Source organism: Natator depressus, chromosome 1 (assembly GCF_965152275.1).
Source record: "Natator depressus isolate rNatDep1 chromosome 1, rNatDep2.hap1, whole genome shotgun sequence".
In the NCBI taxonomy this organism is placed as follows: Eukaryota; Metazoa; Chordata; order Testudines; family Cheloniidae; genus Natator; species Natator depressus.
Window position 1 is genome coordinate 241,529,693 of NC_134234.1, and position 104,623 is coordinate 241,634,315.

The following is a 104,623-nucleotide window of genomic DNA, read 5'->3' on the forward strand; positions in this document are numbered from 1 at the left end:
AGCCCACAAGTAAATATAAAAAAGTGATGTTAATGGAGGTTAGATGTTGGTGGGACATGAAAAATTACAATAGGGCCATAGGAGCAACAAGAAGGAAATCAGTGGGGGAAGCTGCTCAACATCTCAGATGTCCATACACCAATGCAAGGAGTATGGAGAATAAATGGGAAGAACTGGAAGTATTAGCGTATATAAGCTAAATTATGACTTAATTGGCATCACAGAGACTCAGTGGGATAAATCTCATGACTGGAATATTGGTATAGCGGGGTAGAGCTTGTTCAATAAGAACAGGCGGAGTAAAAAAGGGAGCAGGTGTAGCATTATACATCAAGAACGTATACACTTGTTCTGAGGTCCAGAAGAAGGTGAGGGGCAGACCCGTTGAGAGTTTCTGGTTAAAAATAAAAGAGGTAAAAATAGAGGTTAAAAAATAGATGTCATGGTAGGGTTGTCAATAGACTACCAAGTGAGGAAGAGGAGGTGGATGAGGCAGATCTAGAACAAACAAGAGAAATATCCAAAACTCAAGACCTGGTGGTAATGGGCGATTTTAACTTCTGGGGTTATAGAGGATCACAAATTGAATGAGAGTCAACAATCTGATGCAGCTGCCAAAAAGGCTGGTATAATTCTGGGGTGTATCAACAGGAGTGTTATATGTAAGACGCGGTAGGTAATTGGCCTGCTCTACTCAGCACTGGTGAGATCTCAGCTGGAGCAATTCTGTCCAATTCTGGGCGCCGCACGTCACGAAAGATCTGGACAAATTGGAGAGAGTCCAGAGCAGAGTAACAAAAATGATAGAAGGTTTATGACAAATGGATGAAAAAACTGGCCACGCTTAGTCTTGAGAAAAGAAGACTGAGGGGGGCGACCTGATAGCATTCTCCAAATATGTTAAGAGCTGCTATAAAGAGGACAATAATCAATTGTTCTCTACGTCCACTGAAGGCAAGACAAGATATAATGGGCTTAATCTGCAGCCAGGCAGATTTAGGTTAGATGTTAGGAAAAACTTTCTAACTATAAGGGTAGTTAAGCTCTGGAACGTGCTTCCAAGAGGAGTTGTGGAATTCCCATCACTGGAGGTTTTTACAAACAGGTTGGACTGTATGGGGAGATGTCAGCAAACCAGTAAAGTGCCCGAAACCACTGTGGCTTATTGCTAAAAGCAGCCAAGTCAGCAGGCTGCAAATTGGCCATTCAGCAGTCTCAGCCCGACCAAGCCAGGATGGGAGGGAGTTTTGGGTGCCACAGAAAGGGCAGCTTGACCCTGCGTCCTTCCTGATAAGAATTGTGTTGAAGTTGCTGATACATGCATTTTAGAAAAGCAGGATGTGCCCCATGTCTATTAGGGCTTCAAGGCTGCAAACTCTGGAAAAACCCACACCTGGTTAATCAATAATCAGAAGGAAACCTCTTGCTGACCACTGAAACTGCTTACTTAAGTTTCCTTTAAGGGACATGTCGTTCTATTACTAATGAAATAAGGTGAAAAGTTTGAGGTAGTTGGACTCCTTTGGACTCTCCCTCTGGATACATCTTGCGGTCCCCACCAGCAGACGGAAGATTTGGCCAACAGAAGCCTGCCGCTGTGTCACTCGAGAGCCACCCTCAAGGGTTGGGGGTGTTTTACTAACCTGTTGCGGACGTGTGTAAGTGCTTGAGACTAAGTAAAGTTTGGCTTTAAGTGAAAGCACTCTTTTGTTGTCCTGTTTGTGCCAGCCATCTATCGGTCGGACGACCACGTCTCCCTTGATTTATTTCCTGACACCACCTCACACAGAGTAAAAGTTACCAAGAGCTTTGGGTTGAAAGAACCCTGGGTAACAGGACAAACCCCTGTCAGGGATGGTGTTTATTTGGTCCTGCTACAGCACAAGGGGCTGGACTTGATGAACTCTGAAGGTCCCTCCCTTGCAGCCCTACATTTCTATGATTCTGAACTGCTTTCAACTGCTTGGAAGTATACAAAAATGTCAATACACTTAAGCAAACTTTGAAAAAATACCTATCCAGCCCATCTAATTTAAAGGATTTAGTTTTCAATACAACACAATTTTTTTTGCAGTGCTCCTCTCCAAAGTGCATAACCCAACACAACTTATCATAAGTAACAACAACTAGAGACAAAATAGAATATGAAGAATTAAACTAAATCTTCATATAAGTGCAGACAGTAGGCTAAGTTTCCATCCCCCCCCCCGCCCCAAAACACCAACATCTGTATACACAAGTATTTTATAGTGTAATCACTGATCTCTTTTCCTGTGCAATGTGTTAGTTACACAGGTTATGGAAGACCATGTTCAGTTCAATAACTCGCTTATATGTAACTGAGGGAACAATTTTCAAACTTTGTCGCCTAAATCCCTATTTATTCACCAAAATCAGCACTAAGGCCTTGTGTACAGTGGGGAGTTGCTCCGATTACAGCCATTGGCATAGCTGCACAGGTGCAAACCCCCCTACTAGTGTAAGCAGGTAAAGCCACTATTTGCACTCGGGCAGCTATACCCTTGGCTGGACCAGGATGGCTATAATTGGGGCAAATCTCCACTCTAGCTAAGTGCTTCGACATCTGAATCTACATTTAGGGCCCTATAGACACATGAATTTAAGTATCCAACCTTGAAAATGAGTTTCTTCCTATTTTGGGGCCTACTGATAGTTTATTGCCCTGCCACATGGGATTTCCTGGCACTGGTCTGGGCACCATACTCCCTGATGGGGAGGGATGTGCACTAGAGTTGCCTTGCAATACATCCTGTGTGACTGCTGCAACTGATTAGGTTGCAGCATTTTAGAGCACTGGGAGCTGCGGGTGGCCGTGCCTGCGGATGGTCAATGTAAACAAACTGTCTTGTGGCCCACCAGCGGATTAACCTGACGGGCTGCGTGCGGCCCATGGGCCGCAGGTTGCCCACCACTGATTTAGAGGCTCAGCAGGCATGAGAACCAGTAAGGCACAAGGACTGGTCCATCTCTGCTTTCATAAAGCAGTGCTCCCTAGAAGAATGAGCAGCTGCAGTAAGGAGCACTAACCGCTGTGAGGCTGCTATTCTTCCAGCTACTGAGCCAGGGAAGAAAGCTGTTATACAGAACCCCAGGATGGCAGTGAAAAGCCACCAAAGATGGGAGCTCCTCAAAGCTTCAAACAGAGGAGGAGCAATCTGCAAAGGGGGGAAAACATTCCTTTCCAGTGGGACAGAAATGCTGCGAATCTCACCAATAGGTTTGTTTGAAATTACTCACCATTCTTTGTTCTCATAGTGGGCCATGGTGTCATGTTAAAGGAAGATGCAGCTTATATTCGCTTTTAAATTTTGCAGGCAGATCTGTTATGGTCTTCTATCTACCTCTAGTGTTTGACTTGGCGATATCTTGTCAACTTGTACTGTGTACAAATGCCTGCACGCCGAGATGAGCAAAGTCTCTTTCGAGGACACCCAGCCCCGTCCCGAGGATACTACTTTGACAGGGCAACACATTTTATTCAAACACACATACGACCGGAGCCCGATCCTGACCTCTCACCAGGTTTTTAACCGAGTAACTCCATTGAGCCTCAGTGGAGTTATTCTTGATTCAAGCCAACATCGCATTTAACAGCATACGTGCTGTGCTTTGGGGCATATAAAAACCAAATAAGCTCAAATCAATGCCAAAAAAGAGCAGCATTAGACGTATCTTAAGGAATAACACCTCAAGGTGAACGTAGCTGGGCCTGTGGAAAACGGCAGCTACGCAGGCGGCAAACTGTGACTACTGTTTGTTAGGCAGAACATGCTTGTTGTGCTGTTCCTGTCCCCTACTGTTGGGGTGACCAGACAGCAAGTGTGGAAAATCGGGACGGGGGTGGGGGATAATAGGAGCCTATATAAGAAAAAGCCCCAAAAATCGGGACTGTCCCTATAAAATCTGGACATCTGGTCACCCTACCTACCGTCACCTGTTCTATCCACCTGCTGTATCTAGTAACAGATTTAGGTCCCAATCCTGCAACCACTTATGCACGTGCTTAACTTTATGCTTGGGATTTCAAATGAAAGTTAAGTGTTTGCCGGCAAGCTCTCCAGGTAGGAACTGCCTTTTTACCATGTCTGTACAATATCTAGTGTAATGGGATGCTAGGCATTACTGATTATTGCCTGGGGCCCCAAGGCATTACTGTAATACAAATAATCATAATTTTAAACTATTTTCTTAATGAAATACTGTTGGAGAATCAAAACATTGTAAGGTCATATTAACTACATATATTAAGTAAGAGTTAAGGCCAAGCCCAAACCTGCTGACCACTAGGACAAAGGGCCTATTGCTAAGATAAGATCTTTTGTTAAGTGGACCAACCTCTTGGCAAGGTTTAAGAATAATATGTAATAATAATGTTAAGTTGTGTGGCCTTTATTAAGAGTGGATAATTTAGTTGTTTAATGTTAGCGTACTATCTGGTTTAAAATTGTCAATGTCTCTTTTAACTAAAAGTAAAGAAAAATGGATGCTTGCAAAATATCAAATAATAGGATGCTTCAGAAAAACTATTGTGCACCCAAATCATCCAGGGCGCAAGAGCAGATACATTGAGATTCACAGGAAACGTCTGGATAACGTGAATGGGCAAGATAAGGTGTTTATTAAGCATGAACTGCATGTGATTGATTTGAAGGAACCAATTAGAACGGTGTTTTGTATAAAATGAAGCATGTACATAGCATGAAATATATTAAATATGGACAAAGGAAAAGAGTGATTAGATATGGGCATGCGTGATGTAGGGGTTATGTAAGCGTATAAAAGGATGTGAAGTGTTAAGAATGATTGGAGCAACACAGAACCCTTCCCAAAAGGCCAAACTTGTCTAGCCCTGGTGATGAAAGAAACAGCTGACTATGCACGAGGACAGGGGTCTCCAAACTTTATGAGATGAGGGCCATATTAGATTTTTGAAGGGGCTTTGCGGGCTGAAGCGACTGTGAAAGAAATTAAATATATGCAAATTATATGCAAAATCGTTAAAAACACAACACTACTCTACTCAGCTGGTTGGGACTGTTTGGTTCTATTAGTGCTGTAGTTAAAATTTAACCATTATGAAATTGTTAATTTCCATCTTCTTTCCTCCATTTATGGGAGATGTAATTAAGCATCTGGCTTGTATTTTTACTCTAAGGCAGGGGTCCGTGCCTGCTCGGCTGCAGCAGCAACTCTCCCCTAAGTTGGCTCCCCTTCTGGGGGGACACTGGCTCCCAGGGACACTCACCCCTCCGCACAGCTCAGCTGAGCTACCCGCCCCCCACACCCCCGCAAGCTGCTGCCGGCAGCCCCTCCCCCTGCCTGCTTAGCTGCAGCAACAACTCTCCCCTAAGTTGGCTCCCCTTCTGGGGGGACACTGGCTCCCGGGGGCACTCACCCCTCTGCACAGCTCAGCTGTGCTGCCACCCAGCCTGAGCTGCTGGCGGCGGCCCCTCCCCCTGCCTGCTCCGCGTGCCTACTCAGCTGTTCGCTTCACCCCTGTTGGTTGGAGGGCCGGACAAATGGAAGCCCCGGGCCGGATCCAGCCCATGGGCTGTAATTTGGAGACCTCTGCACTAGGACTAGGGAACTGGGCAATCTCTGATCCTCTCCTGCTTTATCTGTTTTACATATGCTTTGTGCTATAATTAAGGTGCTAATGTGCTGCCCTAAATTTTTTCATAAAGCTTTAAAATTAATTATTCTCGTTAAATTGGTGTGAACTGTGTTTTTCACCCAAAAAGATGATCAGACTTGTGATGCAAAGAGAGCCATTACTTTAATTACAGGAAATATCATTTCACAGGGTATTGACAGGCACACCTAAGACATGAAAGGACTTGGATGCTGACAGAGAGCTCTAGTAGAAACAAAGAATGAAGGAATCTGGTATTACAAGACAGTGGATACCAGAGAGAAAGCTGTTCCCCAGAGATGGTTGTTTCCTGAAAAAGCTGTACCATCTGGGAACTTTATATACAAATCAATAAACAGTCCATGTCACTTGCTTAATTTTGTTTGGTCCAACTAATTGCTCCAAGGCTTCTCGGGAACGATCTGTAAAAAAAGCACAAGAAAAACAAACGTTATTAATTGTTTATAATGTTTACAGATACTGTGCAAACAAAAGAATTTTGTAATACAACAAGATACAGGAATAATTTATTTCTTCATATTTGTTTAATTTGCCATTAGCACAAAATATGGATTTTTTTTTGTTTGCTCCATATTCTGGGAATGGACATTTGAAAAAAAAAATCACATTTCAGATACTTTTATATCTGTAATAGTTCAAAATTGTACTGTTTCTTCTTTATACCTAATAATAATAAAGCACCATCAAGAACCAGACACTAGATTACAAGGATAGATGTTGGCAAGGTAGGTTTTTTTTCTTTTATTATTTAATAAATACACTCAACTACCCCTCAACCTATTCAGTACTAGTTGGCCTTTTTTTTTTTTGGTAGGCATCTGAATAGCTGTGGATCTTGAGGTGGTTTGAAAGAGAAGAGGGTAGTGGCCTACAGATCAATTCAAGAATAGCATCCCACATACAAAGGGCAGCACGGCAGAAGGTGTGAAGTTGGTTATGGGAGGAATGAACCAATGGGCAGAGCAGGCTATCATCTTTGGTGGAGAGGAGAGGGCAGAGCGATAAAAGAAAATTCTGGGTAAGTGGTGAGGAGCAGAGTTGAGAAGAGCTTTGAAGGTGAAGACAAGAAGCTTGAGCTTGATGCAGAGGAAAAAGGAAAACCAGTGGAAGATTGAAGAGGGTAGGGGTGGGAATGACACGATCAGAATGATGGGCAAAGATGATAACCTTAGCACCTTAAGAGGCTTTTCTGGTGCACTAATAAAAAAAAGATCTGCTTTTTTCTATGTTTAAAGTTTAAGTAATTCCTGGGCTAAGGCCAACATTGTATCACTATTTAACATTCATATTGTGCTAGCAGGTTAGAGCTTCATTGTTCCAGGCACCATACAATGGAGAAAGTGACAATCCCATGATAACCAGAAGACCACATAGCACTAAGAAAAGAGCACCACCTTCTAATTTTTAAGGTAGAAACTCAAGAAGAAAATGAAAGGACCAACAAAACAATTACAAATTGAATCCAGCTGAACCACCTCCAGGGTAAATCCTAAATAAGGCCTCGATAAAAGAGAACACTTAAGCCGGTGTTTAATTTTAAAGCATCTGTTTAAGCGCTTTCCTGAATGGGGGCTAAGATACTTTGCGTCTGATCCCCAAAGAAAACTGCTTTTTCCATCTTTTCATCGACTCAATTCAGTTCACATTGCTGGAATGACCGATTACTCTTGCACCCAGGAGTGCAACCATACTTTTCCTAAGGAAGATGCCCAAAGCTCTCCCTCCCCAGCCCTGCATCCAGCTCCACACACTGCCCCCCTGCTGCTCCCACACCAGGCTGAGCTCTCCCTGCCCCACACCCAGCACTGAGCTCTTACTCAGAGAGGTGATCAGGCTGAGGAGCACCATCTCCAGCAGGGGCCAGAGGTCTGAGAGCCCCGGATCCCTTCCTCCTTCTGCATCTCCACTTCCCCAAAAGCCCAGATCCAATCTGCCTACCCTTCACGGGACTGGGGGTTCCCAGTGCGCATGGGTGCTGGAAGGACGGCAAAGGTGGTGGTGTGTGGGATGTGGGGGATGAAAAGCAGACACATGAGGCCACAGTGATACTCAGATTTGGTCTAGCCACCCCTCCTTGGTCATGATAGATGTGTGGCTGGGCCAAATTTCCAGCTCCGGTCAGGGGACAAGAAGAGGGGCTGCCCACCCCCCAATGCACTCCTGCCTGCATCATCAATTCCAACTGAGTTTATTCATAGCTTGCTAAGTGTTTATTCTTGATATTAGTTTTACCAAATGCAAAGCCACTATATTAATGCACAGTTAAAAACTGGCCTTTTCATAATCACAAAAGACTCAGGAAAGACAAAGTTATAGGTTCCCGAAGCAGCTGTAACACTCCTCTTGAGCAGCCTAAATCTCCTCTCAAACTAGCACAACTTCAGTGGAGTTCCTCCTGATCTGCATCTGTGTGAAATTAGAATCTGGTTCTGCGCAATGTATTTACTTACCAGTTTCTACAGAGCCAACCACTGTGTGAGTGGGTGGTACACCGACACACCGGATAGGTCACATATGAAAACTAAGAACAAATGGGAAGTGGCATAGTCAGGTAGATAGTGGACTTGATTGGGAATCAGAAAACCTGATGTCCTATTCCCTGGCCTGCTTGGGGATCAAAAAAAGTCACTAGGGGGATATGAACCACTATTGACACCAATACAGTTTCAGCTACATATAAGGATTGGAAACAAGCTAAGACAAATCAAAGAGAAACTCATTAAACATGAAAGCCTTTTAAATAAGGTATCGATTTTGCACAGTAAATTTTCAGAGCAGAACGGCTCTTTAAAACCTATTACTTTTGCAATCTCTCCACCAATGCTGTGTCTACTGTGTCTCCTGCCTTGCTGTTTTGGAAAAACCCTTGTATATTTACATCACTATCATTAATAATCATTTGTTATTTGTTTTCAGGAGCATCCACAACTTGGTAAGTGCTTTCAAGACAGAAAAAAGGCACGCTCCTTGTGCCATATGTTGGGCTGACTTTGGAGTGAATACTTTGCTGGCTACCTGCTTGATTTGACTAACCTGTTATCAGTGGGCATCCATGAAACAGCAGAATATATATCGCCGGACAGCAGGTAAGGACAGCTTCCACAGCTACATCTGTCAGAGTCACACAGCGTTCCATGTGGATCTCCTATTATGAGAACAAAAACCTGGTAACCACATCCGTAACTTCTAAAGCACAACTTTTATGCTGTCCATTCTAATTTTATAGATCCGCACAGATGGTGATTATTAGGTTAAATATCCAGCTCTGTAAACTAACTATGAAAATGAAGTCCTTTTTTATGCACAAAGATTTCTGAGCAAACATATATGCACAAAGATTTATAAGAAATTCTTGGTACTTAGGTTGAACCTTAGTGGGTAACTATGACAGTCAGGATCCAGACACCCCAAGAGGAGAACAGAAGGTTTAAACTCCAAAAAAGAGCACTTGAACCAACTGATCGCATACTGTATTATTGTGCTATAGACATGTATTGAGCAAGGTCTTTTATGAAAGCTTGTAATGTTTTGAACTTGATGATCCTTATGAGGTATGTATACAGACTGTGGCTATGTAGTTGTGTACATATAAAAACTGAGTTCATAATTTGTGCTGCAACGTTCAGTGCCACCTCATCGTGAGGCAAGTCAGACAGGGAGGGGCTTCCTTCCCTGCCAGATGAGACTAGCTCCAAGCACCAAATATTGTACAACCCAGCAAAAGACAAATGATGGGCTATTCAAGTTAATGGGAAAACACTGAAACAACCTGAAACTGAAAAGAAACCCCAGTCTTGGAAAACTAAGGGTATGTTTGTTGTACCATGGGCACCGTGCTATAAAATTGGTTATGTTTTGGCTATATGCATACATACATATATATGTATGTTTTATAGTAAGAATTAAGATATTAGAATAAATGAATAGGATAGTGGATACTAGTATTAGCCATTTTATTTTTATGCCTTGTAAGTAACAGACAGGATTTTGTCTGTGTCTATGTTAATTAAATTAGAGGAATTTTGGAGGCCCAGGCCCCAATGTGGGAAGGGACAGTTACAAAATTTAGTAAGGTCTAATTTATAATGCCTTTCTTGTTCAACATAAAACACTGCTATTTGTTACCGTTTGAAGGTCTCTGCAAAGAACTGTTTGTGTGAATAAGGAATGTATGCATCAGGGAAAAATAAGATGTAAAGGCCATTTTTGAAGCCAGATGGCCCAGGACGAAAAAGTGAAGAAACTAAAGAGACTGAAGAAACTCAAAGACGCCAGAGAACCATCAACGCGCATCCATGGTTGAGGAGGGGCAGACTGATGACTCTGGGGTAAAGGCTGGCACCCTTAAAACACAAAATAATTAATTAAATCAAACCAGACAGAATGACCCTCTCTGAGGTGTTTTGGACCATCAACAAATAACACCAATTAAGAAGTAACTGGTCACAAACTGACACAGCAAAATCCATAAATTTCAACAACAAAAAGACTATAAAAACAGAGTGCTTTCCCATGGGACTTTGTGTTCATCTTGCCACTACTCCAAAAGCATCAGATCGTGACCAACAGAGCCCGGCTCCCCTCTGCGACCAATCTGGCTGGCCACTAGATTGATCCAGACTCTGAACTGGTAACTATAAACATCAACTGGCAGGACTCTGACTAAAAAGCATATGCTAATTGCTGTATTCTCAATAAATGCGGCGTGTTGCCATTTCCCCTATAAAAAAGATCTTGTGTGCTCTGTTTAAGCATAACATGTTTACACTTAAAATGCTACAGCACTGCGGTAGCACTTCAATGTAGACACTACCTACGCCGACGGGAGGGCTTCTCCCATTGGAATAGTTAATCCACCTCCCGTGGGCATAGGTAACCCACCTTCTGTTGACCTACCGTCGGATTTTTCACTATATCAGATGTAACTTCTGAGTGTAGACTAGGCCTAAGAAAGGAGGGAGTTTTCCCCACTTTGAGTATCTATAGTGGTTGAAGGAAAAAACCCTGCAAGCCATTAAAAGTGGAAGGGATTTGAACAGAAGAGTATCCAGAAATTGAGGGACAGCATGTAGGCTGGAAGCTGTCTGTGAAACGCTGGATCCTCCCTACAGTTAGGAGGTATACTGAAAAACTGTTCAAAGCCAAAAGGTAACTTGTATTAGAAAAAGAATTATTAATGTAATTTAAAAGTGTAAAGCTTAAAGTTGCATTTTATGTTTGTTTTCTGCTCTTTTATATTTGTTTTCCTTGCTGTTTCATGTTTTAATCTCTGATTTTTTCTATTAAATGAACTGTTTGTTTTTATCTCAAACAGGTCTCTGGTGTGCAAACTGTATGGAATGTATGTGCCAAAGCAAGCTGGTGTCTGCGGGGCTGGTTTCACACCTTTGGGGGTGACTAACCAGAGGGGAAAAGTCCGAGTGCCTGGTAGTTGAGAACTTGGGATGGATGGATTTGGGGAGGCTTGGGACTGGACAGGCTGTTTGGATCACCCTGCCTGGGGTAACTAGGCTGGTGGAAGGCAGCGTGAGACCTATATGCGTGTGGGCTGGATACTGGTGTCCGGGCTCTGTGACATTGCAGCACAGCATTAGGACACCCAAAGTTACAGGGCAGGCAGTGACATAACCTCTTACTGGTCTGGGCGATCCCCAAAACGTCACAGTAATTAAATGAGGAAATATACATAGTCAATAAAGGAATTCATATAATCTTATTCTCTATTCAGAATCTACTGACCTGTGAAGAATTGTGTCCACATGTCCAAAGAGGGAACACTGGTAATTGGCAAAAAATGATGATCACACGTGTTCTGTGATTAATGAAACACCGGTGATTAACAAAGGGTGCCTATTACTAAGGCTATGTTTTAGTCACGGGTATTTTTAGTAAAAGTCATGGACAGGTCACGGGCAATAAACAAAAATTCATAGCCTGTGACCTGTCCAGGACGTGTACTATAAACACCCCTGACTAAGTCTTAGGGGCGCTGGGGTGCTGCTGCGGCTTTTGGGATGGGGACTCCAGGGCACTGCTGCTGCTTGGGGGAGGGGAGGGGCATGCCATGGCTGTTCTGGGGATTGAGGGGGCAGCCTGGGGTGCCGCGGCTACTCTGGCATCTCCTGGGGCAAGCTGCCTGGGGCCACCCAAGCAGCAGCCAGTGCGGCTGACCCCAGGGCTGCCCCAGCTGCTAGGGCAGCCCTGGCGTCAGCCACACTGTGGCTGCAGAAGTCACAGAGGTCCCAGAAAGTCACAGAATCTGTGACTTCCTTGACCTCCAAGACAGACTCGCAGCCTTACCTATTACCAAAGATGTGCTGTGGTTGACAGATGCTGGTCTGATGATCAGCAAGGTCCCCCTATCAGCCACATTTTCTCTAATTGATGGGATAATGAACCACGGATTGATTTCTAAGTCAATAAGAGTCATTTGTTTTCATGGATAGTTTTGGTAATAATGTATTAGTTACAGATGTCTTTTACAATTAAGTAAATAGAGACACCTAATAGAGAACTCTCAGTTAAATCAATCATGAGAAAATAATTTCTTTGTTCAAACCCCTTCACAGGAAAAGAGTTTTGAGGCAGCTAAATTTGGAGTGAATTGTGCTGCACGCACTTCTCCAGCTGTCAGATCGGTTTGGTAAAGTACAATATGAGGCTGACGCCAGCTTTGGTCAGAACTGTTGGCTCAGCTGAAAACAGGAAGTTAGGCCAATCCACTTGTGTATTAGCAGATAATCAAAGGAGGCTGTTAAATGTCAGTGAATATGTTTGGTGTTTAAACTTCATAAAATTAATGAGATTCTGCATGTACTGTTTTCATGTACCCGTATCTTAACTTTTTGCATTGTATATGACCCCCAATATCTAAATAATCCTCCAAACATGGAAAAAGCCTTGTGTAATGCAAATAAAGTACTCTTTATCAGAAAGAAAAGGAGTACTTGTGGCACCTTAGAGACTAACCAATTTATTTGAGCATAAGCTTTCGTGAGCTACAGCTCACTTCATCGGATGCATACTGTGGAAAGTGTAGAAGATCTTTTTAGATACACACAAAGCATGAAAAAATACCCCACTCTCCTGCTGGTAATAGCTTATCTAAAGTGACCACTCTCCTTACAATGTGTATGATAATCAAGGTGGGCCATTTCCAGCACAAATCCAGGGTTTAACAAGAACGTCTGGGGGGGGGGGGGGGTTGGAAAAAACAAGGGGAAATAGGTTACCTTGCATAATGACTTAGCCACTCCCAGTCTCTATTCAAGCCTAAGTTAATTGTATCCAATTTGCAAATGAATTCCAATTCAACAGTTTCTCGCTGGAGTCTGGATTTGAAGTTTTTTTGTTGTAATATAGCAACTTTCATGTCTGTAATCGCGTGACAAGAGAGATTGAAGTGTTCTCCGACTGGTTTATGAATGTTAAAATTCTTGACATCTGATTTGTGTCCATTTATTCTTTTACGTAGAGACTGTCCAGTTTGACCAATGTACATGGCAGAGGGGCATTGCTGGCACATGATGGCATATATCACATTGGTGGATGTGCAGGTGAACGAGCCTCTGATAGTGAGGCTGATGTGATTAGGCCCTGTGATGGTGTCCCCTGAATAAATACGTGGGCACAGTTGGCAACGGGCTTTGTTGCAAGCAACCACATACCACACAACAGAACCACTAACCCAGGAACCTATCCTTGCAACAAAGCCCATTGCCAACTGTGCCCACGTATTTATTCAGGGGACACCATCACAGGGCCTAATCACATCAGCCACACTATCAGAGGCTCGTTCACCTGCACATCCACCAATGTGATATATGCCATCATGTGCCAGCAATGCCCCTCTGCCATGTACATTGGTCAAACTGGACAGTCTCTACGTAAAAGAATAAATGGACACAAATCAGATGTCAAGAATTTTAACATTCATAAACCAGTCGGAGAACACTTCAATCTCTCTGGTCACGCGATTACAGACATGAAAGTTGCTATATTACAACAAAAAAACTTCAAATCCAGACTCCAGCGAGAAACTGTTGAATTGGAATTCATTTGCAAATTGGATACAATTAACTTAGGCTTGAATAGAGACTGGGAGTGGCTAAGTCATTATGCAAGGTAACCTATTTCCCCTTGTTTTTTCCTACCCCCCCCCCCCCCCAGACGTTCTTGTTAAACCCTGGATTTGTGCTGGAAATGGCCCACCTTGATTATCATACACATTGTAAGGAGAGTGGTCACTTTAGATAAGCTATTACCAGCAGGAGAGTGGGGTGGGAGGAGGTATTTTTTCATGCTTTGTGTGTATCTAAAAAGATCTTCTACACTTTCCACAGTATGCATCCGATGAAGTGAGCTGTAGCTCACGAAAGCTTATGCTCAAATAAATTGGTTAGTCTCTAAGGTGCCACAAGTACTCCTTTTCTTTTTGCGAATACAGACTAATACGGCTGTTACTCTGAAACCTTTGTCAGAAAGGTAATGCATCTCCGCACTTCAAAGCAATTGGTTATTGTGAGGGCATTCAGAGTTCAAAGACTCTAAAAGCATTCCTCTCTCACTGCTATCTAAGAAGAAATCACGGCACAGGGTAGCTATCCTGTCAGATTGTTCTAGGAGAACGAATATAAATCTGGTTATAAAGGAAATTCCTTCATCTCTGGAATGTTTGGATTCAAACAGGCAGAATAACGGAACAAGAAGACAGAGATCCCCAGAATTATTCTGGGTAGCCCTAAAAGACTTGGGAAACTGGCAGATTATTACATCTCAGCTACCATTTGAAATGATAGACTGTGACTCACCTGTACGTATATTTTGCCTGCTTTAACCTTTCAATAGCTCTATTTTCTTTTTCTTCGCTAATAAACCTTTAGAATTGGCTACCAGTGTTGTCTTTGGTGTGAGATTTAGGATGCAACCCCGGACTCTTGGGACTGCGGGTAACCTGGAATATTTGTGATGTTAGGTGTAAGTAACCATTTATCACATAGTGCAGCTTGCCTGGGTGACAACGTAGTATATAAGACTATTGTAGTACTTTGGGATTTCACTTGGTTGGTGAAATTAATTATAAAACATACCACCAGACTGGGGTGTCTGCCCTGCTTTTGACAGTCTGCCCTGAGGTAGGCACTCACAGTTGCGAGCCACTCCAGACAACAGGACATATACATTCATCTGAGTTCTGCTGTATTACTCTCTATTCTATAATCTCTGATTAAATATATTCCAATTAAGCTAATTATTTGGCATCTCCTATTATCATTATTCAAATTCAAACATGCAACATCAGAAAGGACTAACACTACCTCCAAAGTCTGTTCGGGCCCTTCTTTCAGGGCACAGTTTTTTTCTTCAAACATAAAACTCACAAGGTAACACCCAAACAAAGCTATCCTCCTAACCAAAGCAGGCTGCAGCGGCCGAGGGGTCTTTTCCCTTGAACAGTCACAGACGAGGCTAGGCTCAACTCCCCTTAAGGGGCCAGCCACCCTGTGACATAGCCTCTTAGAGTTGTTAATTATAAAGAAGAAACTGATTTTTAAGTTTTGAAGGCATTCCTATGAATTCAACCAGGCCTCAACTTTTCCTGCTCTGCTGACCCTTGTGTTGCCGAAGATTGCACCTTACTGCAGCTACACTGATGTAAAAACGACCACTGTAGAAACGGCCTTAGTCTTTAAGAACAATTTTTGCTGTATGACTTGTTTTTTTTATTCCACTTTGGGCTGCTCTACACAGAAAGCAGCACCAGAGCAGTGACATCACTGCAGCAGCCAGTGCCAGAGTGGCTGCCAGCAGCTGCTGGGGCTCCCCTGTTAAGCCGTCCTGTCCCCCCCAGCACTGGCAACCCAGGTATCACTCCAGGCGGGGGGGGAGAGTCAGTGAACCACGCATGTGCGTTTGCCCCCACCCCCCCAAATATAGCACTCAGACTATGTCTCTGACAAAAGCTGGTGACCCGAAGGCTGCCTAATACTTGATTCATGCCCACAGTCGTGGTAATTGTACATGCAAATGTAAATGAGTAACCTGATAATATAAATAAGATTTTTCCTCTGGAATTTTAAAAATGTACAAATGTACCATATTTGCTTTTAACATTGCTTTGTACTTGGAATAGGTTAGATGAGTTACCTTTAAATTCTTTGAACACATCCCACTAACTAGTGCTATGACACCATTATCAGTCACCTAGGAAAAAAAAATCGGTTATTGGCATATTGGATTAAAGAATGGCACGTACGTATCTTTTTAAAAAGCAGTAATTTCGGAAGGACAACCAGAGAGGGTGCGATGACGCATCCAGTGCGGTAATGCAACTGATCCCAGAGAAGCAGGGAACGTATTTCCAGTCATTAAACTTACACACTTTTTACATGCCCTGTGCTTTAGACTACCCGGAAGCCACTAAAATCGTTTAGTTCTCCTCTGAACTGACACAGGAGAGTTATGCAAATATATATGTTTACTCTACTTAGTAGTTTAAAATGTAGACGATGAAGGCGTCCTGTTGTAGCATGTTCTTGCTGTATGATCCAGTTTTGGCTGCCACACTTGGGCTGTATCTACACTAGCTTTCTGTTGAGAAATCGTCAGCTATTGCGCTGCCACCAGTGCAGTTCTACCAGAGGGAGCAACAACAGGAGCACTAGTATAGCTAGAGCCCGGGCATTTTTAACACAAGGTGTTGAAAAATGTCATGCCTGTTTCTACCAATGGCTGAGTTGTGCCATAGGGAGATTTTCTGAAAAAGGGTAGTCCAGGCACCTTTTTGCAGTCTTCTCTCGGCTTAACATTTTATTTCTGCTAGTCTTGAACTAAACACAAAATTCAAATGACATACACACTTTTTAAAAATACAGAGCCAAATTCAAGGCTAGTTTAAGTAGGCACGACTTCACTGACATTTACACCAAAGGTGAATTTGGCCCACTGCGGTTTTGAAACTGGCTCTTTTAAAATGGGGGGACAAGGTGGGTGAGGTAATGTCTTTTATTGGACCAGCTTCTGTTGGTGAGAGAGACAAGTTTTCAAGCTACACAAAGCTCTTCTAGGTTTGAAAGTTTGTCTGTTTCACCAACAGAAGTTGGTCCAATAAAAGATCCACCTTGTCTCTCTAATATCATGGGTCCAACACAGCTACAACACTGCATACAACAATCTTTTAAAATGGGTCAGGCTGCCTTCAGCTGCCCAAACCAGGAGTACATTGTAATTTTAATCAGTTTTATAACTGGTTTGAAAATGTTTCCAATGCAGACATACATGCCCATGTAGTTCTTTACATCCAGATAAGCAGACATTTACAAGAAAGACTGTGTAATGTAAATCTTCAGAACTTTAATGAGAATTTGAAGTTTGCAAAATGTAATACATTCAATCAATGTAATTAACCTATTTATACAATACAGAGGAAAAAGCCCACAAAACCATATCGGCTGCACTTGACTTATTTAAATCAGAATGTTTTGATGACAACAAACCACAAGAACCACAGAAATGCGCTTTGAGTAGTATGTATATTTCATCATAAACCAGAAGTGAGATAAAGAGATATTTATAAAAATGGTAAATTTTGCTTTGTTGATTCCCAATTAACCTAATGTTACCCCCGTTTCACTCAACTGACTAGCCAAAAATATGGGATCTTGTTGATTGTTTCTGTTGGGAGGATATCTTGGTGATGGAGCCAGGTACTATTTTAACGCAATTTTGCTTATTTACAAAAAACTGTACAAAGTCCTGTTTCCCTGAACACAAGAGGAAACAAACACCAGGAGGTTATTTCCTTGCTCACAGCCCCCAACCTCATGTAGCCAGCATCCAACCCAAAGGCACCCTTCCATGCTTCTCTCAGGCCACATAGTGGGTTTTTTTCCATGCTGCATCTGGAGTTTCCTCCTTTGTTTCTGTGTGCCTCTCTGCTTGTCTCTCACCCACTCTCTTCACACTCAGAGATTACCTAGTAAGGCTCCTAGGCCTAACAATGCCAACATTGTTCAGTGGCCTTCCATGTGCCTTTGTTTTGGACAGGGACTGCTATTATTTCATCAAGGAGCTGAACTGTTTCAACTATCTTAAAGGAAGTGCAGGGGTAAGACCCACCAAGTTTAAATTAGGCTTAACCCAATTTATAACACCGTGAATTTTTCTCATGGAATTATTCAATAATGTTATACTCTGTGTATGTTAAATGAATTTGTTCTTTTTTGCTTGTCTACAAATAACACTATTTGTTTTGCCATTTAAAACAGTAAATCTAGCTCAGCTGACATTTAGCTGCTTTCGCAGTATGAGAATTTATTTTTAGTGAAAGTCTTGCCTAAGGAAGGAAATAGCAAAGACCACAGAATTTGTCCGTTAGACTCTCAAAGTGTGATATCATTTCTTTGAAACATTTATATGGCACATAAATCAACAGACATAAAACTGCCATACAATGAAACGAATACAAAACATTAGGGAAAGAACAAATTAAAAATTACTTAGACAAGTTATATGTCTTCAAGTCACCACGGCCTGATGAAATGCATCCTAGAATACTCAAGGAGTTGACTGAAGAGATATCTGAGCCATTAGCAATTATCTTTGAAAAGTTATGGAAGACTGGAGAGATTCCAGAAGAGTGGAAAAGGGCAAATATACTGGCAATCTATAAAAAGGGAAATAAGGATAACCTGGGGAATTACAGACCAGTCAGCTGTACCTGGTTAGATAATGGAGAAAATAATTAAGCAATCAATTTGCAGACACCTAGAAGATAATAAGGTGATAAGTAACAGTTGGTATGGATTTGTCAAGAACAAATCTTGTCAAACCAACCTGATAGCTTTCCTTGACAGGGTAACAAGCCGTGTGGACAGGGGTGAAGCGATAGATGTGGTATATCTAGACTTTAGTAAGGCTTTTGATACTGTCTCGCATGACTTCTCATAAAGAAACTAGGGAAATGCAACCTAGATGGAGCTACTATAAGGTGGGTGCATAACTGGTTGGAAAACCGTTCCCAGAGAGTAGTTACCAGTGATTCACAGTCATGCTGGAAGGGCATAACGAGTGGGGTCCCACAAGGATCAGTTCTGGGTCCAGTTCTGTTCAATATCTGTGTCAATTATTTAGATAATGGCATAGAGAGTACACTTATAAAGTCTGTGGAGTATACCAAGCCGGGAAGGGTTGCAAGTGCTTTGGAGGATAGGATTATAATTCAAAGTCATCTGGACAAACTAGAGAAATGGTTTGAAGTAAACAGGATGAAATTCAATAAGGACAAATGCAAAGTACTCCACTTAGGAAGGAACAATCAGTTGTACACATACAAAATGGAAAATGACTGCCCAGGAAGGAGTACTGTGAAAAGGGATCTGGAGGTCATAGTGGACCACAAGCTAAATATGGATGAACAGCGTAACACTGTTGCAAAAAAAGCAAACATCATTCTGGGATTATTAGCAGGAGTGTTGTAAGCAAGACACGAGAAGTAATTCTTCCGCTCTACTCCGCGCTGATTAGGCCTTAACTGGAGTATTGTATCCAGTTCTGGGCATGACATTTCAGGAAAGATGTGGACAAATTGGAGAAAGTCCAAAGAAGAGCAACAAAAATGCTTAAAGGTCTACAAAACATGACCTATGAAGGAAGATTGGAAAAACTGGGTCTGTTTAGTCTGGAAAAGAGAAGACTGAGAGGAGACATGATAATAGTCTTCAAGTACATAAAAGGTTGTTATGAGGAGGAGGGAGAAAAATTGTTCTTAACCTCTGAGGAGAGGACAAGAAGCAATGGGCTTAAATTGCAGCATGGGAAGTTTAGGTTGGACATTAGGAAAAACTTCCTAACTGTCAGGGTGGTTAAGCACTGGAATAAATTGCCTGGGGAGGTTGTGGAATCTCCACCATTGGAGATTTTTAAGAGCAAGTTAGATAAACACTTGTCAGGGATGGTCTAGATAATACTTAGTCCTGCCTTGAGTGCAGGGGACTGGACTAGATGACCTCTCGAGGTCCCTTCCAGTTCTATGATTCTATGATTAAAATAATAAATGAAGACACATCAACACAAATATAAAGCTAACTGAAACCAAGCAATCTGGCACAAGGACAACACAGATAGCTCATGTGTGAGCCACCCCACCAGAAGAAAAGAAAAACTTTCCATATAACACCGGGCAAAACTGTGGCCTTTAGTCTTTGGCCTGCATAGGAGGGATTCAGAAACATCCAACTCCACGCAGAGTTTGGGGTGGGACTGTGTCTCCCTAAGCCTATCCAAGTGGCATCACATACATGGGAACTTTACATCCTGAACCATCCTTTAAGTTTGTCCCAGCTCCTCTCGTCCAGCAGGCTGCGTGTAGGTATGTCTTTGTATGCTCTCCCTCCCTACATGCGCCTATATAAGGGCTTAAACAATCTTACCCACAATGTATAACACGGTAGGCAGCAAATACACAATATGAGGACTGAAGAATACCTTTAGTTCTCTGAGGGGACAGCAAAGGAAAAGAATTAAGCTTATAAAAAAACTAATAATATAGTATGCCTTAGCTCTTAAGGGTGACCTGCAAGATTTTTTAAAATTGGGCTTGTGCCTTTTTTGATTCTTTATGAATTTTACAGAAGACTTGAAAGAATTCAGTTTTTAAAATGAGGGAATTATTTTTTATCTTAGAAATATCATAAATGTCAACTCCAATCTTTCCTGATTTTGCCGGAGAAAGAAACTTCTCTACTATGTTAACTTGGGCTGGGAAACGGAGCAATCTTACTATTATGGGAAGTGTGCATTTTGGGGTAGCCAGACCTGATGTTTTGGGAAAAGAGTGCTAAGGAGTTAGCACATATAGGTTTCCTGCTAAAAGGAGGAAACAACGAGCAATGTGCTCCAGCCAGGGACAATGTTAAGGCTGTATCTATACTGGTAACATTCAGCATTTCTCCCACCATTGGCATAGCAAAGGTAGAAGTCAGTTTCTTGTGAAGGAGTTTATACATGGTTAGATGACAGTGGTAAAAACGCCTCCCGCCAGTCTCATAGACTTTAAGATCAGAAGGGACCATAGTGATAATCTAGTCCAGTGGTTCTCAAACCATGGGTCGGGACCCCAAAATGGGTTGCAACCTGCTTTGAATGGGGTTGCCAGGGCTGGCTTAGACTTGCTGGGGCCTGGGGCTGAAGCCCGAGCCCCACTGCCCAGGGCCGAAGCCAAAACCTGGGAAAGAATTCTCTGTAGTAACTTGGAGCCTTTCCCATCTAGTGTCCCATCTTTTATGAGGTCCTCACTACTTATCGATACTAAATCTAAAATAGGTTCAGTGACTATCTGTCAGCTCTCACATGCAGGACTATCTGGGCCCTACCATTAGTAGTAGCACTCGTCCTCCAATCTATATCTGAGAAATTAATCTCCCATAATCACACAATTCCCAGTTGGATTTATTTCATTAAAATATTAAATAGGTCTCTCTTCATATCCATATTGGATCCTGGGGACCTCTAGCAGACCACAAGCACTATCCCAGTGCAGCCTCTGTTACCTGTCTTCCCCAAAGTAATTTTGACCCAAATAGAGTTCCTTTTTATCCATTCCATTGCTTCTTCTTTCTTTACAGTCTACCTCATCATTAATATACAAAGATACTCCACCACCTCTACCTTCACTTCTGTCTTTCCTGAACAGCACATACCCTTCAATACCTACATAATCCAGTCATGGTCACTATTCCACCCTCTTTCTGTTACCCCTATATCATCTGTTTTCACTTCCTGCCCTAGTAGTTCTAGTCTTTGTTAGTGCTTCTATCACTAAGAAATAAATGGAGCTGCACTTATGCTAGACCAATGGTGGGAAAATTGCTGGTAATTCTCCTTATACCCGAGGGGACAAATTATTATCTCCAGACATCTCTCAATCAGTAGGACTCAGCTCCTACTTAATATCACACAGCACTGGAACACAAACAGTGTCATATTTCAACTTGTCTCTGACTCACGGTCCCATGCAATTGCAGGCTTGTTAGCCTTTTTGAACTAACTTTGCTTGGTAGAAACTTGAACAGAAGCCAGAGAAAGCACAAATCCCTAGCTTTCATAGCAACAGCATTTGTGAGGGAGCTCCACTGACAAATTTTTTCCAACCACAGCTTTCCCAAGATCGAGGCCAGGTTTACACTTCAGACATATCAGTATAACTATGTTGCTCAGGGGTGTGAAAAATCCACATCCCTGAACAATGTAGTTATACCAACTTAACCTCCCATGTACACAGTGCTATGTTGACAGGAGAGCGTCTTTCCTCGACATAGCTATTGCCTCTTGAGGAGGTAGATTAATTACACTGACTCCCACTGGTATAGTAGCATCTTCTTCTAAAGAGCTATATGTGAAGACAAACCAAAAAATGAGTCAGCACTTTGAAAGCTTGTGAAAGAATTTCAGATCTGACAGTGTCTATATTATTTGAAAAGTTATCAAAACCATTCCCAAGAACTATCCTCTTTAACAGTTTTGACGCGTGATAAACGAAAGCTAATTGTTTCCTTATATGGAGTCAATGAATGTTAAAGAGGAAGAGGAGTTGTAGCCATGTCAGTCCCAGAATATTAGAGAGATGAGGAGAAACGTTTCCCACACCTGAAGAAAAGCTGGTCTTTCTCACCAACAGAAGTTGGTCCAATGAAAGATATTACCTCACCCACCTTCTCTCTCTCTCTATTTCTGTTGACACTTTTACTAGTTTGAGGGTACCTCTTCCCTGGACATCTATTTTACCACAAACTTGGAGGCACCAGTCTTAACGAAGTGCAGTCTAATAATCATGTGAAATTCCTAAACATAGGTTACTCTCAGGTTATAAACCGACACTCTGGCCTTATTGTTCAAACACACTTTTTGCTAATACCATAAAGATTTTGGGAGAACAATTAATATGTCAAGAATTAAAAATACAAAAAGGAAAAGGGGACTAAAATGGTTAATATCTACTAACAGGTACTAACAGTATTAATAAAGATACTAGAAGAGAAGTTCAGAAGGATTTCTGATTTTCTGCTTCTGGTGAAATTGAAGGAGATATGAAGGGTATTTAAAATAAAAACCTGTTGTGTTTAGTCTCAAATCTCGGGGCTTGTCTCCACTTACTGAGGGATCGATGTACGGCAATCGATCCACCGGGGGTCGATTTAGCGGGTCTAGTGAAGACCCGCTAAATCAACCACCGATGGCACTCCCGTCGACTCCAGTTATTCACTTAGCTGGAGAAGCATAAGGTAAGTCAATGGGAGAGTTTCTTCCGTCGCAGCACAGTGTAGACACCGCAATAAGTCGACTGAAGCTACGTTGACTCCAGTTATTCACTTAGCTGGAGCTGTGTAACTTAGGTCAACTTAGCCCTGTAGTGTAGACCTGCCTTCAGATTTCAACTCCATGACTTGCTCAACTCAACATAAAGAAATCCTTACATCAGTGTTGACTGAATTCCTTATCTTTCTCTGCCCCCTGCATCATGCCCTATCACAGTCCATAGTTCCACTATTCCCCAGTCACTAAGGCTTGAAACCTTGCTGTCATGTCTGACTCCTCTCTTTTCTTCTCCCTCCAAATCCAGGCTGTTGAGAAACCCTGTTGGTTCTTCCTCCACAATCTCTCCAACCTTCCTTGTCCATTCCTTCCACTAAAACCCTGTCCACGGTTTGCTCATCTCTTGCAACTTCTTGTACTCAGATTTCCAGTTTTCACCCTCAGTCTGCACAATAAATGCTGCAGCAAAAAGCAGCTCTCTCTCCCTTTCATTGCCCAGACTATGTCACTCCCCTGTTTTAAATCCTTCAGCGACTTTCCCTCACTTTCAAGACTCTGGTCCATGGCTTTGCTCTACACTACGGGTTCTCAAACTTTGTCATAGTGAGTCTCCTTAAGCTAAGGAAAAACAAAAGCCAATTGTGCCTCCCCATAGTTTACTGAGAAAACACAAACTGAAATTCACATGTTCCAAACCTAAATGTGAGCAGCCAACTAGAACACCAATAATCTGACTTGTATAATATGATCTAGATGTAACAAGGCTTCCCCACCCTCCACTTGGAATGGAAATCACATGGTAACTTGCACTGCAAAACCACTGCAGGCTCCTTGCCTCACCTCTCAGTCAGATCTAGCAAATAATTCCTTCCCCCAAAACACAGAATCTCTCCATCCACTGCTCTTTCTGAGGCTGCAGGGTGCCTTGGCAGCAGCTCTCCCTCCTCCTAGCCCTCTCTCCTCACTCCATGTTCTCTTTCTCTCTCAGGCTGACGAGACTTGCTGTGCTGCTCTATCAGAAGCATGCCCAGGCCTCCCAGGCCTTACCTAGCATGGGTTTTCTCCAGTGCAGACTCCCATGCCTCCACCTCCCTTCCCCACAGGTCTGGCAAACGTCCTCCTGCTCTCAGTGCACGCTCCTTCCCTCTCCTGCAAAGAGACAACCCACTTGGCCCCATCAATATACTTCCCAATGGTCTCAATAAATCAATGCTGTTACACAGACCAAAAATCCCCTTCCCCCCCCACAACCTACTATTTTGGACTTGTTTTGCAAAACCTATTCAAATAAAATATGTTTTGTGTATCCCTAATTGTGTATCCCTTTAATTATTACCACTATCTTAAGCACACTAGCATATGAATTTTTGTTAAGTTTAGATTAAGGGTCAACTGTCCCCACTCTCCTTTCCCCGGTCTCTGAGGCAGCCCCCAGTGTAGGCTTCCCACTCCACCCCCCAGACATCACAGTGTATTCTCCTCCCTTCACCCAATTATTTTCGTGTGGTGATTCTCTCAGAGAGAGGGAGGGAGGGAAGGAAGCAGTGGTTTCCCCCTCTACTCCCTCCCCTCCGATTGGCTGCTGCGCCATGCCCAATCAAATTAAGGCCCGTGGTGGACTGGTCTAGTTGCCAGACCAGGAGATGCTCTCTCCCCTTCGCTCCAGCAGAGGGCGAAGGACAGGAAATCAGGGAACTGACACCTCCCTTGCTGCACATGAGAGCTGAGCCCCATTGTAGTTTGCAAACCTCTGCTCTCCACTGTTCCTGCATACAGCTCTGCTCTTATTTCTTCCTCATCCCCACTTCTCTCCTGCAAGTCCATTCAAGGCACCACCCCAACCACTCCTTCTCCCACTCTGGTTTTCATGCATTCTTCCATGCTCCCCCCTCTGATTGGAAATTTCCTCCTCCTTGTGCAGCAGTCAACTACCCTCTTCTCCTTCAAATCCTGTCTCTTAACACATACTTCTTTCACAAGCCTTTAAATGAAAAAAATCACCAAAGGAACCATTTCAACTGTGAGGTCTGTCTAAATTAGAGAGTTAACTCTGTGGGTCTGAGGCAGTGCCTTCCACTACGCCTTGTACGATTCAGAACACTAAGAAGCTTCTCAAAAAGGAAAAAGAAAAAAAACCACTAGCTTTACATGGAACATAAAATGCCAGGACACTTATTACTTTGAAGAAAAAAAGTCACAAAACAGGACCAAAATCCCAGCTTAATCCAGTGCTTAATTTGTAATGAAAGAGGTGCCGAGGTTCAAGCAATCTTTTTTTACTTTCATAACTGACGCAGCAAGCCTAGAAGTGCCGGGGCTATGAGCTGCCAAGCCTAGAGGTGCTGAGCCCTAGGCAAGCCCTGGCACAGATTAAGTGTTGTCTTGATCATATTATTAATAACGCATAAATTTAGTGGAGGACTCAGAGTACAATGCACTCAGACCTTTTGTTTTGCACATTCAACTCTTTCTTTCAAGAGTGACTGAACCTTGAGAAGTGAAAAATTAGTTATCATCAGGTGTTTATAGTTTGTCTTATGCTTTTACTGGTTGTATGACTCATACAATTCAGCATGTTATCCCCCACACAGACCAATTAGTCCTTCTAACTGGTGTAAGGTTATATTCCTATGGCACAGAGTAACACCAACAGCACAATAAGAAAACTCTGATACCTGACAGGCCTTAATAAAAAAAAAAAAATGCATCTGTGCTCCAGGTTCGATATCGTTATGAGTAACTCTCACTTGGAGAGAATACGTTTACATTATCAGAAGACAGGACATATTTAATACCATTTCATTGGGAAATAGTGTCTGGAACTATATGTGCCTTTGGCATTTTGAATCTTAAAAACTTGCTAAGACACAGCTAAATTAAAATGCAATTAATAAAACTCACCTCTTCATTTTATTTATATCACTGTCATTGACATTTTTATTGGTGCCGTTTTAGTTACCTGAGTAGATGAAAAATCCACACTATGTAGAAATCTGCAGTTCTGTCCAAGCGCATGCAGGGATGCATCGGTGATGCCTGAGCAGCTGCCTAAGTTAACTATTTGTAGAAGATGGCAGTTGAGCGCCAGAGCAAGAACTCCGTTGTCTGATACATTGCAGCATCTTTTAAATGAAGCTTCACGTAAATAAGGGCAAGACAAGGCCAGAGCTCTGACTCCTATTGAAGAAATAAAACAAGTCCTTCTTATGTAAATAAGCTTTAATCTATAAAAATATTTTATTGTGTAACACTTCTTTATAAAAATGAGTCTGTCAATTCAATAGTCACATTCTGCCTGAGCTTTTTTTTACAAATAACACAAGTAGAGAATATTTTCCAATTTATTTACTTTGCATACAGTTGGTTTACCTATTTCCCCTAGTGTCTGTGTGGGCTTTTGGCTTAGTTTACATTCGCAAAGTTGCACTGATTTAACTGAACTGATTTTTAAGTGGTTAAATCTCTGCAAGCCCCCAACACACACACACAATTAAATCAGATAACCCTGGGGTTAAATTGGTTTAGCTAAGGGCATGTGTACGCACAGAAGTTGCACTAGTTTAGCAAATCGGTTTAGTTCAACCACTGCAACTTTTGAGTTTGACCTCTCTTATATTGGTTTAAAACTGGTTATACTGATTTAACTTCTTAGTAAATGAACCAAACTACCATAACTCTTTTTATTCTTTGTAGGTGAACCAAAGTCCCAGCATGCCTTGTATTTATAATTCTTTGTATTCAAGCAGAACCTAAACTGAACTTTAAATGATCTAGTCCATATGCCCAGAAAGAGACTACTGGTAACCAATATGTTGCAGTTGTTTTCTATGATTAATAAGATAATGATCTATCAAGAGATACTTTTAGCTTATCAGGAATTACTCTAACAGATGATTTCTGTCATAATGACACAGTTACAGATACTTTTGTAATTCATAAAACAATGGATCGTTGAAGCCATAGAATCATAGAAGTTTAGGGTTGGAACAGACCTCAGGAGGTACTTGTTGAGATCTCGTGGGTCCAGGATGGGCCGTAGACCACCCATGGCCTTTGGTATTAAAAAGTACTGGGAAAGAACCCCTTGTTGCTGTACTCGAAAGGAACTTCTTACACCATACCCAGCTGTAGCAACCCCTTTACCTCCTGTGCAAGGAGACTCTTGTGAGAGGGGTCCCTGAAGAAGGATGGGGAAGGCGGGTGTGGGGAGGGGTAGAAAGGAGGGTATAACCCTGGTCCACTGTGCTGAGGACCCATCGGTCCAAGGTTACAGCGGTCTAAGCAGGGAGGAAAAGGGAAAGGTGGTTTAAGAACACTGGGACAGATGGATCGTGGGAATAGTCTGGTAGGTCGCCCTCAGGCGCATGCTTAAAATGACCATTTGGCCCCTTGCTTGGCACGGGTTGAGCAGGTTGGCTTAGACGGTGCTTGTAGCCCTTGGCTCGTTTGTGGAGCTGGTCCTGCCGAGGCTGGCTCCCCTGGCCCTGAGGCTGCTGCGGTTTGAACTGCTTATGCGCCGAGGCTGGGACGTAAAGACCCAAGGTGGTGCGGGCGTCCTTGAGGCCATGCAACTTGCTGTCTGTTTGCTCCGCAAATAGGACTCAGCTGTCAAAGGGCAAATCCTGCATTGACTGCTGAGCCTTAGAGGAAAAGCCAGAGAGGAGCAGCCAGAAGGCTGGCCGCATGGAGATAGCGGAAGCTGGGGTAAGAACAGTAGCATCAGCAGCGTCTGAAGCTGCCTGGAGGACTGCCCTGGCCACGGTTGTGCCCTCATCGAGGATTGTTCGGAACCCCTCTTTGGAAGCCTCAGGGAGCGACTCTTCAAACTTGGCCATGACTTGCCACATATTGAAGTCATACCGGCCAAGAAGGGCTTGGTGGTTGGCCACTCTCAGCTGAAGGCTGGAAGATGAATAAATCTTACGTCCAAAGAGATCCAGCCTCCTCGAGTCTTTATTTTTGGGGATGGCCCCGGGTTGTCTTTGCCTCTCTTTGTGGTTAACCGCCTCTACCACAAGAGAATTGGGGGCAGGGTGGGAGTATAAGTACTCATGCCCCTTGGTTGGCACAAAGTACTTGCGTTTGTCCCTCTTAGAGATAGGGGCCAAGGAAGAGGGGGTCTGCCACAGGGCATTAGTGATTTTGGAAACCCCTTCATGAAGGGGTAGGACCACCCTGGCAGGAGCCGAGGACATCAAACAGAGTCCGAGGGCTCTTCCAGTTCCTCTGCCTGAAGCCCCAGGTTGGAAGCGACCCTCTTCAAAAGTTCCTGGTGCGCTCTGGCGTCATCCTGAGGAACCGGGTAAGGGGGCCCATGATCGTCCTTGTCGTCGCCAGACGAGGCTATCACAGTGCCGCGGGAACCTCCACGTTCACTGGTGATCCAGCACCTTCCTCCCCCGGGTCCTCCTGGACTTGCCGGGTTTACACCCTGAAGCCTCGAGCACCGAAGGGGGACAGAATACTGAGGCCACTGGTTTCTCCAAGGCTCCTGACACCGATTGGGTAGCCTGGGACGGTTCAGTGAATCCCCAAGGATTCCACAGGTACCATGGTGCTGGCAACTTTGCTATCGCTATGAAACCGGTTTCGGTGCTGTCGATGCTGGCATCACCGTAGGTACCAGGGCTTGTCCCGCAGTCAGTGAACATTGCTCCATGCTGGAGCTGTAAGTGGAGCAGTCAGTACCGGGCAACCAGAAACGAGCAGAATGGTGGCTCTTGTCCGACTGGTGCCTGTCACTTCAACCCGAAGCTGACCTGTCTGAGCGAGTCGGGTGCCTTGGTCAGGGTTTTGGAGACCAATGGCGTTCGGTGGATCTGCATCAGACACCCGGCAATCCATGCCTCACGCTGCTCAACCGGTACTGGGATGTCAAACGGGACCGGGAGCCACTACAGGCTGGCTGTCAGGAGGAATGTCCTGAGAAAGGCAATCTCCTCCTAGGAGATGGGCAATGATGACCGGGCAATTGGCGGGCTCTGCTCCCCGATCGGTCCTGTGATCAGTACTGGGCCCTTGCAGTTGGTCGGGGACCGTTCTACAGATCTTGCCAGGTGGCACATGCCCCAGAGGGTCTGTGCCAATCTACTGGTGAGGAATGCCTCAAGTCCTTCGATCCATGCCCCTGGTGCAAGGACCAAAGGGGGCCCCGCTGAGCCTGCCTCTTTTGTGCCGCGGTGTGACAGCTTCACAAAGGCAAGCGCTGGTGGGACGTCTCTCTTGATGGGGAACGGTGCCACTGAGGCTGGAACACACACACAGGCGCCGTCTTCCCCGCTTTCCCCTGAGTGCTCAAACCCCCACCCGCTGCCTCCAACCCCACCCCCACTCCACCCCTTCCATGAGGCCCCACCCCTGCCCCCCCTCTTCCCACCCCCTTCCCTGCCCCCATTCCAACCCATTCCCCAAAGTCCCTGCCCCAACTCCACCCCCTCCCTGCCTCTATTCCAACTCCTTCCCCAAATCCCTGCCCCGGCCCCGCCTCTTCCCCACCTCCTCCCCTGAGCATGCCACATTCCTGCTCCTCCCACTCCCACCTGGAGCATGCTAACACCAGGCGGGAAGTGCTGGGAGGTAGGCGGAGGAGCAGGGAGGCGGCACACTCAGGGGAGGAGGAGGAGGTGGGGCACGGGGTGAGGGGAGCTTGGCTGTCAGTAGGTGAAGAGCACCCACTAATTTTTCCCTGTGGGTTCTCCAACCCCGGAGCACCCATGGAGTCAGTGCCTATAGACACACACACAGAGGTCCCAAAGTGGGTTTTCCCCGAGACCAAGATACCACGGGAGCCAGTAAGGGCGGCACTGGGAGTGTCAGGATCACCTGAGTTGCCTGAAGCGCTTCAAGTGTCGATGCCATCTGAAGATGGTCATGACCTGCACCACTATCTGGAGTTGCAGGCAAAAGTACAGGATGGGCTGCACCGCTCGACTTGAGATGAGGCCCAACTTCCTGAAGGCTGTGTTGAGCTGCCCGGCATGGGTCGTGGCTCGCCCCCATCCCTCTCCTTTCCTTTGAGGGAGGTAGGAGAGCATCCCGTCACATTCTTCTTCGCCTTCATGACCAGAGCCATGGAGGAAGACCAGTGCTGGCTCATGGACGGCGCTGGTGGAGCACTGCGCATGGAGGCCACAGTGCTCAGTGCAGAGTCGGACCACTGCTCTGGTGCCGGAGTGAGTGCCGACTCCATTAGGAGCACCCTTCAGTGAGTTTCGCGCTCCTTCTTCGTCCTAGGTTTAAAGGATTTTCAGATACAGCACTTGTCATTTGCAGATATGGCACATGTGCCCCTCGTCTAAGCACCTTAGGCAGCTGGTATGTGGATTGCTGATGGGCACAGGTTGTTTACAGCGATAGCAGGGTGTAAAGCCTGGGGACCGGGGCATGCCCTGTCCCCCTGCTGAGTCCCATTTGGGACTAACGAAGAGTTGAGAACTACTACTAAGGGTTTAACTAAGAAACTATACACACAACCATTTTACAGATTTTCAAAAGTTTGCAAGAACAGAGAACAAAACAACACTAGCCGAAGCAGCAGACGTTCCAGCACCGTCACTGGTGGCAAGAAAGAACCGAGGGTGGGGGGAGCCAGCGGAGCCCCTTATACTGCGCTATACAGGTGCCACTCCAGAGGGCACCAGAGCCGGTCCCCTACAGACACTGCTAAGGGGAAAATCTTCCAGCACCAGTGCATGTGGCAAGCACAGACACCTAATATGGCATGGACATGAGCAAGCACTCAAAGAAGAAATGTTAGACACAAACCAGAAGGGGTTCCAGGCAATAAAGAAAGATCAGAGATGGCATGTGTCCGCTGCTCAATGGAGAAGGTGAGCTGGTAAAGGAAGATGATAAGATGGTGGAGCTGCTCAATGCGTACTTTGCTTCAGTCTTCACACAAAAAATAACGTGACCAGAGACGAATGAAGGGGAAGGGATGCAGATCAGGATAAGTAAAAAACACATCAGAGATCTTCTGACTAATTTGAATGAATTCAGTCAGCAGGGGTGGATGCTATTCCCCCAAGCGCTGGAGGAATTAGCTGAAGAAATCTTGGAACCACTGGCAATAATAACTGAAAACTCATGGATGACAGATGAGGTTCCGGAAGACTAGAGAAGGACTAACTTTAGTACCCTTCTCTAAAAAGGGGGAAAAGGAGGTTCCGGGGAACTACAGACCAGTCCACCTGACCTCAGTACCCGGGAAACTACTAGAGCACTATATAAAACATTCAATTTGCAAATATTTGGAGGATTAAGGGGTGATCACTAGCAGCCAGCACGGATTTACGAAGAACAAATCGTGCCAAACAAGCTTGATTTCCTTCTTTGACAAGGTAACTGGTTTGGTGGATAGGGGAAATAAGGTGGACATAATATACCTGAACTTTAGCAAGGCTTTTGACATAGTCCCACATGACATGCTCACAAGTAAGCTGGAGAAATACAGGCTTGGTAGAACTACGCTACCATTAAGTGGATACAAAATTGGTTAAACAACTGCAAACAAAGAGTAGCTATTAATGGAATGACATTATATTGAAAGGTCTCAAGTGGATTTCCACAGGGATCTGTTCTGGATCCGGTGTTATTTAACATCTTTATTAATGACCTGGATGTAGGAATAGAGAGCATCCTGATCAGATCTGCATGACACAAAGCTGCAAACACTTTGGAGGATAGAACTAAAATTCAAAGGGATCTTGCTAAATTGGAGAACTCGGCTACCGACAACAAAATGAAATTCTACAAACACAAAAATGCAAGGTGCTACAATTAGGGAAGAAAAACCAAATGCACAGACACAGAATGGGGGATAACTGGCTTAGCAGCAGCACTGCTGAAAAGGATTTGGGAGTTGTGGTGGATCACAAGCTCAACATGAATCAACAATCTGATGCTGTTGCAAAAAAAGCAAATACTATTTTGGGTTGCATTAACAGAGGCAGTGGTGAGCTGGAGCCGGTTCGCTAGAACCGGTTGTTAAATTTATAAGCCCTTTTAGAACTGGTTGTTCTGCGAGGGACAACCAGTTCTAAAAGGGCTTCTAAATTTAACCGGCCCAAAGTGGTGCCTTAGGCGCCGACTCCACGGGTGCTCCAGCCCTGGAGCACCCAAGGGGAAAATTTGGTGGGTGCAGAGCACCCACCGGCAGCTCCCCGCCCCACCCCCGGCCCCAGCTCACCTCACCTCCGCTCCGCCTCCACCTCCTCCCCTGAACACGCCGCCCCGCTCTGCTTCTCCACCCCCCCGAGGCTTCCCGCGAATCAGCTGTTCGCACGGGAAGCCGGGTTGGGCTGAGAAGCAAGCGGCGGCTTCAGGCTCAGGCCCAGGCCCAGGGAGGCAGAGCGGAGGTGAGCTCGGGCGGGGGGGCACGAGGAGGGCCACCCGCGCCACAGCAAGTAAGCCGGGGGGGTGGGGTGACCAGGGGAACCGCTCCCCGCCCTAGCTCACCTCCGCCACCCTCGGCCTGAGCTGGAAGCCGCTGCCTGCTTCTCAGCCTTCCCCGGCTTCCCACTGAACAGCTGATTCATGGAAAGCGGGGGTGGGGGGGCGGGAGGGGCAGTGCATTCAGGGGAGGAGGTGGAAGCGGAGCAGAGGTGAGCTGGGGCCGGGCGCGGGGCAGAGAGCTGCCGGTGGGTGCTCTGCACCTACCAAATTTTCCCCGTGGGTGCTCCAGCCCCATAGTACCCAGGGAGTTGGCGCCTAAGGTGCCACTTTTGATGTGATCAGTGGGGGGGGAGCAGCCGCTCCCCCTGCTCCCCCCCCCCAGCTATGCTCCCCCGCCCTAGGAGCCAGAGGGACCTGCCGGATGCTTCCTGGGAGCTGCCCTAGGTAAGCATCGCCGGGACTCCCCCCCTCGCCCCCGGCAAGTGCCTCTGGCTCTTAGGGGTGGGGTGGGCACCCACTACGGTGGCCCACGAGACCCTCCTGCCTGGTTCTGTGGGCAGTCGGGGGGGAGGGTGGATGGGGCAGGGATCCTGGGGGGGCGTCAAGGAACGCGGGGGGGTTGGATGGGGCAGGAGTCCCAGGGGGTGGGGGTGGGCAATGACGCCCTCGTGGGATGAGGATGGAACCCGTTGTTAAGATTTTGGCAGCTCATCACTGAACAGAGGCATATAATGCAAGTCATAGGAGGTGATAGTACTGCTGTATTCACTGCTGGAGTAGTGTGTCCAATTTTGGTCACCGCTGTATAGAAAGGATGTAGAGAAACTGGAAAGGATCCAGAGGCAAGCGACAAGGATGATTAAAGGGATGGAATGCAAGCCATATGAGCAAAGGCTGAAGGAATTGGGTATGTTTCATTTGGAAAAGAGGAGATTAAGAGGGGACATGATAGTTGTGGTGGAAAATTAAAAACACACTGTGTTTGGTTCAGAAGAAGCCTGACGCCAGCTTTATTCAAGCATGCGCATACAGGGAGAGTCAGCCAGAGCTGCTCTCCTGTAAACAGAAATACAAGAGCTTATATGGCTGAAAACCACAATTTGCCAAACCCACTTCCTTCAACAGCATGTTCCTTATTTGGCATATAGTGCAAGCTTCAACAGTAGCTTTGCCTTACTTGGGAGTTTAGGAAAAACAAGCTTTTCCTTTTATTGACAGGTGTTTCCTTTGTGATAAACGGTTTTTCTAACTTCTAGCAGTTATGGTTACATTTCATAAGCTGTGCTGTTTTGCAATTGCCCCTCAATGGAATTTTCCTCACTCTTCTCTTATGCTTCATATACACAGTTAGCTTGACCAAAGTTTTAGGCCTAGAAGTTTAGGCCAACTAGATTTTCCTTCACATTGTGGTCTTCAAATACTTAAAAAGCTGCGTTCAAACTACTGCATAGCAGATTTATATTAAATGTTAGGAAAAACTTCCTAAGTGTAAGAAAAGTAGGACAATGGAACAAACTGTCAAGAAAGTTGTGGAATCTCCTTCACTGGAGGTTTTCAAAAAGAGGCTTGATAGCCATCTGTCTTGGATGTTTTAAACACAACAAATCCTCCATCTTGGCAGGGGACTGGACTAGACGAGTCTTGTGGCCCCTTCTAACTCTATGGTTCTATGGCAACTTAAGTGTAAAAATCAAGAAATAAAGCATCTATCTTCCCCAATGCCTCTCCCTATTCACTCCCTTTAGCCACCATGATCACAGAAAGTCTCTGGCTGTGCAAAAGCTCTCCTTGCTGATCTCACTGAATGTAACATAAGACAATTAGTTTAAAGAAAAGGAGTACCTGTGGCACCTGAGAGACGAACAAATTTATTTGAGCATAAGCTTTCATGAGCTACAGCTCACTTCATTGGATGCACTGAATGCATTGGATGAAGTGGGTTTTAGCCCACGAAAGCTTATGCGCAAATAAATTTGTTCGTCTCTAAGGTGCCACAAGTACTCCGTTTCTTTTTGAGGATACAGATTAACACTGCTGCTACTCTGAAACCAATTAGTTTAGTGACACAGTTGGGGGAGCGGAGTTGTCTGGGACATGTTGTTTTGAGAATGTCATCATGTGACTGTAATCTCCACTTTGCATTGTCACCTCCATCTTAGTTTAAAACATCTAGGTGGTGTTGGGAGGGTCAGTCTATTCTGGATCCTGTGTGATCATCCTAAGGGATGGGAGGAGAGGGCTAAGAACAAGCAAGCCATTAACAAGCCATTAACACCAATCAATATAAAATGACTCTTCCCAACTGGAACAATGGGTTTTCTACCAACAGAGCCTTTGACTTTGAATGGAATTTATGCAGAAACTAGTCAAAGGAGGAGTGGGCTAGCATTCCCCAGCATAAACACATGGCTGGGAGGGATGCAGAGTCTACATTTGACAACCTGACTGAAGAGAGGAGAGGGAAATAATGGGTGAGGTAATATCTTTTATTGAACCAAATTCTGTTGGTGAGAGAGACAAGCTTTTGAGCTTACAGAGCTCTTCTTCAGGTCTGGGAAACGTACTCAAAATGTCAGAGCTAAAATACAAGGTGGAACAGATTGTTTAGTGTCTGTAATTAGCACATATTTCAAGGGACCACTCAAGGCGAAGTGGCCCATTTACATCCCTCCAGCAATGGGGGGAAAGGAAGGAACGGGGAGGGGGGGAAAGCAGCGGGGATGGGGGGGTGTTAGTAGGTTACAGATGGTTGAAATAAGCCATACATCCCATGTCTCTGTTCAGTTCATGGTTCTTAGGGTCTCACAAAAGTTATGAACGTAAGCTCCCAGGCTCAATTTTTGCAGATGTCCTTTGAAAACGAGGAGTGAGGGGTCAGCTACAAGGTGAAAAGTGTGTTTACCCACAGGTAGTATGGTGCGGTTGTCTTTTATCATTTCCCTGTGTGAGTCCAGTCACGACTGTATTGATTGTCTTGTTTTAGCCACATAGTTATTACTGGAGCATTTCGTGCACCACCCCATGTGGCAGGCATACGTAGGACTCCTAGATCTTGCATGGTGTGTTGTGGAGGGTGTTGACCATCTTAGCAGTAGAGATTTGTCTACACACGTTTTGCATATATTATTCTGGCAGGGTCTGGTGCTGCTTTGATTGGCGTGTCCTTGTTTGTGGGTAGCTTGCTTCTGCTGATGAGCATGGAGTAGTAGCTGGGGTATTTTCTGACGGCCAGAAAAGGGGGTTCAGGAAAGATTTCTTTCAGGTTGTGGTCCCCATCAAGTATGGGCTGTAATTGTTTAATGATGCCCTGTCCGGGTTCCAGTGCTGGGTGGTAGATGACAACTAAGGGTGTGCGGCTGATGAGGGATTTATTTCTGTACTGAAGCAGATTCTCTTGGGGTATTTAGATGACCCTTTCCACGATGTGATCTACCTCTCTGGTGGAGCATCCTTGTTTGGTGAAGGCAGTTTTAAAGTGTGTTAAGGTGTGTATACTGGACTTTCTCCTAGGAGTATATTCCATGGTACCAGAGTGCCTGGTTGTAGATAACCGATTTCTTGGTGTATTTGAGGTGAAGAGACTTTATTTAAGGAGGCTGCTTCGCTGAGCAGGGGGCCATTCCATTGCCACTTGACAGTAGAACATGTTGGGGAAAGTGAAGGCAGAAGAGTACTAGTACTATAAATCAATTATACATAAATTATATCTAAAAGCCCACAGTTATAGGCACTGAAACAGATACAATTTCTTTCAAAATATTTAGGAAGACATGTTCTATTTCTAATTCTATTACTGATAACCAGATTAAAACCTTGGATATCAGTCTTCCCCGAACTGACTTCATGCATTTAATCCAGTCTTGTCTCCTAATTGCTGTGATCACGATGAATTGTTGTCTCAACTGTGGTGGTTGAAACCCAATTTCCATCCTTTTTGTTCAACAGTTCAAACCACGTATCACGAAGATAATCGATATAAAAGTCCTAAAACTTTTTTTTTTTTTTTAAATATTGCCCTCTGCTTCTTTGCTTAGTCCTTGTCTTGACTCTCACTGAACATCTGAGTGTGGAAAATTTACCTTTAAGTGGAAAAGTACAACTCTTTTCCATTTTGGACCTCTCGCAATTTGGAATAATGTGGCAATAGAGAAAGTGTGTTCTTGGGGGAATGAAATATATGCAAAAATCTATCATAGTCTGGACTAAATTTCTGGGATACCTTGAAAAAGCAGGATCCATTGCCCATGAACTCCAGATTCTTTATAATTAAAAAAAAAAAAAAAAAAAACTCATCAATCTAGTTTTGACCACCCTATGCCCATTTCCAACTTCACATCATTCCCCCCATCTACAGGAAATTTGGTTTAGTTTTTTTTGTTTGTTTTTAAATTGTATATTGTTAATATCTGCTCTTTATATAGGTTTTCATTTTGTTAAGGCTAATACTCCTTTTAACATTGAAATAGAATGAATGTATCTGGAATCCAGACTGTGATGGGGTGGCTGCCTCTCACTGGTAGGTAAGGGAGGCTACACAGGAGGCGGCAGATAAGGAAAAGGCTTGTAGTGCCAGCCAATTACGGGAAAGTTTATTGGAAGAACCAATCAGGGCCAGGCTGGCTCATATAAGAAGGGGCTGCTGAGCAGAGCAGAGGCAGTCACTCCCTGGAGTTCAGGGAGGTGGACTGGCTGCTTAGAGGGCTGGAGCACCATGGACAGAGCAGTGTTGGGCAGGGTCAGCAGAGTATGAGAAAGCTCCAGGCTGACAGCTGCCAAACTGAGGTCCTGATACAAGGGCAGAGGACCAAGTATCAGAGGGGTAGCCGTGTTAGTCCGTATCCACAAAAATAATGGGGAGTCCGGTGGCACCTTAAAGACTAACACATTTATTTGGGCAAAAGCTTTTGTGGGTAAAAACCCCATTTCTTCAGGACAGAGGAGGTGCTGGGGCTGCGGGGAAGCAGCCCAAGGAAGGAGACGGTGGAGTTGGAGGAGGGCAGTATGTGGCTTGGCTGCCGGTGGGTGCAGAGCACCCACTAATTTTTTCCGTGGGTGCTCCAGCCCTGGAGCACCCATGGAGTTGGCACTTATGTTCAGGCAATGGCTAGAGTCCTTGGACATAAGAACATTTAAGTACTTTGGAAAAAATGAAATAAAATATCATTGTAGAGTTTCAGGGGAACTGCACTTGTATTCCCGCCTCACTATTGCCCCTGGCCCCTGCTGCCTCCCCCAGGTGCCCCCCCCGGCCCCTACCCCTGGCCCCTGCTGCCTCCTCCCCTGGGCTCCACACCCCACCTCCCACTGCCCCAGGCCTCCATTGCCTCCTCTGGGCTTCCCAGCCCCTCTGGCCCCACTGCTCCCCTCCCCACGCCATTGCCGTGAGCCCCCATCTGCAGCCTCGCCTGCACCTCAGGCAGCTCCACCGTTGAGCCTGCTGCCAGCCTGATCTTGCTTCCCTTCTCTGGGTGCCACCTACCACGGCTCAAAGGGAGCGCATGTTGTCGGTGCCTTTCCCAGGCACATCCCTCTCAATCGCGCTCAGCCCAACTCCCACCCTGGCAGAAATCTGGGGGAGGGGAATGTGACTCCACATGCCCCCCCAAAATGTGTTGCCTATGCCTTTGCAATATTTTTGTAAGAATAGTTATGTGCAGAATAGAATAGTTTTAGGAAGCAATTTTATAAACATTGTACAAACCACAACAAACCAATGTTTGAGTTAACAAAATGTAATGTGACCACCAAAAGGACATAAGTAAACAGTATAATTTACTAAACATAATGAAAATTATATGTTGAAAAGTGGAAATAATAAGAATGTAAACAGCTAAGGTAGAAATAACATTCATAGATTCCAAAGCCAGAAGGGACTGCGAGCATGTAGTTCCAATTGTTAAGTATCCTCACTGTTAAAATTTTACACCTTATTTTCAGACTGAATTTGTCTAGCTTTGGCTTCCAGCCATTGAATCATGTTATACCTTTTTCTGCTAGGCTGAAGAGCACATTATCAAGTATGCAAAGCTGTAGGCACATAACAGAACCAGACAGTATAAAAAAATCGGACTGTCATCGGCTACAGGGCTTCGTCTTCCAGATTTTGGTAAGGTACACCTTTCTGTTATGCAATGACTAACAACTGTTATTAACTCAATCAAGCTGAGTTATATGAGGTCTCTTTACTGAATGAATTCAAACTCAAGAAAACATCACTTACTCATCAATTGTTACAGGGTCACCCTGCAATACATCAACCAAAGTACAAAATTGTGATGTTATTTGGTAGGGCTTAGCCATAATAGATGCTGGGGCCCGCACAGACAGGGACCCATTATGCAGAAGCAATTGCTGGGCTACAATTCTATGGTTATTAGTTCATAAATTTTAAGTAATGCTACATTTTAAACTTAAATAAAATGTTATACAGTTTATACTGGGCTTTCAGACAACAAAGAATCTAAAAGGAGAAGAACAACCTAGACAGAAACACATCCTCTGATAAAAGTCTCTTATCAAAGCAAAACCATGTGGAGGATGCCAGATTCTTCTGTAGCTGAAATCCAGGAAAACAAGAAAGCAAGTAGTAAGAGAAACTGCTAATAACCTTATCTGGAAGCAACTTGGGGCAACCATATTTTCTAAATAAACTGAAAAACAGGCAGCTGTGGTTACTGGACTTTCTGTCATATGAACCAGAGGGAGACTATAGGCAAAAGAAAGTATCTGGTGTATCAGATTCTATAATTTCTTATTTATCTTCAAATTCTTTTTTGATTAATGCAATATACAGGTAAAATCCTGACTCCATTGAAGACAACGGGGGTTTTGCCACTGACCGGTGGAACCAGAATTTCACCTTACCACTTTATAAAAATTTTTAAATATTAGAGCTGGTCAGAAAACAGAATTTCAATTCTGCAGGGAATTCTGACATTTCAAAATGTGTTTTCATTTCAAATTGTAATAAAAGGTTGAAATTTTGAAATTTACAGAAAATTTTTTTTTTTAGGAAACCGAATCGTTTTGATAATGTCAAACCAATATAAATATGATAAAATAAAAGTTTAACTACAACAAAGAAGTCAAAATTAAACATTTTGATGTTATCGATATAAAATGATAGTCAAAACAGTTCAATGCTTTTCTATCGAAAAGTTTGTTGAAATCGACACTTTCAGCAAAACATTTGGATTTTGACAAAACTGCATTTTCTGATGGAAATAGTCTGCTAAAAATTTTTTTTACTAGCTCTACTAAGAATTTACTTTAACCAAGCAACATGAACTTAAACAAATTCCTGAGGAGTGTAGTGTGTCTGTGTGTAATTGATTACAATGACTTCGCCAACGTGTGTATTTAATATCATATATACTCTAATTGCTTTCACAATTTACTCCAACTCTCCCAACGAAAAGAAAGAAAACAGAAGGTAGATTCAAATTCTATCTGTACAGGAAACATACCTTCTGAAGTGATGGCTAGTCTGTTTTCTTTACAAGAATTTAAGTTAATTTTTTTCAGTTGCTTGCAATTACAAAGTTGCAGCAGGGCAGTATCTGAAATATCACAGTCTCTAAGATCTAGCGTCTCCACCGCTGGGTGCAGCACCTGTAATGCAAGCACAGTATTTCCATCAAATTATACATGGTGTAGCACAAATACGTACATTGAATCTGTGATTATTGCATTAGAAATTACATATGACTTTTAAAAATGTTCTTTGAAAGGTGCCAGGTTAACAGCCTGGGGAATGAAATCCTCTCTACAGAATGTACACAACTCTGAGGTGACGAACAACCTCCTGGGGTTAGAAAGCAGTCCAGTTTCTATGTATGATCAATTCTTATCATTCAAGTAAGAAAATAATCTAATCACACACAAAAGCCCATTACAGGCACTTCTGGCAACAACCAGCTACAACGTTTCCACTCTTTGGCTCCCAAACACATAAGTCCCTTTGTCTAACAGATGCCAATAAAATCTCAAAATACTTGACCCCATTTGATCTTGCTGTCTTACTCTCTTGCACGCAGACTCACATGCATTCAGAAACACACACAACCGCTAACATTTTGAGGACCAAAAGGCATTCATTCCTCATTAACTAAGCCTCCTCAATCCCACAGGACTGTAGGTTGGCTTTCTTGTGGGGCCCCAAGCAGAGATCTTATAAAAATAAGATCCAAGGCAATGGAAGGTCTGATACTTTAACATCAGCTTCATGTGGGGGAGGGGTGCTACATATACCACCTTTTTAAATTTCACCCCCCGCAGAACATCACTACAGGTTGAACCTCTCTAGTCCGGCACCCTCGGGACCTGACCAGTACCGAACCAGAGAATTTGCCGAACCACGGGAGGTCAATATAGTAGTGAGCGGGTCTCTTTATTTTTATCTTGCCAAGGCAAATAAAAAGAACAACGCTGGCAATGCCGCTAGCCATGGCTTACCGGCTCTCTTCATAACAAAGTGTTAGTGTTGTGACCCAATTTTACTGTACTGGCACAAGGAAATAAGGAGATAAAGCATAAAAAACATAAAATAAAAATTAAAATAAAATAAAATCATGCCAGACCACGGATGTTGCCAGACCAGAGTGCCAGACAAGAGAGGTTCAACCTGTACTATCTAACAAGATATACCACCGGTCTTCCAATCAGAATGTCCTCACCACACACACAATCAGCACCTACGGTGAGATGTAATCCAGACCAATACTCAAACTGGGAAAAGACAAAAAGAAGGATTACCCAACTTTTCCATCAACTTATTCTTTCTTCAATCTGTAGTGATAAGGCACAGACATGTATGATAACTCTGGTATTACATAAGCAAATTCTGATTCCCAGACATGGCCAGGATACACTTTATTAGTTGACCACCATGCTAAACTGGGTTTTAGATTTCAACACCTATAATCACACCACTACTGTAGTTTTGTTGACCTCTGAACCAGACTTTGTAAGGCCTATAGCTTGCCCCTGAGCCACACCTCTCCATGATGCCTTGGGAGTCATGCTAAGACAAGACAATGCTAGCCTGTTAGAAGGAATAAGTACTTTTAACAACATACCGTACTAAAAAAAGAAGTGTGGGTGCTTACATTAGCAAAATTTGATGGATTTACGAAAAGATGTAAGTTTAAATAACAGATATCGGATTGTATAATTAGAAATTTATTGGAAAATGTGCTGAAAATAATGTCTGTCTGTAAAATAAAAGTATGGAAATACTGAGACTGAAACTATACCCAGCTCCTCTATAAGCATGTTAAGCCCTCATCCAAATTTAGAAGCAGACAAAGAGCGCAGTCTACCTGTCTCTGGATTGGTTCTCACAGACTGTGGTAACTTACTCTGTTATGTGCTAACTAATTATCTAAAAAAATCCAATCAAGCTGACTGATCCTCAGCTCTCTTTGATTATCAAGTTCAAACTTTACTAAATGTGGCAACAAATTGGTAACAATTTTCATTTACTTTTTCAGTTCTTCATACATTAGCAGTATGAACAATCTTTTACCTAACTTGCATTAAAGTCTTATATCATTAAGATTTCTGAATCGTACCTAAAGTATCTCTCCCCTTTCTGTCCCCAGCCGCCCCCATCCCTCTTTGGTTGCATTATTTATTTTGCTGCTTGAAACAAACGTTATAGCTTTGCACTACAAACTATAGTTTTTCCAAGAAACCTTTACTGCACTGCAAGTACAGACATGTATAGACATATTTTTGGAGAAGTGATAAATGCAATAGGTGACACTTCAATTCACATAAGAGATAATGAAAACCAAAAAGTCATTGTGGGCCGTTTTTGTGAAAATTTCTGCATGTAAAGCATGTTTAAATGTAACCAAATAATATCAGTTTCTGCTTTCCACTCAGCTTTACTAGGTAATATTTACTGAATATGAGTGTGCTCAGCACCATACAATGCACGAGGCAGGGACCACTTTTCCCTTCAGGCAATTTATGGTCTAAGCTAGATAGAAATAGTTCAGCCACATAATACACTAGATGAAGATTAATTCCTGAGGCAATGCAAATTTTTAATTTTATAAAGCAACACTAAAAGGCTTCACAGAAGTGTATTGTAAAGGTGGGACTGAAAGAAGAGATTGGCATACATGACATGGGAGACTGTTCCAAGCATAGGCGGCAACATGGACGGATTAAATCAAGAGCAGAAGGATGACACAATGGGGGTAATGTTAGCCAATCTTGAGGAAGAGCGGAGAGAAAAGAGATGGAATAGAAAAATACACAGAAGTGAAACTGAAGGGCTGTAAATGCAAGGACAAGAAGTCTAAACTTGGAGAAGATGAGAAGCCAGCAAAGGAGTGGGGGTGGGAGAAGATGCTGAGCAGCAACATTTTGGATGGGCTATAGGGGAGCAAGACAACAGGCAGAAAGGGGGACATAGGAGTGAAGAAAAAAGATGATCAAGTTATGGGCAAAAAAATGTAGAAGTAGAAGTGAAGAAGGGAGAACAGCTCATAGAAATGTTGTAAATTAAGAAAAGGCAAGATTTTGTGACATCCTGGATGTGGGGAAAGGAGAAAATGAGGAGTCAAATATAAGCCATAGTTGTGAGTCTGGGTAATGGGGAAATACTGGAATTATCAGAGTGAGAAAGATATGAGAAGAATAATAGAGGATGGAGAGCGAGGGGTTGTGGGAATTTGAACTGGCATTTGGATATCCAAGAAGAGATAGACCATCAAAGATACAACACTCAACTACAGTAACCACCTGCTGAAGTGAAGAAACAGATTGACAGAGCCAGAAGAGTACCCAGAAGTTAACTACTACAGGACAGACCCAACAAAGAAAATAACAGAACGCCACTAGCCATCACCTTCAGCCCCCAACTAAAACCATCATCAAGGATCTACAACCTGTCCTAAAGGATGACCCATCACTCTCACAGATCTTGGGAGACAGGTCAGTCCTTGCTTACAGACAGCCCCCCAAACCTGAAGCAAATACTCACCAGCAACCACACACCACACAACAAAAACACTAACCCAGGAACCTATCCTTGCAACAAAGCCCGTTGCCAACTGTGTCCACATATCTATTCAGGGGACACCATCATAGGGCCTAATCACATCAGCCACGCTATCAGAGGCTCGTTCACCTGCACATCTACCAATGTGATATATGCCACCATGTGCCAGCAATGCCCCTCTGCCACGTACATTGGCCAAACTGGACAGTCTCTACGTAAAAGAATAAATGGACACAAATCAGACGTCAAGAATTAGAACATTCAAAAACCAGGCAGAGAACACTTCAATCTCTCTGGTCACTCAATTACAGACCTAAAAGTCGCAATTCTTCAAGAAAAAAACTTCAAAACCAGACTCCAACGAGAGACTGCTGAATTGGAATTAATTTGCAAACTGGATACAATTAACTTAGGCTTGAATAAAGACTGGGAGTGGATAGGTCATTACACAAAGTAAAACTATTTCCCCATGTTTATCCCCCCCCCCCCTTCCTCAGACGTTCTTGTCAACTGCTGGAAATGGCTCACCTTGATTATCACTACAGAAGGTTCCCCCTTCCCCCCTCCTCTCTCCTGCTGGTAATAGCTCACCTTTCCTGATCACTCTTGTTACAGTCTGTATGGTAACACCCATTGTTTCATGTTCTCTGTGTATATAAACTCTCCCCACTGTATTTTCCACTCCATGCATCCGATGAAGTGAGCTGTAGCTCACGAAAGCTTATGCTCAAATAAATTTGTTAGTCTCTAAGGTGCCACAAGTACTCCTTTTCTTTTTGCGGATACAGACTAACACGGCTGCTACTCTGAAACCAGACAGGGAATGGTAGATTCAGAAGCTGTCAGCATTGAAGGTTAATGTGCACTTTACATGACAAGGAGGATAGGACCAAAGACAGAACCCTGGGGATATTAACAGAGCAGGAAAGGGAAACAGGAACTGCTGAAGGAAGAGAACGGGAGTACTGAAAGTATAAGGAGAAAAGAGATTCCAAGAGAAGGCAGTGATATGCTATTGAAAGCAGATTAAGGCTGAGACCAGAAAGAGGCAAAGAAGGAGACACTCTGTTAGAGAATATGGGGGTAACAAAAGAGGGAGCTTGGAGTTTTCGTAAACTGCTTTTACTCAAATGTATGCACAGATCACATATGAAAAAATTAGGCAAAGCCCTTATGATGCTTAGAAATGTTTGTTCACTACAAAAACGACCCTTGCATGGCTCAAAGCAATTCAACAGGCGTGTTAAAAGCAACAATGTATAAGATTGACTCAATTTTAATTTTTTCTCTCTTTTCTATTATAGTTCAAGAAATATAGTGTGTTAAAGGTGAAGTTTTTGTTGTTTGGTTTTTCCCAACAATTCTGGTGCGCTGCCCTTCACCTCATAGTCTCATTATTCTGACTTTCAGGGACTGATAGTATTTGCCTGTCATGAGTCACAGATCAAAGCAAGAATGAACTGGGGAGTTGTTCATTCCTATTTCACCAAGGTCAACCTTTAGTTTTCCATAATTCTTACACCTCCCTTCGAGACTGAGTTGATATAAAAGGATACAAATGTCAAAACATCTCAATTTACAACTGAGGCCAAGTCAGTAATATATTTCATCCCGGAACACTGACAAGCATTAATGAGCAATTGGGATGAGAGAATTTTGAATCACTGAGCTCATAGCCCTCACCTCACCATCATATTTCAAAGAACTCAGGATTTAATGGAATTTTATCCTAAATCATAGACCTAAAGCCCACCTAAGATTATAAGAATCTCAGATTTTCCTTGAGAACCTTACATTATTTAAATACCAGCTTGTAGAAGCCCATTTTGGCAACCGCTCCTGTCATAGTGCTTTCCCATTGCTACCAGAAGAAACAGCAGTGTGGTCCAACACTTAGAGTCAATCTGCTGATCCTGCTGTATTGTAAAGGAAGCATTCTGTGCAACAGCCTCAGGAAACAGACACAATCCAACACGACTCCTGCTGGGGATATTCTGCAGAAAGGTTTAAAAACAATGCTGCTTGGCTATTAGGCCATTGAGTTTGCAACTGAGATTAATTTGCATGTTACACACTTATTTATGTAAGTTAGATAACTTAACTAGAAACTGATAGCAACATGAAGTGCAAAGTGCTACTATTTCTGAATCGCCTCATAAATTGCACAGCATCTTATACTCAAGTGTGTACAATGAACAACAGTATCCCCTCAGATTAAACTGATCCAAAACAGGATGATATACAGGTCAACTAGAAAACTTTTTCATTGACTTGTGTCCATATTCATCTTCTTGATTTTTATGCAGGGTTGTAGGCATTTATGGAGCTTTACACACAGATAAAAGACACAACCCCTTCAATCAAGATTAGGCATGGCATGATATGAAATAGCAAGAGAAGTAATTAGGAGGAAGCAATGAGGCGAAGTTTACATAGTACGAGGCCCTGGGCTCACTTGTTGAACTGTATACATAATTTTAGTTGAGCTCATTATTTAATATTTTGCTGTGTAATAAACTGGCATGAATGTGAAGAGACAGGCAAAAGTGAATTTTGAATGGGTTCTTACCTCACTGATATTTGAATCAGTTATCCGCCCTTGCATACTCATTAATTTTATCAGTTTATCTTTTATGTTGGGAGGTAAAGGCTTAATATCTGCAACATATCTGGAAATGTTCTTTGTCAAGCACTGAAGACACCTGAAATAAATGTAAGTTAAAATTCAGTCACACAGAGACACAATGTACTGGTACTACCCTGAATTAAATACTAATTTAAAATAGTCGATTAATCGCAGTTAACTCATGAGATTAACTAAAAAAAAATGAATCACGATTAAAAATATTAATTGCAATTAATGGCAGTTTTAATTGCATTGTTAAACAATAGAATACCCATTGAAATTTATTAAATATTTTTGGATGCTTTTCTACATTTTCAAATATATTGATTTCAATTACAACACAGAATACAAAGTGTTCAGTGCTCACTGTATACTATTATTTTTTATTACAAATGTTTGCACTGTAAAAATGATAAAAGAAACAGTATTTTTCAATTCACCTCACATAAGTACTGTAGTGCAATCTCTTTGTCGTGAAAGTGCAACTTACAAATGTAGAATTTTTTTGTTACATAACTGCACTCAAAACCAAAACAATGCAAATCTTCAGAGCCTATAAGTCTACTCAGTCCTACTTCTCATTCAGCCAATCGCTAAGACAAACAAGTTTGTTTACATTTACAGAAGATAAGGCTGCCCACTTTTTACTTACAATGTCACCTAAAAGTGAGAACAGGAGTTTCCATGGCACTGTTGTAGCTGGTATTGCAAGGTATTTACGTGCCAGATACTGTAAACATTCATATGTCCCTTCATGCTTCAGCCACCATTCCAGAGGACATGCTTCCATGCTGATGATACTCATTAAAAAAATAATACTTTAATTACATTTGTGACTGAAGTCTTTGGGGGAAAATTGTTATGTCCCCTGCTCTGTTTTACCTGCATTCTGCCATACATTTCATGTTATAGCAGTCTTGGATGATGACTCAGCACATGTTCATTTTAAGAACACTTTCGTTGCAGATTTGACAAAATGCAAAGAAGGTAGCAATGTGAGATTTCTAGAGATAGCTACAGCACTTGACCCAAGGTTTAAGAATCTGAAGTGCCTTCCAAAATCTGACAGGCATGAGATATTGAAAATGGTTTCAGAAGTCTTAAAAGAGCAACACTTTGATGCAGAAACTACAGAACCCAAACCACAAAAGGGGGAAAATCAATCTTCTGCTGATGGCGTCTGACTCAGATAATGAAAATGAACATGTGTCAGTCTGCGCTGCTTTGGATTGTTATTGAGCAGAACCCATCATCAACATGGACGCATGTCCTCTGGAAGGGTAACTGAAGCATGAATGGACATATGAATCTTTAGCGCATCTGGCAAGTAAATATCTTGCAATGCCGGCTACAACAGTGCCATGAGAACACCTGTTTTCACTTTCAGGTGACATTGTGAACAAGAAGTGGGCAGCCTTATCTCCTGCAAAAGTAAACAAACTTGTTTGTCTGAGCGACTGGCTGAACAAGAAATAGCACTGAGTGGACTTATAGATAAGAATCTGAAGCACAAACTTGTTTCAGGTCACAGGAGGAGGCTTAAGAATATGGGGGAGAAAGAAAAAGAGTGGTGGATGACCTATTATTAGGAGGAGTTCCTGGTTCTCCAGCGTTAGTACCTGTTAGTAAATATTAATGCTTAATTAGTTCTTTCTTTCTGTATATTTGATTCATTTATATATTAACTATTCTTTAGAATCTTTATCTTCAACAAAGAGTATGTCTGAATTCTAAGGCAGCATTACCTCCTGCAAATTGTAACCAACCTTGTTTGTCGAGTGATTGGCTGACCAAGAAGTAGGACTGAGTGGACTTATAGGTTCTAAAGTTTTGCGTTGTTTTATTTTTGAATGCAGTTATTTTTTGTACATAATTCTACATTTGTAAGTTAAATTTCATGATAAAGAGATTGCACTAAAGTACTTCTATTAGGTGAATTGAAAAATACTATTTCTTTTGTTTTTTATAGTGCAAATATTTGTAATAAAAAATAAATATTGTTGTGGTTCAAATGCAAGACAAACAAAGTTTTTAGCAAGCAAGCGGAAAGGTCTGCCGTGTCGGCTTTCCACCCTCTCCTTTATTCTTTCTCCACTCATGAGCATTACATACTCCAACCGCAAAAGGAAACAACAAAAGGAATAATATGACTTTGATTAATATTCTTATTTACCAGCTTCTATCTACTACATTCCTTGCTCTCAGGCCTTGAGCCCAGTCCAAGGAAGCTTCCCACGGTTCATGTCCTCTGGGCGACTTCCCATGGTCCATGTCCTTGGAAGGAGCAGTGTGTGCACTGCTCCCACACAACACTCAGGGTGTGCCCTGAATGTTTCCAGGTGCATGAACCCTGCATGAACCCTTCAAAATATAAAGTGAGCACTGTACACTTTGTATTCTGTGTTGTAATTGAAATCAATATATTCGAAAATGTAGAAAACATCCAAAAATATTTAAATGAATTGTATTCTATTATTGTTCAACAATGCGATTAATCTTGATTAATTGTTTAATCATGCAATTAATCGTGATTAATTCTTTTAATCGCTTGACAGCACTAATTTAAAACATTAAAAGGGATCTTTTTACAGCCTTTTTTAAAAAAAAAAAACAACTTCTACTCTGCAATGCCCACTTAGAGGCCTGAAAATATAACGGATGTTGCTCTTGATGTAGTCCTTTTCCATTAGATAGAAGTGCAAAGGGGATATTATTCATGATGCATACTTCTCAGATTTATTATTCAGGCCTGAAGAAACAGTTTTGTCCTTGCAGCTGGTTGTTCTTAATCTGAAGGCAGCACATGGTAGTGCATATTTGTACTAGTAACAATATCAACATGTCTTGTTTGAGATACTTTTCTCTATGTTGTAAATTCACTGCTCCCTACCTTTCCCACCACCCATGTCTCACAGTAGCTTTCTGTTTTGAGAGATTTACTGTTATAAATTTCATGGGTTCTCAAATACTTATGAATTTACCTTGCTCCAGATCCATGTCTTAATCAGAGTAGACTTGTATTTTGCTTTTTGAAACATCTATGAAATAGTGCTGGATAAGGAATAATGGTGCTTGTGCAAATTAATCCCATACATTCACACAGGTAAATACTTCCTTGGAATAGAAGGACCAGAGAACAATCAAATCCAAAAATGTGTAACACATCTTTATTAATAAATGTACACTTGCAGCAGAATTAAATACTCAAGTGCGCAAAATTCAATAGTATCTTAAACCAGGAAGGCTCCTATATTTTGGCAGGATCACTTCTCCCTCTTTTAAATAAGACAAGTTTAGTTCAAACATGCAGCAAGATAAGAGTCTCCAAATGAAATGGATCTTCTGGAAAATTCTCTTAAAACAATCCCCTCACATAGAGAAAACAAACAGATAACATTTATCCAGATACCTTTAAAATGGTGTCCAGAGGGAATACTTCGGTGATGCTGTTTCAGATCAACTGTACATGAAACTGTACAAAACTTCATTTTGCAGACGGAGGGGGAGACTTTCAAGCACCTGTCCTACACCTGAGGAAGTGCTTCACACCTGGTTCAGTTCAGGCAGCATTTGCACACCAACTTCCCAGAGGTTATTTTAAATTGCAGTCAAGGCCCTTTAAGAATCCATTCAGCAGAGGCTAGGGGCTTGTCTACATTACCCGCTGGATCGACATGCAGCAATTGATTCAGCAGGGGTCGATTAATCGTGTCTAGTCTAGTGCTCTCCCGTTAAGTCCAGTACTCCACCAGGGCGAGAGGCGCAAGCGGAGTCAACAGGAGAGCATCAGCCATCGACTTACTGCAGTGAAGACACCACGGTAAGTAGATCTATGTACGTCAACTTCAGCTACGTTATTCACATAGCTGAAGTTGCGTAACTTAGATCGATCCTCCCCAGTGTAGACCAGGCCTACGCATGTGCAGATTTACACATCTCTGGAGCATCTTGGCCAGATTTACACATCTCCAGAGCTAGCAGCACCCGATGATTGGAATATAGCAGGTGACTGCAAACCCCAGGTGAAGTAGAGGTTGTAAGCAACCTGCATCACCACAACAACCCCTCTCAGGTCCCGTGTGCCACTGTAAACCAGGGGTGAATCTCACTGGCCAAAAAAATAAAATAAAATAATATAAAATAAAATAAAATGGAATTTCCATCCCGCACGAAATTCTGAGATTTTGAAATTTCATTTATTGCCAAATTGAGCCAAAAAGTCAAAATCTCAGAGTTGTTCATGAAATGTTTTGATCTTATCAAAACATTGTTTCATCTTTTCCATTTTGATTATTATAAGTAGCAAAAGTTGAAATGATAAAATTAAATGTTTCAACCCTAATCTACTGTCTAAAATTCTGACAAAATCCATATGTTCCAAGAAAATGTTTAGTTGCTGGCCAATCAGTGACAAAACTGTTCCAGCAAAGATTTTCAACCAGATCAACTCAGTAATGACAGCACACCATGAAGTCAAAGTCAATACCCCCATTTCATAGATAAGAATCTGAAGCACAAACTTGTTTCAGGTCACAGGTGGAGGCTTAAGAATATGGGGGAGAAAGAAAAAGAGTGGTGGGTGACCTATTATTAGGAGGAGTTCCTGGTTCTCCAGCATTAGTACCTGTTAGTAAATATTAATGCTTAATTAGTTCTTTCTTTCTGTATATTTGATTCATTTATATATTAACTATTCTTTAGAATCTTTATCTTCAACAAAGAGTATGTCTGAATTCTAAGGCAGCATTACCTCCTGCAAATTGTAACCAACCTGTTTTTGTCTGAGTGATTGGCTGACCAAGAAGTAGGACTGAGTGGACTTATAGGCTCTAAAGTTTTGCGTTGTTTTATTTTTGAATGCAAATATTTTTTGTACATAATTCTACATTTGTAAGTTAAATTTCATGATAAAGAGATCACACTAAAGTACTTCTATTAGGTGAATTGAAAAATACTATTTCTTTTGTTTTTTTATAGTGCAAATATTTGTAATAAAATATAAATATAAAGTGAGCACTGTACACTTTGTATTCTGTGTTGTAATTGAAATTAATATATTTGAAAATTTAGTAAACATCCAAAAATATTTAAAAGAAATGGTATTCTATTGTTGTTTAACAGTGTGATTAATCGCATGATTAATTTTTTTAAATTGTGCAATTGTTTTTAATCATGCAACAGCCCTACAAATTAATTTTTTATTCTCCAATATCTGAACAAATAAACTACCAGGTTGGATGCTCATGTGATTCACGGTCTTTTTGTGTAGTTCCCTTTTTTGAAGTTAAATGCTACTGGGGTGGGCTTCTTGGGTATTTCCTCCCCAAAAAGGATGTTAAATTTAATTACATTATGGTTGCTGTTATCAAGCTAGTTCAGATATATTCACCTCTTGAACCAGATCCTGTGCTCCATTTAGGGGGTAAATCGAGAACTGCCTCTCCTCTGGTGGAGCCCAGGACTAGCTGCTCCAAGAAGCAGTCATTTATGGTGTCTAGAAATTTGTCTCTGCACCCTGTCCTGAGGTGACATGCAGCTGGTCAATATGGGGATAGTTGAAATCCCACGTTATAATTGATTTTTCTATTTTTGTAGCCTCTCTCATCTCTGTGAGCATTTCACAATCACCATCCTTGTCAGATAGTTGGTAGTATATTCCTTCTGCTATACTCATTATTCAAGCATGGAATTTCTATCCATAGAGATTCTACGGTACAGTTTGATTAATTTAAGATTTTTACTATATAAGATTATAAAATAAGGTTATAAGGTTTTTACTGTTAGCTACTTATAGCAGAGCTAGAAGGAGGACCTACCACATCATCCAGGAGGTGTCCCATGGTCTTGGCTGTCAAATGGGCCCTTTAAGCAAAAACTCATTGTTCAAATTCCCCTTTCATATTCCCTACCTATGTATGAATCAGTGTTCCACTTGTCTCGGATACATCCGCCCTCTCTTCCTTTAATCTTATAAAAACAACTTTAATTTGCCAAACAGCAGCAAAGCTAATTATAACCAATTTTACCTAACAACTGCCTACTTTCTTATTTTTACATCAGGTTCCATCTTGCATTATCAATATTCCTTCACCCTTGTTAAAAATTTTGGCAACACATCACCACCTTATTCTATCCTGTACATTCTTCAAATTCCTGATCTTCCCTTGGGCTCTATCCTTCTAAATATTAGTTTCTTTGTTTATTTTTTCTAACAGAAGTGTTTTACAGGGATAGTTGTGTTCTACTTCAGCTAAGAGGAACACCACAAAGACAAAAACATAGTTTGAAGTTTCACAGAGAATATTGTTACCATGACCTCATTATTATCTCTCATTTCTCTCTCTCTCCCCTATCTCTTTGATAGCCAATTTGCTCTACTCTTTTGGAGTGAGGGGAGCTCTGATACAATAATACATATAGTAATTGCCATATTTTTATAAACTTCTTAATAAAGAGTGAAGATACTATTATTCTGTATGGAGAAGTTGCAAAAACTGAAGTATCTGCTCCTCTTTGCTAATTTCTTACTGTTACTTCCACTGAGTTGCTGTCTGATGCTTCCTATAACAGTGGTTATGGTCAGTAAGATAAGAGCTGTGGCTTTTTGGATACACATTGCCTACGTGTGACATATACTTAGGTGCTCCTCTTCCATATTTTGTTTCCAAACAAACTTGGACGAGTCAGGAATAAAAATGGCAACAACCACAGTTGTGTAAAAATATTAACCTTTCCCCTTATTTTCCTACGACACTATCTACAACTGCAATGACCTGATAAACTATAAAATCCCTCATTACATTTTTTCAGCTATTCTTCTCCCTCATCTCTTCTTGCACCATTCCAGCCAGGCTTCTAACACACAATTCAATTAGGCTTGTCTACAGCAAACAGTGCCCCTTCAGGGATGTCATTTATTTAATCCAAGGCCCAACACACCTGCAAGCAAGTCTTCAGACCCAGCATCCTAGCTAAAAGGAGCAAGTTAATATTAGTTTGTATTCCCCATCTAAGTCCACCTGTCTCCTCTACCCAGGCTCTTCACCTCATTATTGGGACACCCATTCTGGAGTCAGGCCTACTGCCAACACCCAAGAGTAGGGTTCCTTCCCTAGACTCAGGGTCCCTAAAGGGGTCAAACCATTGCAGCTATTCTCTGGAGTGGCGTATTATTCTTCTGGGATCAGGACCTCTTGTCACTGTCTGGAAAGGTCCTTCTGCTAGGACTAAGCCTTTCTAGGACTTTGCAACTCATAGTCCTTTTGGAACTTGCTCCCTGCCCCAGCAACACCTCTCCTAGATTCCCTTTTCTGGTGAGCTCTCTAACCAGCTCTCCTGACAAGTCTCTTTCCTCAGGAACATCCTCTCTAAGTATTCTGGGGCTCCCTGCCTGAGCCCTCGTAAGTCTCTATGAGGCCCTGTGTTCTATAGCTAATTAACTACTGACAGGTGGATCTGGGTTGGCTCATTCTCCTTAGCGGAGCCTGTCACAGGTAGACTAGTCCCTGACTCCCTGGAAATGGCCAGCTCCCATAACACAAAATGTGATATCTAGGCACAATAAACATTTAAGTTTCCTTGGAAACAGAATGATAGGTTTAAATATATAATTTTCAAAATTCAGTGAACATTATCCACATAATTTGTTGTCAAGTCAATCTTCAGTCTCAAACAAGTAATCAGGGTCCCTGGCAAGATAATTATAAATTTTCAGTGCAATCATATATCTATTGTTGCTACACAGGACAAATGCTCAAGGACATGAAATGATAAGACAACGTATTTACTAACGTCATCAATGAGGAAATCCTGTTATCATTTGGAATCAGAGCCAGTGTTAGAAAGAACTCAGAGGTACTTGATTATCCCTATATTCATTCCTCTCTAGACTCTGCTGCCTTTTTCCAAGTAGTCTGATAACTCCAAAAGTGAAAATGGAATACCTTAGGTCATCAATTGCTATCAAGCCCACGTTGCTAGTAGCAGTGATCAAAAAAGTCATCTTCTAATAGTTTTTTGGTGATTACAGTCTGGTTACCATTGAACAATTATCCACATTACGAATATCACCAGCATATGTGGAACTTAACTGACAGTCTTGTTGGCAGTCACAGCAGAGAAGCCAAGGATTCAATGAGCCATCAACAGTGAGAGACAATATTACCCTCATCAGGAGTGAGGGACATAGACAGGACTGTGGAGAGGAAACTGCTCTGCTATTACCTATTCCTGTTTTACAGATTAATAGAAGGTTTCAGTCTCCATGGCTCTCAGGCTATGAAATTCACTTGAATTAACTCAGACACCTTACCTCAGACTCATTATGCATGAGAAAACTTAATCACCTTTTTAAGGTTTTGAACCTACAACAAGCTCCACGCACACAGACCCCAGCACCTGTGAAGATCCTTGGCTCTAGGAGTCTGCCCATGTCTACACTGCAATTAAGAACCCATGGCTGGCCTGTGCCAGCTGACTCAGGCTAGTAGGGTGTGGGCAAAGGGGCTGTTTAGCTGGGGTATAGTTGTTGCAGCTCAGGCTGCTGTCTCAGCTCTAGGAACCTTCCATGTTACAGGGTCCTAGATCCTCGACTCCAGCTCGAGTCCAGGCTCCAGCCCAAGCCTGAATGCCTAAATTGAAATTAAACAGTCCGTTAGCCCAAGCCCAACGAGCCTGAGTCAGCTGACATGGACCGGCTGTAAGTGTTTATTTGTAGTGTAGACATACAGATAGAGCTCACTTCCGGGGGAATTCTGCACCATTGCATATGTGCAGAATTTGTGTCCCCCGAAGATTTCTTTGCTTCCCTGCAGAAAAATGACTTTCTGACAGGGAAGCAAAAGGAAGCCACAAGAGTGGTCATAAGACCCGCCCCAGCAGTACGTTTTGGGTATCCCTCACCCAGTATCTGGACCTCCTCTCACTGAGCCCTCCACACCCAGGACCCCCTGCCGAGTTCTATCCCCCCCACACACACACACCCAGACACCCCTCGCTGAGCCCCAACCACCTTCACCTGGACCCCCCTACAGTGTCCCATTATTGTTGCACCCAGGACCCCCCAACAAGACCCTGTGCATCCAGATCCCCCCCGCACCCAGATCCACCACTGAGCCACCCACACCCATATTGTCCCACAAAGAATCCTCTCAGCAAACAATGGATCCCCCCCACACAAAGCCCCTCCACACTTGGATCTTGCCTGCCCACATCTGGTGGACCTGGCATGGAACGGCAGGGCCCTGGGGTGTTTCTGGGGCAGGCCTGGTCCTTGCGTTGTGTCAGGGTTGGGTGCAGCCTCACCACTGAGTCCGTGTCCTGGCAGAGAGCTACACAGTGATCTCCCACCTTTGTGCAGCCAGTGGCCTGTGCTCCCCAATGCCATGCTGGAGCCTCCACATTTATTTGACAAATAAAATATTGCAGAATTTTAAAATATTGTGCACATAATTTTTAATTATTTGATGCAGAATGCCCTGAGGAGTAACTGTAGGATCAGGTCTTAAGTGTTTACAGGACAGAAGCCTTAATGAGACCGCACTAACTCAGCTTCCATGAAAATCACCAGCCCCAAATTAAAATCTCCTCATGCTCCCTAAACTACGGCAAAAGTTATAATAAATAAAATAATAAATAATAAAAGATATTTTAGCTCCGCATTAAAAATATTTTCTTGCACAAGATAAGAGCAAATTGATTTTTGCAAAGCTGAATTAATGTAATTTCCTGCACTTAATTTCCCTGGTTTCTTAAAAAACTGAACCACCACCACCACCACAACAGAAAACCTGAGCTTCATGATTAACCCTCTGCATACAAGCAAATCTCACTGGATCTGTTCTGATGTGACAGTTGCATAATCAGGATGCAGAAATTTGAGAATACACAATCAAATACTCCTTTTCTTTTTACTTAATGTGTGTGTATTTGTATTTGAGCATAAGCTTTCGTGAACTACAGCCCACTTCATCGGATGAAAGCTTATGCTCAAATAAATTGGTTAGTCTCTAAGGTGCCACAAGTACTCCTTTTCTTTTTGCGGAGACAGACTAACACGGCTGCTACTCTGAAACCACACATTAAGTCGTCCTTCTAGACACTGCATAGTCAAATAAACACATCTGAAGCGGCATCAATTATATTACAATTTCTATCCATATTTACGGATTTCAGAGTAACAGCCGTGTTAGTCTGTATTCGCAAAAAGAAAAGGAGTACGTGTGGCACCTTAGAGACTAACCAATTTATTTGAGCGTAAGCTTTCATGAGATGCTCAAATAAATTGGTTAGTCTCTAAGGTGCCACAAGTACTCCTTTTCTTTTATCCATATTTAATTTGTACTGCACCATAAAGGGTGTGCAAAATATGAAATTTTAGACAAAGGTCACTAGGACTCACTGATGCTACTTAACAAGAGAACTGATGAACAAAGCCTTTACAGATATTTAGCATAAGATGTAAACAAATAAGGCCAAATTCTGCTCCCATGTACACCAATATAAATCTAGGCTAACTCCACTTTTCATGTTCTCTGTGTGTATATATATATATATATATATCTTCCTACTGTATTTTCCACTGCATGCATCCGATGAAGTAGACTGTAGCCCACGAAAGCTTATGCTCAAATAAATTTGTTAGTCTCTAAGGTGCCACAAGTACTCCTCATTCTTTTTGCTGATATGAACTAACACGGCTACCACTCTGAAACCTGAAGTATTTGTTTCAGAGTAGCAGCCGTGTTAGTCTGTATCTGCAAAAAGAAATGCTCAAATAAATTTGTTAGTCTCTAAGGTGCCACAAGTACTCCTTTTCTTTTTGAAGTATTTGTATAGCTGACAAAAAGAATTTGGCCTGTCGACTTGTTATGCACAATGACATATTGCATCGCAATGTTCTTCTTGCGTGTTTTGAGAAACATCAACTACAGTAATAGGATGGGGGAAAAGCCTCTTTGAAGGATACTGGATTATTTGAAGAAGGGAGGAATACAACTGCATTGTGTATAGCTCTTGGAAGCAACAAGGTGTGCCTGGGCTGTGGTGAGAGCTGGGGCCAATCTACATCTGAAATCTTACCAGAAACAAAAAGTGAGCAACATGAGAAGGAAGCAGGACCTATTTATGTTTTTCAATTGTTTTCATATATGAAAACATTTTGATCTTTTATACCAAGTCCTTTAGATAACAGTGTAAAAAAAGATATAAATAACAACATGAAAAGGAAGCAGAGGTGCAAGAACTTTTTCCTCTCAAACTCCAAATCATGAAACACCTTTCATTACAATCTTTAAATGTTTTAATCTTCCACATTACTGAATCATTCATGCTGTAGGACAAGGAGCCCGCTTTCCCTAGACTGGGAGGGAACATGATGACAATTGTCAGAGCTGCCAATGGCAAAGGTTTATTTTTTTACTAGATGCGGCCAGTAGTAATACCCAGCATTTCTATAGCATTTTTCCATCTTCAAAATACTTTGAGAGACATAAACTACTAAAGATACAAAGAAGGGGGCCACAATCAAATAAATTTGAGAACCACTGGGATAATGGACGAGGAGATTTTGTTCAAATTATCGCGTACAAGGATGGTAACTAATAACATCTGGAATGTAATATGTAACTTGTTTGTATCAATGCATAACAGGAGAGTAATGGGAAGTGTAGCTCTGTATTAGCCTAAGGGATAATGCTATGTTGATTGAGCTGATACCTTATCACTAGCATACATGTGTTAGCATACTCGTAACCTGATATACGGGATGCTAAGATGGTGCTTTGTTGACAATAAACCTAGCCAAGCCTTCGCCACAAAACCCAGCTGTGGCCTTTCTTTATAATGAACATTGAGGTCTACTGAATCAACAATTTATGCTGGTGCAGGGAACACTGGAGCTCCAGGAACAGCCAGGGGGAAAAAAAATTGATGCCCCTGAGCGATGTAGTTAAGTCAACCTAAGTCCTAATGTACACAGTGGTAGGTCAATGGAAGAATTCTTCCACCGATGTTGCTACTGCATCTCAAGGAGATGGATTTACCACAGCAATGGGAGAACCCTTCCTGTCACGGTAGTAAGTGTCTATTCTGAAGCCATGCCACTAGCATTTTAAGTGCAGACAGCCTGAGCATCTACACTTAGGCCTCGTCTACTCTGCAGAGTTTTGTCAATGCAAGTTATGTTGACATACAGCCACTGCTGTAGCATGTCCACACTATACTCCTTGTGTCAGTGGAGCGCACCCGCACAAGCAGCTCTTGCACTATCTCACTGTTCAACTGGCCACAGGGTGCTTTCGGAAGGGTTTGCAATGCCCCGTGGGGGCAGGTACAACATCACATGATGAAGGGTTCTCAATCTCATCATTCCATGGTCATCCTACTAGATTGCCAGATGCTTTTCAACTGCCCTGGTAACCTGCAACCCAGCCATCTCTGTCAGAAAGCATGGATCCCGCACTGCTGTTCAGTATTGGCTGTGCATTATAAACACAAAGCTATAAGAGGAGCCCAACCTGGGGGGGGGGGGCTATGTGGCTGGGGGATGCCTTGAAGGAGCATATTAACTCTGAGCCACAGTAATGTATGTGGCTGTAGTGTGCTGAGCCTGGCATTGTTTGTTTGCACCATGCTATGAACCTTGTAATGATTGCTGTGTGCACCGAAAAAGTAACACATTTTAAATCACTTTTTAAAGTAGCACTCAGTAATATAACCAAACTGAAATTGCTGAACAGTAAGAGAGAGAGAGACAGAGACAGACACGAGAGTGTGAGTGTTGGGGGAGTGTGTATGTAAGAGAGAAAGACAGTGTGTGTGTGTTGGGGGAGAGTGACTATGTCGGCATGCTGTCTCTTTAAGTTCAGACTGCAAGCAGAAGTAACCAATCCTGAGGCAGAAGCTGGTGCACAGGTAGCTGGTGTTCCCCTGTCCCCACATCCCAGCTCAGTAGAGATTGGTACACCGGCAGTGGGAAGGGGAAACCCTGACATCAGCCCCTGCCTCCCTCCCCAGTTACGCACAGCACAGCAGTCTTCCCCCCAACCCCTGTAACGCAGCCTGCCCTGCCTGTTATTGTGGTCCTATATGAGCTTTCCACACTGAGCACTTTCAGAGCTTCCTGGGGCTTTGAAATGGGAGGGGCGCATGCCCATGTAGCTGGACGCAGGGCAGCAGAGTTCAAAACAGTGAGTAGAGCAGTCACAGTGGATATTGTGGGATACCTCCTGGAGGTCAGTTACTGCAGTGTAACAAACCGCAGCATCTACACTGATGCATTGTTGATCTAACTTTGCCGCAAAAAGCTCTATGCCTCTTGTCGAGGTGGTTTTATTTTGTCGGCAAAGCAGGAGAGTTTTGTCAGCAGGAGGAGCATTGTAGCGTGTACACCTCTATTCTTTTGCCGACAAAACTGTGTAGCGTAGACCAAGCCTAAGCCTTTGCCTATACTAGACAGGCCTTGTTGGAAGAGCTGTATCAGCAAGTCCTCATAGCATGGACATAGCTTATACCCACAAGAGTGTGCTTTTGCTGGTAGTGCTTATATCAGTTCCCCAAACAAAATATGCTATACCAGCAAAAACACTTTTTTGGATGGTATAACTGTATCTATATTAGGCTTTTACCAGGACAAAAATGTCAAAATATATATATCTCATCCCTAAGCAACATCACTGTACTGGCAAAAGTTTCGAGAGTAGACCAGTGCTCGGTATGCTGAACTGGTAATAATGTTAACATATTGAGCAAGTGCAAGATGTTATGCTATGTTCACTCAGCAAGTTTACTCCTTATATAGTTTTTCCTTCCAAACTTACTAAAACCAGCTTCACCCCATTGAGCAATAGGTACCAGCTGTATCGGAGGTTTAAAATCCAAACAGTTTGAGTCATCAGGGTGCAAACACCAAAGAGGAAGATGGGGGGTGGTGGGGAACAGATGGACAGATTAAGGTGGGGGGAAAAGAGGGTTACCACTATGCATGGTAGTAGAGATTTAATGGGGAGATGGGTATGAGGGCAGAGGGGTTAAAAAGCAGGGTAGTGATGAGGGTATTACTGGTGTTGTCCAAACTGAATCAGAGTCCCATAAGGCTCTATGGCTAGGACAAAAATGAAGTGGAAAATTACTGTTTGGGAAGCCACAGTTAGATATAATGCAGACCTGGCAGTAGTAGTTTTACCATCTAAGAAAGGGAATTGTATGAAGGGCTGTGTGATTGGAGCTTGCAAACAGATGCATTAACAAAAAATATGTAAACTATCTTACTGCTGTCACTACAAGCATGACTGGATAAGGTATGGTATGTAACTAAGGGTTGGTCTACACTAGGACACTAGGTTGATCTATGTCGCTCTGGGGTATGAAAATCCATCCCTCGAGCAACACAGTTCAACCGACAGAAGCCTGGGTGTGGACAATACTAGGTCACTGGGAGACAATAAGGGCGGAGGCATATAACATGGGGGGGGGGGGCAATAAGGGGCTAGGGGAGGTATAACATGCAAGAGGTCTGGGGCAATAAGAGCTGGGGGTAGTTATAATATGCAGGGGAGCATTAAGGGTCTGGGGATATAAAGTGCAGGGGATATGAAGAGGCTGGGGAGGTTACAGGCTGGGGGGCAATAAGGGGCGGGTGGGATTAAGGAGTGGGGAAATAAAGGTGATGGAGACATAACACACAGGGGCCGAAGGCAATAAGGGGGGTAGAACACAGGGGGCCGGGGCAGTGAGAAGGTGGGAGGTATAACAGATGGGGGGGGCAATAAGAACGGGGGGTGGTTATAACGCACGGAAGGGGGCAATAAGGGGGGGGGGCAGAACGCGCGGGGGGACCGGGGCCATAAGGAGCGCGGGGGGAGGGGGAAGAACGCGGGGAGGGGCCGCGGTCCGAGCCACTCACAGGTCCAGGAGGAGCCGGACGCCCCCGCAGGCCCCGTCCCAGCCCCCGCCCGGAGCATTCATGGCCCAGGCCGCTCGCTCCCGGCTTTGCAGCCCAGCCGCTCTTTAGGGACCATCCGCCATTTCCGTAGGACGCACAGGGCCGAACCGAGCCGCTTTTCACTCCCTCTCCTCACGTCTCCAGCGGGTGGCGAGCTACCGAGGCCCCCAACGCGCAGGGCTTTCCGTGTGGTCATTGCCTCGCTGTGAAATCGCGGCTCCCCGTTTCTCAAGAAGGCGAGGAGTTTGTAGCGATCCCCTTAGGGGTGCTGAGGGATGATAGGAAATGTAGTCTTGTTAGGGAGCTGCTTCTTCCCTGAGTGGCAGGAGGGCTCCTGAGAGCAGAGGTTTTCCCAGAGCTCTGGGGAAAGCCAGGCTCAGACCCACAGCTGGTGCTCAGTCCAATATTGCCAACCCCCAGGGGTCAGAAACAATGAGCCAAGCCCCCCAAAATCATGAGCTTGGTTTAGAAATAATGAGATTTGTAGAAATAATAGAGTCACAGAAATGTGGCTCTGGAAGGGACCTTTGAGAGATCATCAAATCCAGCCCCCTGCGCTAATGTAGGCTCATAAACTTCGACCATTCCTGTGAGGTGTCTGTCTAACCTGTTCCTAAAAACCTCCATGCAACAGGGATTCCATAATAACTAATACATAGTTTTGGGTTCCTGTTGTTTTTTTAAAAAACAACAAGGAGTCTGGTGGCACCTTAAAGACTAACAGATTTATTTGAACATAAGCTTTCGTGGGTATTCTTCAGATACATGGAGTGAAAATTACAGATGCAGACAGAAATATACTGACACATGAAGGGAAGGGAGTTACCTCACAAGTGGAGAACCAGTGTTGACAGGGCCAATTCAATCAGGGTGGATGTAGTCCACTCCCAACAATAGATGGGGAGGTGTCAATTCCAGGAGAGGTAAAGCTGCTTTTGTAATGAGTCAGCCACTCCCAGTCCTTATTCAAGCCCAAATTAATGGTATTAAATTTGCAAATGAATTTTAGTTCTGCTGTTTCTTTTTGAAGTCTGTTTCTGTTCAAGTATAGCTACTTTCAAATCTGTTATAGAATGTCCAGGAAGATTGAAGTGTTCTCCCACTGGCTTTTGTATGTTCCCATTCCCGATGTCCGATTTGTGTCCATTTATTCTTTTACGTAGCGACAGTCCAGTTTGGCTAATGTACATGGCAGAGGGGCATTGCTGGCACATGATGGCGTATATCACATTAGTAGATGTGCAGGTGAATGAGCCTCTGATGGTGTGGCAGATGTGGTTGGGTCCTCTGATGGTGTTGCTAGAGTAGATATGGGGACAGAGTTGGCAATGAGGTTTGCTACAGGGATCGGTTCCTGGGTTAGTGTTTCTGTAGTGTGGTGTGTAGTTGCTGGTGAGTATTTGCTTCAGGTTGGGGGGCTGTCTTAGTTCTTAAGGTTCATACAGATCATGTTTGTCATGCTTTTTTCCACAATTGTGAGGATTAGAAACTTGCTTTAAAAAAAAAAGGGGGGGGGAAAGCTAAGATTCTCAGCTGCAAGAGTTGGTGCGTCAAGGAAAAGAGTAAATATTGTGAAACTCATGAGATTTGGCAACAATATCTTCCCCATTCCCGCAGTCTGACTCCACTGAGGCTCCACTAAGACTGTGGTCTATAGCAGGGGTGGGCAAACTTTTTGGGCCAAGGGCCACATCTGGGTGGGGAAATTGTATGCAGGGCCAGGGCAGAGGTTTGGGGTGTGGGAGGGAGTGCAGGGTGCGGGAGGAGGTGCAGTGTGCAGGAACGGGCTCAGGGCAAGGGACTGGGGCAGAGGAGAGGTGCAGGGTGCATGAGGGGGCTCAGGGAAAGGGGTTGGGGTGCAGGAGGGGTGCAGAGTGCAGAAGGGGGCTCAAGGCAGGGGTGCAGGAGGGGTGCGGACTGCAGGAGGGAGCTCAGGGCAGGGGGTTAGGGTGCAGGGTGTGGCAAGGGGCTCAGGGCAGGGAGTTGGGGTGCAGGAGGGGTGTGAGGTGTAGGCAGGGAGCTTAGGACAGCGAGTTGGGGGGCGGGGTGCAGGAGGGGTTTGGGCTCCAGCCCAGCACCACTTACCTAAAGTGGCTCTGGGGTGGCAGCAGCGCACACCGGGGCCAGGGCAGGCTTCCTGCCTGCCTGCCCTGGCACTGTGCCGCTCCGGGAGGGGGCACACAGGGCTCTGTGCCTGGGGGAGGGGAGGCACAGGGCTCCATGCACTGCCCTTGCCATGCCTCCAGGTACCTCCCCCAAATCTCCCATTGGCCATGGTTCCCTGCTTCCGGCCAATGGGAGCGGCAGGGGGTGGTGCCTGGAGGCGCAGGGTCTGCGGCACCCCGGGGGGCAATCCTGCGGTGCGGATCCAAAGCCCTGATGGGCCAGATCCAACCCATAGGCCGTAGTTTGCCCACCCCTGGTCTATAGACTGTTTTTGCACCAATTTAACTAAATTTATTAATGCAATATAAACAACACTTAAATAAATCAGAAAACAAGATAACTGCATCCACACCAGGGGATTTTATTAGTGTAACTACATTGGTTGCTATATTCATTTAGTTGAATCAGTGCCAAGAGTATGTCTAGACCAGCCCACAGTAACTAAGGAACTGGGATCAGTTTTAAGGAAGTTCACTCTGTTGCAAGCCTCATTTGTGAAAGATCTGCCTGTAGTGGAAAGAATAAGACTCCAATTTTCTTCTTAGAAAAAAATGCCTTTTTTTTTCCCCTGTGGCATTTGAAAAAATAAATGTTTGTTTTTTCAAACATCACAGAGAAACCCATGTTTTGTTATAGGTGGAAAAGCAGGCTTTAGGCAAAGGAAATATAAATCAGAAAAACAATATATCCCCATATTTTGTGTAAATTTGGACCAGGGTGGGGCTTAAGCTCTTATTTCTTTGCGTTTCACCTGGATAGGACCCAACTCTATTCCTCTTCTATTCAAAGCCACTTGACTTTTATATCTGTCTGCAGGTGTCTTGCGCCACTGAAAGTACTAATATTTTAGAGGTAAGTTTCAGGGCCTGAGAAATCCCCCAAAAGTTAAAGTCTCCCACTCCTCTCTCTGTACCTTCTTCCACATTGGCCCCAACACTTGGAACTCTCTCCCTATCAGTGAAAATTCTACCCTCAGATGGGTATACACTCCAGCTGAAGTTACTGAGGCCTTATCTACATTAGGAACATTTGTAAATGTTCTTTTCAGCCCTAGTGCAACTTCATGGGTAGCAACAAAGGTAGAAGCTGTAGTGTAGAAAGATACAAGTGTTTTAACTATGTGTTGCCTAAACGCACAGCTTCCATTATTGCTACTGCTGGAGGAGCTATATTGGTGCCAAAAAACAAAAACAAAAACAAAAACAAAAACAAAAAAACAACTTTAACATTCCCCCAGTTAAGTGCAGGTTTGTCTAGTTTCCAGCTTGTGGCCAGAAACTTACAGCCTTTGCTGGCTCAACTTTCTGCCTACTTGCCAGATTTTTTTTCTGTGCCTTTGCCTGGCAGGTGAAGACACACACAACACATGGAGTGATCTTGCTGTGAACTGTCTTCCCCTCACTTCTTTCACCTTGCTTTAGAGATGGGAGTTCAGAGCAGTAGCTGAAAGAGCCTGCATGGATATGCCCAGCTCTCAGAAGGAGGCAGGCCAAAGCGGTCATAAATGGGAACTGAGCCCTAGAAGGTACCAGAAGGAGTAACTGATTTTGGACTGAGGAAGTTAAATTTCAGGGTGGATAGGAAGAATTGATTTAGGGGAGGAGAGAATTTATTGCGTGGAGAACTAAATACTCTATGGATTGTGAAGGGGGTTTGAGAGGAAGGAGAGAGTTTTATGAGGTAGTTTTGCTTGAAAGGAGCCATTCACAAATTGTCTTGCCATCTTGTTGTCAACATTGGGAAGGAAAAAACTTCAAGGGTGGGGGAGTGAGACAGATAAGGGAAGGGCCAAAGGTAAAGATCTGTGGGGAATCCAGTTAAAGGGCAAAGACAACTTGGTGGGACCAAGTGGAGAAACCTCAACCGAGGAAGTGCAGCAGGAACTGAGGCCTTGTGTACACTCAAAATTTGGATCAACATAGCTACTTCGCTGAGGGTTGGGAAATCCACACCCCTGAATGCAGTGTCTATACTGACCTAACCCCAGATGTAGATGCAACTTGGTTGACAGAGGAATGCTTCCATCGACCTCGCTACCCCTGCTTGGGGCACTGGATTACCTACAGCGACTGAAAAACCCCTTCCATTACTGTAGAAGCATCTGTGCTACCTGCGGAGATAAAGGAAGAAGGAGGCACGCCTTGGGGCCCTAATTCACTCCGGGGTGTTCGCTACTTCCCACCACCCAACACAGATGTAATGAGGTTAAGAACTATACATTATTCCTCAAGGAACGTTTTTAATTATTTTAGACTATAGTGACAGCATAAAACAAAAAAAAGGAAAACCAAAGACCAGCACTGAATAAGAATTAATACAAATGGCAAATTATATTGAAGACAAGAGCAAGTACATGCAATATTGTGGACCATTTGCGAGTTCCTGAACAATGACTTTACATATGCTGGTCCTGGCAGGTTATAATAAAAGCCCCGAAGATAAGCATAAGTAAAGCTCTTATTCACCAGTTTTACATTTCTGGTGACAAAGTATTCCAAAGACAAACACAACTATATGTATAAGGAGCTAACGAACGACAGCATTACAGGCATCCGCTTGGACTACTGGAAAGATAAGCACAAATACATGCAAAGCTATTATGCATCAGCCACCTACTATTGGTTTTATGCTACAGTATCAATACAACTATGATCAATTCGGCTCGAGCAACCAGACTTCTTCACTCCGTAGACTTACCCTGCATTCGTTCGAAAATACGTTACCCTTCAGTCGGCCGCTTTTTGCGCTGGCCAGGTACAGAGAGTCGAGAAGTGCACGTCCCTTTGGTTTAGGGGGTGTGGATACTAACACACACACACAGTCCTGTGCCTTCATCCTTTTTATTTGATTTGACGGCCGTGTTTTAGAACAGAGCAACCAATCAGGGTGGGCCACATTGTTTATGTGGTTGCCGTAGTTGCATAATTGATGCATATTTAATTTTTATATCCAATTGTTAGTTGTTCGTATAATTTAGGCTTATTTATTTTTTGTAGCCAATTGGGTCTTAAATGTGGGTTTGATAAGTACATAGGAGTCAGCATAAAATGTTATTTGGTTGCAGCGTGTCCTGACCACAAGCTTAAGCTTTATTTTTGCAAGGCTTGCATTTTGAAGTATACGGAAGTTTGAGGCCTAACATTTACAATACTTCTATTTCGTTTAAGCTTGACAAGACAGTTCAATTTATTCACACTATCATGCTATAGCAGAGTAGAACATGCCTTAGTGCAATTACCACTCCACAGTAAAGAAATTTAAGGATGCCCGGCAAGTCATGAGGGTAGTTGTCATGCTGTCTGGAGTTCCTCAACCCCTTGAGCGCTTACCTTAGGACAGACTGTCAAAAGCAGGGCAGACATCCCAAACTGGAGGTATGTTCTAGAATTAGATTTCACCAAGACAATAACAAATGTGAACTCCTGTAACAGTCTTAATATGGTGTCAAAGTCCCCTTAGACACTCCAGTCTATCTTGCCACCTGCACAATGTGATAAATGGTCACCAAAAAAAAAAAAAAAAAAAAATCACAAAATATTCCAGTTGCACACAGGCCCAAGAGACCAGTCACTTACCCAAGTCAATTTGTATCTCAGATCTCACAAAGACAATGCTGATAGCCAATTCTATAGTAAGCTAACTAAAGGTTTATTAGCTAAGAAAAAGGAATGTGAGTTATTGAGAGGTTAAAGTGGTTAAAAATATATGTACAGGTGAGTCACAGTCCATAATTTCAAAAGATGGCAGATGTCATAATCTGCCAGTTTCCCAAAAGTCTTTTAGGGCTACTCCGAGTCACTCTAGTGACCTCTCTTCATTACACTAATAAAAATGATACCGACAGGATCTTGTAAGAGGGACAAGGCAAATTGCCACGTTTATTGTAACTACAACAAAATATTCCTATATGCAAATTTCTATATAGATCCATTCACACACACAGACATTCACACACATTCAGACAAAAAGGCTGTTACAGTTACCAACCTAGATGTTGCTCGTGCCAAGTCATTGGCCAGGTGGCCTGGACACGAGAGTGGAGCCAAGTCATTGTCAGATGCGCATCTTATGCTCCTGGAGGGTGGTCATAGAACCAGACTCAAAGAACACAGTCCCTGGACCCAATTTTTATAGGTCTCTGGTTCAATACAAGTCTATGGAGGTTGCTTCATCATGCTGAATTTACAACTGAGATGACCATCAATCAGCTCAATAAGCAGGTGGTACATCCATGACGGCTCCATGATGGCTAGGTGTTATCTTCTTGTTCTTCCTTGATGCGTTTTGGGTGAATTCCGGTTCGCCCTCCGGGGGTCATCTCGTTATCTCCACTTTGCATATTCTTTGGCCTATCGATACCAAGGTTGAAATTCTTAGGATTAGGCTGGCACCATTTACTAACCAATTATTTCCCTGCTTCAGGCTCTCAATTCCATGCACTCATCATCCATTCTTTTACTTAACACCACAATCTATGACTCTTGATTCATTTAACAAGTTTTATCCCACTATCTATTTTTCCCTCTTTGGATACCAAGATTTACATAGGCATGACAAGGGGCCCCAGCGGGGGAAGAGCATCAGAGTGTTGTTTTATCGAACAGCATTGTTTTCTCAAAGTTCTTATCACTTTCCAGCACAGACTCTTTGTCCTGTACAGGCCTGAAATAATTAGCACTTTGGCCTTGCATTTGTTACAGAGTGAAATTCAACAGCATGGAACTGATGTTCATACCTTTTTACAATACCTATATACTCTTTTGTCTATCTTTATTTCTACAACTACATAATTATAATTCCATCATACTTATATAACTTTGAGGGCGACCCAACATCTTCTCACTCAGTTATTCTGCCCAGTTAGAATCCAAACAGTCCAGAGATGAAGAATTTTTCTGTGTCTTTATTTATAGTTTCTTCTCACAGAAACCAAGCTGACAGCAACAGTTCCCACAGGGGTCCCTTCTTCATGGTGTGTGGGGAGGAATGCAATTAACAAAGTCTTTGATCCTTGCACAATGGCTTAATTAACCAGGATTTAACATCTTCTTGCAAGACACTATCAGTTGCATTACACAGGGTTTTTTCTCATTTGATGTGTTATTTAGTACAGGGGTTTATACAATGCAAATGTTTGCTGTTACATTATAACTCGGGGTATAGTTGAATGAGAACAATACATGTAGCATCCAATTAGTTTTCATGAAGTTTAAACACCAAATACATTCTTATACAATAACTTAGATCTTCTATACACAAGGGAATTGGCCTGGCTTCCAGCTGTGAGTTTCTCTCAGCTGATACCTAGGCCTTGGCCAGAAATGGCACTTGGCTTACCAACATTCCAGTAGTGACCACAGTGGAAAAACATCTGTGTATCACAGATAAGCCCTAAATATCTAAAGAATGCTGATTTGGGAAGAACTCTCATGACAAAGTGGTATTTTTTTTTTCCCCCCTTGGAGTGAGAGGTTCCATGGGAGTTGCATCTCCTCTGGAACATGAAGGGTTATTGCGATCATTAATAATTATATTAGAACTATGAGTAGTGTAATGTCCTACTGCTATTTAGTGCTTTTAAATGTAACTCCTTTCACTGAATTACCTACATTCTAGCTGACTCCTGTCTTTTCCTTTATGTCTGCCAGACTGAGAGGAAAAGTCTTCTTTTGTTTTGACCCATGTGTAAGTGTCATTCTTCAGCGAAAGCACCAAGTGTCAGATGACCACATGATTAATAGTTGGAGTATCCACTGGGCTTGCATTCAGGGTTTGTGTTATGGTTGGCATAGCTATCAATAGTGCCAAATTTCAGTGTGCCACTGCTCACGCAGACTCACGTCTGTCTACTTTAAGGTCAATTATTTGTTACTGAAATAAGTTTTTAAAGGCTCAATAAACCTTTGTAGTTCACTTTTAAATACAGAGGTTCTGATCCTGCAGTCTTTTCTTCAGAAAAACTTCAATGGGAGATCGGGATCAGGCTCCAAGAGAACAAGATTCATAATGGTTAATAGTTTAATATGGAAGAGTCTTTGTGGTAGGAGGAGAATCTATACCTAAAAACTCATAAACCAAATGGCCTGGACTTGTGTTTGAAGTAAGGCTACTTACTCTAAAGACCCCAGAGGCCAATCTGGTACTTAAGGAGTCAGGAGGTCGCTGAGCTATATGAGACTAGATTGACAGAGATGTATTTTCTTTTAAAGATGATTTATCTTTGCTTTAGAGCCAATCACAAGAGAATTCAGCCTTTGCAAACCCATTGTGAAGAATTCTGTGATTCAGTCAACTAGGACTTTATTTTAAAATATTTTAAAAAAGAGAGATACACTCTGTTTAAATAAGCCACCAGGCATTGTTCCTTCTCAGGTTTTCTGAAGGAGAGGGCCCCAGGATATCACTGGTATCAGGAGGAGTATACAACCCTAGCAATCCAGCCATGCATGCATTAGCAAACAGTTGTGAATTGTGTTCACTGTTTCTCCTTTGTATAAACAAATGATTCAGTAAGAAGGTACCACCATATCAGTGGTTCTCAAACTTTTGTACTGATGACCCCTTTCATACAGAAGGCCTCTGAGTGCAACCCCCTTTATAAATTAAAAACACGTTTTTAATATTTAAAGTTTAAATGCTGGAGGAAAACTGGGGTTTGGAAGGGGAGGCTGACAGCTCGCGACCCCCACGTAATAACCTCATGACCCCCTGAGGGCTCATGACCCCCAGTTTGAGAACCCCTGAACTTCACATACCACCAAAACTCAAAAAAAAGCAATTAGTAAGGACAGCTCAGGTAGGCAAACTCTTGGTAGCTATGAAGTCATAGATATTATACCATCTTGTGTAGAATGATATCTATGACTTCATAGCTACCAAGAGTTTGCCTACCTGAGCTGTCCTTACTAATTGATTTTTTACTAGTACAACCTTCACCATGCCATAAGATTATACCATTTTGTCTAGTGGTGAAGGTTGTACTAGTAAAAAGAGAAAGCTTGACAGGTTAGGAAACCAAAATCTTCTATCAACAGAAAAGTTGCAGCACCATGAGTTCCTTACTTTCTCTCACTAGTGTGCTTCAAGCCCGTCTCATTGGGTCTATCGGTCAACTAAGCTAGTTACACATATCATCCTTTTGTATTTACACCCAGGCACCAATATATTTCTCCCCATTTATTTGTTTTTTCAGTACCTACTGATTTACAAGTTTTCACTAGCCCACAGGGCTAGCCTGCTGGTTTGCTTTGTTATATTCTGCCTTTATTTATTGGTTTGCTTGTTTGGTTTATTTTGCTTGTATTTTGATTTGGATTAATTTATTATGTTTGGCTGTAACACAGAGAACCTACAGGCCAGTATCCTGTATGATTAGGTTAAGTGAGTTAGCATAAGTATGGTTAAATAGGCTTGTGATCTTTGGCATAGATAAATGGCCTAACGGTCATCCGTTTAGATTTTGGGGAACTAGACATGTTTACCTAAGAACAGGAACTTAATAGTGACCACAAGGAACACTGCAGGAACATGGAAGTAACAACCTTAAACCACTTTGGGCAAGAAGTGGCAGGTTTGAGAGTGAGCTAATTGGCATTAATGTGCACAGATATGAGAGCCTGTAGAACAGTGGTTCTCAGACTTTTTATTGGTGACATCTTTCACGTAGCAAGCCTCTGAGTGCGACCCCCCTTATAAATTAAAAAACACTTTTTAATATATTTAACACCATTATAAATGCTGGAGGCAGAGTGGGGTTGGGGTGGAGGTTGACAGCTCGCAACCCCCCCTGTAATAACCTTGTGACCCCTTGAGGGGTCACAACACCCAGTTTGAGAACCCCTGCTATAGAATAAGTGCACCCCAAAATTAGGTGGGTGAGGAAGCTAGATTTGGGCACGAAAGGTTGAGCATTAGCATGAATACTCAGGAGAGTGCTCAGGCCCTATAAGAGGGAAAACCACCGTGGGTAGGGAGCTTTTTCTTCTTCAGCTTTTGAGTCTCTTAGCCGTCTATTGTTAACTTAGCTACTCAGCATTTGACCCTTCAGCTCTATTATTCACTATTAATCTCGAGGACTGAGGAACTTGGACCATCGGACTCATTTGTAAAGCCCTGAAAATCAGCAGATATCCGCAGACTGCTTTTGCTGATCATGGATTGGATATGGATAGAAATTTTGTATCCACGCAGGGCTCTACTCATTTGGCATGCCAGGGATGAGACTGGTCTTTGATCTTGTACCCCAGGTCCACAAGGAAGGGTGTGAGTATGCTAATCTAAGTAGCTTCTGTAAGGGATGATACCACCGGTACCCCCCAAATTGTACTATTGTGAGTGTTCTTGCCATGCACCCCAAGGGTCCTTACAAGATATTGAACTCACTATATTTAATTCTGTCTAGCCTGATTCTGAGATAAGAACCTTCTTATCTTCTGGTCATCAATTGGTGAGCCTATATAATGTTAACCTCTAAAAACCAGGCAACACCTGATTGGAACATGGTAAACATCTCAGTCCATCGATTGAGCTGGCTGGAAAATTCTTTAAATATTGACAGAATTCTAAATTCAATTATTATGTTCTGACTTTGTTGCCACAAGTTTCCACCATCTCGATGGAACAAACTTCTACACAACATATTTGCAAACACAGATTTGGGACAAAAATTTAGATTTCTAATTTTAAATGCAAGAAGAGAAGAAAGGAATGCAGGATTCCATTCCTTCAGTCACATTTCATTCTCCCCTGATCTGATAGTCATGTTAGCTAATTAAGGTAAAGGTTCCATAGCTTCTCTGTATCAGTTTTGTGCATGTGTAGTTACAATTCTTCATTGTTTCCACTTGAGCTGGAACAGTAATCCCATCAACCTGACCTGTCAAGTCTCTTTGAACCCTTTTTTCCAATTGCTTTTATAAATTGTGCCGCTGTGCAAAGTCCCTGGGCAAAATACATGTTAACTCCAAATTTCAACAGGTTTATGGTAGTTGGATGCCAATATAGGGACCATCTTTTTCAGAGTTCCTAGGCCAATCAATCCTCCATTTTCAATTAACCATCCATAAGGTTGATAGTTATTGCTGAATATTTTTTTTTAAACTTCTATAATATGCTTTGTGACCGTTTTCTTCTAGCTTAGGAAGGTTCAGATTGTGTACTGAGCACTCATAGGTCCTAAATTCAGGATGACTGCTGCTGAAGTTACCTCAACTTCTTCATTTTATTCTAATTGACTACTTAAATGGCAAAGACCTCCTGATCATACTTTTTTCTGCATTTTGAGCTGGCTTCTTGAGCAATTTTGACATAAGACTGGTCTTTTTAGATGTAGAATCAAGAGCATTAGATAGGATTACATTTATTACTTATACCATCATAGTCCTTAGGAGCCTCAGTCATGGACCCGGATTCCATTTTGCAAGGTGCTGTACAAACAGAAGAAAAAGAAACTCCTTAGGGCAGAGCCCTCAATCTAACTATAAAACAAGAGACAATAGGTGGATAGACAGATAGGGGAGTACAAGGAAACACTAAAATAATATTAGTCAGCCTGATAAACACTAGTCTCAGCACACCACTTGTTACCAAATTTTGTGAGCATTACAGAAGTCTTTAGTGATGCTCAACTGTTTTGCATTTTTGCCAGTGTTGATTCTTTTAATTCTGTTTCTTCACTTGCAACACCAAGTAGCAGACCTCTGGGTTTGTCTGTACGGATATATCCCAGGTGAAATGCCTCAACCATTTCTTTAATTTATTCATTTTATGCTACACCAAAGGCACAGCAACCAGAGGTGAGGCAGGGTCTAGATGCCCTTTCAAGCCACTCTTCTCTCCCCTGACTCTCAAGGGACCAGCCAAAGACTCACATGTTCAAGAACTCTGGGGCTATGTCTGCAAGAGCACAGCTGGGTGAAAAATGCTTCAATCATTTATTTAAATTGCTAATATTGTGCTACAGTTATGATTGGTAAAGTTGTAGCATTCTTTCATAGTAACAATTTCAAAGTTTTGCCTTTCAGTTATTTTGGTGGCATAATCACTGATTGACCCTTGGCTAGTTTTTGGGTGTTGAAGATAAACAAACTACTCCTGAAGGAAGCGGATATTGAAGAGCTGCTAGAAGGCCTAAATCAGGGTTTTGAATGACCATTCTGACGACATGTGGATGAAGATGGTGTAGTAAATATTCGTCTTTAATTCTTTTCTATATAAAATTTTCATGATTTGTTGACCACACATCCCAGAATCTTTTCTGTGTTAGCCACAGAAGTGCTGGCTAAACTTTACTGGTATGGATACAGTGGCAAAATGAGGACAAACATGCACAGAATTAAGTGGCAGGCTGCAACTTTTATTAAGCTTCTAACACAAGGGAGGGGCACGACCTGCCCATCACCCAGACTCTCCTATACCAGGCATTTAATTGGCTCCAGTGCAAGGCTTACAGGGCTCCTTAATGTATAACCTAGTGTTAGACCTGCAGCAGGAGTCTCCCCACGAGACAGGGGAGCAGGAAGATATTGGACACAGTGTTGGTATGGTCACCCATTCTTGGAACCAGCCAAGAAATAACCACTGCTGCGAATTACACCTGAGAGGACACGCACAGTTCGAATCTAGGCTGAGGCACATAAACAAAGTCCACAACTGCAGAGTTCCCAAAAGACACTAAGTTTATTACGCTCGAGCGTGGTGCGCCCCCCCCCCCCGCTAGCCAGGAGGGGACCCTGAATACAGATTATACAAAGGTTATCTACTTTTTAGCAAAGCATGTTGCCCTCGTGCATTGGAAACCTTAGCCAACAAACAAACCCTTTTCTTATCTACCACCTATCCCTGCTTGGTGCATTCCTCATGCTAAAGTCCCCAAAGTCCCTTTGGATCTGCAGGAGGGCTCTACTGCTTCCGGTCCAGTAGCGAGTTTAGCATGCTGTTACATTTCCTTGTTGGTACCCCTGACCTGGCTGCCTGTCTTGAGATTTATACAGTCACCAAGATAATACCGTGGTTCCATAAAAGGTGACATTTGCCGCTTTGTTTTGCCATTGACTGTAGGGTGACCAGATGAAATGAAGAAAATATCGGGACAAATGGGGGAAGCAACAAACAACAACAAAAAGCAGCGACTGGAGTTCCCTAAGCAAAAAAAAAAACAAAACGAAAAAAAACCACAAACCACATGCTGGAGCGACCAAAGCCACAATATCAGGACAAATGGCGTCCCGACCATGCATTGGTTGGGATATGAGACAAAGACCTAAAAATCGGGACAGTCCCGATTTTATTGGGACGTCTGGTCACCCTAATTGGCTGTCACTCATACTATCTCACTCATTCCTTACAATAACTGAGTACCTATCCATAAGCATGAATACAATTGCTCTAGAGCAATGCAGCTTTAAGCAAGTATCTATCATCATCAGGGAGCTTCCGCTGCTTGTGGCTTTGTAACAACCTAACAGGAAACTGCTGTTTTGTGTGCAGTCTGCAAATGGGGAGGGGAAGGAAGGAGGGGGGCATCTGGCTACAGGTATATAATCGACAAACACTCTTTATTGCTTACAAAAAGAAACCACTCACTCCACATTCTTAACCCAAGCATACTACACCAGAGTCTGAAGATCAGAATTGAAGTCCTGATGGCTAGTCAACATTCAGTCCAATCACAAGATGCGGGGAGCCAGCATTACCACATCTTAATCTAAATAGGGCTCTGGATCCATGAACAACTCCAAATTGCAAGTGTATTGAACACCTTTTATAATCCACTCCATCACATCAGTTGTCCGGGCAATTTCAAAGAGACAGTTCTGGGCAAATTGCCAAAACCTAAGATGTTTAGAAACAGTCCCAGGCCCAAGATGTTCTTCTTTCCCCAGTTCTCATTTACAACTGCAGCAGATACATTACAACAGGTACATTGCCATGGCAATACCCTCAATGTTATTCCTTTATCTGATATTCTCCCATCTTTCTCAAAGAAGTTATTTTTCCACAATCAGCTCTTGACCGCTTAAAACCTCAAATTCTTGCTTCAGTTGTCACACAACTCATGTCAAGCACACTTCATCCACACTAGGCCTATAACATATTACATGGATATAATACATGTATCTCAATACTGTAACTGGCACCAGGGTTACAGGACTGCTTATCATATAACCCAATGCCTACCTGCCAGTACTCAGCTGTCTGAATCCTTGCACCCTCCTATCCTGAAGGTGGACAGACGATGCAGCAGGGTGGGGATCTCTGCCTGTGAGGGCCACAAGATCTCACCCTATCACATAAGCCTAAGGTCCATCACCAAAATTCCAGGTCTTTTACCTCTGGGAATCCTTCATTTTATTCTCTTAACCACACTGGAAACTGATCACAGGGGGCACCAGCAACTAGCTTGGTCACCCCCCCCCCCCCAAACCGTGCTACCTGGTACAATTCTTGTCCAATTGTAATGATCCCCATTTGGGGTCTGGTTGGGAAGTGTGGTCTAATGGTCATGGCCACAACCCTGGACTGCCAAAGGGGTTGTGGGGAGGGGAGCCCAGGCCCTCTCACTCCACTGGGCTCTGACCCAGGGCCCTCCGGGCTACCAGTAATCTGGCAACCAAGGTTACTTAAGGTTGTCTTCCCTGGGCCTCTTCCTCATCTCCCCCCCGGGGGTCAGCTCAGTCTAAGGCCTTCGCCTGGTGGGGAAATCCAAATTAAAAAAAAAAAAAAAAAAAAAAAAAAGGGAGTTGCCACTGTTCAAGGCTACATGATACTTCTCTCTCTGTGGTAGGTCCTCCCTTACCTCAAGGAGGGCCCCTTTGGGCAGCTATGTCTGAGCCTTTAGGTTTTACTCTGCTGGAGCTGTGGGCTGCAGGTCTGCTCACTTCCAGCTCTTCCTCCCCAAATGAGCTAACTCAATGCCTTTTAATTCCGCCAGAAGATGGAGCATTTGCTGCAGGTGTGGTGGGGCTGGCTGAGCCCAGAATGAGCCCTTAAACCCTTGTTGTTCAGTATGGGTGTAGCAGTGCAAGACTCACTGGCATGGCACCTCCTGCTGGTCATCTCAGCAATTAGCTCTTCCAGCCCAGAGCACCCTCTGCAGGCCGATGTCTCTCCTGCCGCTGGGCCCAGTGTCCCTCCCGGACCCCAGTGCCCCTTTACGTTAGGATGCTGCCCCCTGGCAGTACACCCACACTCTGGGTCTCCCCACCCAGGGGAACCCCCAACCCTCTAGCCGCACCTTGCCTCAGTGGCTACTGCCAGTCATCATCTAGCCCCTGCTCACTGGGGCAGACTGAAGTCTGTAATAGCCACTCATCACAGGCAACGGGGTAGGACCAGCTGCCTCTGCCTAACCCCAGGATGCACCTCTGCAACCTCAGTATGTGTATAGGCCCTCACCAAGGCCTGTAGCCTGGGGGTTTACCAGGCAGGAGCTCCCCAGGTCCCTTTACCCTATCCCCAGCCCTGCTCCACTCAGGTACCTTCAGCTCCCAGCCCTTCTCCCTCAAGGCTAGAATGAGACTCCTCTGCTTCTGGCCCACAGCCCTCTTATAAGGGCCAACTGGGCCCTGATTGAGCTGGCCACAGCTGTGGTCAGCTACTCACTCAGATTCCCCAGCTGTTCTTAATCCCTTTTACCCAGCCACAGCCCTCTCCAGGACTGCTTTTAACCCCTTCAGGGCAGGAGCGGGGTGATCATCCTGCTACAGTGGGGTTTGTACATCTCATCACACCAATCCATTCCCTCACAGCCTGTAGCCATATGTCAGCAGCTCCATCTGACAAATGTATGCCATCATCTCTGAAAACTTCTGGCTGACTGTAACAGATGTGCCTATCCTGTATCATTGAACCCCCTGTTTCTAGGAATATCCTGGTGATGTCTCTATTTACTTTCTTTCTAGCCTTGTCAATGTGGGTTGGGTCTGCCGCTCCCTGCCAGACTCACCTTGCAAGCATTTCTGACCATAGTAGCCTCATCTCCAGCCATGATTACCGAATTAAGCTAACATCTGTGTTAGGGGGCTTATTCCTTCACCCACTTACTTCCCTGGTCCTTCTCGCATGAATAGAGAGCAACAATACCCGAAGTCCAAAGGTGCAAACAATTTGATGTTTATTGGGGTGAACTTCCAGCAAGCATGATTCCAGTTTCCTTCCTTAGTGTCCCCCTTCCCAGCTCTGACACCACAGAGCCCTACACCTGTGTCCCTGTTTCCATTCCTGCCCTTAGCCAAACATGATTCCAATTTCCTTACCCCATTCCCTGTTCCCATCTCCCCCACCCACACACCCACCCCCTCACTTCCTGATTGACTGCAGACTATACAGTAAAACTTGAGTTCTGCTTAGCTATACCTTAACCAATCATTTTCCTGAAATTTAACTAACCACTCCTAACATATTATAACATGATTATGTAACCAATTATATCCCACCACCTTAATTAGTTTACACCCAGCAAAATTAATTATACAGCAGACAGGAACAATCACAGAACCAGACAGAGATTATACAGACAAAAAGTAGCAAAGTGGGAACTATAATGACAAAACAATACAGAAGTGAGGATTTCACATCCCAGCTATTGATAAGTGAGTTCTTGCCAGACAGGATGCTGTCAAACTAAGTTTCCTTTTACATTTTCTAGGCACTTCCCTTTCTCTGGAGGTGATAGGCATTATCAGGACAGGATTGTATTCCTAACAGCCCAATAGCACCTTATTTCAATGTGACTAGTTTGGAATGTGAGGATGTGACCGGTCGCTTCCCAGCTTATGGCTGCCTCTGCTGCTTAGCCAAAGGCCTTAGCCTAAGAACAGGGCCTCAGACTGTCACAGTAAGAGAAGGCCCTTACACTGGCAGACAGTGATTTTGATTCTTTCTTTTATACCTCTATAACTAGCCAAGTGATAAGAATACACCTAAATTCTTCGAGTACAGGCCTTTACAGACAGACCTGAATATCTATATCCTAACAATCTGTCTAGATCCTGTCCTTTAAGTTACCTTGTGTACAGCCCCTGAGATCATCTCCCCACGGTGAATAACCAGGACATGAGGTAGGTGCACTTTGCTTGTCAGTGAGTGCAGAAGTGGCATGAGCTGATACACCTCTTCTGCCGAACTACTGGATGCCAACTGCTTCGGCCCTGCTGCCTAGCTGAAATCCAGCTGTCATCCTGGCTACCCATTTGCGGGCCCAAAGCACTGTAGCGTGCCTGCAAATCCAGATATTTCATATGCTCTGTATAGCTCCTGAAACCAAACACACACACGTTAGGTTAGATATGTTTTGCTGTTCCCTGCCATCTTTTCCTTGGTGCAGACGCAAGTCCTGTAACACCTCGATTTCCAGTGTCCTATTCCCTGCACCTGTTGTGGGCCAAAACTTCTGCAGCTGCTGACGTCTCTTCCCCAATCCTGAAAGAAAGAGTACCAAATAGGGGGGGTTGTCAAGATTGCAGAAGTGGTTTTTCTCAATACTGCGTTGAATTGGTACCTTGTCAGGCAGCTGCCATCACCATGTATGAAAAGTGGTCCTAGCTGCAGACCCTGAATTTTTATTCCCTATTGCATTTACAGGGCACAAGTGCCATCTGCACATTTCTTCAACACCACATAAGTCCCCTTTCCCTTCTGGTATGTTTTCAAGTACCTTAAGGGCAGGGACACCACTCCTGCAGATAGTTGTACGCAGGGTGGATTTGATTGAAATCAAATTGATTTAAATAAATCACTAGTCAGGAAGACTCGATTTAATCCTGGATTTCTACAAAAAAATTCTTGTTGGCTGTTATAACCTTAATACATATTCTTCACAACTCAGAGATAGATGTAGGTTTCATTTTTAGAAGGTACACACTATACATTTTTAAACAGTGATTTATTTTGAAAACTTTTCCGAGTAGTTTTATAGCTATATCAAAAAATGAATGATTGTTTGGTTATTTCATTTCCCAAAGGTAATTCAAGCAGATATTTATGAAGTCACTGGGAGGTGAACGATCTCCAATTCAACAGGTTAATCATTAATATTTGGAGGATTTTCTTGCCATGTTGTATTAGGAGAAGAACATCACCAGACATACATTTAAATTGTTTTATTTAACTAAAACAACAACGTTAAGTATTCTGGATTTTTTTCTTCAACAGCAAACATATAATATTTTAGCAAAACAAGCATATGTCCCTCGCTTCTCACATTTATCTCCAGACTTCTTCTTGGCCCGATCTATTCCGCCCTCAACAATCTTCTATTCATTGAACTTTTTGACATTTTGCACTTTTAGAGAGAGGTAAGGGATTGACTCTGTGTACACAAATTTGCAGAGGGACGATCTAGTTGAGGTTTGTTATTTCTCACCTCTATATATTATTTATTTATTTTAAAACATTTTTGCTGTTAACAAACATGTTACCTCTGGAGACACAAATCCGCAGTTTGAGAACTGCAAAACTAAGCATCTCTGATGGTATCTTCTAGAATGAGCACCGAGTCCCATTGGGTAGATAGAAAGATTAACCTAAATAATCTATACAGAAGCCCGTGGAACCCCATAAGATTGGGTCCCTAATCCATGAACTATTGGAACTCATTTACAAAACTTTTCTTAAACATTACATAAATATATCGTCTCATACTATAGAATTAGAATTTATAATCCCTATTCCATGATGAGATATCTTTGAGCTATAATGTGTCTTAATTAAAACTATCTTTAGATAGTTTTCCTCAAAGAGCATTTTATAAAAAAAATCCGATTTAAATAAAAAAAATCCATTTTTAATTTTTTTTTAAAAAAAAATCATTGATTTTTATCCACCGTGGTTGTCTGTTACATTTAACACATGCTAGGATCTGTCTGCAGCTGCCATAGGCACCAGCTCACTCAATCTAAAAGCACCAAAGATAACAACAAATGCTGCCTTAAACAAAGTGGCTGCGTTCCCACATTTGCAGACCCATGGTAGAGCCTGTACTAATCCTGTCACAACCTGTAATCCCTCTGGCATCCAGCTCTTCTGGCCCACCCGTCTAAGAGTTTCTGCACTGTAAAACGGTCACATGGGTCTGGGAAACCCACTAACCTACTCCAGTAGGAAAGACCCAGTAGCCGGTCAGAAATAGCTGAAGGAGCCAAACCACAGTGGGTCAAAGACACCACATGTTGCACCTCCTAATTCCATGAACTCTGAAAGACTGGCCTTATAGGCCCACAGAGCACCACAGTCCTCTTCTAGTCCCACTGCTACTCTTGAGCCAAGGTTCCAGAGTTGTTGGGCCATTGCCCGCAGATCCTTGCTGGCCAGTGGGGCAAGTTCCTGGAATCTGTTGTCCTGAAATCGAGATAGTTGGCCACCTCTGTGCACGCCACTCTCCTTGAAAGTAAACCCCAAAACGTATGCCTCCCGAGGCATCAGACTGTACCTGCCCTCAGTTTTGAGTCACCAGTCTGAACGCCATATTGAAACGCCATTAAACTCTTCCAGGAATCTTTCCCACACTTCTAAAGTCTTTTTTTCATTCCCCTTGTCATTCTGATAAAGTGGTAGGGTTTTCACACTCCAGAGGAGGCAGACACCAGACAGGCACAGAATGCCCAACCAGGAACCTTCCTGCAAATAAGAAGGCAGGAGAGTGCACCACATGAGGCAGGCCAGTACGATTGCCCACCCCAGCATGGAGCTGACTCATTCAAAAGCTACACGAAACGTCAAGCACCCCATGGGCATGGCTTTGTCAAAATAGTAATGGCCCTCAAACTGAAACCCAAGCAGGTTAAAGTCCCTAGGATGCACTGGAAGCAACTGGAATGCAGACTTGATGTCACAGTTTGTCAACAGTACCCCAGCGCAACGCTCACTAACCATGGCTCCCACAGCATCAAATGACGAATATCTCACTGAACACAGCTGGAGGGTCAATATGGTCATCTGCCAATAAGCAGGTGATAGATCTGCCTGTATTCCCCCTTCTCCTTCTTTGGTACCATGTCCAGGGAAGTTATGCACAAATCTGGCATTGGAATACATCGGAAGGGGGCTGCCACTCTCCCTGCTACCACCTCTGAGGTGAACTTTGCCTTTACTATATGTTCAAAGCCTTTGAGTTTGGACTTCAAGTGCTCTGCCCAGGAGTGGCACCTCCTGCCTTCATAAGGGATTTGAAAACTGGCTGTAAATCCACTCCATAAATAAGCAGCATCTGTTTTCTTATAACAGTCAAATAACAAGTTCCATAACACCTGCATCTTAATTGGAGAAGAAGCCTTTTCCATGACTATTGCCTTCCCCGTAGCATCTCTTGAAGCAGTGGGACCTTGCAGATGGCCTTTCCTACTGCCCTCTTGGAAGCACCCTTTCCCCCCATATCAGGAGAGTGTGCTGTGCTGGCCCCTGCACCTTCTACAGAGGTGTTTGTACTTGCATTGGGAACAAAATAATTTCCTGTAGTTAAATGCAGAGCACATGTTGGCTTCTATACCTGCGTTTTGAAGCTGAAGTTTTGGCACTGGCAACCCGCTGTCTGTGAATGCCAGCTGAGTGGGGCAATAAAGCCATTCCAGCCAAAGTTCCTGGTCTATTTTACCCCAAGGTAAATCAGGCTTCTCTGCTGCCCTCTGCTTAAATTCTCTCTCATACCTTACCCATGCTACCCACCCATGTGTAGCATAAACCCGTGCTATTAAGTCTGCATACCTAAACAAGGAAGTATGCCTTTCACATAAATATATATGGGAGATCTACTCACATAAATGTGAAAGGCTGCAGGCCAGTTCTCAACAGTTTAATGTACCTTATGTCTATGGCATTTGTCCTCTTTGTTTTTGTGCTTTTTGCCCCCTTCCTCTGTCTGATCTTCCCTGAACAGCAAGGTAAATAAATCCACAAATTCCCCTTTCCAAATGTGAATATTTTCTTTAGCCCCTTCAGACAGATGATTTCCAAGTGGTCGACTGGATCCCACATAAGCTCTAAGGCCATCAGCTTTTGTGTCTCCTGCCCAGGGCCGGCTTTAGTCACCAGCAAAACAAGCAGGTGCTTGGGGTGGCACATTTCTAGGGGCGGCATCCCGGCGCCGGCCATGCCACCCCTAGCAATGTGCCCCAGCTCGCCTCCGCTCCGCCCACGGCTGCTCCCCTGAGCACACCGCTGCAGCTCCGCTTCTCCCGCTTCCCGCCCAGGCTTGCCGTGTGCCAAACTGCTGTTTCGCCTGGCAAGCCTGGGAGGGAGGGAGGAGAAGCGGAGCAGCGGCGCGTTCAGGGGAGCAGGCGGAGCAGAGGTGAGCGAGGGCGGGGGGGGGGAGCCACGGGAAGCAATGGGGGGCGGGGAATGCGGCACACCCAGGGAAGGAGGCGGGGCCAGGGATTTGGGGAAGGGGCGGAGTTGGGGACAAGTAGGGAGCGGGGGGGGCACCAAAAAAAAGCAGGGGCCACCAAAAATCTTTTTGCTTGGGGTGGCAAAAATCCTAGAGCCGGCCCTGCTCCTGCCCATATTACGTTAGGAGTAATGCCACCTGGCAATGGGAGGGGTGGGGAGTCCCTCCTTAATTGGTCTGTATTGGTTTGCAGGATATCAGTCCCACCCCAAACCTGTGACTGTGCTAACCCCTCATCTGAGAGGGTCTCACTCTTACCAGGCAAACAGCCCAACCTATGTGCCAATGTCAATGATTTTGCCAGGTCAGCCCATATCTCTTGGGGGGGGCACATCTGAAGGAGGAGGGACCTGGGCAGCCACCCTTGCCCTAGTGTGCCACGGTTGGCAATCCCCCCCTTCAGTGCATGAGGGCTGCTGATGAACTTCATAGCTGCATCCTGAGGATGCCTGGGGGACTCCTGTCAGGTGGTGGGAGTGAGGCTCAGGCCCAGGCGGGGGCACTCACCTGCTCCTCATCTTCTTCATTCACCTCTATAAGTCTCAGACCCTCACTATCCTCCAACTCAGTCCCCAGATCCATCCCGTGGGCTTCCTGTGTGAGGGGTTCTGGGTCCCAGCCAGGAAGGACACACTCTTCTGACTCAACACCATCTGCAAAATGAACAGTCCGTGCTGATGTCAAAGCTCCAGCCCAGCTGCTCCCCTTGACCTGTGACTCTCCTCCTGCTCCTGTTGCAGGCCACTGGTTCTTGCCGAGCACATCCTTCCCTGCAGGACTGTGCTCTGAAACACACAATTCCCCAGCAAAGTTGCTTGAATGAGCCCTCACCCAGCACTGAGGCCAGTACTCTCAATGCCTCCATTAGGGCAGGGCTACACAGGCACTGAGTTTCTGATTTTCCTCAGGGTGCTCAACCCTCACTCTGCCCGAGGCTGCGCCCCCACTCCAGTCCTTCCCGCAAAGCTACACCTCCGCCCCGCCTCTTCCCACCCTGTTCCACCCCTGAGTGCACCCTGCTCCTCCCCCTCGTCCCCAGCACCTCCTGCCTCCGGCTTCTTGCCACAGATTCAAACCTGGCAGGTCTCAGCTGCTCAGGGGGAGTGACCCTGGCATTTGCTGCTGCGCTGATGAAATTCACCCCTCGGGAGCCTGACCCTTCTGCCAGGGGTTTGCATCAGCTTGGAGGGCCAGGGTCAGTTCTCCAGGGTGACGGTTCATAAGTTACTGGCTGGGACACCCATCAGAGCCTGGTAATCCCAGCTGGGCCCAGGCGCCCCACCAGGTGAAACTGCCCCACTCCCAGGCCCGGTGTGCTGTGTTTGGACACATGGAGAGCTTTGTGCCTGGGGGTTGGGGCACAGCCCAGGCTGGGGACAGCCAGCACTGGATCAGGCAGACCCAGGTAGTGGGTCTGGCTCCCCGGCTGCCTTGGCCATAGTCTGGCTCTCTGCAGCCTGAGCTCCGCCCCACAGATGTGGGCTGTTTCCCCCCACACACACACACTGCCCCGCTGCCTGAGAGATCCTGGCTGGGGAGGCGGCTTCTGCTCCCTGCCCAGGCTCAGCTGCCGGGACCATGGCTGAGCGAGCCAGAAACGTGCCAGGGAGGAGGGGGAGTTCCGGCTTGCTCTCCCCTGGTTCCCGGCACCTGGGCAGGGAGCGGAAGCCGCCTCCCCAGCCAGGCTCTCTCAGGCAGCCGCCAGCCTGCCATGGTGAAAAGCAACATCTCAGCAGGTCCCACCCCTTTCATTCCCCGTCGGTGGGTGCTGAGCACCCACTATTTTTTTTCCTGTGCATGCTCTAGCCCTGGAGCACCCGCGGAGTCAGCGTCTATGCAGGGCTGGGTCACTCCTGTGACTGTGGAAGAGGACCCCTACTACCGGTGCCTCAAGTCCTGCTGCCTCGCTCTGAGGGGGTGGGGGAGATAGGGACTGTGCATCATGCCGGCTCCTTCAGAGCAGCTCTTGGAGCAGGCACCTGAAGGCAGCCAGCTATACCCTTGGTCCAAACCCCAGAGCCCTTCCCCACCCCCCACCAGAAACTGGATGTGGGGGAGGTGTAGTAGTACACAAGGAGCAGTGCACTCCCATGGCAGGTGCAGTACACCCACGGCCCCTCCTCCCACGTGCAGGGCAGAAGCAGCGGACCCAAAACATCAGGGATGCCCAGGTACCTGAGGCCCTCCACAGCCACAGTAGCAGCACCATGTGACCCCCCTTCCCCTCCCTGGTGAGTAGTGGGAGGGGCAGGGGCCAAGGCAACAGCCCCAGCTCAGGCAGGACTGCCCCCACCCTCATAGATGCAAAATGTGACCCTCAGACTCCCACCCGGTGGGTAGGGGATAGAAGCAGGTCCTCTAGATCTGCCTGCAGCAGGGCTGCCTGGGCGTATGGAGCCAGGGCCTTCCCTGCCAGTGTAATGGTGCCTCCAGCAGAGAGAGCGGAGAGGGCCGCAGCAGTAAACTCTGCTCTGGCTGGGCCATTGGCAGCTGTGCCATGTGGCCCCTGATCTCTCCCCTCCCCCACCCCTCATGAGCAGGAGGGGATTTGCTGCAGGCCCAACCCAGGCTGCACCCTTCTGGGACCCGGAGGCTATGGCAGCTTCCCCAAGCAGCCCCTGGCCCCCTGCCCCTCAAGCAGGGAGGGCCACCAGGGAGCCCGCATGGTATCCATCCCCAGGGGCACTCTTGCCCTGATAGCAAGGAGAGTCTCCCTGCTGGGGGATAGGAGTAAATGCCCCACAGCTGGGACAGACCCTCTGCCTCCGGGATCCTCACCCATCTTCCTTTGTATCCTGAAGAGGAGATCGACCAGCTGGAAGCTGGTGAGTAACCCTTTCCCTGCTGGAACAGATCCACATGGCCCCTGCTCTGGGCTAAATCCCTGGAGCTGGACAATGCTGGCCAATCAGCACCCCTCCTCCTCAGCAGGTCAATGTGTGCCAGAGACTCCCATGGGAGGAGCTCTTGACCCTTGCCAAGTGCCTCCCTCCCTTGCTACTGGACCGTCCCCCTTTCACCGCTGGCCCCATCGATTTCCCCCTGCGGGTGGATGGCATATGTTAGAGTGTTTTGTTTTGGACTAATGAATGTCCGTAATCATAGGAAGCCTTTACTCAGTGGTCCCCTCTGTTTTTATTCTGAACTTTAGCTGACCCTATCAATAAACTGAATTTTAGCTGGACTTTAGTGTGTTATTAAATAATGGATTGTGTGTCCCTTTGCCCTAACCCTTCACTCTAAGGGAAGTGTGTCCAGGTGGCCAGAAAGGAACCACTTGTAACTGTTATGGGGAAGGTGTTAAACACATACCAAAGAGTTTCAAAACAGTCTAATTTTTCCCTTCCTCTCTCAATTGCTTTGGTTTCAGTGTCTTGTTAAGAAATAGGCCTTGTCTACAAACAAACTTGCACTGGTTTAGTTAAATTGGTGCAAACCAGAGTTATTTCGGCTAAGCTTAAGCCTCTTTCTAAATGACTTAAGCTAAACTGTGTTAACACATAGCTCAGACTCCCATGAAGCTTTGTGTGGTTATGCAGATCAGTTTTGTATTGGGTATAGAATGGAGGTATATCTAGGGCATGATCCATTTTTGCAACTGCACAGGATGTTCCAGTGTTAGGGGAGATTTTGTTAGCCCAACAAATGCCTAAGCCACTGCCAGTAATTGAAATATTGATTATCACGCTTATTGCCACAAGCTGCTATAAGGCCTTTGGAGCAACCTTAGCATAGCCAGTCAAGCCAGAGAGAGGGGGTGAGTGACCACGAGAGTTGACCATGACCCTGCTGCCAATCTGCTGATCTTCTCTTTCCAGACTGGTGAAGTGTGCGGCTTTGAAAAACAGGAAGTCGAGCTATTTTTGATGTGGAAATACAGCTGAATAGCTAACGTCTGGAAAATTGCTTGCTTAACTTATTTATTCATTTATTTATTTACATGTTATTGATGTTATTGTAACACTTGCTAGCATAAAAAGGGTAAACCTGTCTGAGTGAGTCAGATTTGACCTTCTGGGCAACTCTTGAGATCCCCAGCGACAGGTAGATGGTTAACCACCTGAACCTTGTGATTTGACCACTCGAAAGTACTCCAGGCTGGAGGTAACTATAGATTCAGGGTGCTCTAACCTTTTGCATATCTGTGTGTGCTTGAGATCTAATAAAATAATAATTTTGGATGAAAGCACTCTGGTTTGTGCCAATCTTTTAATCAGATGGATATGCTGTGTCCTCCTTTGATTTATTCCTGACACTGCCTTGCAAAGGGTACAGTTACCAAGAGCTTTGGGTTGAAAGAACCCTGGGTAACACCAGTTGCAAAGGGCAAAATGAAATGCAGTGTGAATGTCACCTTAGCGCTATTAATAGATTCAAATTAATTCCCCCCTTTTTTTCTTTTGTTCATGTTTTTTGTGGATTAGATTTATGTATATAAATCTGATTTTTTTTAAAAAAAAGGAAGAAAAACTGGGCATAGGTTCAGGAGAAGTGGAAGACATGGTAGAAACTGCCTCAGAATATTTGACAGTTTACTACTAGGATTATAAATGAACAAGGATACTACATAGATATGAAGTGTAGAAACCCTTGGCTACTGAGGAGCCCTACCTAGTCAGAAGTTTGACTGTAGTGCATTTAACACGATAACACAGGTATCCCTGGACTTGCCAATTAAGTTTACTGAATTATAATTTACAACTGTTTGATCAACTCCACCATCCAAAGCAACCTAGCTTTACCACGACATTCTCTCTTCCTTCTGCAGTATCTTCTTGTAATGCTTTAACAAGCAGCACAACCACCCCCTTAAGCGGCCCAAACTTCTTACTACCACCTGATCACCCACCAAATCTCTCTCTTCCCCAGCCTCGCTCTTTCCAATAGATGTGTATTCCCCATTATAGTGACTAAGGTAAGGTGACCATATTTTGTAAACCAAATCTGGGACACACAGGGGTGGGAGCACAGCAAAATGGCCAAGACAGAAAATGTAAGTTGCGGAATGTAGCAAAGCAAAAACATTTTAGTAGCTTATATTTTAACAGTTGCACATATACAATACAAATACAAAACAAATATGAATATAATCACCATGGATGTGACGGCATACTAAAGAAGCACATTCAGACACTGGTTACAAATAATACAAAAACACTGTTCAGGGCATCCAAGGTCTATCACTTCCCTTTTTAAGCTCATCTTTACTCTGGTGTACACATTTTCTCTTCCATGTCTGTATAGGCCACCAAAGTTTGTGTTTGTATTATCTACTAGAATGCTACAACCTTATTTTCAATTCCATGCTTATTCATAACATTTATTATCTCAGCTGCAATAAGTTTTGACGTCTCTTCTTTAAGTTTGACAAAATCCACAAGTTTAGTTTGCACACACAAACTGCCTTCATAAGCCTTGAAATAAGACAGGAAGCAATTTTACATGTCTGTGATTTGATGCATCAACAGATAGTGACACCTATTCAACATCTTTCAGGTTGTCAACTTGTTCATCATTTGCCCATGGAGCAAAAACATTTGCAATCATTGCTTCAGACTTCGTCCACACACTGGAGTATTTTGGGTTCTGAATTTTTTATTTCACTTGGAAATACATTCCATTGACCTGAAACTGTGATTATGTCTAATGGTATGATATGCATATATTCCTTCTTGCAAAGCAAGGTCATACTCACTCTGTGTTGGCTCAACTTTGCGAAAAAAATCAGTAACAGAACTTGAACTAGCAAATACGTTAAGAGCAACTTTATGTTTAGTGGTATCTTCATGTTCTTTTATAGATGTGCTTCCTCCACTTGAAATGAAAAATACTGACTGGCATATTGAACATAATAAAGCTGCTTCTTTTCCAGTAGGTTGTAAATATGGAAAATCCTTTTGAAGCTTGTTGTTAAAACAGCATTTATGCTGTTTTGACAATGCCATTTTCACTTTACATCGAATCTCGAATCTTGCTTGTGTTCTACATCATATGCCATTCAGTCAGTGTAGTAGCTTTGGCAACTGCAATAGTGCTGTGCCATCTATGTTATAGCTAATAGTAAGAATAACAACAATAGAAATGTTCTGGATATTTCTCTCTAACGCATTTATGCATTGGACATATTAACTAACATGAGAAATAAAAAGTAAGGGTATTCAAGGATGAGTTTTCATGAACCGGGGACTCTTCTGGGTACATTGTCTGGAGATATAGTACTTCATCTGGGGACTGTCCATGGAAAACAGTGACATATGGTCACCCTAGACTAAGGCCTCAAAATTACTAATTATTACTACTTAAGAATTGCCCAGGTCTCAAGGCTCATTAAGAAAGAAAGGACAGAGACCTCAAAGTCTAGTGGCAGTGTTTCTTCAGACTTTCTGTATATTCTGAGGAAACTCAAGAGTTCCTGCAGCCTTTCACAAGCTTGGAGTACAACCCAAAAAAGGTAAGATAGGAAGCTTGTTAACCACACCATTGATGCAGCTGAACTGAAGATAATTCCCCTTTTCCCTTCTCTAGTATACTGCGAATGAATACATCGAAATATAGATACTAAATATTAAGATATTATGATATTGCCAGATACAGTAGTAGTAGGAAACTAGGGAAGAAGACTGAATAAAATATTTTGATTAAATGAAGTTATATGTAAAAGAGGAGCCAACTAATCGTGTTGCAGCTTTGGGCAAAATATTGTAAACTTTAATGACAGGGTTTATCTCCTGGGCAATCCTGTTAGGAAAAGAAGGGGGTTATGTTTTTATTTATTTCTTTTAGTTTAGTGATAAAGCGAAGAAGTAAGGCTAATATTTGCAAACACAAATGATTATGTTATCAAGTTAGTGAAATACACCCATGCTGGAAGAGGTACTAAATAAAAGAGAAACCGAACAAAATGTCTGTTATAAGGACACTTGGTCACAGAGTTGGATAATCAGAAATATAATTGTTTGATCAGTAATGTACAGATGCAGCTCCACCATACATACAAGCTTCCCACCATTATTGTTAAAATAAGGAGAACATAAATGGAAGATTTAAACAGCTGTTCTGGCTTGCAGGAGAACAGCAGTTCTTGACGTGACTTTGTGATTGTATAATGGACAGTTAAAACAAGTTTATAGGGGGTTAGACTAGATGACCCTTGTGGTCCCTTCTAACCCTATGATTCTATAATTCTACAAAAGAACATCAAAAAATATGGAGGGACTTTGATTAAACTCTGCAGGGCTAACTTAGCTGACATGAGCAGGCCCACCTTAAGAAAAGACAAGTCTGAACAAGTAACCTTTGAACAAGCAGGAACAAGTAATTGCTGAAACAACTAACTACTGTGAATATGTTTATAGTAAATAAGGGAGGCAGAAACTGAATAAACTAACTATTGTGGGGAGGGGCGGCAGGTTTGTATAATTTTTGGTGGTGCCCAGAACGGGTCCAAGTCCCCCCACGCTCCCCGCTTGTAAGCCGATACATATTTTTTAAAATAATGTAAAAATGGACTGGAAACAGTAAGCGTTTAACAGTTTCCCTCTATTGCACAATATCACTATCATAAGAAAAATTTATTTAACTAAGAATATCAATTTTATTAATACTCTTTTGAATACAGAAACAACCAAGCACTCTTGGATCAATAACCCTCAAAAGCAAATACTTTCTAAAATTAAAACAAATGTAGCCCCTTCTTTTGCAATGTTCTTCAGGAAGCAGCAAACACTTTTCATCGTTGTTCGGTTCTTGAAATAAAGTCATCCAGGAGACTTGCAATGTCCAATTAAGAGGTAGAGTTCTTATGAATGTGCAGAAATGCCAAGTGATTTAGACATTCTTGGCCCATTGTCATTCACAAATAATTATTCATCCTGCGAAGGCAACTGAAAGATCGCTCAGCGGTGCAGGTTGTCGTCAGAATTGTGTAGAATAATTTCAGGAGAATTGTAACTTCTGACAACATGTCACTCAAGTCTTCATTTTGTTTCAGAAATTGCTTCACTTTGCTCACCAAATTAAGCTGGCAATTTCTCAATCTGCAAATAACACTCAACATTTCTAAATGAAGAGAGAGCCTCTCTGCGTTAATGTCACCATGGAAAGCTTCACTTATTGGGACAATGTCCTGTTTCGAGCCATTTGCTGTATCAGTTATATGCTTCTCCAATTGTACTGCAAATGTAAAGCTTTCTGTTGAAAACCTCTGTTCAATGGCAACTTTGCAAGCATCAATGATCCCGACATATATTTGATGAAAATATTCTTTGGGGTCACTGAAGGTCAGGGGGGGCAAGGGGGGAGAGATAGCTCAGTGGTTTGAGCATTGGCCTGCTAAACCCAGGGTTGTGAGTTCAATCCTTGAGGGGGCCGTTTAGGGATCTGGGGCAAAAATTGGGGATTGGTCCTGCTTTGAGCAGGGGGTTGGACTAGATGACCTCCTGAGGTCCCTTCCAACCCTGATAGTCTATGATTCTATTCTATGAAGGTGTAAGGAAGGCTTCCATGGTCAAGCCATCTCAGTAGCTTGCATTTTCTCAGGAGTGTAGGATCATCTAAATAAAGATTTCTTGCCTTCTCTACTGTTGTTTCCCAGAAGTGATTGTATGACAACTCGGTGCGCATCCCACTCAACACTTATTGCAACAGGCCAACTTTCTTCATAATGCTTGCCAGTGACACATTTGGCCTTTGAATTTTTGCATTAGCTTCTTCTAGAGAACCCATGGCTTTCTCAAGAACTGTTAGTACGTTGAAAATGATTGAAGGTACATTGAAAAAGATTGAAGTTGCTTGGAGAATACACTACATTTTGAGCCAAATTCACCTGAAGAGTAACTAAATTCATTTGGGCAGTTCATTGTGGCCTCGTAGTTGTGGAGCAGTGATTTAATGCTACTGATCCTTGGTGCCCATCTTGTTGGGCACAATGTTCGTAAAGAAGGCTCCCCTTCACTCTGAAACTCTCTGAATGCTGCCATATGCTTTGCTGACTCCCTGAAGGCATTGAGATCTTTCACCATCAAAAACATATCACGACATTCTGGAATATTATGCAGGGCATCCTGCGTGACAAGTTTAAGGGAATGTGCAGCATAGTGCACAAATTCCGCTCTTGGCTCTTGATCCTTCACTCTGGCTTGGACCCCAGTAAATTTGCAGGACACATTACTGGCTCCGTCGTAACACTGCCCCCAGCAATCAGAAAAGTGCAAATCACACCTGAGAAGTGTATCTCCTACCTGAGAAAAGAGAAGCAGCATCCATTGCGTTAGTTTGGTAAAACCCAATAAACTCCTTATAAATCTCCCTGTCTTCACTAGAAAAGAACCTTAAAGAAAAACTTGTTCTTTTCTTGACAAATCAGTAGTCTCATCCATTACAATGGCGTAAAATTTTGAAGCCTTTATCTTTTGCGCAATTTGTCTTAGCGCCATCATTGCCATCATTTCAATTATTTCGTTAATAACCTCATGTGACAGCTACTTGTATTTTGTGCGACTAAGCCACTGTCTCAGTTCCTCTGAATCTGTACTGTGTAGCAACAAGAACTACATCAAATCTGAATCACTCTCATTATGTCCACATAATGTTATTCCTTGCTAAGCTAGGTACTAAACACTGTTAAAAATTCTGTGCAGTGCATTCCTAGCAGATTGTGATTCTTTTCTGTAACTGGCCAACGTTAGTGCACAAACATTTACCTGCGATTGCAGAGCAGCATACTTCATTACCACTTCCTTGTGACAGGAGGATTTTTTGTGTGATGTAAAACCAATGTGTCTCCAATCTTGAAATCCGGACAAAATAAACGTTGGTTCGGCCTTCATAGAAAATATTAAGATCTTCTTCTCAGAACAGTTTTTGCAGACTGAGCAGAAAGCTCTGTCTAATTCATTATTGTACTCCAAGCACATAAATCTTGATAGCCAAGATTGCTGAAAACTCCTTTTCTTATCTTGTAGATTTACCGCATCTTTCTTTTGTATAACTTCAGTTTGAAAGCTGGGTGTCGAACTCAGGCCGTCACTTGATGAATTATCCTTTTCTTCTTTTTCTCTGGGTAACTTCATTAAGAATTTATCCATTGTTGATTATTACTGGTCCTACAAATCAAGAATTTGTTGCTGGGATAAAATGAAGCTACAACACGCCGGCACCACAAGATTACAAGGGCCAATTAAAAGTGAAAAGTCAGAAGCAGCACTCGCCTGCTTCAAAACATAATATTTTGTTGTACCCATATACAACCAATTACAGTAACTCCTCACTTAACGATGTCCTGGTTAACGTTGTTTTGTTGTTACGTTGCTGATCAGTTAGGGAACATGCTTGTTTAAAGTTGCACAATGCTCCCTTATAACGTCATTTGGCAGCTGCCTGCTTTGTCCACTGCTTGCAGGATTCTCTGGAAGAGCAGCCCCTCCTCGTGGAGATTAGAACCAGGGGGGGCCAGCAGTCTCCCCCATCAGCTCCCCTAAATTCCCTGTAAGGTATGTGGCTTGGCAACTGCCCAGCAGCAGTTCAGGTGGCCCTTCCCCCCATCCCGCCCGCTGTGCTGCTCCTGCCCTGCCCTCTGCTTTGGAGCTGCTCCCAGGAGCTTCCTGCTTGCTGGGGGAGGAGTGAAAAGGGGTGCTGATATCAGGATGTCCCCCTGTTCCTGCCCCCCTCCCCCCCCTGCTCCATACCCTCTCTCCACAAAGTGGAGGAGGGGACAGTCACAGGACTCGGGGACAGAAGGGGGGAGGGGAAGCTTGCAGGAAGCTGTTGCTTCCTGTCTGAACTGGCTGATCTGCTTAAAAGGGCAAAGTACTTGAAGTGTGATCAGTGTACTTAAAGGGGCATGCACGTCTCTCTCACTCATGCATGCACCCCCCAGCACTTTGGAAAGTCAGCACCTGTGCAGCCGTGCGTGTGCTGTCAGGAGGAGGGAGTGGTGCACTCCATCTCGATAGCGTGGGTTCATCATCATGTTCACTTTTTGCAGGGAAGTGTTTGCAGCTACTGCCCTGCATCTATTGTGTTTCCTCCCTCCTGCCTCAGTCCATGCTGCCTTGTAGAGTGTGAGGCTACATTAACAACAGCGTAAACCCTTGAGGGCTCAGCCGAGTGCTAGTTCATCATTTAGCAGCAAGGCATTCCCTGGGAAATATCCCACCCTTTTATTCCACCATCTCACCCAAGCTTTACAATCATTCATTGCTGTGTATAATATTAAACTGTTTGTTTAAAATTGTTTAAAACTTGTACTGTATATGTATATAATGTCTTTTGTCTGGCAAAAAAAATTTCCCTGGAACCTAACCCCCCCCCATTTACATTAATTCTTATGGGGAAATTGGATTCGCTTAACATCGTTTCGCATAAAGTCACATTTTTCAGGAACATAACTACAATGTTAAGTGAGGCATTACTGTATATACTTTAAAGGGTGTAAAATAATCAAGTATTGTTCTGAACACGATCATACCCCAAACTGACTGCCGAATATAAATTGTGTGTTTTTTCCCGCAGGTGAGGGCTCTGGGATGGGGCTGGGGATGAGGTGTTCATGGTGCAGGAGGGGGGCTCAGGGCTGGGGTAGAGGGTTGGGGTGCATGGGGTGAGGGCTCTGGCTGGGGGTGTGGGCTCTGGGGTGGGGCAGGGCTGGGGATAAGGAGCTTGGGGTGCAGATAGGCTGCCCCGGGGCTAGGGCTAGAGAGGAGGACTCCCCACAGCCTTCTCCCCGCTGGCAGCAGTGAGCTCCGGGGAAGGGACCCCCCCTCTTAATCTGCCCCAGCAGCACACTCACCCTCCACCACTGTCAGTGCACGTGCTCCTAGGGCCCCTCTCAGGTCCAGGAAGCCCCCTCACCTCCCTTGTGGTGGGTGCCGGTGGGGGGCTGCCATCACGTGTGGCCTCCTCCCCTTCTACTGCCCCTCACCGTAGCCTCACTGGTGGTGGGGGATGTGGCTGCCCCTTGCCCAGCATGGGGCAGGAGCGGTGGCTGCGGGCGGGGGCAGGGGAGACCTGATCACATGGTCGGACACTCACCCAAGTCCCAGCAGCTGCTCAGGTGAGGTCCAGACTCCGTCTCCCGGAAGCCCCCTCTGTGTCACCTCCTGGTGGGTGCCAGGGGAGGAGATGGCTGACAATCATGTGCGTGCCTCCTCCTCTCCTCCCTCCACAGGTGCAGCAGCCGCCTCAGACTGCTGCCAGTGCCACCTTGTGTTGTAGGCAGCAGCGGCCTGTGGTGGCGAGAAGGGAGCGCAGCGCAGAGTGGCAGGGCAGCTGCCCGCTTGAGGCATGGACACTCTGCAGCCCAGGGGGAGGCGCGCAGGGGCAGCAGGCGGGGCCAGGGGAGAGATCCGGCTCCGAACATTGGTGGAGCCGGGCCCCCAGGCCCTAAATATTCCTGGAGCCCAGGCACCATGCGCCCATACAACTCGTCACCCCTGATTGTGGGTATTTTTGTAGTAAACAAAGTGGGCAAGAACACCCTGAACTAATAAACTTGCCTTGCACAATCTACGGAGCAATTGGTCCTTATGTGATCTGCAAAGTGATTGGTCATAGGAAAGATGTATGTAAACTGTGCAGTGTGTGACATGAATTGGAATTGTGGTATCACCCTGTACCTAAATCCACTGCATCTGCTCCTAGCCAGCATGGACAAAGAGTTACATGCCTAATAAAGGTTTCAGAGTAGCAGCCGTGTTAGTCTGTATTCGCAAAAAGAAAAGAAGTACTTGTGGCACCTTAGAGACTAACATTGCATAGGCTCCTCAGTGCTGGGACACTGTGCTGCTATGTAAATTGGTTAGTCTCTAAGCCCTGGTCTACACTAGGACTTTAGGTCAAATTTAGCAGCGTTAAATCGATGTAAACCTGCACCCGTCCACACGATGAAGCTCTTTTTTTCAACTTAAAGGGCTCTTAAAATCGATTTCCTTACTCCACCCCGACAAGTGGATTAGCGCTTAAATCGGCCTTGCCGAGTCGAATTTGGGGTACTGTGGACACAATTCGACGGTATTGGCCTCCGGGAGCTATCCCAGAGTGCTCCATTGTGACCGCTCTGGACAGCACTCTCAACTCAGATGCACTGGCCAGGTAGACAGGAAAAGAACCGCGAACTGCACAGGTAACTCAAGAAAAAAGGCGCGAAACGATTGTCTGCTGCTGCTTTCATGGAGGGAGGGAGGGAGGGAGGGAACGGGGGCCTGATGATACGTACCCAGAACCACCCGTGACAATGTTTTAGCCCCATCAGGCATTGGGATCTCAACCCAGAATTCCAATGGGCAGCGGAGACTGCAGGAACTGTGGTATAGCTACCCACAGTGCAACACTCCGGAAGTCGACGCTTGCCTCGGTACTGTGGAAGCACTCCGCCGAGTTAATGCACTAAATGCACTTAGAGCATTTTCTGTGGGGACACACACACTCGAATATATAAAACCGATTTCTAAAAAAACGACTTGTATAAATTCGACCTAATTTCGTAGTGTAGACATACCATAAGGTGCCACTAGTACTCCTTTTCTTTATGCCTTATAAAGTAACCTGAATGATGAGCTGGAGTTGAACTGAGTGTTTTGGATCCCAGAGAACTGAATTAAGTGTTTTTCCAGAGATGTACAAGGTTTTCTGGATAAGCTGAGTGGAAAGGTCTTGGAGGGAATCCCAACAAACTCTGTGTGAACTTTAAATGGGATGTTCATCAGCTAACAGAGTGCTAATGCAGAAACTGCAACTTAAGCAAGCACATCATGCCAATGGAAGCACTGCTAGGGGGATTCAGGGAAAGTGATTTGAGAAAGTAATTTGCTGACCAGTGCTAACCAGCAGTTGTTCAATGTGTGCCCCAAGATGGTTGTACCAACAATTATGGCTTAACTTATCTTACACAGACTGGTATGACAAGATGTTTTGCACAAAGAGATGGGAATATTCCAGCCCCAGATGCAAGAATTTAAAAGTGATGCCTCATTCTCTGATTGGATGGTTAATTGGACATTTCATAACTTTATCACCAGTCACCATCTGATTGGTGCATGCCAGCATTCCCAAGAAGAGGAACCAAATTGGACCACCCAGCAGAAATGGGATAGAAGAGCCTGTCCTCTTCAGCACATTACTTCCCAAAAGCTGAAGACACCTTTGAAAGGGAGAAGACTGAGGTCCTGGGTTGGCCACCTGGGAGTACTCCTGGTAATATCAAATACCTTATTTCGGATAGGCACCCTTAACTGTCTTTCCCCCCCCCCATCCCCCAGCAATTCAGGTTGCCCACTTGCACACAAGGAAAAGACCAGAGTTGTGTCTGTCCTCTGCTCCTGCATTTGCAGTGTACACTCCTGCTGTTTGAGGGTTTAAAACTGATGATAATTTAATTTCATGAGACACCAGGTAGCCCAAGCTCAATCAGGTTTATTGTTAAGATACTATCTCAGTAAAACAGAAAGCCATATCTGTTATCAATCCAGGGAAACCCCTTGCAGTGTAGCCAGATCTATAGATTATGTATTAATTATATTGATTACTCAAGAATTCCCAGATGTCACTGTGAAGGTTGACAGGTTCTTGTCCCAAGATCAGGCCCAGTATTATTCAAATTATTATATCGTTTGGAATCCTGACGTGCACAGCTGCAACACTGCCACTACAGGAACTCTTCTATATTTACAAATAGTTTATTAATACATTTAGCACAGTCGAAACACTCCAACTCAGTAAGGTAGGTAGAGGTACTACAGAATGTACACCTGCACATCCATATACTCACACCATCCCTTGCAGAACAACTTGAAATGTTAGCTATCATCGTCTTCATTACCATCACCTTCACCCGCATCACCAGTGGCCATCATTCTTGCACTTCCCAAGGGCTGCATCTCTCTCTCCTTCAGCTCCTAGGTTGGGATGCCACTTTTATAATCTGTTATGCTGACGCCACTATGTTTGATGCATATTCAGTAGGGGTTTTTCCCCTTTTCCTTATTTGTATGTCCTCTCCTCACTAATGTTGAAGTGTCCTTCTATAAGTTAGTAGATCAATGATATCAACTTATTATCATATACATCAATTCGTTGCCATGGCCTTGTTGTGGTTAGGTATCCGAGGATGTAGGTCATATTCCTGTTATTGTTATGTACATCAATTAGTTGCCATGACATTTTTGTGGTTGCACTCAAGTTCCTGTGGTCGGAAATTCCCCTTAAACACTATATTTTCAGATCCTCAATACTTGGGGTTTTCTGTTGAGCCATTTATCGATGCCACATAGGCCTCAAGCCTTATGCTAAAACTGATGAAGCCAATGTCTTACAGAGTGCAGGCCGGTAGGTTCCTTGCATTACGTCTGAATATAATGAAGATAAGCTAGCCCTATGGGCTACACCAGCTCACATATTTCAAGATGTTTCAAATTGGTTACATTTTTTGGGTTTTTATACCCTACCTAGAGGTATACAGTCACCGAGTTTTGGGTTAGAAGGGACTACCAGATCATCTGATCTGAACTCCTGTATATCACAGTCCACCAGTATCACCCAGTACTTGCACACTAAACACAACAACCAAAACTGGACTGAAGTATTACAACCGTTACAGGAGACTGAACTATTATTTGCTGCAGGACTGAGGCGCACCAATGCCGGAGCCCCTGCAAAGTCAGGGAATTAATCAAGTGAGATATACCCAGATTACCCTGGCAAGTGACCCACATTCCATGCTGCAGAGGGAGGTGAAAAACCATGAAGGTCTCTACCCACCTGACCCAGGGAAAACTTCCTTCATGACCCCCGCATATGGTGATCAATTAGACCCTGAGCATATGAACAAGGACCATCCAGCTAAGCATATGACAGAGAGAATTCCCAGTACTACCTTGTAGCTTCGGCCCACCCCATCCAGTGTCCCATCTCCAGCTCCGGCTATCCCTGATGCGTCAGAGGAAAGAGACAAAAACAAAAAAACAACAAGCCAGAATACAGAGAAGGAGCAAAACCTTTCCTGACGCTTGTGGGGGGCTGGCTGAAGACCTGAAGGATGAGTTTTACAAACAGAAGGAAGAAGAAACCCTCAGGCTGCCAAGCCCTGTCTTCACCATCAGAAGCAAACCCGTCATACAACCCCACTCATAAATTTGTCCAGCTCTCCCTCAAAACTAATTAAGTTGTGGACCCTCAGTTCTTATTGGGAGGCTGTTCCAGAACCTCACTTCTCTGGTTGTTAGAAACCTTCTTCTAATTTCCAGCCTGAATTTGTTCATGGCCAGTTTGTACCCACTTGTTCTAGTCTTTTATCTTAAATAGGTCTTCACCCTCCCTGGTATTGACCCCATGATGTAGCGATCGAGAGCAATCATATCCCCTATCAGCTTTCTTTTTGATATAGACTAAAGAAGCCAAACTTTTCAGTCTCCTGTCATAAAATAGGCGCTCCATTCTCCTGATCATCCTACTAGCTTTTCTCTGCACCTGTTCCAATTTAAATTCATCTTTCTGGAACATGGGTGACCAGAACTGTACACAGCATTCCAGATGAGGACTTACAGGTGCCTTGTACAATGGCATTAATTTCTTTATCTCTACTGAAAATGCCTTTCCTGAAACATCCTAGGATTACATTTGCCTTTTTCGTAGCCACATCACATTTGTGGCTCATAGTCATCCTGTGATTGACCCAAACATGCAGATCTCTCTCCTCCTCCGTTGCTTCCAACTGATGAGCCCCCAGCTGGTCAGCTTGTAGCAGAAATTCTTATTATTAGACCCATAAGAACATAAGAACAGCCATACTGGGTCAGATCAATGGTCTATTTAGCTCAGTATCCTGTCTTCTGACAGTTGCCAATGCTAGGTGCTTCAGAGGGAATAAACAGAACAGGTAATCATCACATGACCCATCTTCTGTCACCCATTCCCAGCTTCTGGCAAACAGAGGCTAGTGATGCCATCTCTGCCCATCTTGGCTAATAGCCATTGCTGGACCTATCCTCCATGAACTTATTTAGTTCTTTTTTGAACCCTGTTAGGTCTTGGCCTTCACAACATCCTCTGGCAAGGAGTTCTACAGCTTGACTATGCATTGTTTGAAGAAATACTTCCTTTTGTTTGTTTTAACCTGCTGCCTATTAATTTCATTTGGTGACCCCTAGTTTTTGTGTTATTGTTGGATCATATTAAAGAAGTTCTGTATTAAAATCACAAATGAGTTTGATTCCCCATAGTTTAAATTCCAGGGTATTACTAATTAAGAGGTCTCTTGGGTTTTGGTACTGTTTCTCTCCCTCTATGTGTGAAACTTGCAAGCTGCTAATTGTGTTAGTACATTCTAAGACAGAATCTGTTCTCAAAGCAATTCACAGAGACTCAAAGCAATACTCTAACAACAGAAACAGCACCCAGAGACTCCCCGCCCTTTTGTTGTATTAACAATTGTGATTAAAATAGAGATAGAGGATGTATGTGGACGGATGCTTGGTGTGGATAACAACTGAATGATCAGGGAGGTGCCAGCCTAAGAATCCAGTGTCCATCGGCTGAAGAAGGCGTCAAGTGGAAATAACCAGAGGACCCCCGGAGGGCAGACTGGAATCCACCCAACAGCCTCAAGAATGGGAGAACCAAAGAACAAGATAACTTCTTGGAGCCGTCAGGAATGTGCTATCTGCTGATTGATTCAGCAACAGCATGATGAAGCAATTCCCATAGACTGGCATAGGAAGAAATTCCTATAAAAATAGACTCTTAAAAAGTGAGAACTTTGGGGTCTGATTCTGCAAACCAACTTCCAGGAGCATCAGATGAGCATCTGACAAGGCCCTGCTCCCTCCTCATGTCCAGGCCACCTGGCCAGTGGCTTGGCATGAGCAACTCTAAGGCTGGTAACTATGATGACAACCTTGCAGAACCTGTGTGTGTGTGTGTGTGTGTGTGAATGTGTGAATGTGTGAATAAATATGAGATTGAATGGAATGTTATAGCTATAACTAACTGCTTACTATGATAACAACCTTGCAGAACCTGTGTGTGTGTGTGTGTGTGTGTTTGTATGAATGAATGAGTGAATAAAGATGAGATTGAATGGAATGTTACAGCTGTAACTAACTGCTTACTATGATTCTTTCTGTATTCACAATAAATGTGGTATTTTGCCTTTTTCCCTTTAATAAGATCCTGCTGGTTTTTAATTTATTGGTACAACATTTTGGTGGAGAATTGCGAAAGGGGGAATATTGGTAAAAAAACCTCAGTTATTGTAAATATTGGTGTGCACACCGCCAGCTCTAGTGAGCTAGGCATTTCTATTAGGTTAACCAGACCTGCTGGCCTCCGAGAAGGTAGCAGGGGACCTGCTGGCCTCCGAGAAGGTAGCAGGGAAAACAGATTAAACCAGACCTGCTGGCCTCCGAGAAGGTAGCAGGGGACCTGCTGGCCTCCAAGAAGGTAGCAGGGAAGAACAGATTAAACTAGACCTGCTGGCCTCCGAGAAGGTAGCAGGGAAAACAGATTAAACCAGACCTGCTGGCCTCCGAGAAGGTAGCAGGGGACCTGCTGGCCTCCGAGAAGGTAGCAGGGAAGAACAGATTAAACTAGACCTGCTGGCCTCCGAGAAGGTAGCAGGGAAAACAGATTAAACCAGACCTGCTGGCCTCCGAGAAGGTAGCAGGGGACCTGCTGGCCTCCGAGAAGGTAGCAGGGAAGAACAGGTTAACCGGACCTGCTGGCCTCCGAGAAGGTAGCAGGGAGAAATAGGTTAACCAGACCTGCTGGCCTCCGGGAAGGTAGCAGGGGACCTGCTGGCCTCCGGGAAGGTAGCAGGGGGAAAACGCATAGATTAAGCTATGATTTCAGAATCTAGGCTGTGTCACTTGCTAAGTAATACCAGCAGTGACAAAGAGATTGAAATATCCATGTTAAGATGTTTAAAAGAAAACAGGGTAAGCCAGTACCAGAGGGAGGAATGGAGTCAGAAGGAACTCCAACCTCACCTTTTGTTAAAGAAATTACACCTTTTAAACAAAACCTTCAAAAATTTGGGCACAGTCCTTGGACTAAACAAGCCCTAGCTGATGTCTGCACTATTTCGGACCTGGAGGATAGATTGGCTCAGTATATCCTCATATACAAACCTTCTAGTGCTGCCAAAAGAGATGCAGCAGCAATTTGGTTGTTGTGTGAGGCATGTAAGGATTCTTCCCTCCGCTTGTCTTCATGTAAAGAGGAAAAGGCACAAACGGAAAAGGGAGCAGACAATTGGAAGGTGCTGGCTACAAATACCCAAAGCCAGCTGAAAATAGTGAAAGAGGCACTCCAGGAATACAAAAAGAGTGAAAAAGTTAACTCTGCAGAGGCTGGAGGGAGGCAGCTAAAGGGGGAGAAGGTCCTATGTATGGCACCCCCAGGCATAATTACAAAGATAAAGAGTTAAAAAAAAAAAAAAAAAAAGTTAACTCTGCAGAGGCTGGAGGGAATTAAGCAGCTAAACTTTGTGAAAATGTTAAAAAGGAAAAGTGTTAGAGAAAGAGCATTCTTGGTTTCTTTGCAGCCATTCTGAAAGAAAAATGGGCCCTTTTCCAAAGGAATGTCTGTAAATTAGCCAGGCAAAAATAAACTATCTGATTAAAATCATTTGACTGGACAATTTAGTCAAATTTGCTAAAAGAACATAAGAGGGTTCTATTGGAACTTAGCTGCCTCAAATGTATAAAGGGAATGTAAGATGTAAAAAAACCAGAGCAGTGTGGAAGGGATGTTAAAGAAAATGTGTATGTATCTATCTCTGTGTGTGTAAATATGTAAAGTTCTAAGGACCAGTTGGTTTTGTTTTAAATAATGCCACTAAAAATCCATTTGACTCTTTAATTCAAAGTTGCAAAACTGACAGACCTTTTTGCTAGACACAGGTAATTAGTGTTGTTTGGCTTTGGGATTTGGCATTTAACCCTTAAAAGGTAACTCAATGCTTTACAAAATTTAAAATGTTTTTAAGTTGTGGCTGCAGCAGTGCAGTCAAAATCAGGAGAATATAAAAAAAAAAAATTCTGGATTCTTTTTGTTTGTTTGTTTTTGTAACAAAATAGCAGATGAGAGTTGTAGTACAAAAAAAAAATTAAAGACAGTGCCCCTCTGAAGCAACAGCAGGGGTGAGGTGCACAAAACAAAAAGAAGCAATGTTAGAAACACTGAGTCTTAAAATGGCTCTGAGTAATCAGACTGTCACTTTGATAAAGGTACATGAAACCTCTGTAAGCAAAAAAAGAAATAGTGACACCTTATGTAAAAATGGATCTGGATAATGTTATAGAAGTTAAACTATGGAAGGAATGTGCATTTGCCCCAGAACATGTGCAGGGTATATTGTAGAAGGGGCAAAAGAAATGCAAACATACCATGCTACTTAATTAAAATGCTATTAGGGCTCCAAAGGGAGCCACAATAGGTTGGGTTTTCTTTTTCAGATTGCTGTGTGTTTTGGAAGCAGAAGTTAAAAGTAATCAAAACTCTGGTGAAAGTTGATGGTGTCCCTTTTAGTGAGCTGCTGATGGCTTTAAATCCAAAAGCAGGAAGCTTCTGTGAAAATGCAAATTACCTAAATGATAAAGGAAGGAAAGAATTAGCAGCACAAAGGAGCTGCAGATAAAGGACATACCTGGTCAGCAAACAAATTGTCTAAATAAAAGGCATGGGATAACAAGATAATTTTAATAAATTTAATGATAATAAGTATCCCTGTAACAATGTATAGTGTGTATGATTTTTGGAAAAACCCTTTAAGGTCGTATGGTAATGATGCTTCTCAGTTATTACCTGTAAATAAAACTTAAAGCTTAACACAGCAGGAAAAACATTATTAACTTGGTCTGCAGTATAAGAAGGAAAACTCAGGGATTTAATGACTAAACAGTGGGATAATTTCCCCATAACCCTTAAAAGATAAAAGCCATTGAAACCTGGCCTGCCTATAGAACAAAAACAGGAAAATGTGGGGGCAATTCCTCTGTTTTGCCTGCAATCAGCAAGGGTATTTGTAAAAGAAATATTTTAAGCAATAATCTGCCACCCCAAAAGGGGTAGAAACATGTTCTTTTTGTCTTTCAGAAAATCAGGAAAAGCTAATGCCAGCTGAAAAGCAACCCAAAACCATGAATCTACTGTCACAATAGAAATTGTGTTTTGTGTTCTATGTTTTGTCTTGTGTTTTGTCTTGTTGCTAGCACTGTTGTGTGTTTAAAAAAAAAAAAAATACTGAAGACCTGCAGGAACTTAAAAATAAATTAAGCTTTCTGTCCCAGCTACAGGACAGCCTGATACAAAAACAAGTACATGCCAACGTAGACTTGGTCCAAATTGGTCTGGGTAACCTAAAAGCCCGATGGAATCTTTGGCAATGGCTTAATACTACCACATGGCTTATGCATAAGAAAAAAAAAAATTAGAAATAGGAAACTACACAGCCATAGCTATGGGATGCACTGAAATGCAGAAACTTGCACTAGCTACTTTGGAACACAAAATGTTCTGGGTCATATTGGGAAATATTAAGGTTTGATGCATTTGTTAAAAAAGAAAGAGATCATTGTTTGACACTTATCAATATGAATGGATTCAATATGTTTCCAGTATTGTAAAACCAGACTTGTTAATGGGAGAAATTGTTGTCAAAATTGCACACCAACAGTCCCTGGAGGCAAAGGTATTGAAGGTTAGCCCACTCCCCATATTACACATGGGATCCTTCTGGCTACCCTGGACCTTGAGCCAGTGGGCTGGGGAGGGAGGGAAGCTATTGGACACTAGAGGTTGTACCGAATGGACTCCTCAAAAGTGGGTGTGCCTCACCTTGCCTGTTGCCCCAGAACCTTGTAGTAAAGATACATCACTAGGATCGTGTATGTGGCATGAATTGGAATCACAAACTCAAATTGCCTCACAGTACCTTCTCTTGAATAGGCTACATAGAAAGTGACACTGACGATTATAAATCTTAGTGTCAAAAGGGGGATTATGTTGGATCATATTAAAGAAGTTCTGTATTAAAATCACAAATGAGTTTGATTCCCCATAGTTTAAATTCCAGGGTATTACTAATTAAGAGGTCTCTTGGGTTTTGGTACTGTTTCTCTCCCTCTATG

General features: G+C 43.7%; 1 protein-coding gene and 1 long non-coding RNA gene across 5 annotated transcripts; one reads left to right on the forward strand and one right to left on the reverse strand.

Moving 5' to 3' along the window:
- Nucleotides 1-5,635: 5,635 nt before the first annotated feature.
- AMN1 (antagonist of mitotic exit network 1 homolog) lies at nt 5,636-61,197 on the reverse strand. Of its 4 annotated transcripts, none has more exons than XM_074939444.1 (8): nt 48,999-51,127; nt 45,961-46,093; nt 39,844-39,988; nt 25,944-26,161; nt 15,821-15,877; nt 11,414-11,486; nt 8,708-8,819; nt 5,636-6,075 (listed from the first exon to the last, which is right to left on the reverse strand). In XM_074939444.1, the coding sequence occupies exons 2-8, from the start codon at nt 46,000-46,002 to the stop codon at nt 6,027-6,029; spliced, it is 696 nt and encodes a 231-aa protein (XP_074795545.1). In that variant the 5' UTR covers nt 46,003-46,093; nt 48,999-51,127; the 3' UTR covers nt 5,636-6,026. The 4 variants fall into 4 exon arrangements, with proteins under 4 accessions (XP_074795545.1, XP_074795521.1, XP_074795538.1 ...); XM_074939420.1 differs by lacking the exon at nt 48,999-51,127 and adding an exon at nt 48,191-48,412; XM_074939437.1 differs by lacking the exon at nt 48,999-51,127 and having other exon boundaries at nt 45,961-46,223.
- Nucleotides 6,257-10,437, forward strand: LOC141977781 (uncharacterized). Its single transcript, XR_012636284.1, has 3 exons — nt 6,257-6,692; nt 8,591-8,760; nt 9,809-10,437. It is a non-coding gene; the product is annotated as an uncharacterized LOC141977781 (long non-coding RNA).
- Nucleotides 61,198-104,623: the final 43,426 nt, after the last annotated feature.

What these genes read in the sequence shown, in the direction of transcription:
- AMN1 (XM_074939420.1), bottom strand. Translation starts at nt 48,288, where the DNA reads ATGGACCATGGGAAGTCGCCCAGAGGACATGAACCGTGGGAAGCTTCC. An exon ending in AATGTAGTAGATAGAAGCTG is followed by an intron (nt 46,094 to 48,190) that starts GTAAATAAGAAT and finishes CATTTATTTCAG; the next exon opens with GTGTCTTCAGTGCTTGACAA. An exon ending in TGTGTTCAAAGAATTTAAAG is followed by an intron (nt 11,487 to 15,820) that starts GTAACTCATCTA and finishes CATTAATCACAG; the next exon opens with AACACGTGTGATCATCATTT.